Source organism: Oncorhynchus mykiss, chromosome 16, assembly GCF_057628025.1.
Source record: "Oncorhynchus mykiss isolate SJ-2025 chromosome 16, ASM5762802v1, whole genome shotgun sequence".
Taxonomy (NCBI): domain Eukaryota; kingdom Metazoa; phylum Chordata; class Actinopteri; order Salmoniformes; family Salmonidae; genus Oncorhynchus; species Oncorhynchus mykiss.
The window spans coordinates 61,943,145-62,046,317 of NC_143037.1; the positions used below are offsets into that span (position 1 = coordinate 61,943,145).

Below are 103,173 nucleotides of genomic sequence, written 5' to 3' on the forward strand. Positions count from 1 at the left end.
CAGGTGGGTGATGCTATGGTGACCGGCGAGCTGAGATAAGGGGGGACTTTAACCTAGCAGGGTCTTGTAGATGACATGGAGCCAGTGGGTTTGGCGACGAGTATGAAGAGAGGGCCAGCTAACGAGAGTGTACAGGTCGCAAGGGTGGGTAGTATAGGGGGCTTTGGTGACAAAACGGATGGCACTGTGATAGACTGCATCCAATTTGTTGAGTAGGGTATTGGAGGCTATTTTGTAAATGACATCGCCGAAGTCGAGGATTGGTAGGATGGTCAGTTTTACAAGGGTATGTTTGGCAGCATGAGTGAAGGATGCTTTGTTGCGAAATAGGAAGCCAATTCTAGATTTAATTTTGGATTGGAGATGTTTGATATGGGTCTGGAAGGAGAGTTTACAGTCTAACCAGACACCTAGGTATTTGTAGTTGTCCACGTATTCTAAGTCAGAGCCGTCCAGAGTAGTGATGTTGGACAGGCGGGCAGGTGCAGGCAGCGATCGGTTGAAGAGCAATTGAAGGCCACAGAAGGAGAGTTGTATGGCATTGAAGCTTGCCTGGAGGGTTGTTAACACAGTGTCCAAAGAAGGGCCAGAAGTATACAGAATGGTGTCATCTGCGTAGAGGTGGATCAGAGACTCACCAGCATTGATGTATACAGAGAAGAGAGTCGGTCCAAGAATTGAACCCTGTGGCACCCCCATAGAGACTGCCAGAGGTTCGGACAGCAGACCCTCCGATTTGACACACTGAACTCTATCAGAGAAGTACTTGGTGAACCAGGCGAGGCAATCATTTGAGAAACCAAGGCTGTCGAGTCTGCCGATGAGGATGTGGTGATTGACAGAGTCAAAAGCCTTGGCCAGATCAATGAATAAGGCTGCACAGCAATGTTTCTTATCGATGGCGGTTAAGATATCGTTTAGGACCTTGTGCATGGCTGAGGTGCACCCATGACCAGCTCTGAAACCAGATTGCAGAGCAGAGAAGGTATGGTGAGATTCGAAATGGTGGGATAGATATAGGTCTGTAGCAGTTTGGGTCAAGAGTGTCACCCCCTTTGAATAGGGGGATGACCGCAGCTGCTTTCCAATCTTTGGGAATCTCAGACGACACGCAAGAGAGGTTGAACAGGCTAGTACTAGGGGTGGCAACAATTTCGGCAGATAATTTTAGAAAGAAAGGGTCCAGATTGTCTAGCCCGGCTGATTTGTAGGGGTCCAGATTTTGCAGCTCTTTCAGAACATCAGCTGACTGGATTTGGGAGAAGGAGAAATGGGGAAGGCTTGGGCGAGTTGCTGTGGGGGGTGCAGTGCTGTTGACCGGGGTAGGGGTAGCCAGGTGGAAAGCATGGCCAGTCGTAGAAAAATGCTTATTGAAATTCTCAATTATAGTGGATTTATCAGTGGTGACAGTGTTTCCTATCTTCAGTGCAGTGAGCAGCTGGGAGGAGGTGTTCTTATACATGGACTTTACAGTGTCCCAGAACTTTGAGTTAGTGTTTCAGGAAGCAAATTTCTGCTTGAAAAAGCTAGCCTTGGCTTTTCTAACTGCCTGTGTATAATGGTTTCTAGCTTCCCTGAAAAGCTGCATATCACGGGGGCTGTTCGATGCTAATGCAGAACGCCATAGGATGTTTTTGTGTTGGTTAAGGGCAAAATAAGGGTTAAATAAAATAAAAACGTCTAAAGAAGTAGCGTTTTTGAACAACTTCCATAGCCAATGTGGGTATTTTTGTTGTTGTTGTTGCGGGATATACCGTTTCACTGGTGGACAAAGCAAATGGGCTGGGTCAACACGTATCGCCTCCTCTGTTGTCGCAAGCTAAACGTGCGCTTTAATTGGGTGGCCCTCCAGTCATTACTATGGGCGTGGAACCTGTAAAAAGGGGACCTCGCAGCAGTAGACAGTAGTTGCATTTACCGGGCTGATTTATTTTGTGATGGGAAACACTGACGACCTATTAACGTTTCAAGTTAAATACAGAGGATATTTACCCGGACACTATGGACATCAGCATTACAACTCTTGAAGATTCATCGCCTCTGAAAGTCGTGTGACAGACACTCGCGCAGGTAAGCTGCAGAAAGATCAACGGCACGCGTATTTCCCACATCGGATGAGTCGAGGCCGGGAAGCAAGGTTGGTGACATTCCGTCCGAATTGGCAACAGTTTTCTCGTTTATAATTATTTACAGCTTGGACCTAACAGCTATATGGAACGAAAATAAGCAATTGTGGATAAACCGATAAACTGTTCTCGTTTTGCTGTCTCGTCGTGGTTCAACCTTCCTATATACTGTCATTGGGTTCAACGTTGTTTCATTCGGGGCTAGCATCAGCCGGCTAGCTAGCATCATCAGCCAGCTTCCTTGCCTGCTCAAACGAGTTACGTTAGGCTCCAAACAAATCACCACTAATGTAATAACATTTTGAGTGGGTGTTGAGAAAACAACATAACTAACCAGATCACATTGTCAATTATTTCACAAGCTCTTGCTGATGTGAATCTTATCAGGCTACATTTTATTTAAGCCTGGTCTCTAAGACTACACGTAACATGGTAAACGAAAACCCCGAACACAATTTGTGTGATGTGGTGTTTGGTATGGTTACATAAGATGGGCTACTTAAGCCAAAAAAATGAAGGGAAGGGTGGTTGGACAGGTGGGCTTATAACAAATGTCTAGCATCCCATAGTTTGCGTGTTCGACTCTCCTCACAGACCACGTTTACATGTGTACACTATTCTGGATAGTAGCTCATATCCCACTTAAGGTATTATTCGGGATCATATGTTTAAATGCACCTTTGATATTCTGCTCATGAGTGTCCCTGTATCCATGAATAAACAGAATATTCCTAATTTTAAGTTAATAAGGTTAAATAGAAATAGTAACTGAAATATGGACACTGACTGTAGGACTACAGCCTCTCACATGTAATATAATTCCTGCACAACTACGCATTTCTTGCAGTGAAATTATACTAGTTAATTTTGACTCCACAGGAGTGGAGTAATTTCTTTCAGCGTCTCTTGAGAGAATGCGTGTGTAATGTGTGTATCTTTGACACTGTTATGCAAGCAGACAGTACAGCACATGACCAGAAGTATGTGGACACCTGCTCATTGAACATCTCATTCCAAAATAATGAACATTAATATGAAGCCCCCCCCCCCCTCCTTGCTGCTATAACAGCCTTTGCTCTTCTGGGAAGGTTTTCCACTAGATATTGGAGCATTGCTGTGATGACTTGCTTCCATACAGCCACAAGCATTAATGAGGTCAGGCACTGATGTTGGGCGATTAGGCTTGGCCCGTGGTCAGCGTTCCAATTCATCCCAAAGGTGTTTGATGGGGTTGAGGTCAGGGCTCTGCAGGCCAGTCAAGTTCTTCCACACCGATCTCGACAAACCATTTCTGTATGGACCTTGCTTTGTGCATGGGGGCATTGTCATGCTGAAACAGGAAAGAGCTTCACTAATCTGTTGCCACAAAGTTGAAAGCACAGAATTGTCTAGAATGTCATTATGCTGTAGCGTTAAGACTTCCCTAACCATGAAAAACAGCCCCAGACCATTATGTGGGTGTCCAGTTTGGACACGTGCTTATTCAAGGCCCCTCCCCCTCCCCCCATTGTAGAATAATAGTAAAGACATCAAAGCTATTAAATAACACACATGGAATCATGTAGCAACCAAAAGTGTTAAACACATATAAATATATTTTAGATTCAAAGTAGCCACCCTTTGCCTTGACAGCTTTGCACACTCTTGGCATTCTCTCAATTGCCACATGCTGAGTGCTTGGCTGCTTTTCCTTCACTCTACGGTCCAACTCATCCCAAACCATCTCAATTGGATTGAGGTTGGGTGACTGGAGGCTGATTGTGGAGGCTAAGTCATCTGATGCAGCATTCCATCACTCTCCTCTTGGTCAAATAGCCCTTACACAGCCTGGAGGTGTGTTGGGTCATTGTCCTTTTGAAAAACAAATGATAGTCTCACTAAGCGCAAACCAGATGGGATGTCGTATCGCTGTGGTAGCCATGCTGGTTAAGTGTGCCTTGAATTCTAAATAAATCAGACCGTGTCACCAGCAAAGCACCATCACACCACCTCCATGCTTCATGGTGGGAACCACACATGCAGAGATCATCCGTTCACCTACTCTGCGTCTCAGAAAGACATAGCGGTTGGAACCAAAAATCTCAAATTTGGACTGAGACCAAAGGACCAATTTCCACCAGTCTAATGTCCGTTGTGCGTGTTTCTTGGCCCAAGCAAGTCTCTTATTGGTGTCCTTTAGTGGTGGTTACTTTGCAGCAATTCGACCATGAAAGCCTGTTTCATGCTGTCTCCTATGAACAGTTGATGTTGAGATCTATGTGTTACTTGAACTCTGAGGCATTTTATTTGTGCTGCAATTTCTGAGGCTGGTAACTCGCATTAACTTATCCTCTGCAGCAGAGGTAACTCTGGGTCTTCATTTCCTGTGGCGGTCCTCATGAGAGTCAGTTTCATCATAGCGCTTGATGGGTTTTTGCGACTGCACTTGAAGACACTTTCAAAGTTCTTAATGTTCTGGATTGACTGACCTTCATGGCTTAAGGTAATAATGGACTGTCCTTTTTGCTTATTTGAGCTGTTCTTGCCTTAATATGGACTTGGTCCTTCACCAAATAGGGATATCTTCTGTATACCACCTCTACCTTGTCACAACACAACTGATTTGGCTCAAATGCATTACGAAGAAAAGGAATTCCACAAATTAACTTTTAAACAAGGCACACCTGTTAATTGAAATGCATTCCAGGTGACTATCTCATGAAGCTGGTTGAGCGCTTTGCACACTCTTGGCATTCTAACACTTGGTTACTACATGATATCATAGTTTGTCTTAATTATTATTCTACAATGTAAAAAATAAAGAAACCCTTGTGTGGTATGTACAGTGCATTTGGTAAAGTATTCAGACCCCTTAACTTTTTCACAATTTTTGTTATGTTACAGCCTTATTCTAAAAGGTATTACATTGATGAGGAAAACAATCTACACAATACCCCATAATGACAAAGTGGCAGGATAGCCTAGTGGTTGAGCGTTGGACTAGTAACCAGAAGGTTGCAAGTTCAAACCCCTGAGCTGACAAGGTACAAATCTCTCGTTCTTCCGCTGAACAGGCAGTTAACCCACTGTTCCTAGGCCGTCATTGAAAATAAGAATTTGTTCTTAACTGACTTTCCTAGTTAAAAAACAAAATGGGTATAGAAAATGTATAAAAAAAAAAACATTTACTCAATACTTTTTGAGGCACCTTTGGCAGCGATTACAGCCTTGATTCTTCGCGGGTATGACGCTACAGGCTTGGCACACCTGTATTTGGGGAGTTTCTCCCATTCTTCTCTGCAGATCCTCTCAAACTCTTAGGTTTGGATGGGGAGTGTCGCTGCACAGCTATTTTCATGGTCATTGTCCTGTGGAAGGTGAACCTTTTCCCCAGTCGGAGGTCCTGAGCGCTCTGGTGCAGGTTTTTATCAAGGATCTAAGTATTTTGCTCTGTTAATCTTTCCCTCAGTCCTGGCTAGTTTCCCAGTCCCTGCCTCTGAAAAACATCCCCATAGCATGATGCTGCCACCACCATGCTTCACCGTAGGGATGGTGCCAGGTTTCTTCCAGATGTGACGCTTGGCATTCAGGCCAAAGAGTTCAATCTTGGTTTCATCAGACCAGATAATCTTGTTTCTCATGGTCTCAGTCCTTTAGGTGCCTTTTGGAAAACTACATGCAGGCTGTAATGTGGCTTCCTTCTAGCCACTCTACCATAAAGGCCTGACTGGTGGAGTGCTACAGAGATGGTTGTCATTTGAAGGTTCTCCCATCTCCCCAGAGGGACTCAAGAGCTCTGTCAGACTGACGATCGGGTTCTTCGTCACCTCCCTGACCAAGGCCCTTCTCCCCCGATTGCTCAGTTTGGATGGGTGAACAGCTGAAGGAAGTCTTGGCTGTTCCAAACTTCTTCCATTTGAGAATGATGGCGGCCACTGTTCTTGGGGACCTTCAATGCTGCAGTTATGTTTTGGTACCCTTCCCCAGATATTTTCCTTCGACACAATTTTGTCTTAGAGCTCTACGGACAACTCCTTCAACCTCGTGGTTTGGTTTTTGTTCTGCCATGAACTGTCAACTGTGGGACCTTATGTAGACAGACGGGTGTGAGCCTCTCCAAATCATGTCCAATCAGTTTAATTTACCACAGGTGGACTCCACTCAAATTGTAGAAACAGCTCAAGGATGCTCATTGGAAACGGGATGCACCAGAGCTAAATTTAAAGTCTCCATAGCAAAGGCTCTGAATAGTTATCTAAATGTATTTCTGTTTTTTATTTGTAATAAATTAGCAAAAATTTCAACCTGTTTTTGCTTTGTCATTATGTGTGTAGATTAAGAAGGAAAAACATGTATTTAATCCATTCTAGAATAAGGCTGCAACGTAACAATGTGGAAAGGGGTCGGAATACTTTCTCATGTTTCAACCAATCAAAATATGCAACCAAGACAAACTGAGGTCTTATCAGAAACGTGTTGTTTTTCACAGATTTTAATTTCCTTAACCGGTGAAACTGACGTTTTGCACAGGATTAATTTTACCATTGTTTTGGACTTATTGCCTTTTTCTCCCTGTTCCCTAAACAAAACAGACAATTTTACAAGTGTTAACAAGATTTCCAATGCATTCATTCTATTGACTTAAGACCTTATTCTGGTGAGCACTTAATTTAGTCTACTGGGGCAAGAAGTTATGACAGAAGCTGCATGTATCAAACTATAGTTGACAGACAAATGGCCTACCAAATGTCGGAAATTATAATATGGCATACGACATGTCAGAAATGATAAGCAGAAACATAACGTAAATTTAATTATAGTAGGCAAATTATGGACTTCACACAACACCCCACGATATGGGAAACTGAGCCTGCGCAAACCTTTTAAAAACAACAGTAAACGGGATAAGATGTTTACATGCCACAGTATCCGGTCGTAGATCAGCATATCCCATGCATCTTATCCAGGTTTTTCATAACCGGGATACAAGCTTTTTTGAGTTATTGTAAATACTTGAGTATAATAATGGGATATTGGTGTGCATGTAAACGTGGTCACAGACTACTTTAGAATGTTTACTAATTTGCAGCTTGCAACTACTTAACTTTTTTTTTTTCTTGATACTTTGCAACTACTAGACCGTCCCCTAACCCTTTAACTATAACTGCTAGTTAGCCACCTAGCTAAAGTTAGCCACAACTAATTTGTATTAGATCATACATATCCACAAATTTTAATATGTAACATATCATACAAATTGTAGTGGCCCAGATTTGTCTACTATGTTACATCTACCCTTAAGTCCAGGTTGTTTATTTAGCCAAATGCTAGCTAGCTCTTTATTTTATGTTCACCTGCTAAATGCTGTAGTTCACATTCATTAAATAGCTATCTGGCTAGATGCATCCTTTCAGCCAGCTTTTACAACCATTTGTTTTTCAGTGTCATCTTTCCTCTGGCATTTTTAATTTCTCAAACTTTTGCTAGTTATTCCAATGTCAGTATGACTGAGCCAGGAAGCAAATCTTGTTGTTTTGGTTTAGAGGTTTATATAGTTTGAGAAATGAACTTTGCAAGTCCATGTTAATGTTTTCGTCTTCCACTCCTTTTAAATCTTTCAACACTCTCTTAAATTTTTTTTTTGTGCTTCTGTTTAGATTGATGTGCACACTGACATCGTTCCGTTGATACCCCCATGCTGAAGAATTGTCACCGGGCGTGTGCTGCAGATATTCGGCCCCCACTCCATCTTCACTTTGGGAATAGCCATGGCAATCATCTGGAAACGTCAGTGACTCAACAATTAAATCTCCATGGAATCGGGTGCCGAGCCCGATGGATTTAAATACCCATCTCTTCCCAATTCACAATGTGAACTCAACATAAATATGTATGAGACTATCAGAGACGGAAACGTCACTAATATGGACACTTCGACGGTCGTGAGAGGTGGGAGCGACCCAAGTGCATATCCTCCATCGAATTATCAGCGGATTGTGCGCCAAAGATTCATCAGGAGAAGTTTGTGGTTCTCAGACTCTGATGACCAGGCCTTTGAGGTGCCAGAATGTGACAACCGGAGTAAAATCCTCAACGTAAGCCTGCGCACGATAGTTGACAGGACACGGGGGGCTCGGTTGGGGCCACAGGAGAGCTCCAGTCCCGAGAGTCAAGGGGGGAAGAAGGACAGCGCCACAGAGAGCGCCAGCGCTGATGAGAAGGAGAAGACTGTGGATAAATTGACTGTTACATCCACTGACGGCAGTAAAAACACTGTCAGAACTGCTAGCGAGGAGGAAGAGGCTGAGATGAAAGCTGTTTCCACGTCCCCTGGGGGACGGTTTCTCAAGTTCGATATCGAGCTCGGGAGAGGGTCCTTCAAGACTGTCTATAAAGGTCTGGATACTGACACCTGGGTGGAAGTTGCCTGGTGTGAACTTCAGGTAAGATGCTGTACCTCTTTTTTTTTTTTGACCATAGTGTCCTGATGCTCAAGCACTTCACTGCAGTTTGTTGTGAATAAGAAGACCTATTCGATCTGCTCAAACTTTTAATACATTTAAAACATTTGTTATAGTAATGCAGCTAAGGGTTTAATTTGGACAACTATAGATTGAAGTGCATTGAAACTTCCCAGTCTATTTTTCCTAAAGGCCTGCTATGAAACATCACATTAAGTATCAACATGCCTCTGTGAGTGAGTCTTCTGGCTCACTCTGATGGGTGTCCTACTCGACTGGTTGGTTTCACCGAGTGATTTCCATTAGAGGGCTGATGCATGGCTCTCACAGTCCTCTCTCTTATGCTGTCAGTGAATGTTCACACTTCATGACAGCATAATGGTGATGTCTACGGGGAGCTGTCAATCAGCTAGACTACTATAGGGAATGGGAATCTACTAAGTTGTAAATGGGTTTCCACTAAATTTTAAATGGTTATAAGAGGTCTGTAGGATTGACAAGCATTTGTCACTGCCATTGACCAAGAGGCCTCTGTAGGCTACACTGACTCTATTCTTAGTCTCTCCTTGTTTCAACAAGACCCTAAGTGTGTTAGACACTGGAAAATTACAAACAAATTATTTCTGACCTCAATCCCGTGCTGCAGACTTCACTACTTCTCTCGCTCACAGGAAGCGTGGTTTTAAATGAATGACCGTCAGTAACCATGACTAGGCTCCTCATGGACCTAGTGTCCCTAGTGCAGACCCAAACAAACCCATATAACAATACAAATGTGCCTGTGTGCTGGATAGCCTATATGTGAATACAATTTCATAACCCTAAAAGAAGAATTTCCATATTGGGCTGTATTTAAGCAGTCAGACAGTATAGGGTAGAGTGCTTGTGAGTTTTGTCCCAGCAGTATGCAGATGAGGGGTAAATCCCCTGCTGTTCAACAGGAGGGCTGCTGACAGGAAGCAGCTGAAACGTGCTGATGCATGCTGGGAGCGGTGTGGTGGCCCTGTGGCCTTGATGAAGCTCTTTCAGGTGTGAGAGTGAGATAATGTTGCTTGCTTGGCCTACCTCATGGGATCATGAAAAGTTAGCCCAGAAGTGAAATCTCAGGAGTGCAGCTGTATGTCTCCCTCCTATTCAGAGAAGGGACATTCAGCATTGTTCAAGCAATGACACGCTTGGCCCTGAGAGACAGATTAATCTTTTCACTGGGATGATGATGCCATATAGGTGCTCATGGAATAGAGGAAGCCAATATCTACTCAAACAAGCAAAGTATGACCCATAATTGGACACCGGATGTGGAACAGTAAATCATTCATTCTATAGCCTACTGTTTTCCCATAGATGTGTGCAAACACTCCCTCTAGTGGGCAGTTTGCTATAAAAACACAAACCACCATTCAAGGTTCCATTTTCCCACTACCATTTTCTTCCTCAGTTCTCTATGTAGGCCTATTGTATTGTCGGTTTTAACAGATTGTTCCTCATAAATGGCATTGTTGGCAGAAATGCTGCCCTGCTCAATGGTTTTCATCAGAACACTGATGCTTTCTGGTTCTTCCCTAGGACTTTTAGCCTAATTTATTAGAAGCATTGATTAGAGCTTGAGGTGGCCCCGTTGATTGAGTCACATGTTGGTGCATTAAGTCATTGGAAATGGTAGTGTTGCATGCATCCTATAGGACAGCGGTGCTGAACTCTTACCCTACGAGGTCCGGCGCCTGCTGGTTTTCTGTTGTACTTGATTATTAACTGCACACACCTGGAGTCCCAGGTCTGAATCAGTTCCTGGTTAGCGGGGCGCAATGGGGAAAATATGCAGTGGAACTGGTCCAGAGTGGAGTTTGAGGGATATAGCACCTAATGTGGATGGGTGTCTCTGTGTAATCTAATTATGGACAGGCATGTGACATTGAACATGGATCCACTTAGACTGTGCTGCAATACAGTCTACTAGCTGAGTTAGATTCAGCAGCATTTACAGTAATGCTGGATACTAGGGATGAAAGTGCCCAGATGGCCTATAAAGGGCCTGTTTTACAGCTCACTGTCTGAAGGGCCCAGACAAGCCTCTAGAGTTTAATGAGAAAAAAATGCCCTCTACCCTGCCGTCACCCCGACGCCTCATTCACCCTCAACAGCAGTGCATGGTAGGCTCAGCTACTGTGCACGTTAATCAGTGTGCACATTTGGCCCTCAACCGGGCACATGGGTGGTGCCAGCCCTGTGTTGTTCAGTGTATTCTGTGGTGCTATGCAAATGTTGCTGGAGCGTTTCTTGTTTGGGATAGAAAGAGGGGAACGTCTCAGTGATTTTCCACTGTTTCCCTCCCTCTGTCGGTCATGTGGCCCTTCTGCCTGGAAGTTTAATCTGGTCCTGTGCTATCTCTCTCCCCGTTGGTCTTTTTCCCCCTCACTTACTCTCTCTTGCTCTTTCTCTCTGCTACCGGCTTTCTCTTGCTCTCTTCTCTCAGGCTTGTCTCACTTACTCAGTCTCTGCCTCTTTCTATCTACATCACTTTCTCTGTCTGCCCTGGCAACACAGATGGCAGAGGGACGGGTGCTGATAAGGGAGAAATTCCATTGTCTCACGCACATGTATGTGTACCTGAGGCGCACACACGCATCCTACATGTTAATGTATGTAAATTGTAAAGTCTGTAATTTTTGTTGTCGGACTCTTACTCGGCTACTAATCATCAAGGTCTGTCACTTACTCTTAGAAGTTCTTTGGTTCTGACTCACACTAGGTCAGTTCTGTTTTAAGATGGTGTATAATCAGGTCTTGCACACATACAGGGTTGAGTGTGCGCTGGTATTTGGCAGGGTGCACGCTGCTCTGCAGATAAAATCTGCTGTTGTGCTTCTGAATGCAGTGATTGTGCTGACACCATGGCAGCGGAATGAAACTTGCTCTCACTGAGATAAGGACAGTAACTGCACACCCTTCTGTAACCAGTTCTACTGGGCGTTGAGCATACTCTGACCAAAGGTCTAGACTTCCTGTTTTGGATTGAGACCTATTGTTAAAGGCCCAGTGCCTTCAAAGTGTGAACATGTATATAAATACACTGTTGGAATAATAGTGTGAAAATGATAATGCCCTTTTAGTGTAAGCAGTTTGAAAAGGCGGCATGAAATGTTTTGGTGGGATGGAGTTTTGGCCTGCCTGGCGACCACCAGGTGGTACATTTGTTAATTGACCAATAAGAAAGAGTTCTAAACCTCTCTGCCAATAACGGCTATTTGTAGTTTTCCATTCCTAGGCAAATTCTTGCTTGAGAAATTGCTCTTTTGCTAAGAAGCTATTTTTGTTTTTTGACCATTTTTAATTGAAAACAAATATAGTAAGGTACTTAGTGGTTTGTGTAGTGTGTGTGTGTGCACTGCAAGTTATGAAAGCAATTTACAAGTTAGACAACTTTGTTTCATTTTTCCAAGTTTGTTATTGGTCACAGCCCATGGGGCAGTGAGAGCGGTACACAATGGCTCTAACAGGGCCTCGTCAGTGTCTGTGTCCTCCAGCATGTCAGAGCTCCTTTGTCGCAGAGCCATGGTGAAGTGGGCCAAGCCCGTTACAGGTGTCCTGTTGGCTAAAGAACATACAGTACCTAAAGCACATACAGGACCAGGCTATGCTCGGGGGTAGCTCTAGCTAGAATGTGTGAACTGTGACCAAGGCACAAAGGCAGTGTGTGAACTGTAGGAAAGGCCTTGACTAGTTCATGACAGAGTTAGTCCTTGTCATTTGTATGAAATGGTGAAACTCATACTGACAAAGCCTAGCAGGTGTAAAGAAATGGTAGGCCTAGTCACTGACAGAAGTTTCCTTAGTGGGCCAACCATATCACAGACCTGGAGTCGTTCTCTCTGACAGCTACTGTCGGATCCTGCAGTCCAGAGTTTTTACCACAAAGGTTATACATGTACATCGCCTTGGAAGTATTCAGACCCCTTGACTTTTTCCACATTTTTGTTACATTACAGCCTTATTCTAAAATGGATTAAAAAATATATATAATCCTCTGCAATCTACACACAATACCCCACAATAACAAAGCGAAAACAGGTTTTTAGAAATGTAATACACACACACAGTTGAAGTGGGAAGTTTATATACACTTAGGTTGGCGTCATTAACTCGTTTTTCAACCACTCCACACACTTCTTGTTAACAAACTATAGTTTCTGCAAGTCGGTTAGGAAATCTACTTTGTGCATGACAAGTCATTTTTCCAACAATTGTTTACTGACAGATTATTTAACTTAAAGTTCACTGTATCACAATTCCAGTGGGTCAGATGTTTAAACACTCTAAATTGACTGCCTTTAAACAGCTTGGAAAATTCCAGAAAATTATGTCATGGCTTTAGAATCTTCTGATAGGCTAATTGACATACTTTGAGGCAATTGGAGATGTACCTGTGGATGTCAAGGCTTACCTTCAAACTCAGTGCCTCTTTGCTTGACATAATGGGAAAACAAAATCAGCCAAGACCTCAGGAAAAAGGAAAAAATGGTAGACTGGTTCAAGTCTGGTTCATCCTTGGGAGCAATTTCCAAATGCCTGAAGGTACCACGTTCATCTGTACAAACAATAGTACGCAAGTATAAACACCATGGGACCACGCAGCCGTCATACCGCTCAGGAAGGAGACGCGTTCTGTCTCCTAGAGATGAACGTACATTGGTGCGTATAGTGCTAATCAATCCCAGAACAGCAAAGGACCTTGTGAAGATGCTGGAGGAAACAAGCACAAAAGTACCTATATCCACAGTGAAATTATTCCTGTTACGACATGACCTGAAAGGCCGCTCAGCAAGGAAGAAGCCACTGCTCCAAAACTGCCATAAGAACCAGACTACGGTTTGCAAATGCACATGGGGACAAAGATTGTACTTTTTGGAGAAATGTCCTCTGGTCTGATGAAACAAAAATAGAACTGTTTGGCCTTTAATGACCATCGTTATGTTTGGAGGAAAAACGGGGAGGCTTGCAAGACGAACACCACCATCCCAACCGTGAAGCATGAGGGGTGGCAGCATCATGTTGTGGGGGTGCTTTTCTGCAGGAGGGACTAGTGCACTTCGCAAAATAGATGGCATCATGAGGAGTAAAATGATGTGGATATATTGAAGCAACATCAAGACATCAGTCAGGAAGTTACCCTAGAGAGGTTGTGGGACGCTAGTGTCCCACCTGGCCAACATCCAGTGAGATTGCAGAGCGCCAAATACAGAAATACTCATTATAAAAATTCAGAAAAGACAACTATTTTACATAGGTTTAAAGATTAACTTCTTGTGAATCCAACCACTGTCAGATTTCAAAAAATGCTTTACGGCGAAAGCATACCTTACAATTATTTGAGAACATAGCCCAGCAGACAAATCATTACAAACAGTAACCAGCCTAGTAGAAGAGTTAGACAAGTCAGAAAGAGAAAATTAATCACTTACCTTTTGATCTTCATATATTTGCACTCAGACATTCAGTTATTCAATAAATGTTCCTTTTGTTCGATAGTGTCTCTTTATATCCGAAAACCTCAGTTTTCTTCAGTAATCCACAGGCTCAAATGCAGACGACAAATCCAAATTGTATCCGTGGAGTTCATAGAAACATGTCAAACTATGTTTATATTCAATCCTCAGATTGTTTTTAGCCTAAATAATCGATAATATTTCAACCGGACAATAACGTCAATATAAAAGGTAAACCAGAAAGGCACTCTCTCGGTCGCGCGCATGAATAAGCGCTGACATGGCAGGGTCCACTCTTCAGATTGCTCTTACTCCCTCATTTTTCAGAATACAAGCCTGAAACCATTTCTAAAGACTGACTTCTAGTGGAAGGCATAGGAACTGCAATTTGAGTCCTAAGTAAATGAATACTGTAATGGCATTGAATAAACTACAAAAAAAAAAATAAGTCCAACTTCCTGGATGGATTTTTCTCAGGTTTTCGCCTGCTCAATCAGTTCTGTTATACTCAGACTATTTTAACAGTTTTGGAGACTTTAGTGTTTTCTATCCAAATCTACTAATTATATGCATATCCTATCTTCTGGGCCTGAGTAGAAGATAGTTTAATTTGGGCACGCTTTCCATCCTAAATTCCAAATGCTGCCCCCTACCCTAGAGAAGTTAAAGCTTGGTCGCAAATGGGTCTTCTAAATGGACAATGACCCCAAGCAGACTTCCAAAGTTGTGTCAAAATGGCTTAAGGACAACAAAGTGACGGTATTGGAATGGCGATCACAAAGCCCTGACCTCAATCCCATAGAACATTTGTGAGCAGACCTAAAAAAAAAAAGTGTGCGAGCAAGGAGGCCTACAAACCTGACTCAGTTACACCAGCTCTGTCAGGAGGAATGGGCAAAATTCACCCAACTTATTGTGGGAAGCTTGTGGAAGGCTACCCAAAACATTTGACCCAAGTTAAACAATTTAAAGGCAATGCTACCAAATACACTTAATTAGTATGCAAACTTCTGACCCACTGGAAATGTGATGAAATAAATAATTATCTCTACTATTATTCTGACATTTTACATTCTTAAAATAAAGTGGTGATCCTAGCTGACCTAAAACGGAATTTTTACTAGCATTAAATGTCAGGAATTGTGAAACTAAGTTTAAATGTATTTGGCTAAGGTGCATGTAAACGTCTGACTTCAACTGTGTGTGTGTGTGTGAGATATATAAAATTAAATGCCTTAAGTATTCAGACCCTTTGCTATGAGACTCAAAATTAAGCTCATGTGCATCCTGCTTCCATTGATAATCCTCGCTGTTTCTACAACTTGATTTGGAGTCCACCTGTGGTAAATTCAATTGATTGGACATGATTAGAATTTGTCTAGATACAGTACCTGTCAAGTTTGGACACCTACTCATTCAAGGTTTTTTTTTAATTATTTTTTTTACTATTTTCTACATTGTAGTGAAGACATCACAACCCTATGAAATTAAACATATGGAAAAATGTAGTAACCAAAAGTGTTAAACAAATCCAAATATAGTTTAGATTCTTCAAAGTAGCCACCCTTTGCCTTGACAGCTTTGCATACTCTAGGAATTCTCTCAACCAGCTTCACCTGGATTGCTTTTCCAACAGTCTTGAAGGAGTTCCCACATGCTGAGCACTTGTTGGCTGCTTTTCCTTCACTCTGCAGTCCAACTCATCCTAATTGGGAAGTCCCACTAAGCGCAAACCAGATGGGATGGCGTATCGCTGCAGAATGCTGTGGTAGCCATTCTGGTTAAGTGTGCCTTGAATTGGAAATAAATTACAGACAATGTCACCAGCAAAGCACCCCCACACCATCACTCCCCCTTCATGCTTCACGGTGGGAACCACACATGCAGAGATACGGAGTATCTCACAAAGACACAGCGGTTGTAACCAAAAATCTCAAATTTAGACTCATCAGACCAAAGGACAGATTTCCACCGGTCTAATGTCCATCGCTCGTTTCTTGGCCCAAGCACATATCTTCTTATTGGTGTCCTTTTAGTAGTGATTTCTTTGCAGAAATTTGACCATGTCCTGATTCACTCAGTCTCCTCTGAACTGTTGATGTGTCTGTTACTTGAACTCTGAAGCATTTATTTGGGCTGCAATTTCTGAGGCTGCTAACTCTAATTAACTTATCCTCTGCAGCAGAGGTAACCCTGGGTCTTCCATTCCTGTGGTGGTCTTCATGAGAGCCAGTTTCATCATAGTGCTTGATGATTTTTGTGACTGCACTTGAAGAAACTTATGAAGGTCAGTCAATACTGAACATTGTCTTAAAGTAATGACAAACTGTTCTTTGTCCCCAACGCTCTAGGTGACCAGTTTTGATAGCCTTTATCCGCACCCTCATACTACTCCTCCTCTGTTCCGCGGGTGATGTGGAGGTTAACCCAGGCCCTGCATGTCCCCAGGCACCCTCATTCGTTGACTTCTGTGATCGAAAAAGCCTTGGTTTCATGCATGTCAACATCAGAAGCCTCCTCCCTAAGTTTGTTTTACTCACTGCTTTAGCACACTCTGCTAACCCTGATGTCCTTGCCATGTCTGAATCCTGGCTTAGGAAGTCCACCAAAAATTCTGAGATTTCCATACCCAACTATAACATTTTCCATCAAGATAGAACTGCCACAGGGGGAGGAGTTAGCCTGCAAAGTAATGTCATACTTTCCAGGTCCATACCAAAACAGTTCAAACTACTAATTTTAAAAATTACTCTCTCCAGACATAAGTCTATCACTGTTGCCGCCTGCTACCGACCACCCCCCCTCAGCTCCCAGCTGTGCCCTGGACACCATTTGTGAATTGATCGCCCCCCCCCCCCCCCCATCTAGCTTCAGAGTTTGTTCTGTTAGGTGACCTAAACTGGGATATGCTTAACACCCCGGCAGTCCTACAATCTAAGCTAGATGCCCTCAATCTCACACAAATCATCAAGGAACCCACCAGGTACAACCCTAAATCTGTAAACAAGGGCACCCTCATAGACGTCATCCTGACCAACTGGCCCTCCAAATACAACTCTGCTGTCTTCAACCAGGATCTCAGCGATCACTGCATCATTGCCTGTATCCGCTACGGATCCGCAGTCAAACTACCACCCCTCATCACTGTAAAACGCTCCCTAAAACACTTCTGCGAGCAGGCCTTTCTAATCGACCTGGCCCGGGTATCCTGGAAGGATATTGACCTCATCCCGTCAGTTGAGGATGCCTGGTCATTCTTTAAAAGTAACTTCCTCACCATTTTAGATAAGCATGCTCTGTTAAAAAAATGTAGAACTAAGAACAGATATAGCCATTGGTTCACTCCAGACCTATCCTCCACACTCCCTATTGTGCTGTGTAAGAGTCTCCAGCTGTCAGGCCTGGTATGAGGGCAAGGGTTGCTTTGCTTATGGCTACTGCTGCTCATTAAGTCATTTTACGTAACAACATACAATGCCTTTGGAAAGTATTCACACCTCTTGACATTCATCCTGTTTGCAATAAGGCACTTAAGTAATACTGCAAAAGCAATTGGCAAAGCAATTCACTTTGTCCTGTTATGTTTGGGGACAATACAAAACATTACTGAGTACCACTCTCCATATTTTCAAGCGTGGTGGCTGCATCATGTGATGGGTATGCTTGTCATTGGTAAGCACTAAGGAGTTTTTTTAGGATAAAAATAAATGGAATAGAGCTAAGGACAGGTGAAAACCTAGTTCAGTCTGCTTTCCAACAGACGCTGGGAGACATTCACCTTTCAGCAAGACAATAACCTAAAACAAGGCCAAATATACACTGAAGTTGCTTACCAAGACAACATTGAATGTTCCTGAGTGACCTAGCTACAGTTTTGACTTAAATCTGCTTGAATCTACTGCAAGACTTGGATGTCTAGCAATTATCAACAAGGTAGTTTTTTTACAGGTAGTTTTATTGGGTAATTCATAAAGACCATTCAGGGTAATCACCATGAGAAATATTTAGCTGAAACCTCTAATAGCTGGGGTTGGGGGCAACAGAGTTGGGCTGTTCATTAATTGTGTGTGTTAGACAGTGTTGTTGCGTCAAGCCTGTCTCTCTGGCTCTGTGCCGCTTCACTGCAGCGGGCAATAAAATTGGCAAGGGGGCGAGTTAGACTTCCGGTTCAGCTTAGGTCCCTAAAGCCCCAGTAGTGCTCTGATACCCTCAGACCAGGAGGACAGGCAATCATACTGAATAATTGCTCCCTTGTTTGTTATACAGGCTTCAGCATCTGAAAGGTCTTGACAGATGCTGACTCTACGGTGAAAACCTTTCCAGACCTTATGGTACTGTAATTTGGACGCAAGCTTGGTCTCAAGATGACTGACCTGGAAGTGGTGTCCAAGACCTCTGAGTGTCCCCTGTCATACTGTGACTGATTTTCAGATGGTTCATATTCTCTTTGTAGTCCGAGTATCCTCCTACCTGAGAGTTGAGCTGACCCTGAACAGATAGCTTTCTCTTAGCTCCAACTAAGGCCTCATCACTGGGTTTCGTGGTGCCTCAGTTATTCCATGTTAACCAAAACACACTCGCAGGTTAACTTCAGGATGTCAACACCAGCTGGAACATGCTATGATGTACGGCTGTACGCATCCAGATATCTGGCTCCTGCACCCCCACTGTCTGGTGGATTGGCAGTGGCACAGTGGGCTTTGTTGCTGGTGTTGTCTTATTAAAGAAACATGAGCTGGCTGCTGAGCACCATGGAGAAACAACAGAACCCCATGGGCAGGATCATCTGCCCCTGTCAATCAGTGGTTCAGTCAGCTACAGAACTCGGGTCCCCACCCCCATCAGTATTTAACCCTTTGAGGTGGGTGCATTACGCCGTCCTGTTCTAAATAGGTGCATATGGCTTGCCCAGTGCGCCACGGACCAGAAGTAGCACCTAGAACCAATGGAATTGTTCAAAATGTGGTAAACTGTCCACCAGGTGCCCGGCTGCTGCTCAGCAGAAGAGCAGTGGAGAGGGTGGGAGTGGAGCAGGCTAATTTGGTTCTCTAAGGCCTGCTGCCCTCTTGTCCATTGGCTCCAATCCTCCCATGGTGGATGGAGAGGAAGCCCTGTTCTGTACTGTAGAGAGACTGACTGTCTGAGGCTCTGATCGGCCCTTTTCTCTGACCCTGTCCAAACAACACTGATGGCAACATGGCTCTTCCCCTCTAGGCCACATGACCCCCGTTGTCCTCAGCTTGGTGTATTACCAGTCTTTTTTTCACTCTGTTACGCTCCCTCATTTCTCGCTGTCTGTCACAGGCACTATAAGCTGTCAGACACATTCTCTTTCTCTCTGACACACCGCTCTAATCAGGCAGAATTTCCTCGTGCGACCCTGTCATTGCCGAGCTCATTACATAAGCAGCATTAGTTTGGGGGTGGGGTGGGGGTAAAAGCTTATTATCACCAATGTTCAGCTGTGTGTCAAAGGCAGTACTTTTTTGCCAGCCTCCACATTTAGTCTGTGACTGGAGAGGCTTATTGGGAGGGCTGTGTCATAGTCCAGGCTATACACACTTTCGCCACGGCCCCTCACACACGCACACATCCGGTAGAGTAGCTGGCACGTCATTGGACTGACACTGGTCAGTGTTTTTAATCAGTGTTTAGGCTCAGGTTAGTTTTGTAAATGTGTGTACTGCATCGGTCCATCATTTTAAAAGGACTGATGTGCCCTTGTATGTTTTGGATGTGCACACTCCTCCTCTCCTGGCCTTTTACTGTTGCTGTAGTCAGTCTCACCATCTCACCCCTGAATTTAATAATTCACCGGGCCACCCTAGATGCCAGTGTGTCAATTATAAGTAGCCCTCAGCCCAGCTCCATGGTAACAGAGATGACAGGTATGCTGTTGCCGGCCAAAACTTTCTGCACTGGATGCCGGCATAAGACTGGTGAATAACATCTGTGCCATCCACTCTTTTGAAAAAAATATCTACTTGTCTTTGAGTTTAGTAGCTAATGTTTTACATCGGAATGAGCTGCAGGCTAGATCATTATTAGTGAACTAGAAATGTGATGTGAATGTTGGAATGTATTGGGTTTTCTGGAGGTCTGTCTCAACTGTTGTGCTATTTTTAAAAAAAAATTAATCTTCATTCCTGTCTTTGTTCAGGTTAGATTCTTCACATTTCTGCTGTGGAATGGATCCATTTTGATAAATAAAAGTGTTTTTTTTCTATTGCCTTCACAGAGCAATTGGTGTGTCTGTTAAGAAGTGCGCACGATTAAAGGTGTGTGGGGGAGTCCTTTTAATACACAACCCACGTTTTTCCAGCAGCCCCATGGCAGGATTAAGGTCATTCTGCCACAGCAAGCCATCATTCACTGTGTGTGTGTGCACGCATGTGCGTCATCTGAACATCGTGTGGATATTTTTTCCGACTATGGATCCTCCAGCGAGACGGCCAAGGCCCATCGCTGACCGAGTACACCCCCACAGACAGCCCTCTTCCTGGGTTAGATATGACTTTCAATGGTTGGATAATCCTGGCTGCCTGCCACTAACCCTGTTAGGCCCTGCAATGATGCTTTAGTTTATTCCTTCCTGCCCTCTTCTGCTTTGGTTCAATTGATTTAAACTAAGACTTCATTTATCCAGCTATGTCCTGGATGAAGCAGTTTAAATTTGATACATAAATTCTGTAGGTCACACATGAATATTGGCAATGATAAAGGCTGTTAACCTTTTTTAACAAGCAACTTTCCCCACTGAGCTCTGTTATTGTACCCTCACTGACCCTGTGGTGGTCTAATCAATGTAAGGAGGTATGGAATGACATGCTGGAAGTCACTAGAAACTACAGACTACTTTCTCCCACCAGTGTTTTTAGTTCCTACTTCAAAACACATGGTCAGGCTCAAGGAGAAGGCCTGGTCAGGCTCAAGGAGCAGGCCTGGTCAGGCTCAAGGAGCAGGCTTTAACTTGGTCTCTTAATGAAATGACCACTTGGAACAAGAGAAACAACATTGAAGGCAAATTTGCTTTTTGTTGTTCAGGTCCTCAAAGGCATAAAATAGATTTTACCATCCATTCAGTGGTGGAAAAATCCCTTTGGTGTCGGTAACCTTAGGAAAACTAACGACCGCTGGAAAGATCTGTGGTGGTTTTTTTTGTGTCCTGTTCTTGAACAGAAAGCCTAGGAGACCACTGGAATGGTTACGGTTTTCACGAGGACTGTTTCTCATGGATCTTCAGAGCGTCTCTCGTTCCAGCATCCCCTCTGTCTGTGTAATTCCAGTTTCTCTGATCTTTGACTCAGATGGGTCACTAATTGCTTCCTGTCATGCTGCTCAAGCGACACATCAGGTGATCTTTTCACGTTTGCCACTACCATTCTGAACTTTTGTTTGTGAATGGGCCATATTATGTGTAGTGACCCAGCCATGGTTATGTGTTTGCGTTCATAAGATTTGAGTGGTAACAGAACTTTATCCAATCATCGGAATTGTTAGACATGAAGCACTGGACATTGGCCTGGTTAAGCTGGTGGTGATTTAGTTTTCAGGCATTATGTTAGGGCTCTGGAGTTATACTGGTAGTATAACTATGTTTCACCTACTTCTGGAATGCCAGGTGAGATTGTTTCATGAGTGAGGACAGTCGCACCTACAATCTTGTACGAATAGAGTTAAAGCTCAGAGGGCGCATGGCCCGATGGGATGGCTCTGTGTGCCTTCAACTCTGCCTGGCTCGCTCTGGGCTACTCTATACAGCCTGTTCTGGAAGATGGCTACATTAGCTGGGTCTCTCCACACACACACACACACACACACACGTGTGCGTGATCTCAATGCATGTACACAATGTTTACAGCACAGCTATTTGAAAATGGCAGAATTTGAGTTTAATTCATGGATGCATTGGTTACAATACAATTTCAGGGACTGCTACAGCCCTATTAAAACAAGAAGAACACTTTGGTTTTTAGGATGTACAGTGCCTTGAAAGTATTCACACCCATTGAGACTTACTCGACATTTCTGTTTATAGCCTGAATTCAAAATTGACTTAAATTGTTTGTTTTTTTATCAACAATCTACACCAACTAAACATGTTTTTATTTTATTTTTGCAAATGTATTAAATGACATAAGTATTCACACCCCTAAATCAATACGTGATAGAATCACCTTTGGCAGCAGCTACAGCTGAGTTTTTCTGGGTAAGTCTCGAAGAGCTTTGCATGCTTGGATTGTACAATATTCGTGCATTATTATTTAAATTCGCCAAGCTCTGTCAAGTTGATCATTCCAACCATTTTCAAGTCTTGACATAGTCAACTGTAACTAGGCTACTCAGGAACATTCAATATCTCTTGGTAAGCAACTCCTGTGTATATTTGGCCTTGTGTTGAAAGCTGAATTTGTCTCCCAGTGTCTTTTTGAAAGCAGACTGAACCATGTTTTCCTCCATCCATCCCCCAAAAGCACTCCCTAGTCCTTACTGATGACCAGCATACCCATAACATGATGCAGACATCACTATCCTTGAAAATATGAAGTGTTACTCTGTTGGAGTTTCCCGAAGCATAACGCTTTGTATTCAGGACATAATCTTAATTTCTTTGACACATTTTTTTTTTTGCACTTTTACTTTAGTCCCTTAATGCAAACAATATTTGTATTCTGTACAGGGTTACTTCTTTTTCACTCTGTCATTTAGGTTAGTATTGTGGAGTAACTGCAATGTTGAGCCATCCTCAGTTTTCTCCTATCACACTCATTGAACTCTTTAAATGTTTAGTCACCATTGGCCTCATGGTGAAATCCCTGAGTGGTTTCCTTCCTCTCCGGCAATTAAATTAGGAAATACGCCTGTATCTTTTGAAATGGCTGGGTGGATTGATACATCATCCAAAGTGTAAATAATAACTTCACCGTGATCAAAGACCTATTTAATGTTTGTTCTTTTTCTTTTCTTCTTTACCCTGTCTACCAATAGGTAGTTGTAAGGCAATGGAAAACCACCATGGTCTGGTTGAATCTGTTTTGAAATTCACTGCTCGACTGATGGTCCTTACAGATAATGATGTGTTGCGTACAGAGATGAGGTAGTCATTCAAGGAGGGGGATATAGTGTACAGGGATCCTCCTGTGCAGCAGCATTTGAGGACAGCCCCACTCAGCCCATCCCCTGCCGCCTACCATAGTACAGCTCAGCCTCTCTGCAACTGTCAATTATTTATTGGACTTCAGAGTGCAGTGAAAAATTTAAAACACTTGCCTCCCAATCCCCTGTTCCCCAAAACACGTGTAAATATTGGACTAGAATTTGTGCCTTCCAGTATTGTACGTATGCTAAAATCTCTATTCTGAGCCATATACTTTTGTTTTGTATTATTTATTGTTTTGCATTGTCGAAGGACCCTGCAAGTAAGCATTTCTTTGGACGGTGTGTGTATCCCATACATACGACTAATAATACTTGACACACACTCCTCCAGATCACTCCCCCTCATTGAGCGTGATATTGTATCTGAGGCCTACTAAAATACCCTCTGTTTTTCTCACTCACACACAGCCTCTGTTTTAAAATAATCTTCACTTAGTTTTACTAGTCTCACGCTCACTCATTGAATTCCTCATCGCTGTTCTCACTCTCTCCAATTTCCAATCCGTAGGTTGAATAATTGAATGGATTTTGATCTCTTGGTTTTATGTTCATCAGATCTTATCGTTAATGGGGTCTGCTTCTCTGTGTGGTGCTGGGTTGGGTGACTATTCTCACTGTTCTAAAGGGAAAGCAAAGCGTCACACTCAGGAACCCAACAGACCTACTGGTGCTTCTTTTTCTGTGGTGCGCAGATGGTGGGATGGGGAAGGATGCATAGAGAACAGAAAAGGATGGAGAAGATGAGGGGAGCTTAGGTGATGGGAGCAGAAAAGAGTGGTTGATGAAAATGGGGGAGCAGAGGTGTAAATGGAATGGAGAGGGGGTGGGAGAAAGAGGGAAGATATTGATTTAATGTTTTCTCTCCCCTGCAGTGGGATGTGTCTGCCTGTGTGCATGTGTGTCCCCCAGGGACATCAGATCCTCACCCCTGGTGGGGGGGGTCACAACTAGCATGACTACGATACCAATTTTTCCTTGGCAAAATGTTTTAAACTAAACTCTATGGTCTTTTTTTTTTTTTTAAAGCCTACTTTTGTACAATATGGTGTGCTTTAGCTTCCAAAATAAACATGTGGCTCTGGGTGACAACAAGGCTCTTTTTTTCCCCCCCAACATTAGAACTTTTCTTCTCTTCAGTCTGCTTTGTTTGGTTTCCTTTGCTCCCTTACATCCAAGTATGATGATACTGGTATCATGACAACACTAGTCACAGCCTTAGTTCATAGAGCTCTATTGAAAGCACACATTCTATGGTGTCTAAGAGTCTATATGTTGTCCCTGACCCAGTGGTATCTATCACTTCAACACCATGCACTCTCACACTGACACGCACACTGTGAAAGAGCCTTTGGTCCTACTGAAGTAAACCACATGGTGCTTTGCAGCAAGTGTCTGTTTGCTGAGCTATGCTTACACCCCATATTCTCCACAACCATATTTATTTTTTATTTATCTAGCCAAGTCAGTTAAGAACAAATTCTTATTTACAATGACGGCCTACCAAAAGGCCTCCTACGGGGATGGGGGCTGGGGTTAAAATATAGGACAAAACGCACATGAGACTAAACAACACTACATAAAGAGACCTAAGATGACAACACATGGCGGCAGCACAACGCGGTAGCAGCACAACATGTACAAACATTATTGGGCACAGACAACAGCATGAAGGGCAAGAAGGTCAGTAAGAGTATCCATGATTGAGAACTGTCCAAAGACAGTTTAGTGTTTTGTTGCAGCTCGTTCCAGTCACTAGCTGCAGTGAACTGAAAAGACGAGCGACCCTGGATGTGTGCTTTAGGGACCATTAACAGAATGTGACTGGCAGAACGGATGTTGTATCTGGAGGATGAGGGCTGCAGTAGATATCTCGGATAGGGGGGAGTGAGGCCTAAGAGGGTTTTTATAAATAAGCATCAACCAGTGTGTCTTACGACGAGTTTACAGAGATGACCAGTTTACAGAGGAGTATACAGTCGTGGCCAAAGGTTTTGAGAATGACACAGATATTAATTTCCACAAAGTTTGCTGCTTCAGTGTCTTTAGATGTTTTTGTCAGATGTTACTATGGAATACTGAAGTATAATTACAATCACAAAGGCTTTTATTGACAATTACATGAAGTTGATACAAAGTCAATATTTGCAGTGTTGACCCTTCTTTTTCAAGACCTCTGCAATCCGCCCTGGCATTCTGTCAATTAACTTCTGGGCCACATCCTGACTGATGGCAGCCCATTCTTGCATAATCAATGCTTGGAGTTTGTCAGAATATGTGGGGGTTTTGTTTGTCCACCTGCCTCTTGAGGATTGACCACAAGTTCTCAATGGGATTAAGGTCTGGGGAGTTAGTTATCACTTTTGCCTTATGGCAAGGTGCTCCATCATGCTGGAAAAGGCATTGTTCGTCACCAAACTGTTCTAGATGGTTGGGAGAAGTTGCTCTAGGAGAATGTGTTGGTATCAATTCTTTATTCATGGCTGTGTTCTTAGGCAAAATTGTGAGTGAGCCCACTCCCTTGGCTGAGAAACAACCCCACACATGAATGGTCTCAGGATGCTTTACTGTTGGCATGACACAGGACTGATGGTAGCGCTCACTTTGTCTTCTCCGGGCAAGCTTTTTTCCGGATGCCCCAAACAATTGGAAAGGGGGTTCATCAGAGAATTACTTTACCCCAGTCCTCAGCAGTCCAATCCCTGTACCTTTTGCAGAATATCAGTCTGTCCCTGATGTTTTTCCTGGAGAGAAGTGGCTTCTTTGCTGCCAGGCCATCCTCTATCACTGTGCGTGCAGATGCATTCACACCTGCCTGCTGCCATTCCTGAGCAAGCTCTGTACTGGTGGTGCCCCGATCCCGCAGCTGAATCAACTTTAAGAGACGGTCTTGGCGCTTGCTGGACTTTCTTGGGCGCCCTGAAGCCGCCTTCACAACAATTGAACAGCTCTCTTTGACCATCTTGATGATCCAATAAATGGTTGATTTTTAGGTGTAATCTTACTGGCAGCAATATCCTTGCCTGTGAAGCCCATTTTGTGCAAAGCAATGATGAAGGCACATGTTTCCTTGCAGGTAACCTTGATTGACAGAGGAAGAACAATGATTCCAAGCACCACCCTCCTTTTGAAGCTTCCAGTCTGTTTTTCGAACTCAATCAGCATTAGAGTGATCTCCAGCCTTGTCCTCGTCAACATTCACACCTGTGTTAACGAGAGAATCCCCCTGACATGATGTCGGCTGGTCCTTTTGTGGCAGGGCTGAAATGCAGTGCAAATGATTTTTTGGGGGATTCAGTACATTTGAATGGCAAAGAGGGACTTTGTAATTAATTGCAGTTCATCTGATCACTCTTCATAACATTCTGGAGTATATGCAAATTGCCAATATACAAACTGAGGCAGCAGAGTTTTTGAAAATGTAATATTTGTCATTCTCAACTTTTGGCTACGACTGTAGAGTGCAGTGATGTGTCCTATAAGGGGCTTTGGTGGAAAATCTGATGCCCAAATGGTAAAGAACATTTAGCCGCTAAATGTGTGTACCTGTACCAGACGGGGAGCCAGGCCAGGGCAGACTGAGTAGGTGTCACATCCACTTGGGAGAAGCTTTTATTTCTGGAGGCAGATTTCTTGTAGAAAATGCCAGTGAATGGTCTCTGAACAGCAGAAGGGGACTTCAAAGGCCTCTGAATTTGGGTGGGGCAGGTTGTGAGACTCCTACCACTTGTTGGGCCCGACGGCCTCGACACCTTTTGCTTCACACCTTAGTGCTAATTGAAGTTGTATCTGGTCTGTCCTAGCAAGCCTGGCAGCCTTCAGTCCCCATAAAATATATAATTGTAATTAACTTTCATTTTCCCGTACTGGTCCTCATTGCCCAAAGTAGTCATTGCCCTGGGGTGACCAGCTGGGTCAAACTTGTTTTTCAATTAGTGAGCTGAATATGGCGCTCAGACACACTAATACCAGACGGACAAACAGACGGAGCAAGGGAAGCGCTTCCTGCACATACTGTAGGCCCACTCTCCCATCCTGCGTATAGGTCCCTCTGGAAATGCTCTGATGTTAATTACCTCTTCATTTCACATGATCTGTCCACAGTTTGTATAGTGTTGTAATGTTTGATTGTGAAGAACATTGGAAATTACCAAGGTTCAACCAGGCATATTTTCCTAATTTTCTTTGATCTCCTGGCCACATTGCCTGGATTTGACCTCTGTCGCCTTCCTTCCCCTCCCTCAGGACCGTAAGCTGACCAAAGTGGAGCGTCAGCGGTTTAAGGAGGAGGCTGAGATGCTGAAGGGGCTGCAGCACCCCAACATCGTCCGCTTCTATGACTTTTGGGAGTCACCCCTCAAAGGGAAGAAGTGCATTGTCCTGGTGACGGAGCTCATGACCTCCGGAACACTCAAAACGTAAGTGTGCTGTCAGACTTGCTGGAGATTGGAGAGATGATGGTCAACGGAACAGGCTATAACTGGGCTGCATCTATTCATAAACGCAACACACATTTTTTTTTGTAATGCATTCCCCCCAACAAACCAGTCAATGTGTGCTGGAGTATTATTTATCATTGATCAGACGATTAAGTTTGTTTTTATCCCTAGTACTGCAAAAAGAGGCAAGGGGTGATATGCACATTTAATAGTTGCTCCAAGTTAGCCCCAAGTTACATTTTTTTTGAGTCGATTATCAATCCCAAGACTGTAGAATGTATGGGTGGTGATACTGATGTCCTTCCCTCCTATAGGTATCTGAAGCGCTTCAAGGTGATGAAACCCAAGGTCTTAAGGAGTTGGTGTAGACAGATCCTAAAGGGCCTCCACTTCCTCCACACCCGGGACCCTCCTATCATCCACAGGGACCTGAAGTGTGACAACATCTTCATCACGGGCCCCACCGGCTCCGTAAAGATAGGAGACCTGGGCCTGGCCACGCTCAAGAGGGCCTCCTTCGCCAAGAGTGTCATAGGTAGGAGATCCAACCTGACTGCATCAGTAACACATGGTGTCTCGTCGTTTATTAGTTTTTCTCAAATGGACAATAGCCTTCAGATTCTAATAGTGTCCTCCTTTCTAACCTTTGACCCCTGTCCTCCCAGGCACCCCAGAGTTCATGGCCCCAGAGATGTATGAGGAGCACTATGACGAGGCAGTGGACGTCTATGCCTTTGGGATGTGTATGCTGGAGATGGCCACCTCAGAGTACCCCTACTCGGAGTGCCAGAATGCTGCACAGATCTATCGCAAAGTTACCAGCGTGAGTTCACATTTTAACATGTACACCAATTCAGCTATAGAGGTAACTCTCACAACTAGGGTCGACACAAAAATTGTGGCCCTGTGACTACTATGAATGGCAGACACATACAATGCCTTGCAAAATTATTCAGATCCCTTGGTTTTCACATTTTGTTACAAAGTAGTATTAAAATGTATTTAATTTTCATGTTTTGTCAACAATATACACAAAATACCTTTAATGCTAAAGTGGAATATTTTTTTTATTTGTAATAATAATTTAAATTATAGTTGTTGAACAAGTGTTTAGCCTCTTTGTTTAGGCAAGTCTAATTTAGTTCAGTTAAATGTGGTTTAACAAAACACAAGTTACATGGACTGACTCTGTGTGAAATAATAGAAGTTGACATTAGGGCCTAAAATTAACACTGGCCACCTGCCAAATGCGGGTAGATTTTGTCATTGGCAGGCAAGATGTCTATTTCACCAGCCATGTTGGCTGGTTGTCTGGGCTCCACAATGTGAGCATTTCACTTGCATTTGTGCATAAAAATAGTCAATGGTTTATAGTATTTTATAGTTTATAGTAAAATAAGTGCTGCAGTAGCCGTTTCAAAGTATTTCTGCCTTTTTTTTTGGGGGGGGGGGGGGGGTTCATAGCCGGTAAATTCATTGCACAAAGTCAAAACTAAGACTCCTATATAGCCTATTTCACTTAGCACTGCAACTCTGTCTGGCCGGGCTGTACGCACGTGAAGAGCTGAGTGAAATATTTTTTCTTTTTAGAAACGCTGTGCACAGGTAAGTCTAATTTACTTGAAATGAAAGTATTGTGTTTCTTGGCCATTTACATACTTTTGTTCAAAAGCTAGGTACTTTTTCTATGTTTTAGTTTCTACTGCTAGGGAAGAGAAGACAACGCTTCTACTACTAGTCCGACTCAGGGTTTCCAGGTCCTGCTAAAATTGAGTCCAATGACTACTCTCAACCTGCCCAAAAGGCCTGAAAACTAGCACAATTTTATTTTCCCCAAAACGTTGCCATATTTATACAATAACTTTTTTCATAACGTTATCTTGACAATCAAGGAATAGGGTAGGAACTTGTAACGACATTAGAAGAAAGAATTGGTTTCCCTCAAAATAAGAATTATTGAGCGCTATGACATGGCGTAATACATTTATTTGAATATGTCGCAAGGGAAAATTTATATTTTCTATCAATGGATGTCGACTAAACTTGTTTGACTGCTATGATTCAGCAATAGGGCACAAGAAGGTATGGTATATGGCCAGTATACCACGGCTAAGGGCTCTTAAGGATGATTCAACACTGACAGCCTGGATACATTCGTTGGCCATATACAACAAACCCCCAGGGTGCCTTATTGCTATTATAAACTGGTTACCTGTGCATTTTTTTGTTGTCATACCCATGGTTTAAGGTCTGATATACCACAGCTTTAACTATAGATAAAGGAGAAGGGAATTCAAATTATTATATGCAGCCCAAGGGCACAACAGCCACAAAAGGCATGGATTTGTTTTAAGGGGCATTAGGCCACACAAAGGGGATGCTGCTGGAAATTCGAAGCATTATCAAGTGCTTGTCAAATTGTGAATGAGAGACTGATGAAGTGTGTGCAGCCTGCACAAGAAACAAAGCAGAGCTCCTGCCTTTCATGCAACTTTTTTCAAACCATAATTAATCACATGTATCTTTTTAGAATATATTAAAAATCAAAACATATAGGCCAAGGTTTGTGCGCACTCCCTCAAATACTTTGGTAGGCTGGTCATGGCTCACATCAACGCCATCATGCCAGAAACCCTAGACCCACTCCAATTCGCATACCGCCCCAACAGATCCACAGATGATGCAATCTCAATCGCAGTCCACACTGCCCTTTTCCACATGGACAAAAGGAACACCTATGTGAGAGTGTTATTCATTGACTGCAGCTCAGTGTTCAACACCATAGTGCCCACAAAGCTCATCACTACGCTAAGGACCCTGGAACTCCCTCTGCAACTGGATTCTGGACTTCCTTAAGGGCCGCCCCCAGGCGGTAAGGGTAGGTAACAACACATCCACCACGCTTATCCTCAACACTGGGGCCCGTCTGGGGTGCATGCTTAGTCCCCTCCTGAACTCCCTGTTTATCCCAAGACTGCGTGGCCAAGCACGACTCCAACACCATTAAGTTTGCTGATGACACAACAGTGTTAGGCCTGATCACTAACAATGATGCGACAGTCTATAGGGAGGTCAGAGACCTGGCAGTGTAGTGCCAGGACAACAACCTCTCAATGTGAACAAGACAAAGTAGCTGATCGTGGACTACAGCAAAAGGAGGGCCGAACACGCATCCATTCACATCGATGGGACTGAAGTGGAGCGGGTCGAGGGTTTCAAGTTCCTTGGTGTATATCACCAACAAACTATCATGGTCCAAACACACCAAGACTGTTGTGAAGAGGGCACTAAAACACATTTTTCCTCTTCAGGAGACTGAAAAGATTTGTCTTGGGTCCCCAGATCCTCAAAGTTCTACAGCTGCACCATCGATGGCATTCTGACCAGTTGCATCACCGCCTGGTATGGCAACTGCTCGGCATCTGACCGTAAGGCGCTGCAGAGGGTAGTGCGTACAACCCGGTACATCACTGGGGCCATACTTCCTGACATCCAGGACCTATATACTAGGTGGACTAAAATGCTCCTTTTAGAGCTACTACCCCCAAGCCATAAGACTGCTGAACAATTAATCAAATGGCCACCCGGACTATTTAAATTGACCCCCCCCCAGCTTTGTTTTTTCACTGCTTCTACTTTCTGTTATCTATGCATAGTCCATTGACTGACCTCGACCAACCTGTACCCCCGCACATTGAGTCGGTACCCCCTGTGTATAGCCTTGTTATTATGTACCTTTCCTGTTTTATTTACTTTCGTTTATTTAGTAAATTAAAAAAATGAACTCTTTCTTGAACTGCATTGTTGGTTAAGGCCTTGTAAGTAAGCATTTCACGGAAAGTTCTATACCTGTTGTATTCTGCGCATGTGACAAATACAATTTATTTTGAGGAAAGTATCCTTTTATATTTTTCTGCTTTGTTCAATTGTATTCTTCATACTATGTAAAAAGTTTAAATCCAAAGGTCTGGCTTGTACGCTATGTGTGCTGAATGTGTTTGTTAATTGACAGCCAGTTACCTTGAGACTGGCAGTTATTTGCTTGACAATCACAGTCTGACTAAATTCCGCCCCAGCCCCATCTAGAACCCCCAGCAGTTCTTCACAGATCCAGCCTTGAGGGTGTATTCCACTATATGCCAGTGAGGAAGAACGCATTAAATGGGGGTGGGTTTGGAGTCATAATATATTTGATGACGGGTATTGATTTTGCGCTCTTTAAACTTGGCAGGCACTGCTGGAATGGAGTGACTCACCTTATCCTGGTTTCAGATCTGTGCTTTAGCTGACTTCTGACTAGCCTTATCAATGATAATCAGAGGACGTGTCTCTAAAGCACATGCCTATGCTAAAGATAGTCAGAGCAGTTGGCTAAGGCATATACACTGCATTCAGAAAGTATTCAGACCCCTTTTTCCACTTTTTTCTACATTACAGCGTTCTAAAATTGATTAAAATATTTTTTTGCAAATGTATTGAATATATCAAACAGACTTACGTTATTTACGTAAGTAATCAGACCCTTTGCTATGAGACTTGAAATTGAGCTCAGGTGCATCCTGTTTCCATTGATCATCCTTGAGATGTTTCTACAACTTGATTGGAGTCCATCTGTGATATATTCAACTGATTTGGAAATGCTCACACCTGTGCATGTCAGAGCAAAAACCAAGCCATGCGGTTGAAGGAATTCTCCGTAGAGACAGAATTGTGTTGAGGCAAAGATTTGGGGAAGAATTGAAGGTCCCCAAGAACACAGTGGCCTCCATTCTTAAATGGAAGAAGTTTGGAACCACCAAGACTCTTCCTAGAGCTGGCCAAACTGAGAAATCGGGGGAGAAGGCCCTTGGTCAGGGAGGTGACCAAGAACCCAATGGTCACTCTGACAGAGCTCAGTTCCTCTGAGGAGACAGGGGGATCTTCTAGAACAACCATCTCTGCAGCATCCACCAATCAGGCCTTTTATGGTAGTGTCCAGATGGATGCCACTCCTCATTAAAGGCACATGACAGCCTGCTTATGTCAGTTTGCCAAAATGCACCTAAAGGACTCTGACCACGAGGAACAAGATTCTCTGGTCTGATGAAACCAGGATCGAACTCCTTTGGCCTGAATGCCAAGTGTCATGTCTGGAAGAAACCTGACACTATTCATATGGTCAAGCCTGGTGGCAGCATCATTCTGTGAGGATGTTTTTCAGTGGCAGGGACTGGGAGACTAGTCAGGATCGAGGGAAAGATGAACAGAGAAAAGTACAGATCCTTGATAACCTGCTCCAGTGCTCAGTACCTCAGACTGGGGCGAAGGTTCATCTTACAACAGGACAACAACCCTAAGCACGCAGCCAATAAAATGCAGGAGTGGCTTCGGGACAGGTCTCTATGTCCCTGAGTGGCCCAGCCAGAGCCCGGACTTAAACCTGATCGAACATCTCTGGAGAGACCTGAAAATAGCTGTGCAGCGACGCTCCCATCCAACCTGGCAGAGCTTGAGAGGATCTGCAGAGAAGAATGGGAGAAACTCCTCAAATACAGGTGTGTCAAGCTTGTAGCGTTATACCCAAGAAGACTCGAGGCTGTAATCGCTGCCAAAGGTGCTTCAACAAATTCTGAGTAAAGGATCTGAATACTTATGCAAATGTGACATTTTTATTTAATGCATTTGCAAATATTTCTAAAAACGTTTTTGATTTGTCATTATGGGTATTTTGTGTAGATTGAGGGGAAAATAATTTAATCCATTTTAGAATAAGGCTGTGACTTAACAATGTTGAAAGCGGGAAGGGGTCTGAATACTTTCTGAATGCACTGTACATATCTGGGAGCAGGCTACCACGTTACCAGGCTATATCCACCTGCTATTAAACACAGCTCTTTCTGGAAGAGGCAGTGTTTCACTGAGTCTTCTTTACTCTATGCATATCAGTGCCCTGGAGAGACCAGAGAAGGTTATTTATAGCTCCTTTATCAAAGGGAAACCTCAATCGCTATAAACCAGACTACATGCAGTACATATTTGCATCTGTATGAATGTGCCAGTTCCTGAAAAGCCATTTTTGTTTTTGTCCATATAGTTGCGGAAAAGGTCTTGATGAAAACATTAACCATCTGACAAGTGATATAGACGACACCTGAAAAGTGATGTAGGTTTTTAAGGACTCGTTTTGTGCGTGTCTCCATATCAAGAAAACTCCCAAAGTCAGGATGCAATAACTAAAAATGAGGTGTGCAAACTAAGACCACATTTGGAAACCATATAACCTTTGGTCATATTATCATGCTGTTCTGGTGACTATATGTGGCCATCTCGCTCTGGTTTCACCCTTTGTTTTTTTCCCCCACAATACTTACTCACCGAGTCCGGCCTTCCCTCTGAATAATTTGTTTTCCTTTCTCTGTTCTCAGGGAGTGAAGCCTGCCAGCTTCAACAAGGTTGTGGATCCTGAAATCAAGGAGATTATTGGCGAGTGCATCTGCCAAAAGAAAGAGGAGCGGTGAGTGACTGTACCCGCCTCTCGGCCACAGGGCCCCCAAGGTGCCCTGCCGTCCCTCCGCACCTCGCATCATCCTGCCCACGTCCTATCACCACAGCGATGATAGTCGGTGCTCTCAACAACATTTCAATCTACCCTCCCGATCTGTAGGGTGTCCTCTGCTAAGTTGAATATTTGGTTTGATACGGAGGAGAAAATATCCCTTAGAACCCCGTCTTTTGCAGGTTTTCATACTGAGGTTATTGTGTGCTGTGCTCTCTGTCCTTGTCCTGGCAGCTAATAAATGGAGGGTACTCTTAGATAAGGGCTTATCCTGTTCTTATGGCTGTGTACAGACAAACACGGAAAACATTGGTGCCCAGCGGAGTCTGTTTTTCAGCTCGTGCATGACATAACTATTGAGTCTCTTTGTACTTTGACTGACTTTCGTCTCATTAATTTATTTAATGTTGGCCTAATCTCTGAAATGACAACAGAAGATCAGTTGGAGCCATGTTATCACAGGGGTGAAGGTTGTTTTTCTTGTTCCTTTCTCCCAGGTACTCTATAAAGGACCTGCTGAACCATGCCTTCTTTGCGGAGGACACAGGGGTGCGGGTGGAGCTGGCAGAGGATGATGATGGGAAGAAGGAAGCTATCGCCCTGAAACTGTGGGTGGAAGACCCCAAGAAGCTGAAGGGGAAGTACAAGGAGAGTGGCGCAATTGAGTTCACCTTTGAACTGGAGAAAGAGACACCAGAGGGCGTAGCCCAAGAGATGGTAAGATGGATGGTTGAAGACGTGTGTAATATAGTGTTAGACTGGTTGAACAGACAATCCAAGGTAGAGTATGAATTTGACCTGCATAAGAATAGATTTTAGAATTTCTGATTCTTTGATCCTCGTCACAATATTTCTCAAGTCAGTGTGGTTGTCATTATTTATCAAATATAACCATGTTGGGTTACTTGTTGTGTAGGGCAGCAGAGGTCTGTGTTGGGTTATTTGTTGTGGAGGGCAGCAGAGGTCTGTGGAGTCCAAGCAGACAGTGTGCCAACAGTGCTCTGATCTCATCAGGGAATGTGCCCTCATGCAGATTGGCAGTGATACGATTTGTAATTCCAGGAGTTTTCTTTTTTTCTTTCTGTTTTCATGTTTTTTCCAATGAACATCCACCATCAGATAAGACCTGGTCATGCCTTGTGACAAAACACTGGGCCAGAGAGGCAGCATATTTCTCTCTCTGTACTTAATTAACCCAGCGATAACATTAGAGTGCTCAGGCCCTTGGTGTGGTTTTACATTTCTGATGGACCTAGCTACTGTTTTCTCCTGTAGATTGTTCTCAGAACCCACATCTAACTTATTTCAGACTTTGTTCAAGCTGTTTAAGTGAAAGCAGGTATGGGCTTTATACCAGGTTGAGGAGCACTGGGCTAAAACACTGCCTCTGTAGTGAAACTAGAAATCGTCTCACTGGATGCTTGCAGAGGGTTATGAAGTGCAAAAGAGTTTCTGACAGGTGTGTAAAATCAAGCACACAGCCATGCAAACATGACAAACATTGGCATTAGAATGCTTTACTGATGAGCTCAGTGTCTTTCAACGTGGCACCGTCATTGGTTGTTGCTTTCAACCTCATTTTGGAATTAGATATTTGACAAGCAGGTATCCACATACTTTTGGTCATGTACACCTGTCTGTGGTGTTAATTGTATAAAAGGAAGAAGTGTTGGCTTTATTTTGGCCTGGATTAACTCCATCTGTTTGTCCTCTTATGTTGTGTACCGACTGTTCAAAATGGCCATGAGCAGACTTCTCTTCATTTGTATTCTTCATATCTCATTGTGATGGTCACCAGAGATGTGCCTGGTTTGAATCTCTCTTCTCGTGCCTCAGCATCACGGTCTATTCCATCAAGTCAGGAAGAACAGCCACTAATCATTGTCATTGTTTGACCATGTCTGGGTGACCTTCATTTTATGGTGGTTTGTATTAGTGAGCTCATGAGTTTCTGGTGTTTTTATGCTGTGAATAGATTCTATAGTGTTTATTTTAACCTGTAGGCTATTTGTGTTTGGGACAGGCTTGGGTTTGTGTGTGCTTGACCATAGTTTTGTGTGTGTTCAGTTTGTTAAGCTGTCCTTTTGTCAACGGGCCAGGCTGTCGTGAGTGTTCATTTCCGTTGTGAATGGGTCTGGCTGCAGTGCTTAGTGTTACTGAGAATCAGGGCCATCGATTATTTTGTCAGACAGCAAGCTGACCTGCTTGCCTCCCTCTATCCTGACATCTCCCCATGCTGGGAGAATTGTGGTCTAGCTGTAACGGTCGTTTTGGAGGAGAGGGGGAGAATGTGGCCCACAGCACATTGAGGATGCACTGTCTGCACGCTCCATCTCCAATCACCCCTTGTCACCCTACGATTACTAATTTCTCTACAGACGGGCATCATGGGAGATGTAGTTTATCAACGGGGCTCTTGTCTCCGGTCATGCACTCTGCTACTCAGAGCTCCTTTGGTTTCTTATTCAGGACATGGTTTATGTCAGGTTTTATTCAGTTTTGTGTTGATTAAATGACTTCATCTTAAATGACTGTGAACAAAGGTCTTAAAAGCAAAATGATTGTGTTAAAGATATGGGACTCGTACTCAATGAAATAAATCCATTTGCCCGCCTGTGCCAAAACAGAAAGCTTTTTGAAACGTTTTATGGCAGGCCATGATTCCTATTAATGAGTCATTTAATTCCAAACCTCCTCTAAAAAAATAACTCCTTATTTTAGCCTTCCATATCTTCCATGGTCTAAATACAAGGTTGGCAACAGGCGGCCCTTGAGCCACCACAAAGCTTTTAGTAAATTATAACATCAAAAACTTGTAGGAAATCTGTTCCCAAGTATCCCAACAAATTAGCATGAAATGCTATGTGTTATGTGAGTTGAATGCTGTAAACAACACAGAGTAACTGGGAGTTATTCTATCTATTTACTATTTATTGACATATTACTTTCAAATATTTCAGTTGTGTATATTACATTTGTTTTATTTTAAGACTTATTTCTTTCCAAGTCATCTCATCTCTGTAGAGCTGCTGTCTGACAAAATCACTATTTTAGTAGTTCTTCAGAGTAAATAAGGCAACCTCTTATGACTGAATACCAACTATCAATCACTTAGATCATGTATTTTCACGTAGAGAGTTTTCTTTCGTTCGCGCATTCTTCTGTCTTTGGACGCGCGCAATGGATTATAGCCTTTTGTTTTTAGTTGCCACATTTTCCTACTACATCGCAGTTTGTGCTTGATTGAATTTATCTCTAGAGAAACTGTGTATTGAGCGCACAGCAGGGAAGAAAAAAAACAATGTTAGTCAATTGTGTAAAAAAATGAAAAATAACTGACATTTCGGTTAATCGCGCAGTACTACTGTTTGGGTTGTGGTCAATTTGCAGTGTACAAATTATAATTATATTCTAGCCCCACAAATATTTTCTCCAATACAAATCGGCCCGTGGCTGAGTCTAGTTGCCTACCCCCTGGTTTAAATGCACCTGTCCTGTATCCTGTAGTATTCTACACAGAGGCAGACTATTCTGTCTGAACCCTCTGAACCCAGCTGCTGACAGTATTTAAAAAAATAAAATATATATTTTTAACTTCCTCACAATAGATTCTCCAACTCTTCCCTTTCCTGCTCCCTCCTCCCAGCTCTCTCCTGTTTTCTCAACTCTTCCTCTAACACATTGACTCTAAAAATACTCTTCTTCCTACACTCTTCTCCCCGATAGGTGGAATCTGGGTTCTTCCATGAGAGTGATGCTAAGATCGTGGGGAAGTCTATCCGAGACCGTGTAGCACTGATCAAATGGAGGAGAGAGAGGTCCGTATTGGCAGGACCCCCAGTGGACATAGGAGAGGCAGGACTCGGGGCCCAGTCAGCCCCGGCACAGGGGGCCTCTGCTGGGGCTACACAGGCAGTACAGCCCCCTCTGCTGGAGCCAGAGGCAGACCAGCACGCCAGGCTGTGTAACCTTCCAGCCAGCGCCACCTCTGTCACATGTGAGACACCACTGACACACACACCATGCGGAATGACATGCAACGAGTGAAACCCCACAAGACTTACACCTCCCACTGTCACATACACTTGACACCGTGCTCTCTGTGGCACGTGGTGGAATTCATCTTTGACAGTAGTTTATATTATACGGTGGTTAGTGCTTGTTTGAGTCTGAGTAAACTCTCTCGCTCAGTCTCCTTTGTGTGTAAAGACTAACCCCCAATCTTTGTATGTCTGTAGCAGACAGTACGTTTGACAGCGGCCTGGGCTCCGCTGTGTACTCTGACTCCCACAGCAGCCAACACAATGTCCTCTACCAGTCCCTAGTGGAGCCCATCACCAAGGCAACGCAGCAGGTCTGTACCACACACACTCGCACCTAGGGCACGTGCACTATACACAGGGTCATTATCATAAATGTACCCCACTAATACACACAGGACATACCATACATTCACTCTACACACTGAGCACGTGCACATAAAGTACATCCTCATTTGCACAGTAATACCCATCATGTGGCATATGCTCACACACATTTGGATCCTCATTTTATTACAAATGTAATAACATAGGTACATTTATGTTTATGCCCAACCTAAAGAGTCACTGCAGCTCATTCGCTCAGAATTCTCCAATTAATCTCCACCCTATTCCATTTTCATGTTTTTTTGTGTATGTGTCCAATTTCTTCAATCTGTTTTTGATTGTGTTTTGAGTAACATATGTTTTGCCCGTGGGTCCCTGGATGGGCTCAGCGTCACCGCAGTGGTCTGTATTTGGCTTCATCACGCCCCCGCTCCTGTGAAAAGGGCCAGGGGTGGAAAGGAGCCCTTGGGCCAGAGCTCCAAGTGGGGGTAGGAGCAGGGGCAAGGAGAGGGAGTGCCTCTGTCATTGACACTCTAAGGGGCAACAACGTCACTCTTCATATGCTCCTGCAACCTCTGGCCTCTGGGGCCTGCAGCCCACAGAGAGCTGCCAGTCCTGCCCCCACATCACCAGACAACCAAACAGAGAGCAGCCCATCTGAGTTCCGCTCCGAGGCAGAGGACGGCACCCCATTTCCAAGTGCGTTGCCTGCCCCCCTCCTCCTGGCCCTCCCTGACCCCACACACTCTGAGACCCGGCGTCTTAGTGACTCTTCTGTTGAATCCCAGACATTGGAAGCCACCAATGTGAGCAGGGTTAAATCTGTGTCAGGTGGGCGGAGGCATTCAGACTTCAGCACCCTGCTGAGTCGAAACTCTGCTCATCATCATCACCACCACCAAGGCACACCCAGAAAGCACCTCTGCCAGGCCTGCTTCTCTCTGCTGCTGCTGAAGTCACAAGAAGGAGGGCACAAGCAGCAGCACATCGCCTTTCCCTTCCCACCACACCCCTGTGTGGTAGCGACAACTGCAGGATCAGGAGTGGTGAAAGGTCAAAGTCAAATAGGAAGTGACTGCTCTGACCTCTTCTTACTACAACAGAACCTGATGAACATCATCAGCCGTAAAACCACCCTATCCAACAAGGGTCAACCCTCCCTCCTCCACCTGCCTGCAGCCCAGCAGCCTGCCAAGAACTATGGAGATGGGAGTCTGAACTTACCCCAGAGAGGCAGCTTCAGTGGTGGCCACACTACACCTCCTCTGGCCAGGCCCACACAGGACCGCAGGGCCAGCTACTGCGCTGGGGAGCACCGAGCCCCCGGGCCCCCGGGAGTGGTAGGTCACACAGGGAGACTAGGGCTGCATCTCACAATAGTCTAAAGTAGCTTTCGCTCAGTATCTTTCATTCATCTGCACTGAACAGACAACAAAGGATAGGTGAAAGTAATATGGCAGATGCCAACAAAGAATTTGCTTTCATTTGTCCAATTCATTAATGTCAGTGCAGATGTGATAAAGCAGGTGAGGAGAGGAAGTTACTTTAGACTACTGAGATACCCTCAGCTCAACCTGTAGAGCTGACTCCTGTAGACTTCACTTCCTGCTTAGACCTGTAGAAGGGGCTCTGTTTTAGTGCTGTCATGGGACTGGACCCTGCTGTTTCTTCCGCTCAGCTTCAAACTATCATAGAAGTCCATGGTTCTACTGGTGTGCTTTGGGACAAGCTGGTTCTCTGGAGAACCATAGATACTGCTGACTGACTAACTCTCTAACCCGCTGCCAACTTGAGCTGGCCTGTTAATGTCTTCTCTTTCTGCTTTACTGACCGAATGCCAGAATGCAAAACCCATCCTTCTACACTCGCTCATATCAACTTACCCATGGAACGTCCTCGGTGAATGAACAGATGGCTGCTGCAAACCAAGGGAATGAATGCTGCTGTGTCCCCTCTAACCTCCCATATCCCCTCTTCCCTTTCCCATACCTCCTTATTGTAGTGCACACCTGCTGCCTCTTCTGTTAACCCTGCCATTGTCTGGGTGTTTTTAAAAATGTTATTTTAATCCTTCAGCCACTCATTATCATTGACATCCTGTGTATTTGTTTGGGCTCATATTGGTTTTTCCTCTTGTAGAGGATGTCTATCTATATTGTTCCAAGTTTGTAGATTCAGATATTTAGATGTGTTCATTCAGAAATATTTTACGTCACTGTCAAATACAGTACATTTTAACGAGGGCCTTAAAGCGCCCCCAATGTGTCTCTGTCCTTTAACGTGTCTCTCTCTCCTCTCAGTCCAGTGCTGTGCACACCTTGCTCCAGAACCATGCGTCTCTCCAGAGCCAGCCTGCCCCGGTCCCGCACACCCACCTGCAATACCTCCAGCCTGGCCACAGCTACCCCACCGCTCCCCAGGTCATTCAACAGACACCCACCACAGCCAGCTTCTCAGCTGTAGCTTTACAATACACCCCAGCCTCAGCAAGTTACTCTGCATCAAACATTCCCCTGCAACAGAATCATACCGGACAGAGCTACCCAGCTCCACCTCAGCAACAGACGGCAACAAGTTATACAACTGCAAATGTACCACTTCAACAGCCTGCAGCAAGCTTTTCAGCGACAACCATGCCCCCGCAGCAGCCACACACCGCAGCAAGCTACACAGTAGCAACAATGCCAATCCAGCGGACACCAACTCCACAGAGTTATGTTGCTCCAGCTCTGCAACAGCTGACTCAAACTGCAGCGAGCTACGCAGCTCCAACTCTGCAACAAAACCCAACACCAGCAAGCTTCTCAGAAGCAGCAGCCTTGTCTGTCCAACAGACTGTATTGGCCGCTACCATAGCAGCAGCAACAAAACCCTCACAACCAGCTGCACAGAACTACTCCACTCCAGTGGGGCATCTCCAACAGACTGCACCCACACAGAGTTATGCATCTGTAGCCTCAACTGTGGTCCACACAGTACCTATACCCAGTCTCCCTACTTGGACCCCCAGTGTAGCAACACAACCTCTAGCTTCTGTTGTGCCTCCCCCAGTCCAGCCTTGCCCAGCCCCACACAGCCTCTCAGACAAAGCCATGCCTCCCATTCTGCAGCCTGGCCAGTCTAGTCCCATGCTTCACAGACAACAGACAGTGCAGGTCCCCATTCAGCAGCAACACCGCCAGCAAATGGCACAGACCGCTGTCCAACAGGATAGTCCCATGCAGCACAGCCTACTGACTGTGCAGGTCCCCCTACCCCAACAAAGCCAGCCAATGGTCAAGCCTACTGTCCAACAGGCTCCAGTTGTCCAGCGCTACCAGTCACCTGCCCATACTGTGCAGCAAAGTTCAACCCTCCAGAGTTACCCCAGTTCTGTACCCCTGATGGGGCAACAGAACTCGGCTTCTCAGAGCTACCCACCCTCAGCCCCACACATACAACAGGCTGCTTCACAGAGCTACCCACCCTCAGCCCCACACATACAACAGGCTGCTTCACAGAGCTACCCACCCTCAGCCCCACACACACAACAGGCTGCTTCACAGAGCTACCCACCCACAGCCACACCGGCTGCAATGGTGCAAGGCTACACATCACTCCAACCCAGTGTGATGGGTCAGGCCTATCCATCTGCTCAGGCTCCACAGCAGGCCGCAGACCCACAGACCTACCCAGTGGCCCCCATAGTGCAACAACAGACTGGGACTACTGCACAGCACAGCCAGATCCAGGTGGCCCCACTACCCCCAGGCCAGCAGGTGAGTTCAATATGAAGTTGAAGGAGTCTTCAGTAACTTAGCAAGTTGCCCAATTTCAACCTGAGGCGTTCTCTTCATGGAGTGCTTAAGGCTAGGGATCGATATATAGTTGGGCAAAACCTCTCCCCGGCCAAAGCTAACCTGGTGGAGAAACTGCCCAGTACAGTGCTCCCCTTTGCGTAAAGTTTCAGTTCTCTGATCCTGTTTTCATTTCTCATAGAGTTGGTACTATCTCCACAACCCAGCTTTCCCGAACCAGGTAGATCTCGCTTCGTCTCAATACACACTGTCAAAATCACCTAAATAACACTGTCAGAGGAAGAGAAAACGAATGCACTGTACGTCCTTTGTGTCAGATGAACAGTGTTTAGTTATGACAATACTGTTGGTTTGCCTGTCTATGTTGCTCCTGGGATGAGGACGTTTGGTCAATCAGAGCAAGTAGTAGGAGTTTCATCTGAGCGTGGCCAAACGGAGACATAATGGGAACTATAATGAAAACAATAGTGTTTTTATCCGCTGCATCTGCCAGCTCCTCAGTCCCTCGGGCCTGTTCTGTGTCTGGAGTGTGCTGCAGTAACAGCCACATATGCTGACTGACTCCAAGGACAGGATGGGAAATGTGATTCTGATTGGGTCAATAGCAGGAAAAGCAGATATCCAATTGAGAGATGTAACCGGAGGCCGACCCCTCACCCCACTTCTTGTTCTCTCTCGCTCTTGTTCTCGCTCTTTTTCTCTCGCTCGCTCTCTTGTACTCTGTCTGTAGAATGTCCCTGGGGGTCAAAGCCTTCCCCAGCACCACCAATCATTATCTAGTCTGCCTGCCCAGGCACTGCCTCCTCAGAAGCCATTGGCTCAGGCCTCTGACCCTCTGCAGTTGCAGGCACTACAGATGTCCACTTCTCTTTCACCAACACACCTTTCACAGGTAACCCCTCCCTTTCACTTTCACTGCTACCAGGGATAGATTGTCCTTTATTCACTCTATTCACTTTTTTTTTTTGGTACCATACTGTATGTAGCCAACTCTATGTACGTAGATGTGCTAATTACATTTTGCCACTAAAGTATAGTGCCAGTCGAAGGTTTGGACATCTACTCATTTAAGGGTTGAGATGCTTTGGACCGCAGAGTGAAGGAAAAGCATATGTGGGAACTCCTTCAATACTGTTGGGAAAGCATTCCAGGTGAAGCTGGTTGAGAGAATGCCAAGAGTGTGCAAAGCTGTCAACGCAAAGGGTGAGCTACTTTGAAGAATCTAAAATCTATATTTTTTGGGTTACTACACGATTCCATATGTTATTTCATAGTTTCATTCTACAATGTAGAAAATAGTGAAATAAAGAAAAACCCTTGAATGAGAAGGTATCCAGACTTTTGACTGGTACTGTATATATATATTTTTAACTGACCACCTCAAGCTGAGAGTACTTTGGTTCTTAGTTGAGTATAGCTTGGGGTATCTCTCTTTGTCTGATGGCATCCTATACCTCATATAGTGTAGTGCTTTTGTCAAAAGCTGTGCACTATATTGGGAATATGGTATGTTTGCCTTTTGCTTGCCTGATCGGTTTGCAGTATGGAACATAACTGGAAACACCATTGGGTTCCATACTCCAGACCCTGGTTTCTGATTGCTTTCATATTCTACCCTTTTCTTCTCCTCCCAGTTTCCCTCACCGTATCCCAACATCCAAGTGGTGACACCTCTGGCTGGATGTGACTCCTACCCTCACCCCTGCCATGTTCCCCAGTCCTACCCCTCCTCCACTGCCCCATCTCTGCCCCCTCTCTACCTCTCCCCAGGCCAGCCTGCCACTCTGCCCCCCTCTGTCTCACCCCTTGCCCCCCTGCATATAGGGAACGGTCTGGTGCCACCCACCTCTGTGTCCTTGATACCCTCATCCACAACCCTGCTGGCCATGGCAGCACCCACACTGCCACAGCACCTGCAGATGTACCCTGCTGTTTTGCAACAGAGTGTTATGACACACCCACACACACAACAACCTACTCACTCACACCCTGCCTCACTCCCTAGACAACAGAACACACAACGGCAGAATACGCACCACATGAACCCAGACCATTCTGCCCTACCTGTTCAACACAACCCACACCCCACATACTCACACCCTGCCGCTGCACCTGAGCTTGCTCTGCACAGCTCTCAGCCATTAAGACAGGTAAATATACAGTACCTTCAGAAAGTATTCATACCCCTTAATTTATGCCACATTTTGTTGTTACAGCCTGAATTCAAAATTGATTAAATAGATGTTTTTTCTCACCCATCTACAGACAATACCCCATTAGTTTTTGCATATGTATTGAACATTAAATACATACATATATAATTTACATACAGTACAAGTTGAAAGTTTGGACACCTACCCATTCAAGGTATTTTCTACATTGTACATTTCTACATTAAATAACACATATGGGAAACAAATGTTAAACAAATAAAAATATATTTTAGATTCTTCAAAGTAGCCACCCTTTGCCTTGATGACATCTTTGCACACTCTCGGCATTCTCTCAACCAGCTTCACCTGGAATGCTTTTCCAGCAGTCTTGACGGAGTTCCCACATATGCTGATTGTCAGGTAATTGTGGAGGCCAGGTCATCTAATGCAGCACTCAATCACTCTCCTTCTTGATGTAGCCCTTATACAGCCTGGAGGTGTGGGTCATTGTCCTGTTGAAAACAAATAGTTACACTAAGCCCAAACCAGATAGGATGGTTTTGCTGCAGAATGCTGTGCCTTGAATTCTAAACAAATCAGTGTCACCAGCAAAGCACCATCACACCACCTCCATGCTTCACGGTGGGAACCACACGTGGAGATCATCCGTTCACCTACTCTGCGTCTCACAGACACGGTGGTTGGAACCAAAAATCTCAAATTTGGATTTCAGACCAAAGGACAGATTTCCACCGGTCTAATGTCCATTGCTCGTGTTTCTTGGCCCAAGCAAGTCTCTTATTATTCGTGTCCTTTGGTAGTGTTTTCTTTGCAGCAATTCAGACATGAAAGCCTTATTCACGCAGTCTCCTCTGAACAGTTGATGTTGAGACGTATGTTACTTGAACTCTGTGATTTGGGCAGCAGTTTCTGAGGCTGGAAACTCTAATGAACTTATCCTCTGCAGCAGAGGTAACTGCGTCTTCCTTTCCTGTGGCGGTCCTCATGAGAGCCAGTTTCGTCATGGTGCTTGATGGTTTTTGCGACTGCACTTGAAGAAACGTTCAAAGTTCTTTACATTTTCCGGATTGACTGCCCTTCATGTTTTTAGAGTAATGATCAAATCAAATTTATTTTCTAATTTATTTATATAGCCCTTCGTACATCAGCTGATATCTCAAAGTGCTGTACAGAAACCCAGCCTAAAACCCCAAACAGCAAGCAATGCAGGTGTAGAAGCACGGTGGCTAGGAAAAACTCCCTAGAAAGGCCAAAACCTAGGAAGAAACCTAGAGAGGAACCAGGCTATGTGGGGTGGCCAGTCCTCTTCTGGCTGTGCCGGGTGGAGATTATAACAGAACATGGCCAAGATGTTCAAATGTTCATAAATGACATACATATATGTGAATGAATAATAATAAGGCAGAACAGTTGAAACTGGAGCAGCAGCACGGCCAGGTGGACTGGGGACAGCAAGGACTCATCATGTCAGGTAGTCCTGGGGCATGGTCCTAGGGCTCAGGTCCTCCGAGAGAGAGAAAGAAAGAGAGAAGGAGAGAATTAGAGAACGCACACTTAGATTCACACAGGACACCGATTAGGACAGGAGAAGTACTCCAGATATAACAAACTGACCCTAGCCCCCCGACACATAAACTACTGAAGCATAAATACTGGAGGCTGAGACAGGAGGGGTCAGGAGACACTGTGGCCCCTTCCGAGGACACCCCCGGACAGGGCCAAACAGGAAGGATATAACCCCACCCACTTTGCCAAAGCACAGCCCCCACACCACTAGAGGATTATCTTCAACCACCAACTTACCATCCTGAGACAAGGCTGAGTATAGCCCACAAAGACCTCCGCCACGGCACAACCCAAAGGGGGGGGGGGGGCGCCAACCCAGACAGGATGACCACATCAGTGAATCAACCCACTCAGGTGACGCTCCCCCTCCAGGGACGGCATGAGAGAGCCCCAGTAAGCCAGTGACTCAGCCCCTGTAATAGGGTTAGAGGCAGAGAATCCCAGTGGAAAGAGGGGAACCGGCCAGGCAGAGACAGCAAGGGCGGTTCGTTGCTCCAGAGCCTTTCCGTTCACCTTCCCACTCCTGGGCCTGACTACACTCAATCATATGACCCACTGAAGAGATGAGTCTTCAGTAAAGACTTAAAGGTTGAGACCGAGTTTGCGTCTCTGACATGGGTAGGCAGACCGTTCCATAAAAATTGAGCTCTATAGGAGAAAGCCCTGTCTCCAGCTGTTTGCTTAGAAATTCTAGGGACAATTAGGAGGCCTGCGTCTTGTGACCGTAGCGTACGTGTAGGTATGTACGGCAGGACCAAATCGGAGAGATAGGTAGGAGCAAGCCCATGTAATGCTTTGTAGGTTAGCAGTAAAACCTTGAAATCAGCCCTTGCTTTGACAGGAAGCCAGTGCAGAGAGGCTAGCACTGGAGTAATATGATCAAATTTTTTGGTTCTAGTCAGGATTCTAGCAGCCGTATTTAGCACTAACTGAAGTTTATTTAGTGCTTTATCCGGATAGCCGGAAAGTAGAGCATTGCAGTAGTCTAACCTAGAAGTGACAAAAGCATGGATACATTTTTCTGCATCATTTTTGGACAAAGTTTCTGATTTTTGCAATGTTACGTAGATGGGAAAAAGCTGTCCTTGAAATGGTCTTGATATGTTCTTCAAAAGAGAGATCAGGGTCCAGAGTAACGCCGAGGTCCTTCAGTTTTATTTGAGACGACTGTACAACCATTAAGATTAATTGTCAGATTCAACAGAAGATCTCTTTGTTTCTTGGGACCTAGAACAAGCATCTCTGTTTTGTCCGAGTTTAAAAGTAGAAAGTTTGCAGCCCTCCACTTCCTTATGTCTGAAACACATGCTTCTAGCAAGGGCAATTTTGGGACTTCACCATGTTTCATTGAAATGTACAGCTGTGTGTCATCCGCATAGCAGTGAAAGTTAACATTATGTTTTCGAATAACATCCCCAAGAGGGAAAATATATAGTGAAAACAATAGTAGTCCTAAAACGGAACCTTGAGGAACATCGAAATTTACAGTTGATTTGTCAAAGGACAAACCATTCACAGAGACAAACTGATATCTTTCCGACAGATAAGATCTAAACCAGGCCAGAACTTGTCCGTGTAGACCAATTTGGGTTTCCAATCTCTCCAAAAGAATGTGCTGAGGCTGAAATTTGGCTTAGCCCCTAAAACCTTAAACTTTTACAAATGCACAATTGAGAACATCCTGTCAGGCTGTGTTATGGCAACTGCACTGCCCGCAACTGCAGCGCTCTCCAGAGAGGTGGTGCGGTCTGCCCAACGCATCACCTGGGGCCAACTACCTGCCCTGCAGGACACCTACAGCACCGTTGTTGAGCCATCCTCAGTTTTCTCCTACCACAGCCATTAAACTATTTTAAAGTCACCATTGGCCTCATGGTTAAATCCCTGAGTGGTTTCCTTCCTCTCTGGCAACGGAGTTAGACAGGAAGCATGTATCTTTGTAGTGACTGGGTGTATTGATAAACTATCCAAAGTGTAATTAACTTCACCATGCTCAAAGGGATATTCAATGTCTTTTTTTTATTTGTGTCCATCTACCAATAGGTGCTCTTTTGAGGCATTGTAAAACCTCTGGTCTTTTGTGGTTGAATCTGTGTTTGAAATTCACTGTTTGACTGCGGGACCTTACAATTATCTGTATGTGTGGGGTACAGAGATGAGGAAGTCATTCAAAAATCATGTTAAACACTGTTATTGCACGTAGAGTTAGTCCATGCAACATATTATGACTTAAGCACATTTTTAATGCTGAACTTATCTAGGCTTGCCATAACTAAAGGGATTGAATACTTAATCAACATTTTTAGCTTTTCATTTTTAATTAGCTTGTAAAAATATCTAAAAACAATTCAATGTTGACATTATGGGATATTATGTGTAGGCCAGTGAAAGCAAATCTAAATTTAATCCATATTATATACTGGCTGTAACACAACAAAATGTGGAAAAAGTCAAGGGGTGTGAATACTTTGAAGGCACCGTAAGAGGGCTGGAATTTAACCAAGGTTTTTGTGGTATAACTGGAGTCGGGAACCACATCTGTTTTTCCATACCTAGCTATTCTTTTTGTGTGTATTTTTGTTGACATGATAATGTTGACAGCATGTTCATGTGGCATCCTCCCCTACTATAATATACTTTGTTCCTCCCTACCTCAACAGATCAAGCAGCAGACCCAGCTTCCAGATCCAGTCCACCCCTCCCAGCCTACCCATCCTGCAGTTTTCTCCTCTCCCATACATAGTGGGCCAGACAGGGGCACAGTCACTGCCGCAGCCCAGCTTGACCAGAACCTCAGCCAAAACCTGTCTCAGCGTCAGGCACTAGGCCAGAACCAGAGCCAACCCCAGGCTCCAGCGTCACAGCCACCAGGCTCCCAGACAGCAGGACCTGGGCCTGCCAGCACCAGCTTGACACAGCAGAACCAGGCCAGTGCCAGCACAGGGACCACGGTCACCTCGGCACAGCCTCTAACAGAGTCCAATCTGGAGGTATGGAGGACTGACCTGACCTATACGCCCCCCCCCAGTCCTTCAAATATCCCCTCCGACCCCCCCCCCCCCCCCCCCCCTCTACCTGTTCCTCAAACAACATCACCAATATCCCTGCACGCCAAATATCCGCCCCAACCATACATTAGTTAAATTGTGCCTTTTGGTTGCATTTGTTTACACCTTATTCAGTCACGTTATCTCATTAGCTAACTAGCTTACCACCTGGTAACTTTACCAGTATATCTAAACAGAAAGAAAGGATCGTTTCTTTTCAGGAGATCAAAGATAATAGGAAGTGGTGCTTTTTACACGTTGTAGAAACCTAATATTCCACAACTCTCCCTCATCTCTGTTTATGACCTAGCTAGTAGTGACACACTCAATGTTTCCACCCTCTGTTCACAGCATGAACAGCCCTTCATCCTGTTGTACTCACTTTGTTTGATTTGTCTGCAGGATCCTGGTGCAGAGAAGCAGGCGTCAGGGGCCAGCTACTCCTACGACAGGTATGATGGCTATTTGGTGGTGTGGTAGGAGACTTGTTCAGTGACGCTGATCATCCTCTTCTCTCAGGATAAGGGTAATCTAACAACTATAGTAAGGTTTGGTGGTGGGGCATCAGTGGTAGTTGCTTAGCAACGGGCATCCCATAGACCTCACTTATGGTTGGAGAGTGCTAGCAAGAGAGCGAGTGTTGCCCAGGCTTGTTGTGATGCAGGATGTGGTGGTTGATGAATGAAATGAATAGAGGGATTGAGTGTTGTGGAATGCAGCCTGGTTTTCTGGGCATGTGTTCTGCACTGTTCTGTTGTCCAGCACTATAGTATAGAGGCATACCAATTTGACAACTGGGAAATCTGGATACTGTTTCTGCTCCCTAATTTAATTGTTATAAAGAACGGTGTGTAACAAGACCCTTGTATCGCTTTATTATAAACAATTTCCCTTGAAGCAGAAAACGTGTGGGCTTTCCCTTAATCCACCACCTGGTTTAGTTTCGGTACGCAGCTGACCCTTAAAGTGCACATCGGAGAAGTGTACACACTGTTCAGTACTCTGGCTTCGTGCAGGATTTTAGGACTGTCTCAACCCATTGCGTTTGACTTTATGTATGAGTTGGTTGACTTTTCCGTAACATGGTCTCCCGCTCTTCTGTAACCCAGTGTGAACTCCGATGCCACCTCAGGGAAGGAGATGAGCGACGGTAATGAGGGGGCACACGGGTCAGGGAAGGTCGAGGGCAAGGTCCGGAAACCCCACCGCCGCTCCACACGCACCCGCTCACGCCAAGAGAAGATCAACAAGCCCAAACTCAGCATGCTCAATGTGAGCACATCACATGCATACAGAGTCTCTAAGATCAATCTGCACACCACACATCCATGTCTGACCTCTGTTCCTCCCTGGTCCAGGTGTGTAATACAGGGGATAAGATGGTGGAGTGTCAGCTGGAGACCCACAACCACAAGATGGTCACCTTCAAGTTTGACCTGGACGGAGACGCACCTGAGGAGATCGCCACTTACATGGTACGGATAGTGGAAACGCTTGCAATGGCACATAGTGTGTTCTGAAAGTATTCAGTCACCTTCCCTTTATCCAGATTTTGTTATGTTACAGCCTTATTCTAAAATGGATTAAATAAAACATGTCCCTCATCAATCTATACACAATACCCCATTATGACGAAGCAAAAACGGGTTTATAACTTATTTACATAAGTATTCAGACCCTTTGCAATGACTCAAAATTGAGCTCAGGTGCATCCTGTTTCCATTGATCATCCTTGAGATGTTTCTACAACTTGATTGGAGTCCACCTGTGGTAAATTTCAATTGATTGGACATGATTTGGAAAGGCTCACACCTGTCTATATAAGGCCCCACAGTTGACAGATGTCAGAGCAAAAACCAAGCCATGAGGTCGAAGGAATTGTCCGTAGAGCTCCGAGACAGGATTGTGTAGAGGAACGGTACTGGGGAAGGGTACCAAAACAACTTAACTGTAGCATTGAAGGTCCCCAAGAATACAGTAGTCTCCATTCTTAAATGGAAGAAGTTTGGAATCACAAACTCTTCCTAGAGCTGGCTGCCCGGACAAACTTAGCAATTGGGGGGGAAAGGGCGTTTGTCAGGGAGGTGACCTGATGGTCATTCTGACAGAGCTCACAAGTTCCTCTGTGGAGATGGGAGAACCTGCAAGAAGGGCAACCATCTCTGCAGCACTCCACTAATCAGGCCTTTAGGGTGGCCAGACGAAATACATTCCTTAGTAAGGCACATGACACCCCACTTGGAGTTTGCCAAAAGGCACCTAAAGGACTCTGAGAACATGAAACGAGATTCTCTGGTCTTTGGCCTGAATGCCAAGCGTCACGTCTGGAGGAAACCTGGTACCATCCCTACGGTGAAGCGTGGTGGCAGCATCATGTTGTGGGGATGTTTTTCAGCGGTAGAGCCTGGGAAACTAGTCAGGATCTAGGGAAAGCTGAACAGCGCAAAGTGCAGAGGTCCTGAGTGCTCTTAAGCAGGTTCTCAGACTGGGGCAAAGTTTCACCTTCCAACATGACAACGACAGCCAAGACAACGCAAGAGTGGCTTCGGGGCAAGTCTCAATGTCCTTGAGTGGCCCAGCCAGAGCTCAGACTTAAACCTGATCGAACATCTCTGGAGAGACCTGAAAATAGCTGTGCCGCAATGCTCCCCATTCAGCTTGAGAGGATCTGCAGAGAAGAATGGGAGAAATTCCCCAAATACAGGTGTGCCAAGATTGTAGCGTCATACCCAAGAAGACTCGAGCACGTAATCGCTGCCAAAGGTGCTTCAACAAAGTACTGAGTAAAGGGTCTGAATACTTACAGTACCAGTCAAAAGTTTGGGCACCTACTCATTTAAGTTATTTTTTATTTTTACTATTTTCTACATTGTAGAATAATAATAAAGGCATCAAAACTATGAAATAATACATATGTAATCATGTAGTAGCCAAGTGTTAAACAAATCAATATATTTTAGATTCTTCAAAGTAGCCACCGTTTGCCTTGACGACAGCTTTGCACACTTGGCATTCTCTCAACCAGCTTCACTTGGAATGCTTTTCCAACAGTCTTGAAGGAGGTCTCACATATGCTGAGCACTTGTCGGCTGCTTTTTTTGTCACTGTGGTCCAACTCATCTCAATTTGGTTGAGATTGGATGATTGTGGAGGCCAGGTCATCTGATGCATTACTCATCACTCTCCTTCTTGGTCAAATAGACCTTACACAGCCTGAAGGTGTGTTGGGTCATTGTCCTGCTGAAAAATAAATGTATATTCCCACTAAGCTCAAATGAGATGGGAAGGTGTATCGCTGCAGAATGCTGTGGTAGCCATGCTGGTTAAGTGTGCCTTGAATTCTAAATAAATCACTGACAGTGTCACCAGCAACGCACCATCACACCACCCCCATGCTTCACGGTGGGAACCACACATGCCGAGATCAGCCGTTCACCTACTCTGAGTCTCACAAAGACATGGCGGTTGGAACCAAAAATCTCAAATTTGGACTCATCAGAACAAAGGACAGATTTCCAACGGTCTAATGTCCATTGCTCGTGTTTCTTGGCCCAAGCAAGTCTCTCTTATTGGTGTCCTTTTATTGTGGTTTCTTTGCAGCAATTCGACCTTGAAGGCCTGATTCATGCAGTCTACTCTGAACTGTTGCTGTTGATGTGTCTGAAGCATTTATTTGGGCTGCAATCTGAGGTGCAGTTACCTCTGCTGCAGCGGATAACTTCATTAGAGAGTCAACTCTGGATCTTCCTTTCCTGTGGCGGTCCTCATGAGAGACAGTTAACTCTAATGAACGTATCCTCTGCAGCAGAGGTAACTCTGGATCTTCCTTTCCTGTGGCGGTCCTCATGAGAGACAGTTTCATCATTGAAGGAACTTTCAAAGTTCTTGACATTTTCCAGATTGACTGACCATGTCTTAAAGTAATGATGGACTGTCCTTTCTTTATGCTGATTTGAGCTGTTCTTGCCATAATATGGACTTAGTCTTTTACCAAATAGGTCTATATTCTGTATACCACCCCTACTTTGTCTCAACACAACTGATTGGCTCAAACTCATTAAGGAAAGAAATTCCACAAATGAACTTTTAACAAGGTGACTACCTCATGAAGCCAGTTGAGAAAATGTCAACAGTGTGCAAAGCTGTCATCAAAGCAAAGGGTGGCTACTTTGAAGAATCCCAAATAAAATATGTATTTAGATTTAACACTTTTTTGGGGGGGGGGGGGGGGTTACTACATGATTCCATGTGTTGATGTCTTCACTATTCTACAATGTAGAAAATAGTAAAAATAAAGAACAACACTTGAATGAGTAGGTGTCAACTTTTGACTGGTACTGTATTTAAATGTAAAATTCCTGTGTTTTTAATACATTTGCAAATATTTCTAAAAACCTGTTTGTCATTATGGAGTTGTGTGTGTGTGTGTGTGTGGGTGTAGATTGAGTGGGGGGGAAACTATTTAATCCATTTTAGAATAAGGCTGTAAAGTGAAACAATCATGGTGTCTGAATACTTTCCAAATGCACTGTAAAGCCATGGGATTTGTGGAGAAACTATTTGTTCCTTACATGCACTTCTACAGGCTTTTGAGACACACAAGCACAGACTCACTGATTGACACCCCTACACACAAGCTTGTGTAGTCCTGAATATCCTTATGAACACCCACTTGTGTTGTGGGGCTGCTGCACCTACAGATGCACACAGTAGCTCCAAAAATGTTCCACCACGCCCCAGAGAAAGTGTTACCTCTTTCAGCCGGCTTCCTAAACTGTGTTTGTGCTCTCTGCCTGCTAGCTCCTAGTGAGGGAGATGCTCTTTCATGTCTCAAGGCACTGAAACTCCCTGTGATGCTGTTCTTTTCCACTGCATTGCAGCAAAACTGTCTCCTCTCTCTCTCAAATCCTGCCCTGTTCATTTTGGGTGGGTACACCTTTTTTTTTTTTTTTTTTTTTTTTGTATGTGGATTCCTACATGATTTTTGTGTTTCAATCCCCCAACATCCTATGGAGGTTTCCAAAACTGATACCTCTGGCCCAGTTTTGGAAAGACAGGTTTCAAACACTTTTTAGTGACTTATTCAATTCACATAGGCCTAGTCCAATATTTATCCAAGGAAAGTTCATTTATTATCAACTTAAGGGGATCTAATACTGATGATGGTCTCTCTCTGTCCCTCAGGTGGAGAATGACTTCATCCTGCTCCTGGAGAAGGAGATGTTTATAGAGCAGCTGAAGGACATTGTGGACAAGGCTGAGGATCTGCTGAGTGAAGACACGGAGGGGGAGAGGAGCTCTGACCACGCGGGCAGTCCTCAACAGAGCCACGGAACAGTCATACTGGGGGGAGAGGTGAGGGGGGGGGGGGATTTGGGGGGGTGGCAATTGGCATCCTCAAAACACTCAAGATGACTCTGAGCAGGGCTGCCAACAAACCATCCGGGGGCCAACATGGCAACATTGTTGAGAGAATCCGGTCAAGCTTCGTTATCTAGAAGTTATACTCTTTAGCGCCAGCCATTTATAACGATTCTTTCCCTTTCTAGGGTTCAAAGACTGCTACACCTAATTCACCACAGCTTGTTTACCAGCAGAACGGTAAGGTTTCGCTACCTCTTGGCTACACATTGTGTGCAGGCTTTTGCTCAAGCCCATCGATTCAGGAAAATCAACTAATCATGGTTTTCAAATTATTTTTAATTATGCATGTTAGAGATTAGCTGGAACAAATGCCTGCACTCGCTGAGGTCTTCCAGGACCACTAATCTTCTAGTTTCTCAACCCACTTCAGATGCATTACATAGCACATTACAGCCTCTCCCTGAACCTCCAGACACAGCAAATTAAAATGTTCTGGGAGGTTGTGGTCAGGAGTGGTGATGAAGAGGGTGACTGGTTGTTTCATAGGGACTGCAATCTCTCTTCAGCTCTCAATCACTCTTATTTCACATCTCTCTGTCCTGTCTTCCCCAATCTCTCTCTCCCCTGTTCTCTTCCTCTAAACATAATTTGGTAGTTTATGAATTTGACTTTTTTTTCTCCTGTATTTGCCGTTCATCTGAATTTCAGTGCATGGGTCTCTTTCTAGCTCTATTCTGTTGTTGCTAGTAGATCTGGATCTAGGAGTGTGTCTTTGTCTCTGTGTACTTGGCAGTCCTCCACACTGGGAAGCGCTGGTTCATTATCTGCCCCGTGGCCGAGACGCCCACGCCAGACAGGGAGAAGACCTCATCAGACGCCTCTACAGCCAAGGGTGCGTGTACACACACACACACACACGCACACGAGTGGGTGAATAAAGCTGCGTGTATGAGAGAATGAGCTAATGAGCGTGTGTTGTATGTGCTGTGTAGGGGTCAGTTATGTAATGCCAGTGTAGCTGTGGTGAAGGGCAGGCTTTGTGCTCCAACTGACAGAGCTCTGATGGGGGAAGACAAGTGATGATGTAATACCCTCACACACCCACAGGACATCTCTCTCCTTGACTCCACTCTTTAATTTCATCATCTCTTTCTTTAACGCCTTCTCTTCTCTCTCCCCTGCGCTCTCTGCTACAGAGGCTCCTGATATGTCATTGTCTAGGTCCAGATGCAGTACTACTGTTCCTGCCCTGACCACCACAGCCCCTACTCCAGCCTCTTCTGCCCTCCCTGCACCTCAGAGCTCTATTCAGCCTCAGGACCCCAATGTGGGCAAGGCCAGAATGCAGCAGCCCCAGGCCTCTGGAACCAAACCCACCACCAATAGTACCACTGCTGCTGTGGGCCGCCACGAGCCCTGTGTCTCCATGGTAACAGACATCCCATGCTGCCCCATTGTTCCACCCGTGTCTCTGGATGTGAATGGGGTGGGACATAAAGGGGCGAGCAGCTCTTCCTCCTGTCTACCCAATCAGGGGGCCAGCCTGTCAGGAGACCCGCCCCCTCTGGGCTCCCACCAACCTGTGGTCTTGCAGCAGCCCTATGCCACACCCAGCATGGTGGGTGGAGGAGGTGGAGCCACAACACCATCACAGCCCCAGAGTCCAGCCCACCAGGCCTCCCAGCAGCAGGATGGACCTGGTGGATCCGGGAGTGGAGGTGGTGGGGGCCTGGGGGAGTCTGATGGAGAGGGCCCCCCCAGGGTGGAATTTGTGGACCGCACGATCAAGACTCTTGATGAGAAGCTGAGGAACCTGCTGTACCAGGAGTACGCCCCATCTGCTCCCTCCAGCACCGCCTCAGACCTCCAGGGCTTCAGCACAGAGGGGGTCAGCTCTCCCCTTGTCTCTGACAGCCAGACCATCACAGAGGGGGGGCTCCCCAGGAAGGGAGAGCTGCTGGTAAAGATGCACCGTGTGTGTGCGCACGCATATTCCGATTGGGGCAGCTGCAGTGTTTGATCTGATGTCTGTGTGTGTGAATCCCTAGTGTGATATTGATTCAGCCATTGACTATAATCACTGGCAATTATAACTCGCAGCCTTTAGTGAGACTGGTACTGTGTTTAGCAGAGGAAGTAGAGCTCAGGGTTGCTGGCTAGATAAAATACATTATACACTGCACTCATGGCGGTTTGATCTCTGATGCGGGTTGTGTGGGTGGGATGGCCGTTGATATATTTAGACACGGCAGCGGTCAGAGAAGGACAATGGCTAGACAAACACCCTGTAACCCTCATATACTATTGACCAAATACCCCCCCCCCCCCCTTTCCCCCCGCTCTCAGCCTCAGATCCCTGAGCGTACAGATAGTTTGGATACCCTGAGTGACTCTGCAGGTAAATAACATCCCAAAACACAAAATGATTCTATGTATTGTGTATCTATTTCTGACTATTTAGGGGAGACCCCAAAGTGATTCAATTGTTTTAATGTTTCAATATTTTGTCAAGCCTTTAAAGGTGTGCTGAACACTGACATGATGGGCAGTTCCAGTTCCTATGGCTCCAAGAGCCGTTTTCAGGTAACTTTACCATAGTTAAACATTCTGAAAAGAGAAACCATCTTGAGTAAACCAAAGTTGACTTCTATTTTATTAGATTTAATTATTCTTCTGACGTGGTAATATTTTTCTCAAGATTTAGATCTAGTTAACAGTTTATTCAATACGATATTAAATGTTTAAATAGTTTACTCAGTTTCAATTTGATCATGGTCTTTTCCTCCCCCTCCAGATCGTCCCCACTCCTCCAGACGTCATCATCCGTCGTTTAGAGAAGGGCAGAAGTCGCAGCACCTGCAGCTCCACGGCTCCCTCTAGTGGCTCGGGGGGCTCTCACGCTGCAGCTGAGGGGGGAGGACGGCGAGACCAGGGGTGTATGGCCGTGGGCAGGTTCTCAGTGATGACCACCGAAGAGGGGCTGGAAAACACAGCCAAACCTCACTGTAGCCACCGCTACTCAGCCCCGCCAGACTTCTACCAGGACACTCCCACCTCCAGCCCCAACGCCACCCCCACCCTGCTCCCACGTGCCCACACTGCTGATGCTGCCACAAACTACTCCTTCCACTTCGACTCTGACTCAGGGGAGGAGGACACCAGTAGTTTAGCCCCTCCCCCTGCCCACCACAAGCCTCCAGTCCACGCACTCTCGGAACACAGCGGAAGTGACCTCATGAAGAGGGCGGTGGCCTTCCTGCGCCGCACGGGCCGCAGCAGCAGTGTGCAGAGCTCTGATTCGCCGAGCCGGCAACCAGCGGTAGCGAATGGCCACGCCCTCTCGCTGCCTGGACCCGGCCCCGCATCGTACATCAGCAGTGACAACGATTCTGAGTTTGAGGATGCGGACATGAGGAAGGAGCTGCAGAGGCTGAGGGAAAAGTATGTGTACACACACACACACAAATATGAATTCATACAGGGTCAATGTTAACCCATTTGAAATATAGCAAACTATCAACCACTGTAACCTTCATAGCCCTGGATAGGTTTGTAGCCCATTACACGGCAAGTAGCCTAGTGGTTAGAGCATTGGACTAGTAACCGAAAGGTTGCATGATTGAATCCCCGAGCTGACAAGGTAAAAATCTGTCGTTCTACTTAACTGCTATGTAGTGACCTTTTTTTAAATTGTATGAGTCAATATAAACAACAGTTCTCTCCAACTGGGGGAGGAAATGGAATACATTCTTCCATATTATTGCATGTAGATTTTCTCTTGCGCTATCTTCCTCCCCAGACACATGAAGGAGATCTCAGAGCTGCAGGCGTTCCAGAGGAATGAGATCGAGCATCTGTATAAAGAGGTGGGGAAAGCCCTGCCGCCTGGTGTAGGCCTGCTGCACGCTGCGCCCCCTAGTGGCCGCAGACGTAGGGCCAGTAAACACAAGCTGAAGGCGGGCAAGCTGCTCAACCCCACGGTGCAGCAGCTGAAAAACAACCTGAACACCACCACCGCCGGTGAGAGGAAAGGTGTGTGGGTGTGTCAGACAGTGGTGAGAAGATGGGAGAGCGGTGTGATTGATAGAGGAGGATGAGAGTAGGTGTGAGTGGGAGGAGAGCGAGAGAAAGGTGAGTTTGTGAGCAGATTTGGGAGGATTAGAAATGTGGTAATAATAAATGAAAAATGTATCCCCACTTCACCATAAAGCTGGCTCTTTGGCTTATCCAGTATTTCTCTCTGAAGGTGAGAGTGCACCGGGCTTGTCTGGCTCTCCAGCTAAGAGCTCCATCGTGTCTGATGGCTCTGCCTGCTCCAGTGGCAGCAGCAGTAGTACCAGCAGCACTCTGCCCAGCACGGCCCCACAACCCGTTCAGACCCAGCAGCCCTGTTCTCTCAAGGGCTCCCTCTCCTCTGACAGCATCTATGGTGGTGGCATGGCCACACACGCTGGCCCAGGGCAAGGTACCTACACACACATAAAGGACAAGGTATACATACTGTGGCATAGCACACACATTTGGCGTATACCCGTACCTAAGAATGCATCTCTCACCTCTCTCACCTCTCACTCACTGGATTCACATAATATACCAAAAGAAAACACACCCAAACGTGTCACTCACTGAGATGTGGACACAAACTCAAACACACTGATTTGTACCTAGGAACAACTGAACAAGAAGAACAACACAAGACCATCAGCTTCAGTATTCTAAACTCTAATATTCTAAACTGTCTGAATCGGAAGTCTCATAAGGAGACATGGTAATTGCTGCATTGCAAATAGTCATGATTTATCAGTCTTTCATCCAAAGCAAATGTTTTTAGGCAAATGTACACAAGGTGAGAGTTGCATCACACGTCTCCCATGCCACAATACTGCCACTATACTGCATACAGCTTCCATTGAGGTGTCAGCAGTTTAACACTCCTCATGGTAAAGGTCTGGATAGATTTGGGAAAGGTAACCTGACCAGTGCATAGTGACAACTTGCTCCTGTAGTGAATGTGCAGGCTGTCTCTTGTTGCTGGTTTAGCCCATGTGGCTGTACCCTGTACTGGTGCTGCTGCTGTTAGTGGTGGGGGTTTCTCATCCCAAATCTCTGCACTTTTACAGAAGTGTCTCTTTGTTTCTTCTCTTCTTCCCTCTTATATTAATTTTTACAGGATGGACGGTATACCACCAAACGTCAGAGAGAGTGACCTATAAATCTAGTAGCAAACCGCGTGCTAGATTCCTCAGTGGACCCGTGTCTCTGTCCATCTGTTTGTATTTGTTATTTTCTACTTTTTCTTCACACATCCCATCCCTCTCTCCTCTCTTTATTTCACCTCTTTATCTTTTCTCTTGACCAGAATGAATGTATGTTTTTAGATAGTGGATCCTCTCCCCTCATCCTCACCCTCTTCACTACTCCCTATTCCCAACACAAGCGTATGTCTGCCATTTTGTGTTTTGTCCTCATGGCTTTCTCCCCTCAGCCCTAAGTGGTTTTGGGTTTAGACCTTCCTCCATACAAACGCTTTGTGCACTGCTTTAAACAGACTCCAAAAGCATCCCAGCTAACAACAAATATTCCCACAACTTTAGAGAACGTTCCCTTAAGTCTCATTAGGAAATTAACATTTTTATAGGAATGTTTCCAACAGACCATTCCCTTAATGTCAAATAGAATACCCAAGAACGTAATTATATTCTACAAACATTTGTGTCCAGTTTTCTGTGGGTTAAGAGAATGTTCCATCAACGTACCACCATACACAGAACATGGTTGCCATGTTCTCAGAATATAAAATATTAATGTTCTGGATACGTTAATTAGTATGTTGCAAGAATATTCCCGTGTTCAGTTTTCTGTGAGTTAGGAGAATATTCCATCAACGTCCCACCAAATGGCAACTATGTTCTGTGTATGTTTAGATGTGACGTTGAATGAATATTCTCATAACCCACAGAGAACTGGACACAAGAATGCTCTTGCAACATTCTCATGAATCCTGTCTAGAACATTTTAATATTGGCAACAATGTTCTGTGTATGTTTGGTGGCATGTTCTAATAACCCTCTAAAAACTGGACACATTAATGTTCTTGCAACCTCTTCATAAAACACGCCTAGAACATTGTTGTACATTCTAAGAACATTGTAACCACGTTCTAGATAAGTTCTCTTTGACATTAAGGGGATGTTCTAACTTTAACACCAAAACATGCGAAGAGGTTTTCAGAAGGATTTTACTAACATAGATCAAATGTTCCTTTTAACTAATGAAAAACTGGACACTCAAACTTTAGGGGAACATTACAGGTTATTTTACAAAAACATTCTCTCTCCCTAGAATTGTTAGCTGGGATACTGTATTGTCATAGAGCTAGTCTTCTCCAAACATGAGCGATGCTAGATCTGAAACCTGAGCGAGAGTGTATCCTATGTGTGTTTTCATTTACTCACTTCCTTAATTGTATGTCTCGAATTGAGGCGCATCGGCCCACAACCCCTCTGTATACCAAGAGAAAAGCCAGCCCTTCCCCTGATAGCCAGCCAGGTTCCAGAGAGGCTTGCGTTGGTCGAGGTCCCTCTCTCTCATATTTGGACTGGGAGGACGGTGCAGGCAGGCGGGGGGCAGGGCACTGAAGGAGACTGGCTCCTGCAAAAGGGCTGTATCATCAATATTATCTACTTTCTCTTCTCCCGCTTTACCTGCATGTCTTGATAAGTGCTGACTCTGATGTGCTCCGGCTATAGTCTCTATGTGCTTTTTTTGGTTCCTTTATGTTATGTTTCACAGGCATTGTTGTACTTACTGGTAGTTGAACTGTTTAGAAATTAGCTTCAGGGGACTTGTTACTCAGTAATTACAGTATTGATGATTCAGCGATTTGGCTCTCCACTCATCGTGTGTGTGTGTGTGTGTGTGGCTTAGCTTTACTATCAACACTGCATTTTCCATTATAACCTTTAACATGCCATGTAAAAGCTGAAATAATACAAGCCTGGAGCCTAAAACATTGACTTATTCCAAGTAAGTTTTAAACATGACAATAGGACAGGAGAAGTTTACTAGGAGCATATAATGTGAAGGTCTGAGGTAGTGTTGACCTGCCCCAGCTTACTGTGGACCAGTCTTCTCTGAACCCCCTGTACTCTAGCACCATACCCAGGGCCTTCTCTGTCTGTTCTGGCTCCTTTTATTTTATTTCCGTTAACATTTTGGAATGACTGCACAATTGAATAGGACCTAGTCTTTCCCCCACTCCCATTACGTCTCACTGATTTTTAAACCCCCTTCTCCTCTCCACTCCTTTCTCTCCTTAACCAATTTGGTAGCTGTGTGTGGCTTGAAGCAGCTTGTCCACAGACCTGTGGTGTTTAGTGTGTCCTGGCCTAACTGTTTTTGTCTCTGTGCTGTTTTACCTTATAGGGTCCACACTGAAACGACTATGTCTAGGCAAAGAGCGCAGTAGTAGTAACTATCTCATTTACTTCTTTCTGTCTTCTTCGCTCTTTTTATCTGTTTGCATGCACACCTGTTTTATATTCACGTGTTTGCCACTGGAAGAAAATATGCCAGATGTTGTTGAAAATGTTGGGCACTGCTGCACAAGGAGTGTCACCTTCATAGATTGATTTGAATCCTTTTTTTAATTTGGTAGTGCATGGCGGTGTTTGGCCTAAATGTTAGTGCTCAATTATGAGACTTGTGTGGTTGTCAGCATTAATGGTTTCTGTTTGTCTTACTGTGGTAGATCGGTTGAGTGGGTGGTTGGGGTTCAACCATGCTGTAATCCTTTGGCTGTTGGGTTTGAGGGGGAAAAATAACATTTGCTGACCAGTAAAATGAGATCACGTTTCAACTTTCTCCAGAAAACGATTACCAATCAAAGGGACATTTTTAAGGTACACTGAAAAACAGAAACTCCCTCATTCCCAATTGGAGTTGGCCTATTTGAGTAAATATACAGGCTCTACCCAGGCTGAAAGTAGTTAAAGTGCCTTAATGGACAACTGTAAAAGGCCTAACAAACAGCAGCCAATCGATTCCATCGGTAGGGTGTAACTGGGCAGAGTTTACAAATCTTTCTGTTCTAGGGTCTTCTCACGGCGCAAATACAACTCAGACAGCGTCCAATCAGCAACAGCCACCAGCTGTTCCTACCCCTTCGTCATCTCCTCAACCAATGGCGGCTCTAGCTCAGGCCCAGACGAACAACAGCAACAACAAGAAGCCAGGCACCTTCACGGACGACCTGCACAAGCTGGTAGATGATTGGACGAAGGAGACGCTGGCGGCCAATCAGCCACGGCCCTCTCTGAACCAGATCAAACAGCAGAGACGCAGGCAGGACCTGGAGGGCCGAGCCACGCCCATGGGAGGAGCCACACAGGAGGTAAATGGCATAGAAAAACACATCAAAAGTCTTAAGACTGTATCACCAGTGTTGGAGTTGCAGCCTACCTTGCTCTCTTTTAGATTTATCAAAAAGCAGTTGACAAAAGTCCTTGTACACAATGTTAAACATCCCCTTTGGTTCTTTCAGGTGAGATGTGCCATCCTTCCAAACAAGTTCCAGCTGCCTCTGTCCTGTCCGCTGACAGTTGTAGGCCTAGCCATGCCCACTGACCTGGGCTCCAACCCCTCTGCCATGCTCCAGCCCGGGTACCTGGTACCAGCAGGTCCTTATGGAGGGGTTGTGCCCGGCCCCTTATACCCCCAGCAGTGGTCTGGTATGCCCAGTCCTGTGGGGATGATTGGGGCAGCGGGAGGAATGCCCTACCCCACCATGGCCAACCCAGGGTTGCAGGCATACCCCCTTACCCTGCACAGCCCTGAGAACGGCCCTAACACCAGGACTACCTAATGTGACAAATAGCACCATCTTGCACCCAGCAAACCCCCCCCCCCCCCCCACCCCATTGCACCTGATGCTCAAAACAAACTGCCCCCAGTGTTCCCCTCTATCTCAGCACCCTCACATCAGGTCTTACCTAATTCTGTGCTAATAAACCTAACTCCACTCTGTCCCCCCTGGTTCTCACTCCAGGGTTACAATTGTAATCAAATCAGTCTAATCACTTTTAATGGGGTGACGGGATGGAAAATAGAATAAAGTAGGGCCCACACATTTAGATGCACAAACAAATGGCTTAAAAAGCACAAGAGGATTTTGACAACCACCATCTCTGATTGTGCTAAAAAAAAATCTGTATTTAGAAACATAAGATTAGCATTCCTCAAACAATTTGTTGAAGTATAATTTGTTATTGCCACACCCTTTTTTTAATTTCACTGATATTTAAGTGTTTATTAAATGGATCACATTTTCTTTGCAACATTGGGTAGAAAAACAACAGCTTTGGCTCAAGGGAATATGTTACATAGGATGAAGAAGCAATACTCCAAGTCAGACATAGAGAACTGTTGCTGTGTACTGGGTGGGATTGGTGTGGGGGGTCCGTGGGTGGTGTTTGACCATTTTTATTGGATTCCTTGTGTCTTACGATTTGGGTCAAACTTCTTCCAACAATTGAGTATGTTTGGTACTATGTGAATCCTATAAATTTAAAAGGGCCAATTTGGGTACAATCAATTAGCTTAATTTCTCAAATGTAAACAATGTTGCAAGAATGCCAATCTTATGTTTCTAACTACAGAAACGATTTCAGAACAATCTGAGATGGTGTCATGGCTTGCTGAAATGACATGGGATGACTCTTGTGTTGAGTACACATAAGAGTGTGTCTGAGTACTGGCCTCTACTTGACTGTACTACTCAACCCCTCCAGTGTTCCTATATGCAGGATAGTCCTGCTCCACTCTGCTCTGATTATGTGGTTTGATGCTTTATCAAAGAGTAACATGCATGTAAATAACCTGTGAGCTTGTAAATCTCCAGTGTGCAGGTAGATGTATAAACTACAACACCTGAAGTTTTCCTGTGTGCTTGTGCACAGTATAAATGTCCTTTGTGTGTGTGTATCAGAGTACCTACTGCTTTGGTCTTGACTAAACTCAGTCATACAAATAATATTAGCGGTCACCAATGTGACGTTTTCACCAAATCCATCATAACCAATAAGCAGTAATGTTTTCAGAAAGCTTTTTATCATTTACTAACATTTTGTCAACCTTAATACACTACATTAGAAATGAGAATACAAGGGTTTAAGATGACAGGATACCTGTATTTAAGGTGAAGTTCTCTGGAGGAGTGCCTTGAACATAGCTTTTTCTGTGAAATGAAGCCTGTCCAAATCACATGGATTTTATTTAATGGTGCCTTGAGTGCCACTTCATTTTGTTATGCTTTGCAGACACTTTTTGGTTTACATTTGAATGCCCTTGTAGCACTGCACTATTAACACAGTATATGCGTTTTATTTAAGTAATAAAATCATGTTTTTAATCTTTTGTTTACGCCACCCTTGTGAAATTTAGAACGCCATAGACGTGAAATGGACAGTTGCCTTGCGAGAACAGGCAGTTGATGTAGCTACAGTTAATAAAAGAGAACATGTCAAAACCCACTCATTGGTTAGTGGCATAGAGTTAGAATTCATAGAATTAACATTCCAATTCAAGTCAACGTTCCCCAATGGATGGATCAATTGAATTCCCATTCAATATTTGTAGGTCTGTTTTTAGAGGGGAGCCAGTAGTGTCCAGCTCAGAATGTAGCAGAGGCAGGTTTGCCGAGCGAGACTTAAAGTGCAATTTCACCCCTCCACCTAGCTTTCGTAGTGGCCATGCCACAAGCCTTATCCAGGAACCTGCAACGGGAGCTAGTTTCTTTTGTTGCCTTTTTAGTTGAACGTAAGTTACAAATCACAAAGAAAACACTAACTGCATTTACAACTGCAAAATATTTTCTGTTGGGCCAAGAGCATGGCTCCTATTATTAAACACCTGATTTAATTAATGTAATTACCAGTTATTTACTCGTCTAATGTATTGTTTTGTGTTTCTTGATGTCGATGCTGCTAGTGTGTCTGGTGGATCCATTAAGAAGGAAAGGAGGAGTTAGGGTGTGTATCTCGTGGTACTTGATAACACGACACAAGCTGAAACACATCCCTCCAGTAATAAATACCCTTCTCAGAGGATAAGTTTTCTCAATGAGATGTTCATGTGAAGCAGTGTTATTATATTGCCTTGTTGACATTTATTAAATGATGTATCATTTCCCAGGTGGTTTTTGATACCCTGGCTTTCTTTTCTTTATGGTTTTGAGTGTTCGATTCCTCTGTTCAGAATGAAACATGCTAAATGCAGATGTATACTTGATTGAGGAGAATTGCACATGGCATGACCTGTGTTCTTAACCATAGCCTGTATAAAATGGGTTCCCAACTTGTAAAAATATGATCATGTGTGCCATTTGGCAGACGCTTTTATCCAAACTGACTCAGTCATGCGTGCATACATTTTTACATATGGGTGGTCCGGGAAATCGAACCCACAATTGTGGCATTGCAAGCACCATGCTCTACCAACTGTTCAATATGTATCCCAACATACCTGTACATCCCCCTTATCCTCATGACCATTGAAAGAGCAGTTCAGAACAGTTCAAATATTGTCCATACAGCAAGATTATTATTATTATACCGCCAGCTAGAAATCTCACAACCACCACACCAGTTAAAGGTTGCAGCACTCCAGTCCTGCAAAGCTGTGAATTGTACAGTTTTCCTGTAGTTAGTATTTGTACATTTTCTTTGTCTGTTTTGAAATTTCACATCAGTGTTTGTTATTCCATCAATTCGGTTTGAATTGGACTTTTATAGGATATTATGCAGTCTTCTGCTTTGGTGAAATACTTCTAGTATTAAGAGATTTCTGTTCTCTGTTACTTGTATCTAACAGTAATGCTACACCTCCCTGTCTTATGCTTAGTGAGCAGAAAACCTCTGTTGGAATATTTACTGAGAGGCAACATTCAGATCCATAGAAATGGATTGTATGGAGCCAATACGATTATCTGAGGAATAGCGCACTGTGCTTCTTCTGATCATTGCATTTCTATCAGTTCTGAGCAACATTGCCTCCTGTTGAATATGCACCCCTTTATGGAAGGCTTGCAAAAAAGCTCTGTGTGGGATTTGCTTCTGCCTGCTGTGCATTTCCCACTATACTACCTTACCAACCCAGTCAGCCCCACTCTAATCACAAAGACTGTACATGTTTAAAGAGATAAATAAACATTATTTTGTGCTTGATGATGTCCTCCCTTTATTCCTCAAGAATCTATTAAATCTAACTGACGGTTTTTATTGAGTAAAGATTTAATCATATTACTGAACAGATGTGATAAATTATCGGGTTCCCTTTCCCCAATAAAGTGTTGAGGGTAAGTTTTATTATGCGCATTGCTTATTTTCACAGGTTCTGGGTGGTGATTTGTCCATCTGACGCACCAGTAGTTTCCATCTGCATTGCATAAATCATTCCACTTCAAATCCTTGACCATTGAACAAAAATATAAATGCAACATGAAGCCAATTTCAAAGATTATACTCCGTTACAGTTCATAGAAGGAAATCGGTCAATTTAAATGAATTCATAAGGCATAAATCTAAGGATTTCACATGACTGTGAAGTTGTTGGATATTGGCAGGAACTGGAACATGCTGTTGTTCACATCAATCCAGGCCATCCCAAACTTGCTCATTGGATGACACGTTTGGTGAGTATGCAGACCATGGAAGAACTGGGACATTTTTAGCTTCCAGGAATTGTGTACAGATCCTTGCGACATGGGGCCATGCATCATCACACTGAAACATGAGGTGATGGTTGCGGATGAATGGCACGTCAATGGATCTCGTCACGGTATCTCTGTGCATTCAAATTGCCATTGATAAAATGCAATGTGTTCATTGTAGCTTATGCCTGCTCATAGCATAACCCCACGGGCACCATGGGTTCATAACGTTGAAATCAGCAAATCGCTTGCCCACACGATGCCATACACGCTGTCTGCCATGGAAGAACAGGTGACTCAATAAGGAAGTGGTCAGGTTACGCGAATGCTACGCTACAGGACTGTTTTGCTAGCACAGACTGGAATATGTTCAGGAATTCATCCAATTGAATTGAGTACACCACCTCATTCACCGGCTTCATCAATAACTGCATTGACAATATCATCCCCAGAGTGACTACGTACATTTCCCAACCAGAAGCCATGGATTACAGGCAACATCCGCACAGAGCTAAGGGCTAGAGCAGCCACTTTCGAGGAGCGGGACACTAATCTGGACGCTTATAAGAAATCCCGCCATGCCCTCAGACAAAGCGTCAATACAGAACTAAGATTGAATCCTACTACACTGGCTCTGATGCTCGTCGGATGTGGCAGGGTTTGAAAAATATTACAGACAACAAAAGGAAACCCAGCCACGAGCTGCCCAGTGACATGAGCCTTCCAGATGAGCTAAATGCCTTTTACGCTCGCTTCGAGGCAGGCAACACTGAAGCATTTCACGAGGGCACCAGCTGTTCCGGATGACTGTTTGATCACGCTCTCCATAGCCGATGTGAGCATGACGTTTAAACAGGTCAACATTCACAAAGCTGCGGGGCCAGATGGATTACCAGGATGTGTACTCAAAGCATGTGTGGACCTACTGGCAGTGTCTTCACTGACATTTTCAACCCCTCCCTGACTGAGTCTGTAATACCTACATGTTTCAAACAAACCACCATAGTCCCTGTACCCAAGAAAGCGAAGGTAACCTACCTAAATGATTACCGCCCTGTGGAACTCACGTTGGTAGCCATGAAGTGCTCTGAAAGGCTGGTCATGGCTCACATCAACACCATCAAGCCGGAAACCCTAGAACAGGGGTGGGCAATTCCAGTCCTGCCTGATTCGTGTAACAGTTTTGCCCCAGCCCCAGCTAACACACCTGACTCCTGGGACTCCACAACTGGATCCCAGACTTCCTGATGGGACGCCCCCATGTGGTAAGGGTAGGCAACAACACATCTGTCACGCTGATCTTCAACACTGGGGCCCCTCAGGGGTGCATGCTTAGTCCCCTCCTGTACTCCCTGTGTATCCCATGACTGTGTGGCCAAGCACAACTCCAACACCATCATTACGTTTGCTGACGACACAACAGTGGTAGGTCTTATCACCGACAACGATGAGACAGTCTATAGGGAGGAGGTCAGAGACCTGGCAGTGTGGTGCCAGGACAACAACCTCTCTCTCAATATAAGCAGGAGGGCCGAACAGGCCCCCATTAACATCGACGGGCTGAAGTGGAGCAGGTCGAGAGTTAAGTCCGGGTGTCTGGTCTCAGACGATCCCACAGGTGAAGAAGCGGGATGTGGAGGTCCTGGGCTGGTGTGGTTACACGTAGTCTGATGTTGTGAGGCCGGTTGCACATACTGACAAATTCTCTAAAATTATGTTGGAGGCGGCTTATGGTAGAGAAATTAACATTCAAATCTCTGGAAACAGTTCTGGTGGACATTCCTGCAGTCAACATGCCAATTTCATGCTCCCTCGACTTGAGGCATCTGTGGCATTGTGTTGTGTGACAAAACTGCACATTATAGAGTGGCCTTTTATTGTCCCAGGACAAGGTGCACAACATTTGAGAGAAATAAGCTTTTTGTGCATATGGAAAAGTTCTGGGATATTTTATTTCAGCTCATGTAATATGGGACCAATAATCTACATATTGCCTTAGCCTAGTGATTAGAGCGTTGGACTAGTAACCAAAAGGTTGCAAGTTCAAATCCCTGAGCTGACAAGGTACAAATCTGTCGTTCTGCCCCTGAACAGGCAGTTAACCCACTGTTCCTAGGCCGTCATTGAAAATAAGAATTTGTTCTTAACTGACTTGCCTAGTTAAATAAAGGTAAAATAAATAAAATTGTTATTTTATTTGCACCAAAGAAAAGTGATAGACAACAATACAGATGTAAAAAAAAAAAAAGATTATTAAAAAAAAAAGAAACAGTTTGCAGGTGTGGTTGGAAGCCCATGGGCTTATATGAAAACCACACCATGAAAATAAATACAACACATCAGTATATTTCAAGGCCTAATTATCTTTCCTCCAGAAATGAGTCTGTTCAAATTGACCTCCAATGAAAATTCCACCCACCTCCACTTTTTGATAGTCTGCCATCTTTTATTTGTATTAGCATCATGATAAAATTAAATTTTTGCCTACATTACTACTGTATAAATGTGAAATTAATGTAATCACAATAGATGATTGGCATTAAGCCTATAATAAACAGACATAGCCTATATTGAACAATGAAAATCTACATTTGACTGTAGAACTATATATATTTTGTCTTCCTTTGCCAGGCTATATGAAAATGTGTGCATACTGATCAAATAATCAATTTCAAATCTACCGTGCACATGTAACTAATCTGTCGTTTTCATATTCAAATTTATGGCGGAAACCCTCCATATATGATTTACTTTTCCACATTGGCAGATTCGCAAGTAACAAAAAGAAAAACCAATGATCTTAGAAGTTTTCATAAAATCGAATGCAGCGTATTTTATCCGTATGTTTTTCGTCTTTGGACATTCCATTCTTTATAGTGCATATTTATCCAGATGTATATTAAAAGGTGTGAAACTGATAGTTAGATTCGCCACACAGAAAAATAACAACAAAAGGAACCAAATTACATTTAACGGTGAAAACGTGACGCCACTTCCCTAGGTTTCCATTGGTTTCAAAAGTACACCTTCCTCAAACACCAAAGAATGGTACACATCGAAGAATGGTACACATATTTCGACAAATACACCATAAAACAAATCATTTTCTATTTGACGAAAGTGCCCACACGCGCCTATGCCGTACAGCAGTGGCTGCCCCTTTTGTTCGCTGGAGTTCCTGAATTATTCCTATCACAATGAAATTACTAGGATATTGTGTTGTCGTGTAAACCATTTACCCCACATTTCTTGTGATAAGATAGTATTTTATATGATTAATACATCGATCTGCAATCGTCCCATTTACCGAGCTGGAGTGAGAGATTTTGCAGCACGCAAGCTTGAGGAGCCCTGAGTAGTAAGTGTTTATTAATTCAGAGCTACATTGACTATGTATTCGTGGTGTCTAGAGAGAAATAGGCTTACATTTGTAAGGTGTTTCATGATTTTTTTTTAAACGCAATGTATTTGTGCTTTGATTTATGTTACAATTTGCTTTTCGAATAGTTTCTTATCCTATGTAGGTAGCGAGATAAAACCCAGGATTCTGAGTGCTACATTATCATAATTATGATATATTTATCTTTCCCTGTTAGTAAATGTAATTCCCCTAGAACCACATTGATGACTAAGGAAATGGTTTTGCTTTAGTTACATTAATAGGTTGCAATCAGGTAACACAGGGTGTTATTTTGTAGTGGCTTGGTTGATCAGGGTGAGGTCTAAACATTGTGGAGGGAAACATTGTATCAAGCTGAAACATCATTTGAGCAGTTACATTGTATTACCTCGGGTTGTCACCTGTAAGAATGGTTACAATGTTTCTCAGGCTTCTATAGATACAAATGTATCATTTTTCTGCCAACTAGCAATAATAGTTGCAATCTAGTGGATATAGCTTTCTGGTTGCGTTTGCAAGCTATAGTAAATTGCTACACATTTCCTTGGATCTTTGAGCACGTGAATAGAATAACATAAGATTACGCTATCCAAATGAATACAGGGGCTAAACATTCGATCGATCAAGAGTCAAAGAGTCATTCATATGATTTATTATCTTATACATTGATTAGCTTGCCAGAGTTTCATCTGGTACTTCTGGTGAATATGTTTATTCAATGACAGTGGAGGCTATCGGCAGGTGTTTAGAAGTCTACTTTATGATTTATATGAAGCACCTGGTCGAATCAACCTTTGAATTTATCTGTTATCTGTAATCCAACATTCCAAACGTGTAATTTATCTCGGCTGTTAAATCGATCCGGTTACTGGCTATCTAGCTAGCTTTTTGTGTCTTCAGTTTAAGATTTGAATCAATCTTTTATTCGAAAACATTGTTACTTGTAACAGTAAGTAAACAGTATTGCAAGTCAAATTTAATTTGCATTGATTTAGCTAGCACGAAAAATTGTCAGATGCACCTGTCGTTGCCATGGTAAAGTTGACAGCTATCCAGCCACGTGCCTGCTGTTTTCAGGGGTTTGTTTCCTTGAAATCAGCAAGACAACATGGAATAGCTTTTAGGATTCCAAAGGGCTAAAGGCAATGGACACAACTGTGATGTTTTCAACATAGACTGACTTTTATTTTGACATAATACCCATCTGCATGTATGTGTTTCAATAATGTTGGCGTGAGAGATGCCAACACCCTCCCCCTCCCCTCTCTTTCTTAGATGTAAGCTTGAACAGCTCCTGTCCCAGCAGTGGCCATCGGCACAATGGGGCTGGACTTTGACGTGAAGACTTTCTGCCACAACCTCCGAGCCACCAAGCCCCCTTACGAGTGCCCAGTGGAGACCTGTCGCAAGGTCTACAAGAGCTACAGCGGCATTGAGTACCACCTCTACCATTACGACCATGACAACCCCACGCCTGCACAGGGCATGCCCCAGAAGAAGAGGAAGGGGCGCCCCCCTCGCATGTCCCTGGTGGGGACCGGGGACATGGAGGGAGGGCTGGGAAAGGGAGGTGGGCCAGGGCAGGCAGGGAACACCCCTGGGAGTCCTAATCAGTCAGAGCACTCCCACTCCCCAGGCAGGGAGACGATGACCTATGCCCAGGCCCAGCGCATGGTGGAGCTGGAGATCCATGGACACATCCACCGCATCAGCATTTTTGAGAACATTGACGTGGTATCGGAGGATGACAGTGGGGCCGAGGACCCTCCATCCTCGGGCGGAGGTGGGGGAGGGTTGTGTAATGGGGGCGACAGCGGGGGAGGAGGGAGTGAGGTGGGGGGCAAGGACAGGCCAGACACCCCTGCTGCTAACGGGGGGAAGGCAACACCCAAGTCCGGGAAGCACAAGAGTAAAGAGAAGAAGAAGGAGGGATCGTCACACCACCACAGCGCTTCCTCTGGCCCAGCAGTCAAGCTGCCTGAGGTGGTGTACAGAGAGCTTGACCAGGAGAGGCCCGACGCACCCACACGACAGTCATCTTATTACAGGTCAGTCACAGTACCGCACGACCCTCATCCTACTACAGGTCAATCACAGTACCGCACGACCCTCATCCTACTACAGGTCAATCACAGTACCTCACGACCCTCATCCTACTACAGGTCAGTCATAGTACCAGACAACCCTCATCCTACTACAGGTTAGTCATAGTACCACACGATCCTCATCCTACTACAGGTCAGTCATAGTACCAGACAACCATCATTCTACTACAGGTCAGTCATAGTACCGCACGACCATTCTACTCCAGGTCAGTCATAGTACCACACAACCCTCATTCTACTACAGGTCATTCATAGTACCACACAACCATTCTACTCCAGGTCAGTCATAGTACCAGACAACCATCATTCTACTACAGGTCAGTCATAGTACCACACAACCATCATTCTACTACAGGTCTGTCATAGTACCACACAACCATCATTCTACTACAGGTCAGTCATAGTACCACACAACCATCATTCTACTACAGGTCAGTCATAGTACCACACAACCCTCATCCTACTACAGGTCAGTCATAGTACCACACAACCATTCTACTCCAGGTCAGTCATAGTACCACACAACCATCATTCTACTACAGGTCAGTCATAGTACCAGACAACCATCATTCTACTACAGGTCAGTCATAGTACCACACAACCATCATTCTACTACAGGTCTGTCATAGTACCACACAACCATCATTCTACTACAGGTCAGTCATAGTACCACAGAACCATTCTACTCCAGGTCAGTCATAGTACCACACAACCATCATTCTACTACAGGTCAGTCATAGTACCGCACGACCCTCATCCTACTACAGGTCAGTCATAGTACCACACAACCATTCTACTCCAGGTCAGTCATAGTACCAGACAACCATCATTCTACTACAGGTCAGTCATAGTACCAGACAACCATCATTCTACTCCAGGTCAGTCATAGTACCAGACAACCATCATTCTACTCCAGGTCAGTCATAGTACCAGACAACCATCATTCTACTCCAGGTCAGTCATAGTACCACACAACCATCATTCTACTACAGGTCAGTCATAGTACCACACAACCATCATTCTACTACAGGTCAGTCAGTCCTCTGTAGTTTAGTTGGTAGAGCATGACTCTTGCAACGCCAGGATAGTGGGTTCAATTCCTGGGACCACCCATACGCAAACAATGCATGACTAAGTCTCTTTGGATAACAGTGTCTGCTAAATGGCATATATTATCATGTTATAGTCAGTCACAGTACCCTGCCTCAGCTGATGGTATTGAAGGTTTAAATATCCATACTCTGTCATTCCATTCCTCTCTGCTCTCTCCCCACACTTTCCTCTCCCTCAGGTACATAGATAAGTCGGTGGAGGAGTTGGATGAAGAGGTGGAATATGACATTGATGAGGAGGACTATATCTGGCTGGACATCATGAATGACAAGCGGCGTAGTGACGGGGTGACGCCCATCCCCCAGGAGGTGTTTGAATATCTCATGGACCGGCTGGAGAAGGAGTCCTACTTCGAGAGCCATAACAAGGTGACACTCACTCTCGCTCGCTCGCTCGCTCGCTCTCTCTCTCTCTCTCTCTTGCTCGCTCGGCCTGGCTCTGAGTGACAGATTTTGTGTCATTCCAGCTTTTATCCACCTTCTTTCCAGACATGATGTTGACTTGCTTTATCTGTCACCTTCTGTTGGGTGTGTGGTGTACTGTATTGAGTGAGCAGTAGGATGTAAAATGGCGTTAGCTGTGTGAGTCTGTTCCCCTAAATAGTTATCCCTTTACTTACCCTCTTGTCCATTTTCTACTCCACCTTTCCCCTCCTCGCTCAGACGGACCCCAGCGCCCTGATCGACGAGGACGCCGTCTGCTGCATCTGTAACGACGGCGAGTGTCAGAACAGCAACGTGATCCTGTTCTGTGACATGTGTAACCTGGCCGTGCACCAGGAGTGTTACGGCGTGCCCTACATCCCTGAGGGCCAGTGGCTGTGTCGCCGCTGCCTCCAGTCCCCCAGCCGCGCCGTCGACTGTGCCCTCTGCCCCAACAAGGGTGGGGCCTTTAAACAGACGGACGATGCACGCTGGGCCCACGTGGTGTGTGCCCTCTGGATCCCCGAGGTGAGAGTGTGTGTGTGAAGGTAGAAGTGTGTGTGTGCGTGAGGGTAGGAGTGTGCTTGAGGGTAGGAGTGTGTGTGTGTGTGAGAGAGGGTGTGTGTGTGTGTGTGAGAGAGGGTAGGTGTGTGTGTGGGAGGGTAGGTGTGTGTGGGTGGGAGGGTATGAGTGTGTGTGTGAGGGTAGGGGTGTGTGTGTGAGGGTAGGGGTGTGTGTGTGAGGGTAAGGGTGTGTGAGGGTAGGGGTGTGTGTGTGTGAGGTTAGGGGTGTGTGTGAGGGTAGGGGTGTGTGTGTGTGTGTGTGTGTGTGAGGGTAGGGGTGTGTGTGAGGGTAGGGGTGAGTGTGTGTGTGTGTGTTTGTGTGTGTGTGTGAGAGGGTAGGTATGTGTGTGAGGGTAGGGCGGTGTGTGCATGCTGTGCTTGAATGTATTGACAAAGTTGTGATGCTGTGCATGTCTCTATTCTGTCCTGTTGACAGTCCTGTTGCAATGAATGTGAATCTCCTCATCCCTTCCTCCCTCTCCTTATCTCTCCCCAGGTGTGTTTTGCCAACACAGTCTTCCTGGAGCCCATTGACAGCATCGAGCACATCCCCCCGGCGCGCTGGAAGCTCACCTGCTACATCTGCAAGCAGCGCGGCTCAGGGGCCTGCATTCAGTGCCACAAGGCCAACTGCTATACAGCCTTCCACGTGACCTGTGCCCAGCAGGCCGGCCTCTACATGAAGATGGAGCCCGTCAGGGAGACCGGCGCCAATGGCACCTCATTCAGCGTCCGCAAGACCGCCTACTGCGACATCCACACCCCGCCCGGCTTAGCACGCCCACTCGGAGGGGTGGGAGGGGCTAGCATGGGCTCCTCCCACAGTGAAGGCGAGCTGGAAGAGGACGATGAGCCCAGTGTAGGTCACGATGACGACACCAAGGGCTGGAGCTCAGAGCGGGCAAAGAGGGCCAAGGCCAAGTCCAGACTGAAGATGAAGAGAGCCAGGAAGATACTGGCTGAGAAGAGGAACGCTGCGCCTGTGGTGTCTGTGCCCTGTATACCCCCACACAGGTACTCACACATACTCACTGCAGACACAAAGGCATACAGATTCAGACCTCACATACTCTCCCAGTCTCTTCAGTCCTACCATCTTACCTATATGTTCCTCCCCAGGCTCAGTAAGATCACCAGTAACCTGACAGTGCCCAGGAAGAGCCAGTTTATGCAGCGACTGCACAGTTACTGGACCCTGAAGAGGCAGAGCCGGAATGGTGTCCCTCTGCTGCGCCGGCTCCAGACCCACCTGCAGTCACAGCGCAACACGGAGCAGCTACAGCCACAGCCGCAGGCGCCACAGTCGCAGGTTACCACGGTAACCACCACACAGTCTCTGTCTGGTGTTGTTATCACAGCGGTAGGGAGAATACTACTAGAAGCTCTGCATGTGTTTGGAATGAAGTGTGCCGGCTTTTCAGAGACAGAAGGAAAGAGGGAGTGTGTGCTCTGTTTTTGTAAATGCTAAGGTTGCATTGTCTCAGGCGATTGCTTTGTTTGATTCTGCTGTGATGTAGTGGGTGTGGTGCTGCGTCCTGATTTAACTATGTAGGCTTACTGGTGTGTAACACTGCCAAACTAACCAGTTTGTGTGCGTTTATTTTGTGTGTGTGTGTGTGTGTTGGGGCCCCAGAGGGACAGTGAGGATAATAACTTGGCTCTGAAGGAGCAGTTGAAGGCATGGCAGAGACTGAGACATGACCTGGAGAGAGCCAGACTACTGGTGGAGCTCATCCGCAAGAGAGAGAAACTCAAGAGAGAGACGGTGAGACACACACACACTCCTCACATCCTTACTTCATGCACACTTTTGTATATTGGCACATGAACACACACTTGACATCTGTTTGCACAGTGAGCAGGTGTGCTTACACATGTTGATCTGTCTGTGTGTTCAGATCAAGGTGCAGCAGATGGCGCTAGAGATGCAGCTGACTCCCTTCCTGGTCCTGCTGAGGAACACACTGGAACAGCTACAGGACAGAGACACCAGCAACTTCTTCACTGAGCCTGTCCCCCTGGCCGAGGTAACTCACACACACTTTGACACCCCTTTGTGTTATCTCACACATACTGTGGCTGGTGGGGTTTAACCCCTAACCTCTCTCCTCAGGTGCCAGACTACCTGGACCACATCGAGAGGCCCATGGACTTCCAGACCATGTGGAACCTACTAGAGGCTCACCGCTACCTCAGCTTTGAAGCCTTTGAGGCAGACTTCGGCCTCATCGTCAACAATTGCCTCAAATACAACGCCAAGGACACAGTGTTCTACCGCGCTGCTCTGCGCCTCCGGGAGATGGGTGGGGCTGTGATCAGGACTGCCCGCAGACAGGCAGAGCGAATCGGCTTGGACTATGACACAGGTATGCACCTCCATCGAGAGCCCAGCCCGGACAGCCAACGTGACAGAGAGAGGGACAGGGACCAGGAACAAGAGAGGGACAGGGACCAGGAACGAGAGAGGGACGGAGACGGAGACAGGCCGCTCTCTTCCAATGAGGATGGTGAGTGGCTTAGAGTCCTGTATTATCACCAAATATTCTACTCACGCCTTCTCCTTTTCTTACAGTTGTACTCTTCCACTTAAGTTATAATGTTGCTGTATAGCCGTGTGGGATTCTGTAGTTGTTAAATTTCTCTCTGTCCCTTAGACCTGCTTTTACCAGAGAACCGGCGGAGGCTGCCATTGGAGGAGCAGCTGTGTTTCCTTCAGGCACGCTTTGATGAGGTCAGCTCAGGGAAGCACAGCATTGGTCGGTCGCGGCGTGCCAAAGCCCTGAGGAAAGAAATGACGGTCATCAAGAGGAAACTTGCCCACCAGAGAGAGGGAGGCTCGGGCATGGGGGGCAGGGACTCAGGGGGCGGGGGGGACAGGGGACCATCCCTCCCCCATCACCCCTCATCCACGGGACGCCACGACGAGGGGGAAGAGAGCAGCAGTCAGGAGATCAGTGGCAAGGGTGAGACTGAGGGGATATCTAAGCTCAGTGTACACGCTCCAGAATTCATTTACAAATTGATCTCCCATAGGCCTAGCCATACTTATCATGTGTAACTCTCATTATGTTAGATTTATGAAATAACATTTTCAGTCTCTGTCTCCCTGCTTCTCCCTCCTCCTCTCTCTCTGCAGATTTAAGTGCATCGTCCTCGGCTCTAGCTCCAGAGGTGGGACGTCGTACCTCTGTCCTCTTCTCCAAGAAGAACCCCAAAATGGCCGGACCCCCCAAGAGGCCGGGCCGTCCCCCTAAGAACAGAGATGCGGGACACGGAGGGGCAGGGGTGAGCCCCAGTCCAATAGGTCCCCCTCAGCTGGCCCTCTTGTCTCCCCCTCGGCAGAGGAAGAGACCCCACAGCAGCTCCAGCTCCGAGAGCGACAGTGATATCGACAACCTCCTCCCGAGTAAGACACACACACGCACAATCAAACCAATCACATACACAATCACACTAGGTCTGTAACAACATTGTTACATTGTCATTACTCTTATCTTTTAACAGTTACTACTCTCTAAGGTCAGTCTAGTAACTGTAACGGTTATGACGGTATCTCCTAGGCCTGCCCACTAACGGTTTTGGCGGGGCCAACCAGCCGGTGACTGAGAGTTTTCGGGTGTACAGGAACGAGAGGAGCCTTCCTCGATCCAGCTCTGACTCTGAATCCACCAGCAGCAGCAGCAGTAGTGCTGCCTCTGACAGAACCAGGTAATTATAGACACACACTGTGGTATTTACACACAGCCACATAGTCAAACACAACTGCACTGTCTATGATGCACACATTTGGTTTAGGATGAATGAATGACTCTCTTTTCGTCTTTCTGTCTCTCGCCCTCTTTCTCTCTCTCGCAGTACCACTCCGTCTAAGCAGGGCCGGGGGAAGCAGTCGTTCTCTCGTTCAGCCTTCCAGGAGGACAGCAGTGAGGAGACATCAGGGACAGAGAACGACTCCTACTCTGTGGGAGGGTCACGCAGCGTCTCACACTGTGAGTGCCACAGGCACACGTTCGTCAATCTCATCTATCGTGCCACCTCTACCTCTCGTTTTCCCAAAGTGTGTGTGTTTAGGAGGTATACACAGTGCCTTTGGAAAGTATTCAGACCCCCTGACTTTTTCCACATTTTGTTAGGTTTTATTCTAAAATTGTAAATCGTTTTTTTCCCCTCATCAAGCTACACACAATAACCCATAATGACAAAGCAAAAACAGGAATTGAAAACATTTGTATAAGTATTCAGACCCTTTACTCAGTACTTTGCTGCAATCTTGGCACACCTGTATTTGGGGAGTTTCTCCCACTCTTCTCTGCAGATCCTCTCAAACTCTGTCAGGTTGGATGTGGAGTGTCGCTGCACAGCTATTTTCAGGTCTCTCCAGAGATGTTAGATCGGGTTCAAGTCCGGGCTCTGGCTGGGCCTTTCAAGGACATTCAGAGACTTGTCCCGAAGCCACTCCTGCGTTGCCTTGGCTGTGTGCTTAGGGTCATCGTCCTGTTGGAAGGTGAACCTTCGCTCCAGTCTGAGGTCCTGAGCACTTTGGGACAGCATGATGCTGCCACCACCATGCTTCACCATAGGGATGATGTCAGGTTTCCTCCAGAAGTGACGCTTGTCATTCAGGCCAAAGAGTTCAATCTTAGTTTCATCAAACCAGAGAATCTTGTTTCTCATGGTTTGAGAGTTCTTTAGGTGCCTTTTGGCAAACTCCAAGTGGGCTGTCATGTGTCTTTTACTGAGGAGTGACTTCCGTCTGGCCACTCTACCATAAAGGCCTGATTGGTGGAGTGCTGCAGAGATGGTTGTCCTTCTGAACGTTTCTCCGATCTCCTCAGAGGAACTGAGCTCTGTCAGAGTGACCATCGGGTTCTTGGTCACCTCCCTGACCAAGGCCCTTCTCTCCCGATTGCTCAGTTTGGCAATGTTTTGGTACCCTTCCCCAGATATGTTCCTTCGACACAATCCTGTGTCGGAGCTCTAAGGACAATTCCTTCAACCTCTTGGCTTGGTTTTTGACAGGTGTGTGCCTTTCCAAATCATCAAGTTGTATAAATCTCAACGATGAATCAATGGAAACAGGATGAACCTGAGTTACATTTCCAGTCTCATAGCAAAGGGTCTGAATACTTATGTAAATAAGGTATTTTAGTTTTATTTTGGTATAAATTAGCAAAAATGTCTAAACCTGTTTTCGATTTGTCATAATGGGGTATTGTGTGTAGATTTTCGAATAAGGCTAATGTAACTAAATGTGGGAAAAGTCAGGGGGTCTGGATAGTTTTCGAACACACTGATTGTGATGTATTGGGTGTTTCTCTCAGTAGGGTGGGGCCGGGGCCGATCCGGTTGTAGGACGCCATCAGATGACTACTCTTCCCTTGATGCTCTGGACCTGGTGTGGGCCAAGTGTAGAGGCTACCCTTCATACCCTGCTCTGGTAATCCAGCCATGGATTGGACACACACACATGGATGTACACACATACACACACATTAGGATAAACTACGGTTGAAATTTCCATTCGGCCACAAGTTGCTAGTATCTCATACCAACCAATACCATAAAACTATTGCATTTACTTGTCCTTTACCCTCCCTCTAACCCTTCCCCTCCCCCTGTAGATCATCGATCCTAAAATGCCCAGTGAGGGGGTATTCCACAGAGGGGTTCCTATCCCTGTGCCCCCTCTGGATGTCCTGAAGCTGGGGGAGCAGATGACCCAAGAGGCCCGGGAACACCTCTTCCTGGTACTCTTTTTCGACAACAAGAGAACCTGGTCAGTACACTGTCTGTCTCTCTCTCAGTCCTCTGTGTTTGTCTTTCTCTGCCCCTCGCTCTCTCTTCCCCAGCTCTCTTCGTTCCTCCCTCTCTCTCTTCTCTCTGTCTTTGTTCTCACTCATTATCCCCCTTCTCTTTCCCATGTGAACCTCTATCCCTCTCTCACACTAGTGGAGAAGTGTTGTTTTGAAGGCTTCTCCTTCTATATCCCAGTGGAGGCAGCGGAGAAGCCAGAATCAGAGTGTAGCAGCAAACTTCATTCTGTAGTCAACAATGTGCAGCTCAGCAGCATTAAATCATTTCAAAAGGCTGTCTGCACGTAGTACAAGAGCAAAGGATGGGGGTTTTTACATAGAAATGCAAGAAAGCAAAAAAAAAAAAAATCCATCTCCCGCTAGCAGAAGTGGGTCACACAGGAGTGATTGAAGAGGACGCTTTGAGAGAGAACAAAGAGAGAGAAAATACACTTTGTTTTAGGTCACAACACATAAAACAACTCACAGCAGTCAGTGCTGCACTGTGGGTGGATAATAATTACCTGTGAGAAAGTGTTTCTAACCCTGTGTGTGTGTCTCTGTGTGTCTGTGTCTGTCTCTGTGTGTGTCTGAAGGCAGTGGCTGCCGCGTTCTAAGCTGGTTCCTCTGGGGGTGGACCGGGAGCTGGACAAGGAGAAGATGCTGGAGGGAAGGAAGTCCAACATCCGCAAGTCAGTGCAGGTGGCCTACCACCGCGCCATGCAGCATCGCAACAAGGTCCAGGGAGACCCCAGCAGCGACACCAGCGACAGCGACTGAGCACTAGCACACATATGCACACTCACAGAGATATGCCCAACACACACACACACGTCTTTGCTGGCCTCCCAAGGTATTGATAGGGTATTGGTTTCAGATCTGTGGGTTTTGATCTACCCTGTGGCCTTGGAGAGCCTAGCACCCAGCACACAGAACAATATGCCAGTAATACCTATTGGAAAGCACATGCAACACTCTATTTCCAACATACACACGTTGTTGGCACACACAGTGGTATTTAATCTGATGTAAAATATATATCTAAGATAATTGAAACAAAGGTATTAAGAAAAAATGATATTCCCAGAATCATGATTCTGATATGAGTGTTTACCAGCGACTAAAGAACATGGGTTGCAGAAGGTCGCATCACACAGATATATGCACACACACAGACACACACACATGCATATATACAGTTGAAGTCGGAAGTTTACATACACTTAGGTTGGAGTCATTAAAACTCGTTTTTCAACCACTCCACACATTTCTTGTTAAAAACTATCATTTTGGCAAGTCGGTTAGGACATATACTAATAAGTCATTTTACCAACAATTGTTTACAGACAGATTATTTCACTTATAATTCACTGTACCACAATTCCAGTGGGTCAGAAGTTTACATACACTAAGTTGACTGTGCCTTTAAACAGCTTGGAAAATTATAGAAAATGATGTCATGGCTTCTGATAGGCTAATTAACATCATAAGTGTCAATTGGAGGTGTATCTGTGGATGTATTTCAAGGCCTACCTTCAAACTCAGTGCCTCTTTGCTTGACATCATGGGAAAATCAAAAGAAATCAGCCAAGACCTCAGAAAAAAATGGTAGAACTCCACAAGTCTGGTTCATCCTTGGGAGAAATTTCCAAACGCCTGAAGATACCACATTCATCTGTACAAACAATAGTACGCAAGTATAAACACCATGGGACCGTGCAGCCGTCATACCGCTTAAGAAGGAGACGAGTTCTGTCTCCTAGAGATGAACGTACTTTGGTGCGAAAAGTGCAAATCAATCCCAGAATAACAGCAAAGGACCTTGTGAAAATGCTGGAGGAAACAGATACAAAAGTATCTATATCCACTGTAAAACAAGTCCTATATTGACATAACCTGAAAGACCGCTCAGCAAGGAAGAAGCCCCTGCTCTATAACGTCACAACAAAAGCCAGACTACAGTTTGCAACTGCACATGGGGACAAAGGTTGTACTTTTTGGAGAAATGTCCTCTGGTCTGATGAAACAAAAATAGAACTGTTTGGCCATAATGACCATTATGTTTGGAGGATAAAGGGGGACGCTTGCAAGCCGAAGAACACCATCCCAACCGTGAAGCACGGGAGGTGGCAGCATCATGTTGTGGGGGTGCTTCACAAAATAGATCAAGAGGTGGGAAAATCACGTGGATATATTGAAGCAACATCTCAAGACATCAGTCAGGAAGTTACAGCTTGCTTGCAAATGGGTTTTCCAAATGGACAATGACCCCAAGCATACTTCCAAAGTTGTGGCAAAATGGCTTAAGGACAACAAAGTCAAGGTATTGGAGTGGCCATCACAAAGCCCTGACCTCAATCCTATAGAGAATTTGTGGGCAGAACTGAAAAAGTGTGTGTTCTGAGCAAGGAGGCTTAGAAAACTGACTCCGTTACACCAGGTCTGTCAAGAGGAATGGGCCAAAATTCTCCCAACTTATTGTGGCAAGCTTGAGGAAGGCTACCCTAAATGTTTGACCCAAGTTAAGCAATTTAAAGGCAATGCTACCAAATACTAATTGAGTGTATGTAAACTTCTGACCCACTGAGAATGTGATGAAATAAATAAAAGCTGAAATAAATCATTCTCTCTACTATTATTCTGACATTTCACATTATTAAAATACAGTGGGGATCCTAACTGATCTAAGACGGGGAATTTTTACTCAGATTAAATGTCAGGAGTTGTGAAAAACTGAGTTTAAATGTACTTGGCTAAGGTGTATGTAAACTACCGATTTCAACTGTACATTCAAACAGGGCAATGCATGTGCACACACACGCATCCACACACCCTTTGGTGTGCACTTATGGTTCCACAGTATCACTGGTCCAACACCCTCTCTACACCGCTCCCTCTGCCCGCCCCCTCGGATCCCCGTGTCCAATCACGGCTAAGTGGAGCACGGGGTTGGCCGGCATGGCCAATCGACTGTAAGCAAAGCAGCTTCCTCTGTTATTTATTCCGTCTCCCAAGGACCTCCAGTCTTCTTCTCTCTACTAGTCTGACGGACCGTCTACACAACATTGCATTGTGCAGTCGTTTCCTCTACTCTTCCGTATGTGTTTATTTTGTTTCTTTAGTTTACGTCTCTTTTTGTTCTTGTCTGTTTGTACTATTCTGGCCACTGGCGAATAATGAAGACTAATGTAAATGTGATAAGAAACACACGCCAGCCTCACTGTCTGTTCTAGTCTCAGGCCAATGGCTTTAGAACTTTTTATATATACAGATTACATAAAATAGAAGTTTAATAAAATAATTGAGTTTTGTACACCGTGGTCCTGTTCAGCTCTCTTTTGCCTGTTTGTGCATCTGTGTTTGTCTGTGTATGTGTGTGTACAACATTGCTGCCTTTCCTTGTTAAATTCAAAGGTTCTCTCATTCAAAATATTTTTGCAGATATATCTAATCACATTGAATTACATGAGTACATACAGCAGGGCCTGGACTTGTTGCGCAACCTTCATTAACCAGTTGTAAGAAGGAAGTTATGTGGAATACCCCTGTGTGTTTTAATGAAGCCCTGTTCTGCCTTTCAACCAGGATGAATCATGAGTGAGTGTATTTAGTTACCACGGTAACTGGGAGAAAAGACTCAATATCGGTATAACTTTATCTATATATTTCCTGTATATCTGACATTTTATCAGATATAAGGAGTAGACATGCTCCAGATATGCATGTTCCTAATTTCATATGGAGCTAGGATATTCTCCGTAATAGGACAGTTTCTACATGCATACAATCAGTACCTCAGAAATCTCCTACCTACCATATCAATCAAGGTAAATACAGTTGAAGTCAGAAGTTTGTATACACTTAGGTTGGAGTCATTAAAACTCGTTTTTCAACCACTCCACACATTTCTTGTTAACAAACTATCGTTTTGGCAAGTCGGTTAGGACATCTGCTTTGTGCATGACACAAGTCATTTTTCCAACAATTGTTTACAGACAAATTAAATAATATATAATTCACTGTATCACAATTCCAATGGATCAGAACTTTACATACACTAAGTTGACTGTGCCTCTAAACAGCTTGGAAAATTCCAGAAAATTATGTCATGGCTTTAGAATCTTCTGATAGGCTAATTGACATCATTTGAGTCAATTGGAGGTGTACCTGTGGATGTATACTGCTCAAAAAAATTAAAGGGAAAACTAAAATAACACATCCTAGATCTGAATGAATGAAATATTCTTATTAAATACTTTTTTCTTTACATAGTTGAATGTGCTGACAACAAAATCACACAAAAATTATCAATGGAAATCAAATTTATCAACCCATGGAGGTCTGGATTTGGAGTCACACTCAAAATTAAAGTGGAAAACCACACTACAGGCTGATCCAACTTTGATGTAATGTCCTTAAAACAAGTCAAAATGAGGCTCAGTAGTGTGTGTGGCCTCCACTTGCCTGTATGACCTCCCTACAACGTCTGGGCATGCTCCTGATGAGGTGGCGGATGGTCTCCTGAGGGATCTACTCCCAGACCTGGACTAAAGCATCCGCCAACTCCTGGACAGTCTGTGGTGCAACGTGGCGTTGGTGGATGGAGCGAGACATGATGTCCCAGATGTGCTCAATTGGATTCAGGTCTGGGGAACGGGCGGGCCAGTCCATAGCATCAATGCCTTCCTCTTGCAGGAACTGCTGACACACTCCAGCCACATGAGGTCTAGCATTGTCTTGCATTATGAGGAACCCAGGGCCAACCGCACCAGCATATGGTCTCACAAGGGGTCTGAGGATCTCATCTCGGTACCTAATGGCAGTCAGGCTACCTCTGACGAGCACATGGAGGGCTGTGCGGCCCCCCAAAGAAATGCCACCCCACACCATGACTGACCCACCGTCAAACCGGTCATGCTGGAGGATGTTGCAGGCAGCAGAACGTTCTCCACGGCGTCTCCAGACTCTGTCATGTCTGTCACGTGCTCAGTGTGAACCTGCTTTCATCTGTGAAGAGCACAGGGCGCCAGTGGCGAATTTGCCAATCTTGGTGTTCTCTGGCAAATGCCAAACGTCCTGCACGGTGTTGGGCTGTAAATACAACCCCCACCTGTGGACGTCGGGCCCTCATACCACCCTCATGGAGTCTGTTTCTGACCGTTTGAGCAGACACATGCACATTTGTGGCTGCAGGGCTCTGGCAGTGCTCCTCCTGCTCCTCCTTGCAAAAAGGCGGAGGTAGCGGTCCTGCTGCTGGGTTGTTGCCCTCCTACGGCCTCCTCCACGTCTCCTGATGTACTGGCCTGTCTCCTGGTAGCGCCTCCATGCTCTGGACACTACGCTGACAGACACAGCAAACCTTCTTGCCACAGCTCGCATTGATGTGCCATCCTGGATGAGCTGCACTACCTGAGCCACTTGTGTGGGTTGTAGACTCCGTCTCATGCTACCACTAGAGTGAAAGCACCGCCAGCATTCAAAAGTGACCAAAACATCAGCCAGGAAGCATAGGAACTGAGAATTGGTCTCTGGTCACCACCTGCAGAACCACTCCTTTATTGGGGGTGTCTTGCTAATTGCCTATAATTTCCACCTGTTGTCTATTCCATTTGCACAACAGCATGTGCAAGTTATTGTCAATCACTTTTGCTACCTAAGTGGACGTTTTGATTTCACAGAAGTGGGATTGACTTGGAGTTACATTGTGTTGTTTAAGTGTTCCCTTTATTTTGTTGAGCAGTATATTTAAAGGCAATGCTACCAAATACTAATTGAATGTATGTAAACTTCTGACCCACTGGGAATGTGATGAAATAAATAAAAGCTGAAATAAATCATTCTCTCTACTATTATTCTGACAATTCACATTCTTAAAATATAGTGGGGATCCTAGCTGATCTAAAATTGAGAATTTTTACGAGGATTAAATGTCAGGAATTGTGAAAAACTGAGTTTAAATGTATTTGGCTGAAGTGTATGTGAACTTCAGACTTCAACTGTATCTGGGCTGAGATACATTCAAGACACGCAACTGATGCGCATGGCACCCGTTTACATATTTATAGAATATTCAAACTCTGGAAAGGTATGTGTCAACATGCTGGCATATCTAAGCCTTTATACTTAGGCATGAACGAAGCCACATATTTTCAGAAATGTATAATCTCTAGTCATTACCTGATAATTTATGTATCTGTATTTTTTTAAATGCATAATTTCAATAGATATCCTTACATGATATTTAATTTTTAATATTCATCCTCGTATGTTAGATCTGAGCATATGTTTGCACAATATTCAGTAGTAGGTTAGAAGGCACGCAAAGGCCAACATCGTCATATTTAATCCAAGTTGCTATTTCCAAAGCACATATCTGCTATTTGTTTAAAAAATGCAGCACAGCAAGTCCAGAGCTCCTATCACAACATACGTTTTCTGTAAAGATGCAAATTTAGACCTATCTTTGCTATACGTTTTTTTGATATATATTGAACAAAAATATAAACGCAACATGCAATAGTTTCAATGATTTTACTGAGTTACAGTTCATATAAGGAAATAGTCAATTGAAATTAATTCATTAGGCCCTACCTAATCTTGGGATTTCACGACTGGGCATAGACCCACCCACCTGGGAAACAGGTTGTTTTTCCCCACAAAAGGGCCTAATTACAGACAGATAATACTCCTCAGTTTCATCAGCCGTACACATGGTTGCAGGTGGCTTATGGTCGAGAAATGAACACTCAATTCTCTGGCAACAGCTCTGGTGGACATTCCTGCAGCCTCAAAACTTGAGACATCTTTGGCATTGTGTTTTGTGACAAAACTGCCCATTTTAGAGTGGCCTTTTATTGTCCCCAGCACAAGGTGCGCCTGTGTAATGATCATGCTGTTTAATTACCTTCTCGATATGCCACACCTGTCAGGTGGATGGATTATCTTGGCAAAGGAGAAATGCTCACTAACAAGGATGTAAACAAATTTGTGCACAACATTTGAGAGAAATAAGCTTTTTGTGCGTAATTTCTAGGATCTTTTATTTCAGCTCATGAAACATGGGACCAAAGCTACATGTTGCATTTAGTTCAGTATCTTTAACAGAAAATAAAAATGGATGGATGAGATGGGTGCAGATTGGGTCATCATGTCAGTGGTGGTCCCTCACAGTCCAGACCCAACGTGGTGGTAGTGTCGGACTGTGATCCACTCCAAACTGTAAATGCATAAATCATTAATAATTTCACATAATCATAACATAAGGACTCTACCGTCTTCATTCATGACGAGAAAACTATCTGGAACAAGCTAGCTAGCTAGCTAGCGAAGTTGCTAGCTAAGTTAGTTAGCTAACTGGTAGCCTAGCCACCTAACAACAAAATTGCCTTCCTTAAAACGTTTAGGTGTATTTCATATTACTGGTTAGTATACGCTAGCTAAGTTAGTTAGCTAGTGTATACTAACCCGTAATACAAAATACACCTAAACGTTTTAAAACGTTATCTGTCACCATGAGGCTTGATAGGGGGTAAAACAAAAAAATTGCCTGAAAGGAAGGCAATTTTGTTGTTAGCTGGCTAGGCTACCAGTTAGCTTTTGCCCCCTATCATGCCTCGCTAGTTAGCCCTACTGGCTGCTGGCCGAATTAGCTAATTATTTTGATTCTAGTTATTAAGGTAAATTAAACATCTCAAATTAGCTACTCAGTTTTGCATGATCTTATTTTAGGTATTTTCTGAACAGCTTCTCACTTCTTCGTTTCCCCAGTTAAAATGGACCCTTTTTGCCCAGTGCATGCCTAACATACAGTACACTCCCCCTGACCTCTTTCATTGTGTGTCTCTCTCTATCTGCCTGTCACTCACACACTGACGCACTGAGAGATGACAGGATGTCTAAACTAGGCCATTGGAGCTGGTACAACTGGTTAGAATTTCCTGTTAACACTAGGGATTCCTTCGCTCTAGGCCCACTATATCATGTCAGATTTACAGTCTTTCAAAACATAGTCTTACAGGGACATTCAGATTATCTTTTCGATAAGTAGGGATGGACTTGTAGCCACATGCAATGTATCACAGTAGAAATCACCAAGACTTGTCCTCCCATGCCCTGCATATTGTTTCTTATCAGCATGTGTGGGCATATGTGTGTCATATTTTCTTTACAAGTTAAAGATCCCCCAGCCACCCAGATCACCCACTCAACTCAACTTCACAGGTTAAAGAGCCCCCAACCACCCAGATCACACACTCAACTCAACTTCACAGGTTAAAGAGCCCCCAACCACCCAGATCACACACTCAACTCAACTTCACAGGTGAAAGATCCCCCAGCCACCCAGATTATCCACTCAACTCAACTTCACAGGTTAAAGATCACCCAGATCATCCACTCAACTCAACTTCACAGGTTAAAGATCCCCCAGATCATCCACTCAACTCAACTTCACAGGTTAAAGATCACCCAGATCACCCACTCAACTCAACTTCACAGGTTAAAGAGCCCCCAACCACCCAGATCACACACTCAACTCAACTTCACAGGTGAAAGATCCCCAGCCACCCAGGTCACCCACTCAACTCAACTTCACAGGTTAAATATCCCCAGCCACCCAGATCACCCACTCAACTCAACTTCACAGATGAAAGATCCCCCAGCCACCCAGACCATCCACTCAACTCAACTTCACAGGTTAAAGATCACCCAGATCATCCACTCAACTCAACTTCACAGGTTAAAGATCCCCCAGATCATCCACTCAACTCAACTTCACAGGTTAAAGATCCCCCAGCCACCCAGATCACCCACTCAACTCAACTTCACAGGTTAAATATCCCCAGCCACCCAGATCACCCACTCAACTTAACTTCCCTTAGTATTTCCATTCAGGCTAAAGACTCACAGATAACTAGACAGCCCACTTCTCTGAAGATCTCTGTTTTCTGCCCCAAACCCCCCACTCCTGTTTACAGTCATATGGAGGATGTGTGGGAGCTGGAAGAACTGATAGATATCACCCAGTAGTGAAAGGACAGATGACATGAGAGATAAGCTCAGGATGTCGACACTGAGGTTTTTCTTCATCTGACAGTTCATGAGTTCTTTGATCTCGCTATGCAAACATGCACCCTGCTACCATTTCCACAACAGTTCTGTCTGTGTGTGTGTGTGTGTGTGTGTGTGTGTGTGTGTGTGTGTGTGTGTGTGTGTGTGTGTGTGTGTGTGTGTGTGTGTGTGTGTGTGTGTGTGGAAACGGTTGGGTGTCGGAAAACACTCAGTGTTTGTCTCCTAGCTGGTGGAACTTGGGTATGACGCTACAAGCTGGGCACACCTATAATTGGGAAGTTTCTTCCATTCTTCTCTGCAGATCCTCTTAAACTCTGTCTAGTTAGATGGGGAGTGTCGCTGCACAGTTATTTTCAGGTCACTCCAGAGATGTTAGATCGGGTTCAAGTCCAGGCTCTGGCTGGGTCACTCAAGGACATTCAGAGACTTGTCCTGAAGCCACACCTGCGTTGTCATGGCTGTGTGCTTAGGGTCATTGTCCTTTTGGAAGGTGAACCTTCACCCAAGTCTGAGGTCCTGAGCACTCTGGAGCAGGTTTTCCTCAAGGATCTCTCTGTACTTGCTCCGTTCATCTTTCCTTCTATGCTGACTAGTCTCTCAGTCCCTGCCGCTGAAAAACATCCCCACAGCATGATGCTGCCACCACCATGCTTCACTGTAGCGGTGGTGTCAGGTTTCCTCCAGATGTGCCCCTTGATATTCAGGCCAAAGAGTTAGTTTCACCTGACCAGCGAATCTTGTTTCTCATAGTCAGAGTTCTTTAGGTGCTTCTTGCCAAACTCCAAGTGGTGTGTCTTATGCCTGTCACGTGTGCTCCCTCGCTTGCTTCTAGGTCACCATGCTGCTCGTTATAGCGCACACCTGTTACCAGCGGTACACTCTTAATGACACTCACCTGGACTCCATCACCTCCCTGAGTACCTGCCCTTTATATATCACTCCCTTTTGTTCCTTCCCCAGGCATCATTGTTTCTGTTTCATGTCTGTGCGTTGTTCGTGTTTTCTTGTTTTATATTATGTTACGTTTACTTATGAAAACACTCGATCCCTGAACTTACAGTGCCTTTAACTGAGGAGTGGCTTCCATCTGGCCACTCTACCAAAAGACCTGATTGGTGGAGTGCTGCAGAGATGGTTGTCCTTCTGGAGGCTTCTCCCATCTCCGCAGAGGAACTCTGGAGCTCTTTCAGAGTGACCAGGGTCTTGGTCACCTGAACAAGGCCCTTCTCCCCCGATTGCTCAGTTTGGCTGGGCGGCCAGCTCTAGATCTGTGCCTCAACACAATCCTGTCTCTGAGTTCTACGGATAATTCCTTCAACCTTGTGGCTTGGTTTTTGCTATGACATGCACTGTCAACTGTGGAACCTTATATAGACAAATAATTTCCAATCAATTGAATTTACCACAGGCGTACTCCAATGAAGTTGTACAAATATCTCAAGGATGATCAATGGAAACAGGATGCACCTGAGCTCAATTTCAAGTCTCATAGGAAAAGGTCTGAATACTTTTGTAAATTAGGTATTTCTGTTTTTTATTTTTAATACATTTGCAAAAATTTCTAAACCTGTTTTCGCTTTGTCATTATGGGGTATTATGTGTAGATTGATGAGGAAAACAATTAATTTAATCCATTTTAGAATAAGGCTGTAACGTAACAAAATGTGGAAAAGGGGAAGGTGACTGAATACTTTCTGAATGCACTGTATTGTGACAATCAACACCACTATGAAACCTTTGACCCAGTTAGAGACCCTGTTTGCCATCAACTACAGTTAACAATTAACACGTTATAGCGTGTGTTTGAGATAGATAGAATTGAAAAAAATCTGACTATTTCTGTACAAAAACTAATAGACAGAAACCCACACATCATACTCATCACTGTAAAACGCTCCCTGAAACACTTCAGCGAGTAGGCCTTTCTAATCGACCTGGCCGGGGTATCCTGGAAGGATATTGATCTCATCCCGTCAGTAGAGGATGCCTGGATATTTTTTTTAAATGCCTTCCTAACCATCTTAAATAAACATGCCCCATTCAAGAAATTTAGAACCAGGAACAGATATAGCCCTTGGTTCTCCCCAGACCTGACTGCCCTTAACCAACACAAAAACATCCTATGGCGTTCTGCATTAGCATCGAACAGCCCCCGTGATATGCAGCTGTTCAGGGAAGCTAGAAACCATTATACACAGGCAGTTAGAAAAGCCAAGGCTAGCTTTTTCAAGCAGAAATTTGCTTCCTGCAACACTAACTCAAAAAAGTTCTGGGACACTGTAAAGTCCATGGAGAATAAGAACACCTCCTCCCAGCTGCCCACTGCACTGAAGATAGGAAACACTGTCACCACTGATAAATCCACCATAATTGAGAATTTCAATAAGCATTTTTCTACGGCTGGCCATGCTTTCCACCTGGCTACTCCTACCCCGGTCAACAGCACTGCACCCCCCACAACAACTCGCCCAAGCCTTCCCCATTTCTCCTTCTCCCAAATCTGCTCAGCTGATGTTCTGAATTAGCTGCAAAATCTGGACCCCTACAAATCAGCCGGGCTAGACAATCTGGACCCTTTCTTTCTAAAATTATCTGCCAAAATGGTTGCCACCCCTATTACTAGCCTGTTCAACCTCTCTTTCGTGTCGTCTGAGATTCCCAAAGATTGGAAAGCAGCTGCGGTCATCCCCCTCTTCAAAGGGGGGGACACTCTTGACCCAAACTGCTACAGACCTATATCTATCCTACCATGCCTTTCTAAGGTCTTCGAAAGCCAAGTCAACAAACAGATTGCCGACCATTTCGAATCTCACCATACCTTCTCTGCTATGCAATCTGGTTTCAGAGCTGGTCATGGGTGCACCTCAGCCACGCTCAAGGTCCTAAATGATATCTTAACTGCCATCGATAAGAAACATTACTGTGCAGCCGTATTCATTGATCTGGCCAAGGCTTTCGACTCTGTCAATCACCACATCCTCATCGGCAGACTCGACAGCCTTGGTTTCTCAAATGATTGCCTCGCCTGGTTCACCAACTACTTCTCTGATAGAGTTCAGTGTGTCAAATCGGAGGGTCTGCTGTCCGGACCTCTGGCAGTCTCTATGGGGGTGCCACATGGTTCAATTCTTGGACCGACTCTCTTCTCTGTATACATCAATGAGGTCGCTCTTGCTGCTGGTGAGTCTCTGATCCACCTCTACGCAGACGACACCATTCTGTATACTTCTGGCCCTTCTTTGGACACTGTGTTAACAACCCTCCAGGCAAGCTTCAATGCCATACAACTCTCCTTCCGTGGCCTCCAATTGCTCTTAAATACAAGTAAAACTAAATGCATGCTCTTCAACCGATCGCTACCTGTACCTACCCGCCTGTCCAACATTACTACTCTGGACGGCTCTGACTTAGAATATGTGGACAACTACAAATACTTAGGTGTCTGGTTAGACTGTAAACTCTCCTTCCAGACCCATATCAAACATCTTCAATCCAAAGTTAAATCTAGAATTTAATCCAAAGTTAAATCTAGAATTGGCTTCCTATTTCGGAACAAAGCAACCCTTGTAAAACGGACCATCCTACCAATCCTCGACTTTGGCGATGTCATTTACAAAATAGCCTCCAACTCAACAAATTGGATGCAGTCTATCACAGTGCAATCCGTTTTGTCACCAAAGCCCCAAAAACTACCCACCATTGCGACCTGTACGCTCTCGTTGGCTGGCCCTCGCTTCATACTCGTCGCCAAACCCACTGGCTCCATGTCATCTACAAGACTCAGCTCGCTGGTCACCATTGCATCTCCCACCTGTAGCACACACTCCAGCAGGTATATCTCTCTAGTCACCCCCAAAACCAATTCTTTTTTTAAAAAAAATTTATTTTTATTTTTTTACCCCTTTTTCTCCAATTGTGTAGTAGCTACTATCTTGTCTCATCGCTACAACTCCCGTACGGGCTCGGGAGAGACGAAGGTTGAAAGTCATGCGTCCTCCGATACACAACCAACCAAGCCGCTGCTTCTTTAACACAGCGCACATCCAACCCGGAAGCCAGCCGCACCAATGCGCCGGAGGAAACACCGTGCACCTGACCACCTTGGCTAGCGTACACTGCGCCCAGCCCGCCACAGGAGTCACTGGTGCGCGATGAGACAAGGACACCCCTACCGACCAAGCCCTCCCTAACCCGGGCGACGCTAGGCCAATTGTGCGTCGCCCCACGGACCTCCCGGTCGCGGCCGGTTACGACAGAGCCTGGGCGCGAACCCAGGACTCTGATGGCACAGCTGGCGCTGCAGTACAGCGCCCTTAACCACTGCGCCACCCGGGAGGCCCCAAAACCAATTCTTTCTTTGGCCGCCTCTCCTTCCAGTTCTCTGCTGCCAATGACTGGAATGAACTACAAAAATCTCTGAAACTGGAAACACTTATCTCCCTCACTAGCTTTAAGCACCAACTGTCAGAGCAGCTCACAGATTACTGCACCTGTACATAGCCCACCTATAATTTAGCCCAAACAACTACCTCTTTCCCTACTGTATTTTATTTATTTATTTATTTTGCTCCTTTGCACCCCATTATTTTTATTTCTACTTTGCACATTCTCCCATTGCAAATCTACCATTCCAGTGTTTTACTTGCTATATTGTATTTACTTTGCCACCATGGCCTTTTTGCCTTTACCTCCCTTATCTCACCTCATTTGCTCACATCGTATATAGACTTGTTTATACTGTATTATTGACTGTATGTTTGTTTTACTCCATGTGTAACTCTGTGTCGTTGTATGTGTCGAACTGCTTTGCTTTATCTTGGCCAGGTCGCAATTGTAAATGAGAACTTGTTCTCAACTTGCCTACCTGGTTAAATAAATGTGAAATAAATAAATAAAATAAATAAAATATATTGTTAGAAGACCTATAGATGGGTTTGTTAGCTGACCTCACGAAAACACTTCCAGGGGCAGAAGTCAGCATGTTGTTGTGATTCTGCATGGCCAGATTGCTAACAATAATGACAAGAAACTGCCATCTGGGGAATCGTAAGTGGCTCAATTCAGCTCGTTTAAAATTAGTACCATATCTTGTTTTGAGGTGTTTTAACTGGCTAAAATTAGCTAGCTAGCTAACCAATAACTGTAATGATGTATTTGAGAGACAACAAGTGTTCAATGTGCAAATGTTTTTATGTTTTCAATAAACATTGAAGACTAAATATAGCTTACATATTGTCAACAATCTATGCCAACCCTGTTTGTGTTGGCCCATAGTTGTGCATGACTCAGTTTTGTTGCTAAACAACCAACAGTCTATATAACATTATAAACTGGGTGGTTCGAGCCCTGAATGCTGATTGGTTGACAACCATGGTATATCAGACTGTATACCATGGGTATGACGAAATATATATTTTTACTGCTCTAATTACATTGGCAACCCGTTTATAATAGCAATAAGGGACTTCGGGTGTTTGTGGTATATGGCCAATATGCCACGACTAAGAGCTGTATCCAGGCACTCTGCATTGAAGCAAGATAGCACCAACAGACATGGCAGCTCTGCTTCTAGCTCCTAAGCAACTTTGCAGTATTTTGTTTCTTTTGTGTGTTATTTCTGTCGTGTCTTTGGCTATGCCGGATTAAGTGATATGACATGCTATTCTATAAAATAATTTCTCCGTAATTAATATCACCTGATTGAGCTAATCATGTAAATGTAATTAACTAGAGAGTCGGGACACCACAAAATAATATTTATAGAGCTGTTATCTTCCGAATAAACTCTTAAAGACCTAGTAATATTTTACATAAATAGCAGTCAATATTAATCGTCATCTTAATTCAGTCTCATCTGAAAGTTGTAAATTCTTAGTTCTGCACGAACCCTGGCTAACAAGTTGAATCGGCAATACAAAATTGGGTTTAATAATTTATTTACTAAATACCTAACTAATCACACAGAATTACACATACACATATTAAAATCATAACTTGACTACAAATGATGTCATAAAGGAAAACGTCCCTAGCGGGCTGAACAGATATGACAGCTGGTTACACAAAAGAAAAGAGGCTGGGTTTGAGTAAAAGAGCTGGAAGACTGAGGAACAAAGGGTGAAGCTGTGCTATCGTAAATACAGTATCTTATGCATTCTAAATTACCGCCCATTTGGAAAAGGAAAATGCAATAAATATTTACTCTGAGCTGCGCTTCGGTAGGTTGGTGGTAGATGGAAGGCCGTGTTCCCCAACCGAGTTCTTTGAAGAATGTCTCTGGTGGTAAATTTAATACGTTGTAGTAACATCATTGTGTGGTAGATGGGACACTCTGTCTGCTCCTTCCTAACCCTCGTTTGCAGCGGCTGTTGCTAACTCAACGGCTAGGAGGTATCACTTCTGTAGTGAATAAGAGTTCAAAGTTCATACCATTCGCAACCAAAGCTCACGCTGATGTTGGCTTCGTTCTGTAGCTATTATCTGAACCATTCTGACATCAGACCGTCGTCCTCACGTCCTCGAAACAGAAGGTTATATTGTCGTCAAGGGCTTATATACAGTGGGGAGAACAAGTATTTGATAAACTGCCGATTTTGCAGGTTTTCCTACTTACAAAGCATGTAGAGGTCTGTCATTTTTATCATAGGTACACTTCAACTGTGAGAGATGGAATCTTAAACAAAAATCCAGAAAATCACATTGTATGATTTTTAAGTAATTAATTTGCATTTTATTGCATGACATAAGTATTTGATCACCTACCAACCAGTAAGAATTTCGGCTCTCACAGACCTGTTAGTTTTTCTTTAGGAAGCCCTCCTGTTCTCCACTCATTACCTGTATTAACTGCACCTGTTTGAACTCGTTACCTGTATAAAAGACATCTGTCCACACACTCAATCAAACAGACTCCAGCCTCTCCACAATGGCCAAGACCAGAGAGCAGTGTAAGGACATCAGGGATAAAATTGTAGACCTGCACAAGGCTGGGATGGGCTACAGGACAATAGGCAAGCAGCTTGGTGAGAAGACAACAACTGTTGGCGCAATTATTAGAAAATGGAAGAAGTTCAAGATGACGGTCAATCACCCTCGGTCGGGGGCTCCGTGCAAGATCTCACCTCGTGGGGCATCAATGATCATGAGGAAGATGAGGGATCAGCCCAGAACTACACGGCAGGACCTGGTCAATGACCTGAAGAGAGCTGGGACCACAGTCTCAAAGAAAACCATTAGTAACACACTATGCCGTCATGGATTAAAATCCTGCAGCGCACACAAGGTCCCCCTGCTCAAGCCAGCGCATGTCCAGGCCCGTCTGAAGTTTGCCAATGACCATCTGGATGATCCAGAGGAGGAATGGGAGAAGGTCATGTGGTCTGATGAGACAAAAATAGAGCTTTTTGGTCTAAACTCCACTCGCCGTGTTTGGAGGAAGAAGAAGGATGAGTACAACCCCAAGAACACCATCCCAACCGTGAAGCATGAAGGTGGAAACATCATTTTTTGGGGATGCTTTTCTGCAAAGGGGACAGGACGACTGCACCGTATTGAGGGGAGGATGGATGGGGCCATGTATCGCGAGATCTTGGCCAACAACCTCCTTCCCTCAGTAAGACCATTGCAGATGGGTCGTGGCTGGGTCTTCCAGCATGACAACGACCCGAAACACACAGCCAGGGCAACTAAGGAGGGGCTCCGTAAGAAACATCTCAAGGTCCTGGAGTGCCCTAGCCAGTCTCCAGACCTGAACCCAATAGAAAATCTTTGGAGGGAGCTGAAAGTCCGTATTGCCCTGTGACAGCCCCGAAACCTGAAGGATCTGGAAAAGGTCTGTATGGAGGAGTGGCCCAAAATCTCTACTGCATTGTGTGCAAACCTGGTCAAGAACTACAGGAACGTATGATCTCTGTAATTGCAAACAAAGGTTTCTGTACCAAATATTAAGTTCTGCTTTTCTGATGTATCAAATACTTATGTCATGCAATGAAATGCATATTAATTACTTAAAAATCATACAATGTGATTTTCTGGATTTTTGTTTTAGATTCTGTCTCTCATAGTTGAAGTGTACCTATGATAGAAATTACAGACCTCTACATGCTTTGTAAGTAGGACAACCTGCAAAATCGGCAGTGTATCAAATACTTGTTCTCCCCACTGTAGGAAGGGTTTTATAGCCCATGTCCCTTTACAGGGGCAGGCCACTGATTGAGCATTATGAAAACCCAAATGTCACATTTTAGAAGCTAAAATCACATTTCATTCCATCACGAATAATTTCATATTCAAACATTTAAATTGAACAACAATTCCATGTGAATCCGAAAACTCTGTGTAGACTTTCCACTGTAGAGTTTATCATCTTGTTATTGATGAGAATGTCTCAGATGACAATCGAACTGACATCATATTCATTAAGTACCACCGCATATGTTCAATTGGTCGCACTACCAGAATATAGTTCATTTCCCCACCTCCTTCTGATGTTTCCAGAATCTCTATGTTAACCAAGGGTTTTGCAAATGTAACATCAGTAGGGTAGAGAAAGGAAAAAGGGGGGAAGAGGTATTTATGACTGTCATAAACCTACCCCCAGGTGAACGTCATGACATTTCTTACATTATTAGCCCAGTTTTTTTTGTTATTACATACAGCCCGAAATAACTTTTGGATATTAGAGTGGCAGTAGCTCATCAGCATTACGACCAGGAATACGACTTTCCAGAATTGGATCCTTTGTTCGTACCCCCCAGGGCAATTTAACTTATCCCGACTTGCTGTCCCCAGTCCACCTGGCCGTGCTGCTGCTCCAGTTTCAACTGTTCTGCCTGTGATTATTATTATTTGACCATGCTGGTCATTTATGAACATTTTAACATCTTGGCCATGTTCTGTTATAATCTCCACCCGGCACAGCCAGAAGAGGACTGGCCACCCCACATAGCCTGGTTCCTCTCTAGGTTTCTTCCTAGGTTTTGGCCTTTCTAGGGAGTTTTTCCTAGCCACCGTGCTTCTACACCTGCATTGCTTGCTGTTTGGGGTTTTAGGCTGGGTTTCTGTACAGCACTTTGAGATATCAGCTGATGTACGAAGGGCTATATAATTTTTTTTGATTTGATTTGATTTGATCCCAGAGGCTGCTCCAAGATGCTGCCGGCGGAGAAGAGGTATTCGGAGTGGATTTCTAGTCTGAACTCAGGAGGCAGGCACACCATCCAAGGCTTCCAAGTATATTACTCGCTAATGTTCAGTCTTTGGCCAATAAAGTAGACGAGCTCTGGACAAGGATCTACTTCCAGAGAGACATCAGGGACAGTAACATACTCTGTTTCACGGAATCATGGCTCTCTCGGGATATACTGTCTTCGCTCATACAGCCAGCTGGGTTCTCAGTTCATTGCGTAGACAAGAATAAAGAACTCTCCGGGAAGAAGAAAGGGGTGTATGTTTCATGATTAACTACTCATGGTGTGATTGTGATAACTTACAGAAACTCAAGTCCTTTTGTTCTGTCACGGTTGTTATGATAGACGGACCAAGGCACAGCGTGATTCGAGTTCCACATCTTTATTTAAAGTGAAACTTCAGCAAAACAATAAACAAACAACGAAACGTGACCTACGTGGTGCTACATGCACATACACAAAACAATATCCCACAAATACAGGTGGAAACAGGGACACTGTAAGTATGATCCCCAATTAGAGACAAAGATAATCAGCTGCCTCTAATTGGGAACCATACTCAAACCCAAACATAGAAATACAGTGACTAGAACCCCTCCTAGTCACGCCCTGACCTACAACACCATAGAGAACCAAGGGAGAGCATCCTGCAGGGCTGTATCACCGCATGGTACGGCAACTGCACTGCCCGCAACCGCAGGGCTCTCCAGAGGGTGGTGCCGTCTGCCCAATGCATCACCGGGGGCACACTACCTGTCCTCCAGGACACCTACAGCCCCCGATGTCACAGGAAGGCCAAACACATAATGAAGGACATAACCCGCCCGAGCCACGGCCTGTTCACCCCGCGATCATTCAGAAGGCGAGGACAGTACAGGAGCATCTAAGCTGGGACCGAGAGACTGAAAAACAGCTTCTATCTCAAGGCCATCAGACTATTAAATAGTCATCACTAGCCGGCTATCACCCGGTTACTCAACCCTACACCTTAGAGGCTGCTGTCCTATATACATAGACATGGAATCACTGACCACTTTAATAATGGAACACTAGTCACTTTAATGTTTACATACTGCTTTACTCATCTCATATGTACAGTGCCTTGCGAAAGTATTCGGCCCCCTTGAACTTTGCGACCTTTTGCCACATTTCAGGCTTCAAACATAAAGATATAAAACTGTATTTTTTGTGAAGAATCAACAACAAGTGGGACACAATCATGAAGTGGAACGACATTTATTGGATATTTCAAACTTTTTTAACAAATCAAAAACGGAAAAATTGGGCGTGCAAAATTATTCAGCCCCTTTACTTTCAGTGCAGCAAACTCTCTCCATAAGTTCAGTGAGTATCTCTGAATGATCCAATGTTGACCTAAATGACTAATGATGATAAATACAATCCACCTGTGTGTAATCAAGTCTCCGTATAAATGCACCTGCACTGTGATAGTCTCAGAGGTCCGTTAAAAGCGCAGAGAGTATCATGAAGAACAAGGAACACACCAGGCAGGACCGAGATATTGTTGTGAAGAAGTTTAAAGCTGGATTTGGATACAAAAAGATTTCCCAAGCTTTAAACATCCCAAGGAGCACTGTGCAAGCGATAATATTGAAATGGAAGGAGTATCAGACCACTGCAAATCTACCAAGACCTGGCCGTCCCTCTAAACTTTCAGCTCATACAAGGAGAAGACTGATCAGAGATGCAGCCAAGAGGCCCATGATCACTCTGGATGAACTGCAGAGATCTACAGCTGAGGTGGGAGACTCTGTCCATAGGACAACAATCAGTCGTATATTGCACAAATCTGGCCTTTATGGAAGAGTGGCAAGAAGAAAGCCATTTCTTAAAGATATCCATAAAAAGTGTTGGTTAAAGTTTTCCACAAGCCACCTGGGAGACACACCAAACATGTGGAAGAAGGTGCTCTGGTCAGATGAAACCAAAATTGAACTTTTTGGCAACAATGCAAAACGTTATGTTTGGCGTAAAAGCAATACAGCTGAACACACCATCCCCACTGTCAAACATGGTGGTGGCAGCATCATGGTTTGGGCCTGCTTTTCTTCAGCAGGGACAGGGAAGATGGTTAAAATTGATGGGAAGATGGATGGAGCCAAATACAGGACCATTCTGGAAGAAAACCTGATGGAGTCTGCAAAAGACCTGAGACTGGGACGGAGATTTGTCTTCCAACAAGACAATGATCCAAAACATAAAGCAAAATCTACAATGGAATGGTTCAAAAATTAACATATCCAGGTGTTAGAATGGCCAAGTCAAAGTCCAGACCTGAAACCAATCGAGAATCTGTGGAAAGAACTGAAAACTGATGTTCACAAATGCTCTCCATCCAACCTCACTGAGCTCGAGCTTTTTTGCAAGGAGGAATGAGAAAAAATGTCAGTCTCTCGATGTGCAAAACTGATAGAGACATACCCCAAGCGACTTACAGCTGTAATCGCAGCAAACGGTGGCGCTACAAAGTATTAACTTAAGGGGGCTGAATAATTTTGCACGCCCAATTTTTCAGTTTTTGATTTGTTAAAAAAGTTTGAAATATCCAATGATGTTCCACTTCATGATTGTGTCCCACTTGTTGTTGATTCTTCACAAAAAAATACAGTTTTATATCTTTATGTTTGAAGCCTGAAATGTGGCAAAAGGTCGCAAAGTTCAAGGGGGCCGAATACTTTCGCAAGGCACTGTATTTACTGTATTATATTATTGTCACACGGGACTAGGTGGGTGAGGAAGGAATCAGGCGCAGAGAGTTCCACAGGGAAAAGGTGCACTTTAATGTGGCACAAAATAACAAGCCCACAACACAGGGCACGGACAATAATATGGACCACCCAAAACACAGGGTGCCAGGTCCAGAACACGAACACCTCTACCTAACGCACACACGTAACAGAAATTCAATCCCGCACTAAACAAGAGTGGGTACGTGTACTTTAATTAAGGAAGCCCATCAAGCACATCCAACAGGACACAGGTGAAACTAATAAGACAAAACAAACAGACCACGAAAAAGGGATCGGTGGCGGCTAGTAGGCCGGTGACGACGACCACCGAGCACCGCCCGAACAGGCAGGGGAGCCAACTTCGGCAGAAGTTGTGACAATTATATTATATTCTACTGTATTTTAGTCAATGCCACTCCGACATTGCTTGTCCTAATATTTTTTTCTATATATTTCTTGATTCCATTCTTTTACTTTTAGATTTGTGTATTGTTGTCAATTGTTAGATATTACTGCACTGTTGGAGCTAGGAACACAACCATTTCGCTACACCCGCAAACATCTGCTAAATATGTGTATGTGACCAATAAAATTTGATTTGATATTGGTCATATTCCACACCTCCTCGTGCCTTATTGCTTAATTGGAAAACAACACATGAGCCTAACCAGAGGCGGCTGCAGGCATGGGTTGAAATGTTATCAAATGATTTTCTATAAACAGCAAACTATCTGAAACTATTTTCAAATACTTCTTTACAAACATTGTCAAATACCATAACCAAACAGACCAGGTTCAAATCTGTCGTTCTGCCCCTGAACAGGCAGTTAACCCACTGTTCCTTGGCCGTCATTGAAAATAAGAATTTGTTCTTAACTGACTTGCCTAGTTAAATAAAGGTAAAAAAAATAAAAATGCATGAGAGTATTTAAATATTTATATTTCCACATACTTCAAATAAAATGAAAAATATTATAATATTTAGGGTGCGTTGGTAAATTCACTCTGGCCATCGACTCCGATTTCAGAGCACTCTAGTCTCAAATCAAATCAAATCAAAGTTTATTTGTCATGTGCTCCGAATACAACAGGTGTATAACTTAAAGTGAAATGGGGGGCCGCCCGTCAGGAAGTCCAGGATCCAGTTGCAGATGTTTAGTCTCAGGATCCTTAGCTTAGTGACGAGATGTGAGGGCACTATGGTGTTGAACGCTAAACTGTAGTCAATGAGCTGTAGTCAATGAATAACATTCTCACATAAGTGTTCCTTTTGTCCAGGTGGGAAAGGGCAGTGTGGAGTGCAATAGAGTTTGCATCATCTGTGGATCTGTTTGGGCGGTATGCAAATTGGAGTGGGTCTAGGGTTTCTGGGATAATGGTGTTGATGTGATGTGTGCAAGAGCGCAGAATAACTGAAGAATTTACAACCGTGCAACACTCTTGTTGGATATGACCTAGTTTCAGTAAACGTAGGCAAAAAAAAACTTAATTAAATTGTTGCCAGCAGCACAGTTACAGTCACCAACGTTCTAGAAAACATGAAAACAGCTTTAACCAGCTCTGATAGGGCG

General features: G+C 44.7%; 2 protein-coding genes across 22 annotated transcripts; both read left to right on the plus strand.

Moving 5' to 3' along the window:
* Positions 1 to 1,690: 1,690 nt before the first annotated feature.
* On the plus strand, positions 1,691 to 66,715 carry LOC110492426 (serine/threonine-protein kinase WNK2). 18 transcript variants are annotated; one of them, XM_036947402.2, is made up of 31 exons: positions 1,691 to 2,137; positions 7,763 to 8,548; positions 27,451 to 27,623; positions 27,959 to 28,179; positions 28,310 to 28,467; positions 34,049 to 34,137; positions 34,677 to 34,896; positions 37,906 to 38,176; positions 38,418 to 38,533; positions 38,936 to 39,886; positions 40,847 to 42,304; positions 42,525 to 42,563; positions 43,074 to 43,235; positions 43,978 to 44,493; positions 48,744 to 49,073; positions 49,533 to 49,582; positions 50,240 to 50,402; positions 50,489 to 50,605; positions 54,315 to 54,485; positions 54,680 to 54,731; positions 55,288 to 55,386; positions 55,691 to 56,454; positions 56,841 to 56,892; positions 57,007 to 57,077; positions 57,289 to 57,935; positions 58,294 to 58,526; positions 58,741 to 58,959; positions 59,665 to 59,763; positions 61,920 to 61,964; positions 62,588 to 62,886; positions 63,037 to 66,715. In XM_036947402.2, the coding sequence occupies exons 2-31, from the start codon at positions 7,919 to 7,921 to the stop codon at positions 63,355 to 63,357; spliced, it is 8,736 nt and encodes a 2,911-aa protein (XP_036803297.2). In that variant the 5' UTR covers positions 1,691 to 2,137; positions 7,763 to 7,918; the 3' UTR covers positions 63,358 to 66,715. The 18 variants fall into 18 exon arrangements, with proteins under 18 accessions (XP_036803297.2, XP_036803300.2, XP_036803299.2 ...); XM_036947405.2 differs by having other exon boundaries at positions 58,294 to 58,514; XM_036947404.2 differs by having other exon boundaries at positions 38,421 to 38,533.
* Positions 66,716 to 70,129: 3,414 nt separating this feature from the next.
* On the plus strand, positions 70,130 to 83,908 carry LOC110492427 (peregrin). Of its 4 annotated transcripts, none has more exons than XM_036947414.2 (16): positions 70,130 to 70,558; positions 71,876 to 72,648; positions 73,997 to 74,186; positions 74,481 to 74,768; positions 75,300 to 75,817; positions 75,923 to 76,163; positions 76,437 to 76,568; positions 76,702 to 76,830; positions 76,917 to 77,310; positions 77,458 to 77,766; positions 77,940 to 78,209; positions 78,364 to 78,511; positions 78,659 to 78,792; positions 80,125 to 80,240; positions 80,425 to 80,579; positions 81,192 to 83,908. In XM_036947414.2, the coding sequence occupies exons 2-16, from the start codon at positions 71,921 to 71,923 to the stop codon at positions 81,373 to 81,375; spliced, it is 3,936 nt and encodes a 1,311-aa protein (XP_036803309.1). In that variant the 5' UTR covers positions 70,130 to 70,558; positions 71,876 to 71,920; the 3' UTR covers positions 81,376 to 83,908. The 4 variants fall into 4 exon arrangements, with proteins under 4 accessions (XP_036803309.1, XP_036803310.1, XP_036803311.1 ...); XM_036947415.2 differs by having other exon boundaries at positions 80,128 to 80,240; XM_036947416.2 differs by having other exon boundaries at positions 75,923 to 76,121.
* Positions 83,909 to 103,173: the final 19,265 nt, after the last annotated feature.

Coding starts and splice junctions, on each gene's coding strand:
- LOC110492426 (XM_036947402.2), top strand. CDS start 7,919: ATGGAATCGGGTGCCGAGCCCGATGGATTTAAATACCCATCTCTTCCC. Junction 27,624..27,958: donor ACCTCCGGAACACTCAAAAC/GTAAGTGTGCTG, acceptor TCCCTCCTATAG/GTATCTGAAGCGCTTCAAGG. Junction 59,764..61,919: donor ACCCGTGTCTCTGTCCATCT/GTTTGTATTTGT, acceptor TTTACCTTATAG/GGTCCACACTGAAACGACTA.
- LOC110492427 (XM_036947414.2), top strand. CDS start 71,921: ATGGGGCTGGACTTTGACGTGAAGACTTTCTGCCACAACCTCCGAGCC. Junction 76,569..76,701: donor AGAAACTCAAGAGAGAGACG/GTGAGACACACA, acceptor CTGTGTGTTCAG/ATCAAGGTGCAGCAGATGGC. Junction 78,793..80,124: donor GTCACGCAGCGTCTCACACT/GTGAGTGCCACA, acceptor TGTTTCTCTCAG/TAGGGTGGGGCCGGGGCCGA.